This window comes from Anopheles marshallii, chromosome 3 (assembly GCF_943734725.1).
Source record: "Anopheles marshallii chromosome 3, idAnoMarsDA_429_01, whole genome shotgun sequence".
Lineage (NCBI taxonomy): Eukaryota > Metazoa > Arthropoda > Insecta > Diptera > Culicidae > Anopheles > Anopheles marshallii.
The window spans coordinates 65,881,216-65,985,134 of record NC_071327.1 but is presented as its reverse complement, the minus strand read 5'-3'; the positions used below and the strand labels follow the sequence as shown (position 1 = coordinate 65,985,134).

The window sequence follows — 103,919 nt, the reverse complement described above, 5'->3', positions numbered from 1 at the left end:
ACTTATGACCTGCCTGTTACCATTTACAGCTTTCATATTGGGGGCCGCTATCTCCACACTGATTCCGTGATTATCAAGTGGAATGATAACCTTAACAGTGTCGCCAAGTATTTCAATTGGCAAAGGGCTTGCCGCAGGAGATGATGGTGCCAACGCATTAAGATTTCGTATAAAAACCCTCATTTCTTCGATCGTTTCCTTCATGTCTTTGTACACATCTTTATCCCAGATAATGGTAGCGTTCTTCAAATTAATAAGCAATCGCTGGAAATCTGCATGAGGATTTACATGCCTGACTGTGACTTCGCCCGCCGTTAAACTTTCGTAGCTCACTGTGCTGTACTTTAGACTCATGCCACTCATTAGGAATTCCGTTTCACCGTTCGATTTGTTCATTTTAAGCTTCTTCCAATATATCTTTAAAAACGAATCGTCCTCATTCCGTAGTATACACTCTGCTTTGTCTAAATTGATCTCTACCGCCATGTCGAGCGCTGCCGGTAGTATTTGCGTAGTGGTCGAAATGGGAACCGAATTGCCATGGCTGTTTGTATCTGCACGTCGGTACTGAGCATTGTAGCGAACCAACGATTGAAGGAATTGGGCCAGCTTGGGACTATACTGCAGGGTTATAGGAGGCTCCGTTTCGATCGTAAGTTTGCCTTGTTCGGGTAGTCCACTTAGAAAATTAGATAATTTAATATCAATCAATCTTGCCTGAAATATTTTAGCGCGTTCGTACTCGTGTTCGTTCTGGTTGTAAGTGGTTAGGTGTAAATTATCCAGCTGTATCCACATGTCGTATATCCAACGCTGGCGATCGGACGGAATGTTCATCAGATTTCTGTTGTACGCGAGCACACGTATGGCAGAAAATTGAAATAACTGCACTGTCAATAACTTACAGCAAACTATCGCACCTTCACCCGAGTTTGGAAAAATCATTGTTCGTAACTCACGTACAAAAATGCATTCGCCTAAACCAAATTCTTCGAAAACTAATTTAACATTATATTCCAACGCGTGCGTTCTATCGCTAACTCGCACGGTGCCGTTTCTAACACACAGCTTTGCATGTCGTGAGCATAGATGCAACAGTACGCTATTTTTGTAATTTAAAAACTTATCCAAATGCGTACGTGCGCCTGTGTCTGAGCTATTTGTGGGTAAATTGTTTTCGCTCCCATCAGGCGTTCCATCGGTAATTCTTTTGGTGAAATCCAGACCGATGATGGAGATCATAATCCATGGTGATGCGGGATACTCTGGAACGATGTCCAGCGTGATTTTCAACGATCTAAGGTCGATGTGGTGATGAATGCAACTAATTGTATCAAACGAAAGCTCTAGTTTAGTGCTTGAAACTTGAGCAAGTGTGGCGCTTCGCACTTCGATGGCTATTGTAGGACACATTAGATTGTCGATCGCTAGCACGTTGCCGTTTATAACGGATAACTTTACATGTCGCGAGAGCAGTTCCAATAATCCACTACGTTTGTAGTTTAAACATCTTTCCAGATATTTCCGTGTGGTTACATCTGGGTCATTTGTGGGTTCTAGGTCATCGCTCTCAATGTGTGTTCCATCGGTGATTCTCTTGGTAACACTCGGATCGATGGCGGAGATCATAATCCACGGTGATTCGGGATACTGTGAAACGATGTCCAACGTGATTGCCAACGATTTAATGGTGGTAGTAATGTCTTCATGTATGCAACTTATTGTATCAAAAGAAAGCTCTAGTTTAGAGGTCGAAGAGTCTGAGATTAGTGACAGTGTGGCGCTTTCCACCTCGATGGTTATCACAGGTCCCACTATGTTGTCGATAGCTAGCACGTTGCCGCTTATAACGGAAACCTTTACATGTCGTGAGAAAAGTTGCAACAATCCACTACTTTTGCAATTTGATAAAATATCCAGATACTTTTCTGCAACGGTGGAAGGACGACATGGGGGTAAGGTGTTTCCGCTCCCATTATCCGTGCCATTGGCGATTCTTTTGGTAACATCCGGATCGATTATGGTTATCAAAATCCATGGTGATGCGAAACTTTCTGGAGCGATGTCTAGCGCAACTTCTAGCGAATCAATGTTGATAGTAAGGTCTTGATGAATACTTTTGATTGTATGAAACGAAAGCTCTAATTCATAGGTTGAAGATTCTGATTCTTGTGAAAGTGTGATGCTCTGCACCTTAATGTCTGTTATTGGACACAAAAAGTTGTCGATAACACGCACGTGCCCGTTTGTAACTGATAACTTTACATGTCGTGAGAAGAGATGGAACAATCCACTACTTTTGTAATTTAAAAACGTCTCCAGATATTTCCGTGCTGCTGTTTCTAGATCATCTATGGATAAGGTGCTTCCACCCTCGTTAAGTGTTCCATTGGGGATTCTTTTGATGACATTGGGATACATTATGGAGATTATAATCCATGGGAATACGGGACACTCTGGAATGATGTCCAACTTAATTTTCAGCGATCCAATGTCTGTAGTGATGTCTTCATGAATGCAACTAATTGTATCAAACCAAAGCTCCAGTGTAGATGTCGAAAAGTCTGAAACATGTAAAAGTGTCACGCTTTGCACCTTCACGTCGGTTATCGTACACAAAAGGCTGTCAATAACTCGCACGTTCCCGTTTGTTACTGATAACTTTATATTGTCTAAGTAATATTGAAGCAATCCCCTACTTTTGTAGCTTAAACACTTTTCCAGATATTTTCGTGCGGCTATTTCTGGGCCATTTGTGGGTAAAGTGTTTTCCCTCAAAGTATTCCTTTCATTGGTGATTCTCTTCGTAACTTTCGGTTCGATGATAGACATCATAATGAATGGTGATTCGCGAAGCTCTGTAACGATGTTCAACGTGATTTCCAGCCTTCTAATGTCGGTAGTGATGTCTTTATGAGTGGAGTTGATTTTATCAAAACAGAGCTCTAGTTTAGAGGTTGAAGAGTCTAACACTTGTGAAAGTGTGATGCTTTGCACCTTAACGTCTGTTATTGGACACAAAAAGTTGTCGATAACACGCACGTTCCCGTTTGTAACTGATAACTTTACATGTCGTGAGAAGTGATGAAACAATCCACTTCTTTTGTAATCTAAAAACGTGTCCAGATATTTCAGTGCTGCTATTTCTAGATCATCTGTGGGTAAGGTGTTTCCACTTTCATTATGTGTTCCATTGGTGATTCTCTTGGTGACGCTGGGATGCACTATAGAGATCATAATCCATGGGGATACGGGATACTCTGGAACAATGTCCAACATAATTTTCAGCGATTTAATGTCTGTAGTGATGTCTTCATGAATGCAACTAATTGTATCAAACGAAAGCTCTAGAGTAGAGGTCCAAGTGTCTGAACATTGTGAAAATGTCACGCTTCGCACTTTAACGTCGGTTATGGAACGAAAACGGTTGTCGCAAACTCGCACGTTCCCGTTTCTAACAGATAGCTTTGCATGGCGTTGAAACAGTTGCAATAATCCACTACTTTTGAAGTTTAAACACCTTTCCAGATATTTCCGTGTGGTTACACCTGGCTCATTTGTGTTGAGTTGTTCTAGGTCATCGCTCTCATTTTGTGTTCCATCGGTGATTCTCTTGGTGACATTCGGATCAACGACGGAGATCATAATCCATGGCGATACGGGACACTGTGGAACGATGTCCAACATGATTGCCAACGATTTAATGGTGATAGTTATGTCTTCATGTATGCAACCGATTGTATCAAAAGAAAGCTCTAGTTCAGAACTCGAAGAGTCTGAGACTTGTAAAAGTGTAACACTTTTCACCTCCACGGCTAATACAGGACACATTAGGTTGTCGACAACTAGCACGTCGCCGTTTATAACGGATACCTTTACATGTCGTGAGAAAAATGGCAACAATCGACTACTTTTGTAGCTTACACACCTTTCCAGATATTTTCGTGCGGTTACATCTGAATCATTTGTGGGTTCTAGGCCATCGGTGATTGTCTTGGTAACGCTCGGACGGTTGATGGTAATCATAATCCACGGTGATATGGGACACTGTGGAACGATGTCCAACGTGATTTCCAGCGATCGAATGTCGATGGAGATGTTTTCACGAATGTAACTGATTTTATCAAACCATAGCACCAGTCTAGACGCAGAAGAGCCTGGAACTTGTGAAAGTGTCATACGTTGCATCTTGACGTGTGTTATTTCATAAAAAAGTCTGTAAGTATATAAGTAAATTATAAGTTATCAGCAAATTAATTATATATATTTTTATCCTTTAAACGAAATGTATTACGTACCTGGGAAGTGCCCAGTTAAGTAGAGCTGTTTGCACTACCGTGACTAGAGTATAGAACACTAAGTTCGGAGTAAATGGAAAAGTCCAATAGATGATTTTCGTTTGGAACATCCGTTCGGCAGCCCATCGACTCGTCCAATCCAGCAAACCAAGCATTACTAATATGAGGACCAATGGAGCAAGCAGTAGCATCATCCTGACCATTGTTACTAACATCATTGATGTCTCCTGAAAACATTATACATATTATTTTAGTTTTTTTTCCTTCAACAAATATATTTACAGTCTTTTCCCGAGTAACGCGAATAATTCGTGGCAGAGAAATTCGCATATTTTCGCGTAACTCGAATCCTCTATAATATTGTTTATATTCAGCATTCAGTGGCCCATTTACTTCTTTTTTTCACGCTACGAAGCAAATTAATAATTGATATTTTTACGTTTATTTCGACAATAAGAGTGATTTTTTACCAAAATTCTTGTTTTTAATATTGAAACTTGCGCATCGCGTAACTCGGTTTCGCGTAACTCGGGAAATGACTGTACAGGATATTTAAAATGTTTTTTTAACAACGTTTGTAGTAGTGTACGCATAATTTGATTACTTGTTCTTGTTGTTTGAATTTGTGATAAAATGATGCTAGATAACAGGAAATTGTCTCATTGCGGGACATTCATATGTCGATTATAAGGTTTCAAGCCATTTCGCTTCAGATTTCGTATCCCACAGATGGAACAATTTCTTGATGGAAAAGTTCGAAGCACTTCCACGTGCAACAATTTGGAAGCATTGGTTGAATAACAATCACGCCATCAAACGCTAATTGAACATGCACATAACAGAAAAGAAATCGCAACTACTCTCATCGCACATCTGAAACAGGTGCAGAAGAACGTACTCCAATTCCATTTGCAGTTGCTTGTATTGTGTTGATAAGCAAACGAACATAACTCAGCCGATGCTCATACACCGGACGGTCCGTGCCATTGTGACTCATCGTTGCTTTCAGCGTATAGCTGAATGAGGTACCGCACTTGCAGAACTTTTTGCATTGGTAGATGATCGATAGAGGCCTTGAGCAGAATGGTGATGGTGTTTTATGTTTATCTTTAAAGACTTATCAATTTAGGAACGATTGATCGACCAGGCAGTTAGGGGAGGGGATGGGCAGGGGGTTTAACAACAAACGATGTTCTTATCGACAGACAATCTCAAACAAGCGATTAAGCGGTCAAATGATAATCGCTACAAAATTGCTTAGGCTGTATGTCCCTTCTATCTTTATCATTAAATACTCAATCAATTGACGACTGATCGACCTCCAGCAGGGTGTGGGGGGAAGCGATGAATTATCGCAACAAAATTACTTACCATTAATGCTGTTCTGATGCAGGTAATGATTTTTCACACTTTGGTTATTCACTCACGAACGAATGCAACACAAATTGCACGTAAAAATGATATTTTAACGAACCGGCGCAGCTCATTTGCAGCAGATGTGCAAAGGCGTGCGCAAATGACAACAAAACATAAAGGAGCGAAACATGGTTGGTCGTATGGACATTTGGATTGTCAGCTATTTTACCGCACAGCAGAAGACTGTTGAAACATTGTTCGTTTCAATTGATTTTCTTCCCTTTACACGATTTGTAAATATACTTTAACAAGCATCATTGTTGAAAGTGGGACTATACTCAGGAGATATGAAAATATGAGGAACCCAATGATATCGGGAATAATAGTTTTGTTGATGGAAATGACCCACTGTGCCACCAAACGCTCCCACGACAAAGGGCGGGAAAATATAAATCGTACTTGCTTCTACGGTCCATGCATGGGTATTCGTTATTTTTGTAACTAATGTATGATTAGCAAATATTACCATTATTTCTCTCTATGGGAATGATTAAAACATACATACTTTTGTAAATAATAATTCAAAATATAATCTTTTGTTTTTCATAAATCCAAATTTACAATTTGAATGAGTAACGCCATTGTCCAGAAACATTGCGGTGTTTTATACAGAACCATTCTGCATCAGTGACAAGAGTAGTTTGATATTCTCGAATTTAATCGTTAGGATACCCAGCTCATCGTGTTCGTGACCAAAATCATAGATCGGTGCTGCGACAACCAGTTTCGACTCGTTCTGTGCCGAAGCATTCCGCAACTGGTGACGAAGTTTAATGGAAGAGTATCCTATATCCTCACTGGAGTGTTCCACAGCAGCATCCGCAGTGCGATTCTCATTCACAACTACAAACCGTACCGCATCGTTACCATCCGGGCGAAGCATTTTCTTCAACTCCTCGCGCCGTTCCGCGTGCCGGCTTGTATCCAGTTCGACATTCACCCGAAAGTTGAACGAGTGATCCAGCCTCACTTCACCCTCGCTGGTAACGAACGGCACCGAATGGGGTGTTTCCAAACGATGGCCATACAGATCGAGAAACGTAAACTCGACATAGTAAAGCGCCACGTTGGCCTCTAGCAATCGGTTTACGGCTAATTCATTCCACCGTACGGATCGTATCTCAATCGACAGCATATCGTCGTTGGAACGATGGGTCTTAAAAATTTGATTTGGTATGGAGGACGAGATTGGCACGGGATTCTCCGCAATCTTGTGCCACATCGAGGGAAGCCGTTGTATGTTGAAGAACCGGGCATAATTTTCTTGCACCGAGTGCTCCCCATCTGGAGTGTAAAGAAAGGAAAGGAAAGTTAAGCTTATTCGTATTGCATAATCCGCCCAGCGATACCTTTCAGTTCGGGTTCATTCGTGCCGGCAGTATCCCGGAAGGAGATCCGTCGTTTTTCCGAAGATATTATTGAGCCTCGTTCAGTATTTCTACGCCGTGCTGCACTTTGCAATGTGTAGAATTGTTCATTCTCCCGGAACGATCTCTACAATGGAATAATATCCACAAAAAAATTGTTGCAAAAAATCAGTTGAAGCTCAGTACAACGCTGTGCTTTGGCTAGTGGATAACAGATGGCGCTTGCTGCTACTAGTACTTTGCTCAGTAGCTAAAAGCAGCCATTTGCCGAGCTGTCAAACCATTTAACAGCAGAAAACTCACCTCCAGCGTTTCGGGGTAACTGTTCGCTATCAGCAGCTCAACATTATTTGGCTTCGGTGGTTCATCGGTACGATTGTTCATGATTTGCGATAGCTTCGGTATCATCTGGCTGACGCTCACCTGCCGGAACAGCTGCTGAGCGGCGTCTGCCGCCTCGTAAGCGTGCCTTTCTCGACTCATACGTGCCGCTACCGACGACCGTCTGGACAACGGTGTCGGACCCACCGTAAACGTTTCACGCTCACGCACTCTTCGCTCCACGGGCGAAGGTTCTTCGAGAATAACCTTGTCCGGTTCAGCGGTCTCAGAAATGTGAGTATCCCTTTTCTCTTCATACACCCGTTCAGTCTGTACCGACGCATTTACCGACGGGCGTGTCTAAAGTCATCAAAAATACGTACGATAAGAACATACAATATTTTTCGGTTATTTAAATAGATACTACTATGGCGTACACGGTCATCCCACGGGGGGTGGTATCGATAGACACAATTTCTTCTATTATCACACTTTTTCACATTCGTTCTAACTAGGCTCTACAAGGGACCGTACAATATGTTGATGTTTCGAGTGAGTGGCAAACAAAGTCCTTTACGCCAAACAGTTTGGAAATTAGCAGTCACTAGTGGGAGCGAAAACATGGTACAGTCTGCAGAGTTCAAGTCATCTAGCCAGTCTGTTGTTATGTAGGAAGAAGTTAAAAGATGCTGCATTTAACCTACCGGCGATACTGGACGAACTTCTTTGATCGGTGAGGCTAAAAGTAAAGAAACGTGCAGTAAGTACACGCCAACACGAACTCTGCGCGCCATGCCAACCTTCCAAACTCTTCAGGCTGTGCTCCAGCTGCGTTCGTTCCTCTGCCAACAGTTCGTTCTCGGTGCGCAAACCTTCCAACATCACCGAGAGCGTATCGTTATCCTGCTGTAACGTCTTTAGCTTTTCCAGCAATTCCTGCTGGGATTCCTTCGTGACGTGCTCCTCCTCCTTCAGCGTATCGATCTGTTTCAGCAGCTCCTCGTTGTGTTTCCTCAGCTCGTCCAGCTGGTACTTGAGCAGCTTGTTTTCGTCCACTATTTTGGTAAAGTTTTCCTGCTGTCGCTTCAGAAAGTCACGCTCAATCTTGTGCAGGAAACGGAAAAGAAGCATGGGAGCCTGATATGCTTTAGCTTTAGTATGCACACTCACCTCCACCTCGGACATATTCTCCTTCAGCCTTTCGATGTTTTTCTTCAAACGTTCGCATTCTTCAAACAGGGATGCGTTTTTGTCCTTCTCCTTGCGTATTTGGGCTTCAAGATCACCTGCGAAAGATACAGCGGAGGGTGGAATTAATTTCCTGAGCAACTCTCATCAATCCCGCAGGAAAGCTCCATTCTACTGTGATATCACCTTAGTAAAAAAAAATATTACATAAAAAAAAAAACATGATACGGAAGAGACCAACATTTCGGTTGTACAAAGAGAGTAAAAGGCGTACGTAAGAGACCTTCAACAGATAGATTATTAGAGCACTGTATGCATACAACGAAATTCCTACCAACACTAACGCCTGCAAAGGCGATCCGGCCATAGTAGCTCACTTTCTCCTACCTTGCTTCCGCATCTCGTGCTCCATCGAGCGCCTCTGCTCGTCCACCTGGCGCTGCAGCTCCTTCGCCAGGTCCTCCACCTGCCGGTTGAGGTTGAGTATTTCGAGGTTTTCTGCCGCGTTGCGCTTCATAATTTCGTACGACAGCTTCTCCTCCAGCTGGCGCGCCAGCAGTGTGCTTTTTTCCTTCTCGTTTTGCAGCTCCTTCGCACGTGATTGAAGTGTGGCGTTTGGTTGGCGAGAAGCAAAAAAAAAAAAAACCGAAAGCACATTTGAACCATCTGGCACGTGGTGATGGGGAAGAAAAAATCGATACCAACTAACCTTGTGCAGATATTTGATGTTTAGCTTCATTTTGACGAGGTCTGTTTCACGCGTTAGCTGCTCGGTACGATGGCGCTCACAGTCCGGACATTGAACCGGGCGGGCCTTGGATTTTGCTGTGCCGTGGCGGCGAACCTTCGGAGCAGTCACCTTCGCACTGCTTCCAACGACTTCGCTAGCTTCAACTCCGCCGGACTCGCGCTCGCTCTGTATCAGATCGTCACTGTCCGCGGACAGTACGTCCCGATCCTCATCGACACCGGCACCGACGCCGGTCCCATCCTCGTCATCTTCATCCTCATCGTCCGCACCGTATGACTTCCGGTGATTGTTCCGATGCGCCACCCTGCCAGCACTATCCTCATCGTCGTCCTCCGTTCGATCGTCCGTGCTGGCGCGTCCGACACCCACGCCCACCGGCCGATGGTGGCGGTCGTCCTCCTCGTCGTACCCGTCGTGCGAGGGTGACGAGGACTTGCACTCTCGCCGATCCGGATCCTTCGCTGGACGGGCACTCTTCGAGCGCCGTTGGCTCACGGCGCTTGTCCTTGCTGGGCCAGCGCTGTTGACCTTGCCGACGTTTTCCATCCGTCGCCCGTCGGTGGACGTTGCACGGCGTAGGGCTTCCAGCTTTTCGTGCAGTTCTCGCCGTTGAAGTTCCAGATCGTGCAGTCTGCTGAGAAGGCATAGAAAAAACATCAGCGAATAGCAAGGATACGGACACGCGTAACCGCGCTTACCGGTAGTGTTCGCTGGAGCTCATGTCGAGGCGCGATTTCGATCGAGTATTGCTCTCGTTCGACAGGCGTGTCAGCTTCGTTTTCAGCCGCTTTATCTGCTCCTCCTGCTCGAGGAACCGCTTCTTGATGGTGTAGTTTTCGTCACACAGGCTGAGATACTTGTCCTCCAGCTCGCGGCGCGTCAACTTCGACACCATCAGCCGATGGTTGATCAGATGGCGCTGGCAGAGATCGATCGGTGGTCGATAGTTTTCCGAGTACGGGGATGCACTGACCGGACGGCCCGTCCTTCTGCTACCGCTCGCCATCACGGTGGTGTCCTTTTCGCGCACCGAATCCTTCCCCATCCTTCCGTGGCAGTCCAGCTCGTTTTACCAACTGGAACACTGGTGTAGCTACCCCGGGAAGGACCGTTGGATATTCGACACGTTTGGTGACGATGCTGTCTACACGCAAATTTCGATTGCCACACAAACACAAACGCGGGCGCGAGGTTTAGGTCAGCGTGGGCAGACGCGTCGTGCTACCATTTTTTGCATGCACGTAATGAAACAACCTCGAGCACACAAACACGAAACTCTCACCCAAAGGTTGAAAAGAAACATAAAACGATGAGCGCAAAAACAATGCAAGGTTGCGCTGATGATGAAAAAAAAAAAGTTTGATTTGTTGGTGTTTTTGTTAGAGTCGTTGCTACGGTAACGGCCGTAATTGCAGGTGACTGCAGTGCAGTGTTGCGTACAAGCGGGCTGACTATTGCATGCAAGCGCGTGCGGTGCAATTGAGCGGGAAAACGATGCACAGTGGTTGCTCCTAGGTCAAATGCTAGCGAGCAAACAATGATTTCTTTTTAGTATTTTTTAAATATTTTTCTGACGGAACGAAAGAATACTTAGCATTGGAAGATGTCATTCAAGGTGCGAACATCTGGGGCACGTTTTACCTCCGCCGTTCTCTTCAACTCCTTGGCTTCACGGACGATATCGGCATCGTCGGATGTGAATCTGCAGCGATGCGTACACTGGACAGAAACTCAAGATGTCTTAAGGATTAGATTGGGGATCAATACGATGAAGACAAAGTACCTGCTTAGCGAAGGATCTGGCTGTGTTAAGCAGCGCCCGAAGCGCAGAGCAGCAGTTAAGTAAGGAAGTAGCCGTCCTTCCTTGATGCCATTGTAAGGTCCAACGACGAAATTCAGAGAAAACTTCAACGAGACACGTAATGCGGCATCACAGCGCTCTCGGATACGTGCGGTAGTCCTCCACCGGTCATGAATCTTAGATATGGGCGAAGAATATCAAGACTTTCCCAATTTTCGAGAGGCTATCTTGGACCGTATTTTTGAACAGAGAGTGTGAAGAAGGATAAAGAACCTTGCTGAGCTGTTTGGCGGAGCAGACATCCTGACTAGTGGCTAGAACAGGGCTGGGGGAAGATGATGATGGCTGAGGCACGTGATGAGAATGACTTAAGCTCTACCAGGTAGGTGCTCGTTAGCGTAACGAAACGTAGATAAGCACAGAGAACTTGTTAGCTGGATCATGTAGAACTAAACCTGGCAGAGATTGGATGCAGCCGGGGATGGACCAGAGCAACCCGCGATCGGATATCCTGTAAACAGATTGGTGACTTGGCCACAACCGTGCACACTAATGAAACCAACACCCAACGCACGCGAAATGATTACAGAAAATGTAATAAGTTTTATTATACCACAAATTAGGTATTAGCTTCCCTTCCGGTTGCACCAAGCACGCCACGCTTCACATTCAATTTGCTGCTTCATTTGCCTGCCGAGGATTTTGCTTTTCCCCAGTTCGTCGCCGCAACCCAAACGCTTTGCGACCCTCGCTGTGCTGCTAGCCTGTTAGCGCTACTAATGTTAACCCACCTCATAATTATGCTGTCCACGCGACCCAATGGGTTGCGTATTGGGTGTTTCGCTCGTTTCAATTTGTGTTCTCGCTTGTTAATTTGTAAAAGGAAGCTAATGTAGAGTTCGTTCTTCGTATGCACATAGATACCGCAGGCATATCATCAACCCCGCGTCCTATTATCTTTCCATCATCCAGTGTGTTTGTGTGTGTTTTCTACCTCGTCTTCTTAGTACAGTGGGCCTGGTACAGTCCTTCACAATGCTGCGAATCTTTCATACAGAGTCCCGTGCAAAAATTTACTCGACACCGGTTCAACAGACGGCGACCAGGCGCTGCCTTCCTACTAGCGTGTAGACGTGTTCACTTTAAGCGATCTGATGCGCCTCACCACGCATGGTTGTGTGGTGTGCTGTAGGCTTATTAGGCTTTTTGCTAAATAAACTTTGTTTTACTTCTTATGTATTGCCATGTTTACGACCTTTTCTTTTTGTTTCCGCACCCCTATACATGTTTATTTAGCCGACCTTTTTCTTTCTGCTGACTACTAGTAGTGGCCATGGCGCGTATGATTTCGCGCACCCCACCCAACGATCATCCTATCCTTCATTTAGTATGCTTGCTTCCCTCCTCTTTTATATCTATAAGGTTCAATATGTATATATATATATAGTGTATAATTAGTTCTCTTTCGGGGCACTCCTTCGTTTCATCTAATTGCAGATTTTTCAACGTTTCGCTTGCACTCCTTTCACTGTTACGAGTTTAGTTCCCTCAGTTTACGCAGTTATTATTGTTTTTTTTTTCTTTTCTGTTGCAAGTGTGTCTGTGTTTATATAGGCTTTTTTCTACTTTTTCTTACGCATTGCTGTCCTATTTTTCCACCATTGTTCCGGGTTTGTTTTTTTTTTTACATTTGCCATTTTGTTTTGGTGTCTTTAGCTCTGTTTCACCTGTTTCCCAAATATGTGCGGCTGCCGGAGAGGAACGATCGAGGGTGCCAACACTTTTTGTAACCGTACCAAAAACCCTACACAGACGCCAATACGTGCCGCAAACACCGACCGTGTCTTTATACGATAGTGAAAATAATATTTGATTATCAAAATATGTATATATATATATATATATATATTATATATATATAATGTGTGTATATAACTCTCTGTCCTACCATTTTTTTCTTTTCATTACACAATTTGTTTTGTTTACATCCTAACCTCAAGTCCTTTCACGTGATCCGGATAGAGAAATTGCAAAACGTTACAATTGCGATAGAAAGAAAGTACATGTAAAAACGTCCACGCACGCACGTATCAGAAAACAGATTAACAAACGTAACACAATGCTGCTACAGGAGCAAGGAAAGAGCAAGTCGGTGTAGCAAAGAGGGATATCTTTTTTTTCCACTACTATATACGTTTAATCTACTAATTCTCTATCGTTTCTCTTTCGCGATCTTATCCCCTTCTTCTCGCGTCCTAAACGTGCGCAGTGGAGGAAAAATTGACAATTCGCAACAGTAAAGCAAACCAAACAAAAACAAAAGGAAAAAAACAATCAAACCACAAACATTCTTCCCTATTTCATACTTCAATTCATACCTGCTATGAAGAAGTTATGCGTGCGAATTCCTGACACACTGGAGCGAAACTATTGTGTCTCGGGATGAGCAAAATATGTGTTGGTTGGTTGGTTGTGTTGTGTGTCTTTATTATTAAGGAGGGAAGGGGGGAACCTTAGATAGTTATGATACAGAGTTCCTATGTGTGTTTGCAATGCGGCAACACCAGGTGTCTTACGGGATTACACAGCTTTGCGCCCTATACCGTTCTCTCGTTACCGTTTGTCGATAGACAGGGTTTCAATTTTGCTCGTTTCAACTACCTTACAACCACACTCTATCTACTCGTCCTTGTTAACCTCGATATTACAACCCTTCGCCCGCCATCGATCGATTGAGCTTCTGCTACACACGTGCCACGATGCTATATCGCTATAGTTCCATAGGATTTTCACGCGATCCCGAGAGGACGCGATTAGGTAGTAGCGGAGGGAAGGGTTTGGGAGAGAGGAGGGGGTGGTGGAACGGAACTTATGGTCCCGGAGGTTGATATACTACTTAAAAGATAATTTTTCTTCTAATAAATGATTGCTTTTGTAAGATTTCGTCGGGTTTCCTTTGCCGGGACCGGTCGGTTGACGCGTTGAAAATCCTTTTGCGAACAGGGGCAATTAAATGAACAAAAACATTCGGCACCTGTCATGATGTAGAAGAGAGAGAGAGAGAAAAAAAAAGGAAACCAAAATTGAATTAGAAATTATAGTTAACGCATTGCATGGATTTAAGTATTTTTGACGTTTTTGGCGAGGTGAGCTAATTTTTAATCGGCTATTCTTTTAAATTGCAAATAAGAAAAAAACAGCACTAAACAAGGACAGAAATTTATAAAATATCTTAAAATTATATCAATTTTTATATCAATCTTAAATTATATCAATTTTTGTAACAGTATTTCGTACTTCCGCCCTAGATGATCTTGCGTTTGGGTTTTCCTTTGCCTTCATTCTTATTTGCTTGCTACCTTTCTCGTGCTAGATACTATTCACAGTTTATGGTTTGCTCATGTACATTGCAAGATCTCGTTGTTTATTGGTTTAACTCGGTAAAATGCGAATTGAAAAAAAAAAACAAACAAAACTAAACATTAAACGAAAACAAATCATGAAATAATCAAGTCAGCCCAATAATTAGCAACAAAATAATTAATTTCCATCCACAAAATAGACGTTAGTTCAATTACAATCCCTTTCCACGACACCCTACGTTATTGCTCACATCGTTATTTGCCCTCTTTCCTCGCGCAAACATGTTGACACATACACACCTCACGTGATCCGCTTAATGCTTGGCATTCCAGGCGGAGTTGATTGGCGTCTGCGTGTTGGTGTCGGCATTGGTCGCGGCCGGACCACCCGGGCCACCGCCGAGTCCGCCAAAGTCTGGGAAGTCCTCCAGCGACTGTGTGTTGGGCGCGGCCTTGCGCTCCCATGGTGCACCGCTCACAACGAAGCCTTGCTTGTTGGTTTGCTGGTTCGCCATCGTATCTTCCATGATCTGCGAGAAGGAGGTCGGCTGGGTCGGGGCAGCAGACACGTCCTGCAGGAACTCTTCCTCCAGATTGAGCAGGTAATCGCGGCACGCCTCTACATTGTCCGGTGTGCCCGCCAGCGTGACCAGCGACTTGTCCGCATCGTCCATGCGCGGGAAGGTAATATCCACACCGTACTGCTCCTTGATTTCGCGCAGCCGCTTGCCACGGAATCCGATAAAACGACGGTGCACGCGCTCATCCAGATGGATCTCCTCCTTGTACACCGAGCTGAGCGTATCCACCATGGCTAGGATTTCGTCCCGCGCCGCCAGTGCTTTCTCTTCGTAGCCCTGGATAGTGATGATGCTGTTCTGGGGGTCATCCTGCTTCGGGAACGTTATCTGCACATCGTGATTAGCGCGGATCTTGTTGATGACAACGCCACGCCGGCCAATAATCTTCTGATGGTAAACGGGATCCACCTCCAGCTTGACCTCGAACGAGCGCAGTTCCCGATCCTTTCGGTCCGCCTCCAGGTGCTTGATGCGCTCAGCAATCGCTTCCTTTGCCTCGGCGATGGCCGTCTTCGTTCCCGTCACCTTGATGATGTCGAGCTTCTTGTCCTGCGGCGACATCTCGATGTGCACATCGTACGTGTTCATCAGCTCCTTCACGTCGCGGCCCTTCTGCCCGATCAGGGAACGATGCAAATCGCACGGCACGTTAATCTCCTCGGTCAACGGTACCAGTGCGAGCAGTGCTTCCTTCGCCAGCTCGCACTTCTCCTTGTTGCCGCTAATTCGAACCAGATCCGAGGCACGCTGGACCGGTTCGGCTGGCTGCTGTTCACCGGCTCCATTCACAACCGCACCAGCGTCTGTCGCGTTTTCTGTAGCGGGCAACGCGTCACCGTTGCCGTTCTGCTGCTGTGCCGGATCGACCGCAGGCGGAGCCGTATCCATATTGTTGGTGGTGCCACGCTCCGGGAATCTTATGTTGACTCCAAACTCGGACGTAATGGCCTGCACCTTCGAACCGCCACGACGCATGATGATGCGATGGTGGCGGGCAGGAATGTAGCACTCGATCGTCACCATCGACTCGAGCTCCTGCACGATCTCCATGATGCGCTGCTTGGCCGGCTCGATGCAGTCCTTGGGGCCCTTTAGCTTCACGCGATCGTTGCGATCGTCACGATCCATGCGCGGGAACGAAATCGACATGCCACCGCATTCCTCCTCGATACGGTGCAGCACCTTACCACGGTTCGAGATGAAGTGCTTGTGATACTTCGGAAGAACGATCATTTCGTCCTCGACGATGTTATCGATGTTCTTGATAATTGCTTCCAGGTCAGCCTTCGCCTCTTCTACCTGTTCCTTCTTGCCGATGATCGTGATTGTTTCGTTGTCCTGATCGTTAACACCTGTAACAAAAGTGGTAATACCATTGCTTCAGTATTGTTTGTCTGCCTTCACGTATCCACACACAAAAGAGTACGATACATACCTGGGAAGATGACCCGAGCACCGGTCTTGTCACGAATCTTCTTAATGGAAGCACCATTCTTTCCGATCAGATACTTGTGATGCTGCGCCTTGGCGCGGATCTGCACCGAGTACGAAGACAGCTCCTTCTCACTGGCCAACTCTAGCAACTGCTGCTTGGCACGCTCCACATCCTCCTTCGGGCCGCGGATCACCACCTTGTCGCTCTTCGCATCCGAGTTCGGGAACTTAATCGACACACCGCCACATTCCTCCATGATGGAGTTGATCAGCATACCGCCAGTTCCGATCAGAGAGAAATGGTGCTTGGCCGGGATCGTAACCTCCTCCGACACAATGTTTGACATTTCGTTCTGGATCTTCTGGATGCGATCGCGCGCTTCGTTCACATTTTCGCGCTTGCCGGTAATCACGATCACCTCGTTCGTGTCACTCTCGGACGGCAAATCGATCTTTGTCTGCGTTTCGTCGCGAATCTTCTTAATGTTTGCACCACCCTTGCCGACGATGTACTTGAAGAACTGTTTGAATACCGGTACCTCCAGCACGAACGAATTTTTCTGCAGTTCCTTCACGTACTGCGTCAGATACTTGTGACACCGGTCGACGTCCTCCTTCATGCCGCGGATCTTAACAATATCCGACTTGTCATTCGGGCCCGGAAAGACGATCTGCACCTGGTTGTGCTTCTCGCGTATCTCGCGGATCGATTCACCCTTCGCGCCAATGATCGTCTTGAACAGACGGTGATCGATAATGATCGATTCCTCCTTCTCGTTTTCCCATTTCGCAATCTTTTCCAGCAGCTCCTGTTGCGCCTTGGCCACACCTTCGACCGGGCCCTCGATACGGATCGGTTTGGCACCCTTTTCATCGATGTTGATCTGCACTTCATACTCCTCCTTCATGCGATTGATGTTAGAGCCCGCCTTACCGATGATGTGCTTGCAATGTACCGGGTCGACCACCATCTCGGCCAGCCGCAAACGACCGGTCAAATCGTTCACCATCTTTTGCAGCTCTTCGGACGCAATCAGCACCTGTTCCGGCGGTCCATCGATCTTGATCTTGTCCTCGCTAAACTCCACATGCACGTTCGGATGCTGGACGGAGAACTCCTTGATATGACCGCCTTCGCGACCGATGATGTACTTGTGGATCCACTGCGGACACTCGAGCACCTCCGTGCGGATCGAGTGCGCCTTCTGGTACACCACGTTCAGCGCATTGCCCAGCTTGTCCTGAGGACCGCGCAGCGTGATCGTATCGCTGGGCGAATCGCTCGGCGGCATCTCCACCGATACGCCCGTCGCCTGCAGTATCTCCTGGATGGTTGAACCGCGCGGCCCGTACACGTACCGGTGCTGCGCTCGTACCACCTCCACCCCGACGGACGTACACTTCTTCTCCATCTCCTTGTAGATGGCTTCGATGCGTGCTTTCGCCGCCAGTACGCCCTCCTTCTCGCCCGTGATGATGATCTCGTCCTTCTGCACCGACTGCGGCGGCACGTTAATCTTGGCGCCCGTTTCCTCCATCATCTTCTGCAGATTCTCGCCGTACGCGCCGAGTATGAACGGATGGTAAATTTTCGGCACGTTGAACCGCTCGAACGCTTTGCGCGACTGTTCGTCCGACATCGTGCGGATCTCGTGTTCCGCCTTCTCGATGCCCTCCTTCGTGCCGAGTATGGTGATCGTGTCGGATTCGTCGCTGATGCGCGGCACATTGATCTTGGTCGCAGTCGTGCGTTCCAGCTCACGCAGACGGTCGCCCTTCTTGCCGAGAATCCAGCGGTGGTGCTCGCGCGGGATGTTGATCATCTTGCTCGCCTGCGTCTGGAAGTGCACCAGTATCTTGCGGCGCGCCTCGAGCACCTCATGCACCTTACCCGTCACCAGGAACGTCAGCGACTGGTCCTTGCCACTCGAGATCTCGATGTGTGCATTGGTTTCCTTCATGATCGATTGGCACGTGCGCAGCGATTCGCCCTCGCCGAACTTGTCCGAGTCGTACTTGCGCTCGCCGGACGCGACGATAAACACCTGCGTCACGATCGAGCTGCCGACGCGCATGTTCTGCGTGGCCGGTGACAAGGTGCTGTTAAAGCGCGGCGGCTCACTCTCCGGCAGTGCCGGGAACAGATCGTCGTAGCAGGGTGTCGGTGCCGGTGCCGACACGTTGTTCTCGTAGCCCGCGTTACCGGCACCCGCCAACAACTGCTGCTGATCCATTGGGTTTGTTGAATCCTCCATCCTTACTGCCTGCCCGCTTGTTGTTACTGCTTGGAAAGAAAAGTCCTATTTCGTTGCAAGTCTTTACAGTACAACTGGAACGAAAGAGAAATGTCAACGTTGTTAGTAATGTATTCCACTTGCCTCGATCGGGCGGTAGTACCCCAAAATCCAGCACCCATTCACTGAGATATCACCCAAACGAACCTAGCCAAGGGCCTAAACGGCCAATTAACAATTTCAACCCTCTACCACATACACTCTGTCTCTCTGTCTTTCAGCTATGAACAATCACTATTCCATCTATCTAACCGCGATAAGTGAGAACACACGATTGTGCGTGTGGTAGTGTAGATTTCCGTGTTAATTGCGCTTAAGAAGATCCCTCATGTCTCCTCGTGGTCCCGCGGCACGCGCGTTATGCGCGTTTGGTGTGGTGAACATTACGCTGTATTAGCGATCCATGGATATGTGTATGGAGGCATGTGTATACCATCCCAAAGAATGAAGGCTGTGTACTTTCCCCCAATGCGGAGCTAGAGCGCATTTCCAACAGTGCGCCAGAGTCGTGGCCCCAAAAACCATTTGAATGCAACGGATACATAAGAACCGTAACGAAGTGGTCGTTTCGTTCTACGTGGTTCGGAAAAGAAAAAAAAAAGCACAACAACCGGGACTGGTTTAAAAAGGGCGTACAATGTTGTTTCTTCGCTCGTTTTTTTCTCTGTCTTTCTCTCGCTTTTGTCATGTTGTTTTGGGGTTTCCCTTTGAATACTGCTACTTTTACTGCTCTCATTTCCCTAGTTTTACGCACACACTCACACATAAACACGCGTTTAGGCGTGTTGCGGCAGATATATTTTCTAACTAAATATGATGCAAGTGCCAGTGCATACTGCATGCTGTTGCGCGTAACAGTTACAATGGGGCATGGCTAAGCAGAGGTGACCCAATGTATATTTGTTCGACAACCAAATCTGCGTATGATTTGATTAAATATTTCATTTACTATTTAAATGGGTAACACAAGAACTACCAAGCGTTTTAAATGTTTATTTTCTATTATGGTTGCTATAAGACATACAACAAAACTACTGTAGGATTCTTTAATAAGTTCATAGTGCTGAAAATGAAGCCAGAAATGACTGTTTTGGTAGTTCTAGTGTGAACAAGATGCGACTACTAAAAAGTATTATCTTCAATCGGTCTGTCGACGACAAATATGTTACACTAACTTTGCCCATGGAATTGATAAAATATGGGAAACAAATTGTACATGTGTATAACTATTGGCTAACAGTGTCAAAGATGCGCAATAGCTGGCCAAAGTAAACAGCTATTATTTACATTTGTCGTACATGTAAAAATGTATCCTATCAATCCTATCGATTTCAACAACAACATTATAAACTCTTGTAAAATTTTCGATGTTACACTATTCACAATTTAAAATTCTATTTATATTTTTTGTGCCTCTTCCATTCCACAGGTTATGGGCCAATTCAGCAACATTGTTGGGCATGTGCCCGCACGATAAGCTTATTATTATTGCCGGAGCGTATCGGAAGGATCATCACGCGGTTATCAAGAGGAGCGATATTTTCAAACCTACACCACACCACAGTTCGCACAAGCAATCGAACGTAACAATACCGAAATCCATCAGTGCAATGTGGTCAATGCAAGTGTAAGATCGAGCAAAAAAAAAAGGCATTGTAAAGGTGATCGTACACCCATCATATCGTACCGGCGGCAGTAGGCAACCGATTGTAACCTACGGCCCCAAAAAGCCGGCGTTCAACGTTAGGTAGTCCAACAGTGTTAAGTAATCGCCGGAGGCTGATAAGCTGCCCAGCGCCAATCAGAGCGGCAAGCAATAACACTCGCACCCTCTTCTTCCAAGGACGGTGCCTCCTAATGTATGTGTGTGTGTGCGGGTTGATAGAGCTTTATGCTGACGTTGATAACTGTGGTTCACAGCAAAAACCGGGCGCTCTGCGTACGCTTATCATCAGCGGCGAGGTGGCCGATTGGTTGCTGAGCGCAGCGGGCGCCTCTACCGGACGGCATGCTACTGCCAACGAAGCATCGTGGCGGCATACCGTGCTTCCACAACCCCCGGTGACCAAGGGCGTGCGGTGGTGCCACTTGGGCAGACGATCCCCGCGCGATTGACGAGAAGGCATTTGCGCACGTGGCAGCAGCAGCATCCATAGCGTGTTTATACACCGTCACTCAAAATGGCGTAAAGCGGTGCACACAGCTCCGCTCGCTGTGGCCAACTAAAAGAGAAATTTGTGTTAAACATATTGTTATAGAACAATTTCAAAGAGAAGCCGAATATCTTCCCCTGGGCAGAAGTTAGTTCTCCGCCGTACCGATGGGAGTTCGATGTTCGCATGGTGCAGAAAGATTGATTTGTCTTTCACTATGCACTTATTCCGGTGTGTATGTGTGAGTGTGTTATTGCGTGTTATTGGTTCTTGCCCCAGCGCAAACCGCGGCAAGGGAACGGAACAAAACACGATTAAAGCGAACAGCGATAAATGCGAAAAGAGCGGAACGTACCACTCTGGATGCGGCTGAAAAATTCAGTGCTCCTAACGGTGTTTCAGGTTATGTTTTGATTCGCTCTTGATTCGGGCGACGCTGGTGCGAGGAGCTGGTTTCCCTTCTCTCCTGCCGCCATCTACCTTTCCCCCCACACGAGCCATGCATGGTCGACGAACCGCACCAACCGACGGGTCCACCGAAACGAAAAGATATGTATTCATTCTAGCCCCAATGTTGCTTTCCCCGTTTCGGTTCCACAAAGTCATGCAAAGCCAGACCAGATGAACGCGTATATACACGTCGTCAGGTGTGGGGTGTTCATTACCGATGGTGCAGTTGTTTTGCTTGTTTTTTTTTTTTTTTTGATGCAAGAAAATAGTGACCAGAACGGGACAGTGTTGGCAAGAACGCGCTGGGTGCGTAAGCGAAAGCACCAGAAAAGCGAAAGAATAAGCGGAACAGCAGCACAAAACACACGCACACACCACACACGTAATCGACTGGGGGCCTTCTATCGACGTGTCATTCGCTTTCGCTCTGTCGCTATCCCGCTCTAAGTGTTTCTCTTTCCACCCGGCCAACGCATTCCGATGGCGTCTTGCGGAAGGGCAACAAAAACAAGGAAATTAAATGCAATAACAACAAAACCAACCGTTCCAGGCGACTTCAGGTGGAAAGTCTTTCGCTGACTTCCCCAATCAAACTTCGCAATTAAAAATTAGCGAAATTATCACACTCATTTTCATACAGCGCGGAAAAGCGAGACAAATGCCGGTGAAAAAAACACAATGAACCGAGAACCCCAACGGTTTGACCTGTCAATTGCGACGTAGAGAGGGTACATTCCGTATTGCTCTCGATCTTTGCTCATCATAGAGAATTGGAGGTGTTTTATGTCAACGTTTTATTTTTTAATGTAAGCCTAACTTATTTGGTGAAAATCACACCTCATCTGGTTTACTGTTCCTTCCCAACACTCAATATCAAACAAGAACAAATCACACGTCGACAAAAATCCGTGACAACCCGCGATTGTGTTCCATACACACACACACACACACACCAACATCGACGGTGGCTTGTGTATTAGTTTTGTTCCCCCGACACCTGGTCTAACTCGTTGCGTGTGTTCTTTACACAGCAGCTAATCCCTTTTTTTCATTGTTGTCTCGAACGCACACACACACACACATACGCTCAACTACGATGAATGTGAAGAATGAGGTTAAAACCCCGGCACGCTGACATATTGGAAAACATCGACACCGCTAAAAACGTCTCACCGGGCGATTTATTCGCTGGGTGAAAGTATCCTAGCAACACATCGAAAGAGGTTGATGTACGTTCAACTATGCATGTCCAGATCCTAGTATACTTACTGTACTGCGTTTATCAAAGATCCGGGATTAGATGGGGGTTGTTCTCGTTAGAGACTCCAGTTTGCTGCACTTGGCTTTGACCTTTGACGGTATGGACGTATGCAGCAGCAAAAGCAGGATCCACCGCACGCACACGCACACATTCGCAGCACGGATCGAAACACGAAATTTCACAAGCAGAAAGGCACCGAGTAGCACATGAAAGAAAAGAAACGATATTAAATTAGATACCCCCAAAAAAAACCTGTCGGCCGAAAAATCCCTTTCGTTCTGCTGCACTTGGGATGTGTTCCGTACTTCTGCACTCCCTTTATTCGACACGCCACACAGTCCAAGCCTGAATTGTCACCGATGTTAATTAAGCCAATTCGGTTACAGTTTTTTTCTTGCACTGCTGTGAACAAATGTAGTCTTTCTGCACAACTTTTGCCGTTTAGTTTTTTTGGGTTTATTTTACAACACTGTCGTACAGCCTCCTGTTACGAAAGGACTGTCTGACAGTTGCACTGACAGATCGCTTTCGACCAAAAAAAACACACACAACACAAATCGAAAGAGATTGGAGTTCGTTCGCACAACAGCCGAAAAGGATATCAAAACACAAACAAGAGGTGCTGCAATCTCTGCGCGGATATGGACGTCTGCATGTGTGTATGTGCGTTCCTACTTCTGCCATTAACCTCTGTTGGCTCTGTCTGCACACACACGCACGCACATGCACAATTGCATGAGACTGTAAACAGCTTCTATCACACTCTGGCACCATCAAGCGAGAGCGAGACAGAACCGTACAGCCGAGTGACAGCAAGTGAATGCGCGCCCTACCTGACCGTACCGTACGAGCGAGCGAAATGGCTGACCCGGGTGAGTAAAACCAAGTGCGAGCGAAAGAGAGTGAACGATAAGCGCGACCACGTTTTTTCGATCCCAATTGCGCCCGGTTATTTTCGGGATGAATTTCGTACCACTTTATTATGGTGTGGGGCGCATATGTTTTGTCCCGAATCGTAGCAAAAACGGTCCGGAGCTGCTGAAGGGAATGGAATTATCGCATGAAATCCAGCAGCAGTTTTGGGGGTTTTGGCCGACAGACCTTTTATCTCTTGGTGTGCCTCCGATAACAGCTAGCCCCTACAGCTCTGAGCGCTTTGCGTATTTACGTTTCGTCCATTATTGCAGGGGGAAAAAAAACAACAGCTGAGGAATTCTAAAAAATAGGACACAATGTGGCCCGCGATCGCGATCGGCTGGTAATTGCGACACCACCTTTTTGCTTGGGACGTTTCTACGTGCGAGCATAAAATGACACGCGCCCAGATAGAGCGAGTGAGACAAAAGAAGTCAGGTAGCTAGGGGGAGAAGGCAATAGATCAGAAGAGGAGGTCAGGACCCACACAGCGCCACAGCAGCAATATGGTTCGGCGGAATTGGTGTCCCTCCCGACCCACGATCGGATGCGACAATTTGAAGGGCATTGGCAAGCACAAGCTGACCCGGACCGCTCCGGAAAACCGGATCCTGGTCGCGAAGCACTTTTCCTTCGCAATGCCCAATATGACGATGACGCGTCCGCTTGCTCAAGACCAGAACCGGAATTTTACCACACGCACGTACCACACACACTCGCACGCACACATACACTCTCACACACACGCATTTCAATCTAAGAAGGTTGCTGCTTTGCCATGGGGCCCTCGAACTGATTTTCCGAATATTTGTTCCGACAAATCGCAGGCCGACGCAAGCAGCACCGCCCGGGAATATACGGGATACACCATTTAACACGCGGTGGCGTGTCACTTTTCTTCACCCGGTAGGACGGCACAATATCGCACATTGAAGATGTGGCAGAAGAAGGAGCAGGACCGATCTCGCGGTCGCTACCGTTTCACACCACCGGTTTCGGAAGTAAAGTTTGGACGAACGGTGAGACGGCATACACACACAAATCCACACACCGGGCCACGCTTTGGGGAGTGCAAACAGTACGGAAATCCCTGGCACGATCTAGAAAGGTACACGTTGGAAAACGCAAAATCTCACGGGTGAAAACTCGGCGCAGATAACAAGAACAGCCTTCTCGAGCCACGCACTTATACAAGTATGTGATGAGTTGTACGGTTCAAAGAATTCCCGGACGTTCGAGCGGCACGAATTATCCGGTCGGAAAAAATGCACCACATCGGACAGAACTGAACCCGCCCGTCTGTAAACGCAGCTGCCGAATGGAGCTGAAGTTTCAGTCAAGGTTGCTAAGGTTTGAAATTACCGTTTTTTTGTGCTCGGTCAAAATTCCACTCTGAATATCTTGGGTGTGTTAAAATAGGTGATTTTACACGTGTCACGAATTTCCCCCAAACTGGTGCGAATCAATTTCAGTGTTTTGGTATATCAGGTCTGTGCTTTCGCTCAAATTATCTGAAGAGTTGGGTGCAAAATGGACTGAAATTTTTTTATCTCTTCGTTATTATGAGGGTGTATGCTTTTATTTACAATTGTTGGGAGGTTTTTTTTTTTTAAATATTACTGCAGTAATTTATACATTTATGACACAATAAGCCAACGCAGTAAGCACAAGTCTAAAATTCGGGATCTCGTAAAACATCTTTCACCAGAACTGTAACACCTGTAACTAATTTCACTAGCGGTCTCAAAGTTACAACATCTTCAGTAGCTTGTTGCTTCAATGTTTCGAGAACAACCACGGGTGTGCGTGTACTAAATTAAATTACATCGTTTGAGCAAAAGAACTACGACCAGTGCGACTTTTACTCTTGGTTCTTTCATAAAAAGGGAAATAAAGCCATAATGAACCATCGAAAGGGACACGAAATTAGTGCATTACTCATTTGGTCCATCGCTCCTGGAAGATGTTTTTTTTTCTGCTCAACTTTGATATTTGCACGGAGAAACTCCCTATGGGAAAGTTAATTTACTATTCCAGTCTGTGCTACGGGGCACCAGATATATCTTGATGCAGTTGGTCGGAGAAAGTCAAGGTTCACTTCGCCAGACAGGATTTTCCACGGCGGGATTGAGATTCGTGTGCAGCAAAGCCATTGCGTGTAGAATTTATTGCTTTAATCTGGGTGGGAAATTGATACTTAGCTTAAAGTGTTTCCTGAACACTACCCATGCAATCATCCAAATGGATGTGATCCTCTACACAATTCTGCGAGTATTTGTCACGATTCTAACGTGTTTATATTTTGCGTTTATGTGATTGCACTCCCTAACGAAAAAATTATAAACAAAATAGAATAAAATTACAGAAAATAAATACACAAATCGTATGTCTATTTACGCATTCGCATACGATGTGTAGATGCAACAAGGTGATTAATTTGGGCCGCTGTTGTCTATTTTAGGTACACTTCTTCCCTTCGCTACATATTCACAATAACTCTCCAACCCACATGGATGGAAAATATTGAATATAAAGAGGACGGCCCTGTTTGCCAACGACCCAATTTACATGCCCATCCCTTGCCGACGTTATTCTGCGAAAAATATGTACTCTTGTTCCAACTGCCTCCAAAACAAAACAAAAAAGCATACGCACAACCGTAGGCTTGGGGGTTCGGTAACAACGCGGGAAAATAGGCACCAACATTTACCATGAAACCTTTTACTAACCATAAGCGCTTCTAAAAAAATAAATAAAAGCGTTTTGAACCTTATGATCAACCAATTGCCGAAGCATCAGTGCGTAACAAAAGCGTCTTAAAGCGCAACCAGGCGTCTCCATCGCAAAAAAGTGGAGTGGTGGCAGATAATAATTGTAGCACTTATTCCTCTAATGCCTTTCGCACAAGGAAACCATTTCCGAAAAGTGGTTATTAAAATTAAATGCACAAACTTTTAGCCAGGGGGAAGAACTTGTACAGCTTTTCAAATATTTGGAGCACAATGAAGGATCGTAGTGAAAACATGATGGTTAGAGTTCGTTACTTTATTTTACTTGTTACACACTTGTTTCGCAGATCATCTGTGATGGAAAATACTGAAAAGTTATAGAATATAGAAACACCGAAGTAACCTAATATAGGGGATCTGTTTATCATTATTTGTATTATTTTCTTTTGCAATTTTTATGTCCGTTTTAGAATCACTGTGTGCTTTTGTAATAGCCTACTTGGTTTCGCTTTCATCGTTCATTGAAGTGGCTTCCGCTGTAGTCACTTTCTGCTTTGCCCGATGCAGTTTCGAGGGCAGCTTTACATGGCCTACTTTAACACGCTTTCGTTTATCAGTTGCTTCCTGCTCTTCGACGGGAGTGGCGAGACTAACTTTTTTGATTTTTTTGTATGTCACCGATCTTGATGGATGCGTGGTTGGGGTCTGCTTTGCCTCTTCACGAATATTTTCACTTGCTTCAATTTCTTCATATAACTTTCGCTTGCGGTTGTTGTGCAATCGACCATGATTATCTTCGTTTTTGTTCAGATTACGATTTCTTAGTGTTTGTTTTTGTGTGTCCGATGGCATTGTTGTTCGTTGGCGCCATTTTACGCGTTCTATATCATTATTTGTTAATTGTTTACCTTTCCGAATGTTGGATTGTTTTGTTTTCACCAATGTTTGCCTTATCGGTAGTGATTTCTTCACTTTCAAATTGAGTCTATCGGATACAGTGTGAGTCAATGGTGTAGATCGCAGTGATTTAAGGAATATCGGGAATGATGTAGTGGTGGTAGAATGCTTTTTGTTTCTTTTTGGCCTAGAATTGGGACGGCTACGAATAGGTTTTTGTGTGGTTAATTCATTCAAAGGACGGTACCTTTCCGTTTTATCGGAAACAAGCCGCGAAGATGCAACAATTTCTGCAGGTGCAGCCTCTTCTCCAGCCGCTTCTTCGACGGTCGTTCCATCTCCCCCTTCTTCAGCACCACTTTCTGCTTCAACACCTTCTTCGGCACCACCTTCTCCTTCACCACCTTCTCCTTCACCACCCTCTCCTTCGCCTCCTTCTTCAGCACCACCTTCACCCTCTCCTTCGCCTCCTTCTTCAGCACCACCTTCACCTTCTCCTTCACCACCTTCACCTTCTCCTTCACCACCTTCGCTTTCACCTTCGCCTTCGCCTTCGCCTTCGCCTTCCCCTTCCCCTTCCCCTTCGCCTTCGCCTTCACCTTCACCTTCGCCTTCGCCTTCGCCTTCGCCTTCGCCTTCGCCTTCGCCTTCGCCTTCGCCTTCGCCTTCGCCTTCGCCTTCGCCTTCGCCTTCGCCTTCGCCTTCGCCTTCGCCTTCGCCTTCGCCTTCACCTTCGACTTCGCCCTCGCCTTCGCCTTCGCCTTCGCCTTCGCCTTCGCCTTCGCCCTCGCCTTCGCCCTCGCCTTCGCCATCGCCTTCGCCTTCGTCTTCGCCTTCGCCTTCGCCTTCTTCCTCGCCTTCGCCTTCTTCCTCGCCTTCGCCTTCTTCCTCGCCTTCGCCTTCGCTTTCTCCCTCTCCCTCACCTTCACCTTCACCTTCACCTTCGCCTTCGCCTTCGCCTTCGCCTTCGCCTTCGCCTTCGCCTTCGCCTTCGCCTTCGCCTTCGCCTTCGCCTTCGCCTTCGCCTTCGCCTTCGCCTTCGCCTTCGCCTTCGCCTTCGCCTTCGCCTTCGCCTTCGCCTTCGCCTTCGCCTTCGCCTTCACCTTCACCCTCGCCTTCGCCTTCACCTTCTCCTTCTCCCTCTCCCTCGCCTTCTCCTTCTCCCTCTCCCTCGCCTTCTCCTTCGCTTTCTCCCTCTCCCTCACCTTCGCCTTCGCCTTCGCCTTCGCCTTCTTCCTCGCCTTCGCCTTCGCCTTCTTCCTCGCCTTCGCCTTCGCCTTCACCCTCTCCCTCGCCTTCGCCTTCTCCATCATCATCCTCTTCTTCACCATCGTCTTCCCCATTATCGTCTTCGTCTTCCTTTTCACCATCTTCTCCTTCACCATCCGTTTCAGCCCCTTCGTCAGCCTCGTCTGGCACGTTGGTAATACCTGTTACAACATCCGTATCGATCGAAGATTCGGTAGTAGTTTTCCTGCCCGGCATTATGTAAACCGGATAAACTGCGTGAATGATATACCACACAGCACACGCACACACCGCAAATATGCAGAAGGAGAACAAAAAAGAGCCATCAGTAGTGTAGTTAAAGCAGTCATCGATTTATAATGAAAAAAAGGAAAATCGGTTTCTGCATGTGTACACATTTATTTGATGGATAAAATAAGAATTTCCATTGCATTGAAGTTCCGTGCTGCTGCCGTGTATTAGTACCTCATTTCCTCGCGTTCACGCGGGAGACTCACCTGGGTAAGCACAGCATGGTCTCCGGACGAAGCCGATCCGAACGTAATTGACACAGTACTGTCGAACACCGGGGTCATCGAGGGCAAATACGTGCCGGCCAAGGTCAACGATGGCTGCCTGCAGGTACGGTGGATACGGCGGCCAACGACCGGTCGCTGCATAGTTGCAAAGGATCTCTGTAACGAAATGTGAATGTACCGGGGGCAGAGTGGTTTTACTGTTCATGGTAGACTACGTCGTTTAGCTCAGAAGAACGAGAAGGCTTGGCCCGCGTGACCACAGTACAACACAGTCCAGTATAGGGTGGTTGGGTTCACTTACGAGGCAAGCGTAACAAATCCTGCGAGCTCCCTTGTGGCTTCTTAGGCCCATCAGTGACACCGGGTGGAAGGATGGCACCCGGTACCAATGACGGTGGTCTCCAACCGTTCGGAGGATCGCCCGATATTGGCGAGTCGGTCGGCATGGGACGCAGCCAGAAGAAGGTGGCAGCACACGACCGGATGCTGATGGCGAAGAGCAGCACAATTAGCAAAGTGCTGCTCACGGGATACCGGCCACCTTTACAAGGCATTTCCATTTCGCAGCAAGCAGCGTTCTTCTATCTGTCCGGTAGGGGTTTGCTGAGTTCGCTTTGCTGGAGAAATTACGCCTTCACCTTAATGTGACAGTGGCCCGACGTACGTGCACTGATTTAACTGTCCCGTTCCTCTTCGGGTTGTCCCTTTCTATACGGCACTGTTTGCTCTTTGAATGAATTCAATTCACGACTGTTTTATGAGATATGATAATTTAAACATAGCCACACTTTTCACCCCGAACCAAAACCTGGCTGGAACAATAAATAACTATCTGGCGATGTTGCGTTGGACTGTTCTGTTCGCGATTCACCTTTACCCTAGTGGACAGTTACGTGCCAAGTGCGGTGTGTCGATGTTACACGTGCCCGTCCGAGCACCGAAGATCGGTAGCGAAACGGTTGAGAAACGGACACACTAATGATGTGGGACCGATGGGACTTCTCAGACCAATGGCTAACGTCTCATTAGATTGCGTTAGATGTATCGAAGCGCAAGGTGTCAGTAGACTAATGATAAAAGTTTCCAGCCCCATAATGACCACCTCTTCATGGTGGATAAAAAAAAGGGAATGTTTGTACGACCCGTGAGAGGCACGGTCCATTGCATAATACACACACACTTTTACTTGTTGTAAAAGTTTTACGGAAAATAGTGTGATTAATTACTGACCAATAAAACCGCAATCCATTAATTAACACAAATATTGTTGATGTCGAAACAAGATATATTTTGTGATTATGTTTAGTTCTCTCATAATCGACCGAGATTTTATGTCATTTATACCTTTATCGCTTTCATATACCGTTCCGTTCGGGTTGGTCACGTTAGGAAAATGACACCGGAACACCGAAGCCGTAAAGTTCGTACTGTTCATCCGTAAGCACAAAAGCTCCAGAGTTCCGGACGAAAACAGGCCTAAACAATCCATAATTTAATGACTTTATCATATAAACGGACACCGATTGCATATAGAATCCATTTTGTTTATCGCAGTTGTTGATGTTGTTGTTTAGCGGCATTGCAAAGCTTTTACAAAAGCTCAAAAAAATCTTTATCTTACTTTACAACTTGCTTATCGAAGATCGTTTGCAGACGTTGTTTACACATTTTCCGTACAACCACCATTTCCAGGGAACTTGCAGAGCAAATCCTCTTTGCGCCTGGCACTTGAGAAACATTCATGCAATCCTTTCGAATCCGGATCAATGCCGTTGGCTTGCACTACAAGGTGGCAAGTGCGTTCAACTGCATCAATAGCGCAAAGCCTTCCGTTCGACATTTAACCGAGCCATAAACGATTTCCATGATTCCAGCTTCACAGCCGCCCGAAGAAGTTTTGCTTGCAGCAGTTTTGTGCTGAGCATTGTGGGAGCAAAAAATTACGGACGTACCTTGGAGAGGTTTCCCGGCCTGGTTTAAGCTTTTTGGACGCCGGACGCTGAGGTGTGTAGTTGAAGCTGATCAGGATTAACTTTGCCCTGTTGAATGTTACACGTGGGAAAACCGTTCGTTTGGAAACGTCCCTTCATCCGGCTGCACGAAGGTTCGAGGCCAGCCAGCTAGTTAGCTCGATCGAGCAACAAGTTGCTGTGTAAACGCTTTCCGTAAAGCACTGCGAGCACGTGAACGGGCGAAATTCTCGGTCACACAGGGGCCGAGAGTTCATCCCCTTTCTACCACCAGCTGGGGCAAATGTTGATGAAACGTGTGCCACCATTTCCAGGAAGGTGACCGGCACCGTCTGCTAATGGTGATGAATATGCGCTTACCCGACCGAAGTGTGGTAACTGTAAAGTTTTCCACAACCCATAGTTCGGTGATGTTATGTTTGCCCCCTTTTCTTTTATGATTGTCTCGGGAGTTGGAATAGGTGACGAGTGCCCATGGTTGTGCCATTTCCACACAGTTGCGCTGTGAAAGATATCATACACACGAGTTCGTGTTGTTGTAACTGAATTGAATATTAAAATACCCGGCCCGGTGCAATTTTCCCATGGTGCATGCGTGCGGATGATAATTGGAAATGGGGCTATTATGGTCGGTTTGAGGATTTCATTTAATTTGTTTGCACATACTCATCCGCTCGAATGGGGCGAGAGGACGCTTAATTGTGAAAGTAAAAGCGATGTAATAATGATTTCATTAACGATAATATTGTTGGGCTTTGATGGCTTGAAATGGAAGATTATTAAGATGGACAAGGGCCTATTAATTTCGTGAATTTTAACAGAATTAAATTTTTGTCTACTTACGAATAGATGCATAGAATCCGATCTGGATACTCTTTCGCTTTTTGTTGTTTTGGCAAAATGTCCGCAACGCCCATGGTCGATCGGCTCCTAATATTGTGCAGGCCGTTCCGTTACACAACGTTTGTAACAGTAGCTTTAAAACTGCAAACGTACCCCAAGTATGTACTGAAAAATTATTAATGTTTAGAAAATTAAATTCCACTTTTGACTTTCTCCTCGTAGAACTGGGTCATGGGGACGGAAAGCAGAAAGATAAGCTGCCAGAGCAGCTACCTTCACTTGCAATCAGGCGAATATAAGGTATTTACTTACTTAATTAGATTGGTTTGTGTGTAGTGGCGCGGCAAAGGATTGCCGTTTCCATCAAACCGTGCGCGTTCGGGCCCAATCCGTACATCATCCGTCAGGTGCGTTTTCTTCCCACGATTGCAAACACCGTATTGTATGCAAATCGTAAGAACGGAAAAAAAAGGAACGGAACAGACGGATGTTTGCCGAGCGATGGTGGGGGCAGCTGGATAATTCAATAACCGTATGCATACGGTACCGCCAAGTCGTGCTACCTTTCCCGACGGGAGCTCAAGTGCCCCAGCGCCTCGTCGTTCCACGGCAGGGAAACTGTTACGGAGCCCGCTTGCCGATCGACTCCGACCGTCGTCATAACGGAAGTTAATTGTGTTTGCTCGGTGTGATTGAATCTTGCCCGGCTATAAATATCGGCCTGCCGCGGCACGCTGTCCACCGTTTGATCTCGGCGGAGCATCAGATCGGGTGACGGGTCGTGCATACCGGTTAACACAAAAGACCAAAAAGCCATCACCTGCAGCAAGTCAGCCATGGCTGGAGGAGATAAACAAGATTTAATTCTGCTCCTGCTGATAGCGGGCCTGTTGCTTCCCGGTGCCTGTGAGTACGTTGATTCATCTGTGGCAGAGGCCGTCGGGGGTTTGCTTACCCTCATCGGAACACCGCTGAAGGTGACGGCTTTTGTTGGCTGTTGGAATGAGGGTATGCACACGAAACGTACGTTCGAAATGGATTTCTTCTAACGCTCCACGACTGCCCTGTGTAGGCCAAAAGATTGTGTTTGCAAGAATGGGCCTTTGCAGCGGTCGTCATTTTTTGCGGTACGTTCAGCCGAAAGGTGAATCACCAGACGTGCAGGCTATGGACAATCGCCGGATCGCCGTGCTTGATGACGACGTTGATAATCACCAGACGATGGTAGTGGTAGACTTACGCTGCAATGGATCGGACCGGCTGCTGGCCAACGCTGGGCAGCGTTTGTACCTCAACTACCGCTGGCTACTGATGGATTCTACTCTCAATACTGTTCCAGTTGCGATCGACCACTATCTTGCAGCTTTGAAAGAATTACCAGTCCTGGTCAGCAGTGAGCTGTTTGTGATGCTTAAGGAGCACGACAATTCCATCCGGTTTGTGCAGGGTTGGTAGTATCTTGCCAAAGAAAGTGTCCATTATTAGCATAATAACCAATCATATTCCAACAGTTTATAGGATAAGTCGTCATGCGGAGTTACTCACAGAAAACTACGCCTTGTGGAACCGATCAGCAACGGGTGCGGACGGTGGACAGATGATTGATTTACGCACTCAAAAGGTTACCTCGGTAAGACGGAAACATCTCGACGGTCACTCTCTTCGTGCCTCGATGGTGATTACCAACCCGGACACGATGAACCATCTGACGGACTATAAGTACGTGACATTGGCCCTCCGTTGAACACTCACGATCGTGGCCCACAGTCCTCATCCAATGGCTCTTGCAGGGATAAACACATCGACACCATCACGAAGGTAAACTACATCCTGACGAACTATCTGGCGTCGTACCTTGGTGCTGGGGTTAACTACACGCGGGTAGCAACCTGGGGCTACTACAATACCACCACCGGCATGTGGGACGGGATGATCGGTGAGCTGGTGCACGATGTGGCTGATCTTGGGGCATCACCACTGTTTTTCACCACCGATCGCATTGCGGTGATCGAGTACCTTGCGATGACGTCCGAAACACGTTCGAAGTTTATCTTCCGTTCACCGAAACTGTCCTACACGGAGAATGTGTTTGTGTTGCCGTTTGATAATGTGCGATCGGTCTGTTTTGATCCCCTGATCCGCGGATTGATGTTGTGTTTTCGTTTGCAGAATGTGTGGATGTGTGTGATCGCTGTCATCGTGATCTCCTCGGTGCTGCTGCTCGTCACGCTTTGGGTGGAATGGCGCATTGCAAACGACGAACCAGAGGCACAGTCGGCTAACGACGCCGCCACGATGGACGCTAATTTGCGTGATACACTTCTGATGATGTACGGCGCTTCCTGTCAGCAGGGATCTGCCGTGCTACCACGCAGCTGCTCAGCACGCACGATCACGATGCTCACGTTCACGGTGCTGATGTTTCTGTACGCAAGCTACTCGGCAAACATCGTCGCCCTGCTGCAGAGTCCCTCGACCAAGATCCAAACGTTGGAGGATTTGTTGGCCTCGCGACTGAAGTTCGGTGTGCACGATACCGTCTTTAATCGGCATTACTTTACGCACGCAACCGAACCCACCCGGAAGGCGCTGTACGAGCAGAAGATTAGGCGACCGTACGGACCGGATGCGTTCATCGCGCTGGAACAGGGCGTCGATCGGATACGGCACGGACTGTACGCGTTCCATGTGGAGCAGGGCGTGGGCTATAAGGTGATCAGCGAAACGTACCAAGAGGATGAAAAGTGTGGGCTGCAGGAGATACAGTATCTGCAGGTGATCGATCCGTACTATGCGATCCAGAAGAACTCCTCCTACAAGGAGATGGTTAAGATTGGGTGAGTTTCGGATGACACGGTCACGGATGTCCGTTCTGACCGCTGGCTAAACATACCACATTCCCGTTTCGCCAGATTGTTTCGCCTGAACGAGCACGGTATACAGTACCGGGAGAATGCTAAACTGTACACGAAGAAGCCCACCTGCTCCGGCGGTGGAGGTAAATTCGTACCGGTCAGTCTGGTTGACGTGGAACCCGCCGTGTGGATCATACTATGGGGTAGTGGATTAGCGACGGGATTTTTCCTTACGGAATGCTTTTACTGCAGATGTGTTCGAGGCAAGATCCGCCAAATGGTACGCGCCAGACTCCAGAAACAGTGAGCAGCGGACACTACGAGGGCGTCGACCAATGTCATCTGGTAAGCACGGTGTGAACAAGCCAATATTTGGAACATTTTTTAAATAAATTTATTTACTCAAAAGAGAGAGAGAGACAAAAACAAAAAAAAAACAAGAGCCACAAGATTTCAACTACAGTATATGATAATATATAATATGTATAGTGAATTTTACTACAGCGAGTATACAAATAGTAACCGATTCTACGCGCTCGATTTTATCGTTTGTTTAGGTTTCATTAGCACATCTATAAAGGGCTTCTTGTTTTGTCTTGTTTTTTTCTTCACATTTTACCGTAATTATCTGCCTTTACAATATTTTCTTTTCGTTTTCTTCATTTTACTTACAAACGAAACAAAATATAACAATATTCTATTTGGGGTTTCTTCTGCCTTTCTGCTGCTAGTCGACTTATGTGTGGATTCTTCTCAGATTCTTTCTACCGATGCGTTTCATGATCTTAATATAAGTCTCATTGGCAAGTGTTTAGTAACGTCTTGCGTCTTGATAAAATGTGTCTTTTACGGTAAGTTTCGTTTCTGCGATCGATTTTACTACTACGTTTTGCAGGATTCACTCATACTGTTCTCTCGATTTGCTTCCTCTCAGATGTAGAGGCAAAACGCAAGACTCGTTCGTGTTTTCGAAGACTCTGGCTAGCAGTTCGACTGTTCTGTTTTTCTTCCCCGTTTCAACTGTACCACCATCGTGAAAAGGCCAATCGGAAAGGAAATGCAGCTAACGTTTGGCGGGTTACGGTAACATCGTTGCACAGCTTTGTAAGACCATTAGATCATCAGCATCGGACCCTGGTACGGTGTTTGCCCGGTGGTGTATACATCCGTTCGATGACTGTAAGTCTTCTCTTCTAGACGGAGTTTTCATCTAGACCCTGTGGAAAACGGAAACCCGACAAAATGGGGGAAAAAAATAGATGAATGTAATATTTGTATGTATTATGGGACGGTCAGTAGCAAACAAGCAGAACCGAACAAAGAACAAAAGTGTCGCGCTGAAATGATCCCTGTGATCCAGATGTTTCGACAAAGGCGAACAGGAAAACATTCGGAATGAGTCAGTACCAGTCCAGTGAAATTCCCCTACGATCGTCCAGACCCAGACAACCGTCCCGAATCCTTGCGAGTTCGGGATGCAATTCGTCTGCGTGGAAATTCAATTTCATACCAAACATAATTTGTGACCAACCGAAGGCAGGCTGCCCGGCGAGGGTCTCACTTACCTGCATCAGCGGGCTGATAGCACGTGGCACTATCGATTGCATGTGCAGGGCACCGTTGGAACCGCGCATCGCACTCGGGTAGGTGTGCGGTCCGAGCAGGGTTGTGGTCGTGGCCGACGATGCGCACGATTCCCGCTTGTTGTAGGTGAGTGGTCTGCAAAGAAGAGAAACAAAACGTGGCAACGAACTGTTGTGATAGGAAAGTCAGCAAACGGTGTCGCCAGTGCGAGACGCCCGGATCCGTCCAAAATCATCGAAATCAATTACATCTTTCGAAATGTGGAAAAGCGAAAAATGAAATGGAAGGCAAAAACAAAATCGGAAAAATCAAACCGGAACCCAGTTTGTGATGGATTGTTTCGTTTCCATTTTTGCTGATAAAACGCTACTCGCTGATGGAGTTTTTTTTCTATGTTAAAGGAGGAACTGGTGTGAAAAATTATTGTCACTAATCAATTACACAGTCATTCTCTTTCTCTTTCCCTAACACGCGTTTGATTTATGTTACGATATTGTTGGGGAGAAGTTGAAATTGATCATTGTAAAATCATAAATTTCTTGCCTAGGTCCCACACGGTTGACCTGGATAAGTCAACCGACTCTATACTGAGTGTTTAAAACGAATAAAGGTATTTGATATAAAACGAGCAATACCGAAAACTGCATTAAAGTGTACTGATTCTATTTTTTGCTCCTCTTTCATTGAACATTCGAATTTCTGCTATTGCGTTACGTTTGCTTCTATTAATGTCTTTGGACACGTGATATTATCCTAAGCCTGCACTTGTCGTGGTATTCGTTTTAATTAACTTGCACATCGAACTAACAAAATGATAAGAAAAACTCCAATTTGAGCGAAAGCTTGTATTTTAATCCTGAACTGCACGAGGATGGTGTGCCATTATCCGGCTGGATCAACGTCGCCTCGTATTTCTGATTCCTCTATCTGTACGATCATCAATTAAGGGAACTGGATTAACTGCTAATATCAGCGCAAATCTGCCAGAAAGGTTGCCTTCACCGTGTCTTTCATCACGGGCTTATTTGATTTTCTTCCGGGTTTAAAGGCCACAAGGAAGGTAGGCCAGAGGTTAAGACTTGGGTAAAAGCCGTCGCTGACCTAGTTTTTATGCCCCACTCGAAAGGTTCGAAGAATTGGAGCTAAAAGAAATAAAATGGTACACAACTCCTGGTCAGTCTGGAAGGGATGTTGGAACATTGTTGGTTGGTTGCCCAACCAAATTTTCGGAGAAGATTGCAAGCACCGTACCTAGGACTGGTGGATCGCTAGTTCGAAAGTTGTAAATCCACCGTAATTGATGGGTGGTTTTCAATACTACCTTTCTTACCGTTAATGTACTGGCCTAACAATTCTTTGCATACCATACTATACGGCGTAATAACACGGAACGATTTTTATACATAAAGTTTTGTAAATTTTGCAACCCTTCGACAGTTTCCTGTTGTTTACTTTTATGAACATACAGGTAGCTCTCGAGCTACGCTATTGCAGTACAGGTACAGTTTCGTTTACACTTAGAACTTGTAGAGTCGAATGGTATTGTAACTTTTTGAACGAAAATATTAACCGGAAAAGAAAACAATTTGTTTTGTATCCAATCAGAGAGATTCTCTTTTTCAAAGAGTTTAAAGAGAGAATCTTTTTTTAATTGAATCATGTACTTTGAACCCCTTCTGAACTGGACTCGGAAGAAGAGCCACCAAATATACTCATTACGCCTGTTGCCCTTGCACAAGATCTGCTCAACGCCGCGCAACCGACGAACAACGCCGCAGATTCATCGTTCGACTTGGCAGCAGATGCGCCAACCGACGCAGATGAAATTTGTCCGATTTGCGAGGATCCTTTGGGAGCTGAGGGGAAGGAATTTTAGTGCGGCCATTCCAGTTCCACATAACATGCATCGATAGTTGGATGGAGGGACTAGCAATTGTCCAAGTTGCATGGGCTGCGTATAAAGTGACCTTTCGGTTTTGGACGTTGCATCCATTGACTCGGCAGTAGATCCGCCTAACGTCAAAGAACCGAACGCATCGATTTCTATTTTGGCGCCAAATTCGCCAAACGTCGAAGAATCTTACGATTCGCTCGTTGACGTCGCAGAACTAGAATTCCAATAAAATTGTCTGAAGGACTTGGAGTTGAGTTCACCGTTTGTTCGTGTGCGATCTGGTACACACTTTTGACCTATACAGATCGATGTTCTACACATTAAGCATAAGTTGAACAATATGTATTCACGTGTCAAACCAGCTGCCTACCTAAACTGTGTGCTTTTATTAGGACTCGGGGACGTATATGAGCATAGGGACTGTCTGATATTTCTATGTAGTCGAAGCCTTACGTCGTCACAACTGGTGTGATAGGGCTTGATAGATTGGTGAAAGTTTATCAGGTCCCATTTGCAGCTAGCAGCCTAGCACATTTACTTGCCACATACATTTCATTGCACGTTGGTGTAGTTTTGGACGACTTCGGTGATACGTTCCCTTGTCTGTTCCGGATCAGTATCTATCAACAGGTCAGCTAACTATGTCGTTATTATTTTGGAACTTGTCTCGTGCAGTGCTGAGCTCTGTGCACTCATATTGCCTTATAGAAAGTGATTCCCCGAAGCTTGCACCCTTGAGTACCTCATGCTAGCACCTCATTCTACCTCATTCGTATCCTTGACAGTAGCAAAAGTCTGACGAGTTTCGAGAGAGACCTTCATCGGCTATGACCAGTGATACCAGTTTAGACCTATTATTAGCACTAAGGGTGAATTTAAAAGGGTGAATGTATCCAATGGGTTACGGGCAATTCGCGCTTGTACCAGCATGTATGTTTAGGGGTACCTTTGGCGAATGTAAATATTCTGTCCTTTATCGAGATGTTTACACGTTCGCTACCCAAACTGGTAGCGTTACAACAATTTTCTCCGCTTTGTGATGTACAGTCAGAACACATTCCAACCGTCTTCTACGCAGATGGATTTTTGGTTTGAATAAAATTTTCGTATCTGGTGTTTCGTTTGGGAACATTTCCGCTTCACTAAAAACGTCAGACAAAAACCATCCAGCTTGATCATTTTTATGATCTCTTTCCTTGCGTTAGAAATTCGGGTTGCCAGGCGTGCGAAAACTGTTGGAGAAAATATATGCACACGAATCGGGGAAGTTCTGGCAGATATTCATCCGTGAGATTTCTGAGTTGGCTGCGGAGGCATCAGGTGGATTCGTTTTTCTACGCACGATACCACCCGGCTACGGCGCAAGAGTTATGAAGCATCGTTTTTAGCGCATAAAACACTCGTAAATAATTTCGCTCAAGACGCATTTTTTTTCATTTTGTGGTTGAGAAAAGGTTGAAGGATTTTTGCTTACTTTAGGTCGTGTTTTTGTTTCGCCGGACCAGACCAGTACGGTGGGTGAGGAAGAGGAGCGGCAAAACGGTGCACTGACTAATATTTAAGTACCGTTGAAATGGCTCGTAGAAATGGTCGCATAGGGACCACTTTTTTTGTGCCGTTGCCTGTCTTGAAGTCTTTCGAAGTTCATGATGAGAGATTTTATGGTTTTATGGCGCTATTGGGGTTCGTGTTAAATTATTGAGGGAAAAATAGAGCGGATTCGTACGGATTACGTTCTAGCAATGGGTCGTTAATTCTGGTTGGGTTATTACTGCTTGACAACACTATCTCCCGTTGTCAGTCGCTTTTAATTCCTTTGCTTTAGCTTTATGCCGGAACAGCTCGTGACAAAACGTGCCGTGCGCTTGGCAACGCCATGCGCGGGAACGATTTTGACGATTTCCTTTTTTTTCCATCATTGAAAACTCTTTAAAATGCTGGCACAACTTTGGCCCCCGTTTGCAAACGATTACAACACATATGTTTAGCTTTTATGACACTCCGTGACGGTGTCATTCCGGTGTGCTTGGGGCAAATGCGGCTTCGGCGCCGACGCTCACGACAGTGAGGGTATTAAATTTCATAATTATCGTAAATTTTCGCTTTTCCCCTTTGTTGGCTGTTATGTCCTGGAGTCTTGGCTGGCTAAGGAGTACACGTTCACGTGTATGAGTCGCTGTCGGTGAGGTTGTGGTAGAGTAGCATCGAAATGGGGTATGCGTGGTGCTGGGAATGTATAATCGATGGCACTTTCGTGGTGGTCTTTAAAGTGTCTAGCCTTGAACCTTGCTTTCTGTGTCGGCAAAGTGTTTGAAGGATTTTATTTTGCTCGCATAAGTATTGCTCATAATGGCATCAGAAATATAAAATCCAGAAATATTTGAAGTAGTACAATAACGTTTATTGTATTGAAGGCATCACGACTGTATCTTTTCGAAGAAGGGATTATTCTACACAAATTTCCAAATGTCTTAAGCAATAAGAGTAACTCAGTGAATCATTTCAGCTCAATAAGAAGACAAACAAATAAAGCAAACGATTCAAATGGCGCAACGCTCGCCTAGAAACCGAATAATGGAGTTAAACTTACCGGAAGCTTTCTGTGCGGGACCGCGGTGAACATTCTTTCGACTGATTGTAGCCGGAGTTGGTGAAGCTGTTGTTGTTGTAGGATGTGGCGGGAGGTTGTGGCCAACATGCAGCGCAATGATGCAATAGCGAATATCAGGAGTGAAGTGGAACCACACACACACACACATCAGGTACAGGGAAGATGTACACCGAATATTGGACATTGTTGGACAATAAAACCATTCACATAGCAGAGATAGTGAGAAAGTGAGAGAGAAAGAAAAGCACAAATGTAGGAAAAGAAATAGAAAACATGTAGAAAAGAAAACATGTAGAAGATTAGTAAAACAGCACTAGAAGAGGAACGGTACTTATAATGGGGAAATATTTTCAAAACTCATTTTGCAAGCCTCATTACCATATCGAGACGATGTGGCAAGGACCGGCCGCGTAGGGAAACAACGCTTGCAACGTTAACAACAACCCGGTTAGATATAATGGACGGGAAAATAGAAGAACGAGTCGACGAACGAGCAAAGACTTGCCGCCGGGAAATGGTAGAAACATTGAAAGAAGGAAAGGAAAACATCGACCATTATCACTTTGGCATTGGTAAGACTGATCGGGCGGTGAACACTGTGCTGGCTACTAAGGAATTGTACGGACGGGACTAATGCACCAAGGACTGCGTTGACGGCTTTTACTTTTTTTTACTCTTGACACAGCCGACTGCGATATATTCGATTTGGAAAGATGTTTTTCTCGCAGAAGTTGTTCAGTGTTCATCGGTAGAAATATTGTGCCATTTTAAGCTATTTAAACATGAGCGCATTGGTTAATACGATGGAGTCTTGAGATGGATCTTTGGTAAGTAAGTCTGTGTAAGTCTCTTTTGAATTTGAATTCTCTACACTACAATTATTTTGGAAACAGAAATTAGCCTCAATTAAATATTGGAATATGTCGCAGTTTCCATCTTTGGGGAGTAGTAAGGGAAGTAGTAGTAGCAAGTAAAAGAAGTTTGAACATCTTTTTGATAGTTGAATAGTTACTATTTCATATAAAAGTTGTATACTACTTGGTGAACTGTTAGGAAAGTCAAAAGTAACACATACATTACCAGTAGTGCAACAGTGGTAGTGAAATACTAGTGTAACAACGATTGAAAACAATTTTCCCCATGATGAAGTTAGGAAGGAAATCACGAGTTTCATTCTATGAAAGACGTTTTTGTTTACGTACGCTCGAGAATAGCAGGATAAGCAGCTAAATCGACAATTGATGGCCGGTATGGAATTGATATATGATTTAAAAGGACAGTGAACGAAGGGTTGCAACAAACCGGCACCATCGAGCCCAGGAAACGGCTATTTTTGGCTCGGTCCAACCATATTCGGCTAATATTTTACACAATATCGTTGCACTCGATTGAGCTTCATGCGGGGGGGTTGGGTTGGGTGCGGAACACAGCATGATTGGTGGCTATAAAATAAATCGGTAAAATAAAACTGTACACCAGAAGGGAGGTGCGAGAAAATTGGCCGCCATAGCGGAAATGCATGCCCGGACCAGTACGGGAAGCGATGGTGGATGGTGTTTTACTTTTGGTAAATTTGAAACAAAAAAGCAAAATGAGAATATACGCGAAAACTGAGCACGTTTTGGAACAGAGGAAGACATTTTCCCAGATTTTCCCCGTTTGGACGTGCAGAAAATGGAAGGAATGGAATGAACAGCCTTGGCTGGTTCGATACAAAACTGGTTGCCCGCGTGCAGTGGAGCATTCCCGTGTTTCAATTTTCCCGAGATAAACTGTGAACCATTTTTCAACTCGCCGATATGGTAGTATCGTGTCAAAAGGGTGTGGGTGCGAGGGTGGTCTCCTGCTCTTGGACCATATTTCGTTCGGTTTCCCGTTTCCAAGCGCTCGGTTTAGTATATTTCTGCTGAAGATTAAGGCAATGGTCTGATTGGATGGATTTTTATGCGTTTTTTTTACGGATGAATTGTTTTCACTTTAATGTTTAAAATGCTTTAAGAAGATGAATAGCTTTACTGAGCTAATATTAATATAGTTAGCTAATATTGTACATAATTTGGTTTATGAAAGAATATTTCCATAAAATATACTATTAAATAAGTCGAAGGAAAAGGAATATAGAACTTTTAGCTATATTCTTAACAAATAATTCAAATGTACATGAAGCGAAGACAAGACACTAGTACATCGCGAAACCCCCAGAACAATGCTCAATTATGCACGAACATATTTAATCGTGCCCATTTCACTGACGAGGTTGCCCTCCCAAAGGATTTAACGGAACGAACAACCCAACCATGAAAGCAAAGAAACAAAAATACTTCAAACTACCCTCTGGTAGGATGCCCATTGACGCCTTTGTTTCGTAAAAGTCATAATCGTAAATGAGGCTGAACGGTGAAAATGCTCGGCCAGTGACGAACCGGAGAGACGCGGGCCGGGCGGCTGTAACTTTCAAAGGGAAGGGACAAAACCAGACGCTAAAGGCACAAACACACGCGACCCCGCATCGGTTTGGAGGGCAGGGTCGGCCTTTTTTATGACTTAGTATTAAATTGACTAGCGAAAGTGGTATGAACCCTTGGGTGCCGAAGAAGCTTTTGAAGGCGAACCTTTTCACAACGGAACCCAAGTACCGTACCAGAGCTGCGATGCATCAGGTTGCCGTTATTGTACGTGAATTGTGTAGTTTATTTATATTTACCCAGAAAAACTTTATCTTATTAGCATTATTAAATTAAAACATTATTAAATTTTGATTATAGTTTGTTGTATAAACTTAAAATTATCGTGAAGATTATCATGAGAATAATTAAGTAACCGTTCAAGGAAATATTGCAACCAACACAACGGATATATTTTAGCTCATTGTGTGATTTTTCACAACGTTTTCTATTAATTTTAGAATAATCCATTTGTATAATATTTACTACAAATTAAAACAAAAGTCAGTTTGAATAACCTATCATTAATAATCAGATACTCATGGGTTTGGAGCTAAATAACAAAAAGCCAAGCATAGTTGGTTTGTTTACTTGTCGTTGGAAGAACACGTAGGAATATTTAACATCATTTGCATAAGGTAAGGCAACATACGGTGCGAACCAACTAACTGCTTGTGACATGCATCCTTCACTCAGGGAATATTCATCTCTGGAAATAATTTCTCGTGTCATGTAAATAAATAAAATTAAAAAAAGGACCAAATTCCCCATAAAAGGTTCAAGGTTGAGCAGTGCTGTTATTGAACTTATTACACACACAAATAAAAGTACACTACCCAGTACAGAAGCTGCACTGAAACTTTAACCAAGATAATTAACCCTGAAGGCCATCCTGTGGTGGAACGGTGCACCGTCGGCCATCTGCAGCTAATGCGAATAGTGGTCGCACACTTACCGTCGACTTCGCTGCCGGACCTGACCTAGACGAATGTTGCGCTCGTCCCGCCAACGTTCCAGCCGGTGCCTCAGCGCCAACCGTACCTCCGAGTTGAGGAAGCAGTAGAACAGTGACACGGAAAGTCCCTGCCGAGCACAATAGGAAAAGAAAAACAACCGGATCGGATGAGTGTTGGCAAGTTGGCAAGTAACAAAGAAAACAAAACAAAAACGCAACGGGTCGCTGCCAAGGTGAAAGCGGAGGTATTAGGTAGCAAAAGCAACGCCAGGGAAAAACACTTTCACAAATGAGACCGTCGGCGAAGCCGAAAGCCGACGATGGGAAAGTGTTTTCTGATGCGTCCCGGTTTCTTGTGATGTGTGGATTAATGCGATGGAAACATTGCGTTCCCGTCCATTTTGTGGTTAGTGTGTTGTTTTGCAGAGTGCACCAGGGGGACGATGGGCCCTTTTTTGTTTGTGCGAGTGGAATAATTGTGTCGGTGTTCTGAGAGGGGAATTGGGAGCAATTTTTATCTCTTAACGAGCCGCGCATCAAGGGAAGTGTATTGCTCTTACATCGTAGCTTTTATATCATATTGTTATTGGTAGGGCTTTTTCTGATGTTAATTAGTTCAATTTCAATAAAAATCATTTTCATCAGAGAGAGTTGATTAATTCTTTTTTATCGCCACAACGACCTCAAGAGGTCTAAGGCTGGCCATTTCTGGCTTTCTGTATCTTTATTTACCCGTAGCTTCTGCGTACGGGGGATTGGTCCGGAAGGGATTTTGGTCCGGTCCGTTCGTGTGAAGACCGGCGCTGTTACCATCATGCCACCGTTACCATTCCACCCCATTGATAGTAGTAGATCAATATCTTGTAAATATTAGGCGATGTAAATTTAATTTCTACTTAGTAAATTGTTGAATAAAAATGTTGAATAACACCTTTAACAAGGAATGTAGTGAAATTTTTAAAAATATTCATTATGGAGCTCATTTCGTTTCTATCAAATTACATGCACGACATGCAATCACAGAAACGGCATTTAATGATAAAACCATGAGCATAAAATTTTATAGCTATAATACATAATCGTACTGCTATGAATTTTGTATGAGATTAAAGGGCAAAGTTGCAATAAATAGGCAGATTAAAAAGCTTAATAATTGCTGTTGAACACCAGATCAATGAGGGTGAGAAAATTATTTTGCTTATTTGCTATTCCAGAGCAATGAAATATGTTCTCAGTCTAGAGAAATCTTAACCTTATAAAATGCTTTTTTTTAAATATGAGGTAAATTATTACACAACACAAAGGTCAAACAAGCATAAACTTGCTGCAAAAATGGTGCTACTACCGACCGGTTACGAGCACTTGCACTGTAACCTATTACTAAAGGCATTTCTAAATTTGGCGTTTATTTAAATGCCTGTCGTCACGACCGTTTTGGGTGGCGTGTGTTAAGAGGGCCAAACATAACTCACATTAGCGTGCGGTTTTATCAATGATTGCAATCATCACACTCGCACGCCGTCGCCGATATCATGTCAATGAATTATGTTTCAGCACCATCATCAGCGGTCACTGTTTTATCTTTGATGTTGAACTATGAAACCCCTGTCCGTCCACGGACTCGCGGTGTCCGGAAGCTTCCGCCGTGTTACGTCCGTAATCACGTATAACCTAATTTTGCAATGGCAAGCAAAAGCTTAATTTGGGCTAGCGTTCAGCGTATCACACCAAACCCAGTCGGCCAGCCCAGCGGGGTGACAAATTATTTCCGTTTGCCGCGATGACTTCCGCCATTTTCACATACATACAACTGGTTACGCTAACGCCTCGCTGGTTAGCGTTGGCGTGCCGCATAGTGTTACATTTCAATTTTAGATTAGCCGTTATGAGGAAAACGTCGGGGATATTCGGACATTGTGGAGAGTTTGTACTTGCATCGTGGGAAAATTCTGTTAGGATAAGGTTTGGTAGCTGTCGTTCAACCTTTCATGGGTACATTGTAGCATGACGGTTTGGCATTCGAAGCGCACTTTTTTCTCGATTGGGGCGGCGAAAAGAGATATGGAAGCCACTCCTTGCTGAAACCGACCAGCTAATTGGCTGCCGGTTTGAAACGGGCCGCAGTCATGCTAGCGGGGTTGTAACTTTGGCTGTAACATTGTTGCACTGTGAGCCATTTTGTGGGCACCATTGTTGGCTGGAAATTTACAATGTGTTAGCCAGTCATAGCCATAACGTTGAATGAGTGTGTGTGTGTGTGGGAGTTGAAATTTAACCCGATCGCTCCAGTTGGTCTAGCAGCGGGGTATGGCATGGCATAAATTGTACTATTGATGTTAAATTATGTGTAATTGGGGGTTTGGTTGGGAGCATAATGCGTGGATCTTGTTGATGATGATATAAAGAAGCTGTATAATTATCGTAAACTGTACCTTTAATTTAGTTTCATAAGTTTACCTCAGTTTTACTAATTATAACGAAAACATGTGGATCTATCTGAAATTCAACGAGTCGTTATCTTTTCATAAATGAATATTCAATATTCTTTTGATTTCATTAGTTTTCCAGGGCCTTCCTCTGTGTTTTATGAATGGAAAGGTTAAAATGATGAATAAAAAAAGTTGAGACTTAGACTTTCCAATACTTAAATTCTGAAGTTTCTGAAGTTGTTAGTTCACATGTTCTGTTTAAAAATGTTCAGAATAAATGAAGCCACTGTAGATCTTGAAAGTATGATCAAAATATTCAAATTAACTAACAAAACAGTCAGCTGAATGCAAAAAAAAAAAGAAAAAAGGTTGCATTTTTGTTTAATCTTGTATGATGAAAAATTAGCTATCAAAACTTATGTAAAACAGCCTGTGAGCTTGTCCCTTTTTTTAAATTTACAGGGAAATATAACACATAACACGGGCGTGTCGACCGCATGTAAAACTATAATTTAATAGCACGCCGCACACCAAACCCGTGCAGGATCGATTATTTTCCACACCACAATTAACATGTAATGGGAGGCCATTGCCCCGGTCAGCCTCCTCCTACTTACCTGAGTGCTTAGTAGTAACGCTCGGGCAATCGCGAATATGTCACTGACGACCCCTTCGGCGGGTGCAGCCAACACAACCAGGTACGTTATGCCCAGCAGCGGAATCAGCACCAGCAGGGCCTTCGATGCCTTCCGGTACTGGCGCGTTTCGACCGTGTTCGCCGATCGTAGCTTTGTGATAAGCACCTAAACGGGAAGTACAAGTGCAAGTTAGCAGGTGGAATTGCATACGCCACACCATGCCCGGATGTAGCGCGCGGTGCTACTTACCCACATGATTCGTATAAGAAATACGAGATTGATGATCAGTACGGCACAGACCGGGCCCTGGAAGATCCAATCGACCACCGACTCACGCATCCAGGAGCATTCGATTTCCAGCTAGCAAAGGGCGTTTAACGAACCCACAACGGATGATAAAAAAAGCAAAACACAATAACGACATGAGAGTGCCTTCCGCTATCGATCGCAATGGGACACGTGCTGATGAACAAGGGGAAGGCTTTCCGGAAAATCTAAACTAGGTCATTATGTGTACCACAGCCATCTGAGCTGTTTCTCGTAGTGCGAGCGTGTTTCAAGGAATGGAAAAAGAAAAACCCTCTTGGAAACTCTTGGAAAACCGTTCCTTAAGCTGGTGCAGTATCTTTGGGTTTTCCTTCTTTATTTTGTCATGAAACACCAGTCCGTGCAGTAGGGAAGGAATATCAACAGCCGTTAAAATGGCAATTTTGGCAGGCGCCCATTTAACGAGTGTGTTCTGCTTCTTAGAGCTTTGTTTGTGTTGGGACTTTCTTCGCCTTTTACTTCACTTAGTGTCGCACGGCAACCGGTCGAACGGATGGTAAAAAGCATTTTCGAGAGCATCGCTCTGCTGGAACAATTATTTTCCGGGTTTCTAGTGTCGGACGGACACCGATGTTGCGGGAAGATTGTTCCGAAAATGCTCCAACTCGGTGCCAGTGGTTATGATTGGACAGGAAAATACGACAAGAAAACAACAATCACCTCTAATTGAGCGAGATTCGCCTTTATTCCTGGAAGTTGGTTACATCTTCTAGCGGGAAAGTGGCAGAGCACTGTGTGACAGGGTTACTGAAGCTAATTTAAGAAAATCAAGTTGCATATTAATAAAATGAATTGCTCTGTATCCAAGCACCCAATGATAGAATGACTAGCGAAATTACGATTATAAAAAAGTAGTAAAAAAAGTTAGTATTCAATAACGAAATTGAAGCAATCGCAACTAACTGACGTTTAACGCCTGAAGGTATGTAATGACGATTTTTTAGCTATACAATCATCCTAGTATTGGATTGGAGGCGTTATTGGTCTTAAAACTACGTTTTTTTAAACAAAGCATTTTAAATTGTTTAACCCTGCTTTTTGGAAGAAAGGCAATTTTCACTAACTACTTTATGCAAACAATGGGCAGTTTTTGGTCCTTAGAAGTTCAACTGCTTATTGGTCTCACTACTTTCGACTAGGAAGGTGGTATTACAGGCAGTATCTTGCAACAGCAACGGTTTGTCGAGTGCTCTTCTTCTGGATCCAAAAAGTGCAATTTTTGAGTTCATTCATATTGTACAAAGCACAATCGTTCAACGAGTTTCATCTATAAACGATTGTAATTCATACTGTTACTTATTAAAAACATGAAAGGAGGCATGATTTTCAGATTTATTTAAAAAATCACATTCTTCCATTGTTATTGTAACAATTGTATTTTTATTTATTTTCATGATACCAACAATTTCATTAAAAATTAAACAAGTGTTAAAAAAGGTAAATGTCAATCCAAAATATACGAAATAAAAAATGCACTACAATGAACATTTTTTGAAGCTGCTTGGGAAAACTTTTCCTTACCACCAAGCATAGCGTAGCACCGGTGGTTGTGGTTCATTCGAAATAGTAGAAAAACGAAGTGCCACCACACCAGTAAGGACGTTCCAAAAGGGAACACCTCACACAGAAAAACAAATGTCCGCCTTTCGGGGGTATCTACGCCTAGGCAAAAGTTACTAACAATTTAAACTTTCACTTTTCCTCTCAATCAACTTCATGGGAACGATGATGGTCCATTTTGCTTCGAGATAATTGTTTCGTCGATTGGTAGAGGGCGGAAATCGTGGTGGGAATGGAATAGGGGGGTTTCCGGAAAAACTTACTTACCGTGGCCGTTTTGCCCTGCCCGGATAGGGTGATACCTTTGGCGATGGCCCACAGTATGACGAAAATGGCTGGTCCGCCTGGTGGGAAACACAGGATGGAACAACTTATGTAATGAAGAAGAGTCTGTATTATGAGAGCAATTTTTTTTTTATAAAAAGATTAATAAAATGAGGTTTCGAAACATGGCAGCAATAAAAACAGAAATGGGAGTTTAAAAACGATGCGAGGGCGCTCCAGTATCTTCAATATGTTGCGCTAAAGAGATTGGCGAAGATAATTACTGCATCATAATGATAACGATGTGCCTTTTTGATTTTTCTTTTCCCACCGTTGCACAATGGGTTGTTAATATTTAATGCTTACACTACGCAGCAATTTGGTGCGTTTGTGCTGTTGTGTGCTTTCTTCTTACGTAGCACACTTCCTGCCGATATAACTACTCTCACGGGAGTACGGCCACAGTACGGCACCGAAGGCAAATGACAGGCAGAGGACGATCAGATGGAAAGCTTAAAAAGCAAAAAAAACGGGTTTTTCCAACCGTTAGGACGTTTAATGTAAAAGTAAAAAGTGCCCAAGGACTATCGTTTTTTTTCTATGCTTGCTTTGTTATTTTGTTTCTTTTTACCCGATGGAAAAGGAATGATTGCAAGCGAGCCACAAAAAGAGGGCTGCCACAAGTCGTGTGTTCCCCTGGTGGGAAATGGCATCGGCAGACGGTGCGCTTGTGATTTTTTGTTTGTTTGTATTCGCTTCCCTACAGTACCCATCTAGAGCGGACATACGGATGAACCGGCTGGGCGCCGGTTCGAAATAATGGTCGCCACACTGAAATGGACAATTTATTTAGTGTTTATTGTGGCGATAATGGTTGCTCCAGCACTGCTGGGTGTTGGCGCTGTAGTGTTTTTACTTTTCCGCTGCTCTTTTGCTTTTTTTTTTCGGCTTCACGGAGCTGGTTAGCTCCATTCGGGGTTCTTTATTGCATTTACGGAGGCCTTTGGGTTTTAAGTATTCGATTGGCCACTTGCCAGAAGATTGGTGGTCGGACAGATAATCTGCCTTTAAGTGTTATAGAGACGGCGGTACAGTGAGCATGCACTTTTCATTACGTTGTAGTGTAAAGCTGGTTTTATATTTAAACATATTTTCAAGGGCTTTTATAAACAGCGAGAATTAAACTTAATTTTTGTTAAAAGAGAACTCATAGAGTTAAAAAACACAATTACAACAATTTTGAAGTGCATAAAGCATACATTCAGGCGTTATGCAGTAATAAGTTGTTTTTAACTATAAAACGTGGTCAAGTGACGTTAAGTTTTAACAAAAACGTATTTTAAGGTGGGAAAAGTATTTCTTATTAATTTTTCGTTAATAAGGAGTATAATAAATAATAACAATTTTGAAGAACTCACATGCGGTAAGAGAAAGAGAGTTTAAAGTGATTGCTTACAAGATTTTATTCTGTTTGTTAGTGATAAATGCACAAAAAAACGTGTGAAACGATTTTCTGTACTGTTCAACTTACCCCAACCGATGGCGGCATACATGTTGAAGCGCAAATTATCACCCGAAAACGTTTCCACCACGAGCATGTACAGATAGAGCCCTGTAAGTAGATAATGGAACCGAGAATGGATGAGTGAGACATATGGAAAGATAATGATTTACAGTCCACACTGGGATCACATTACAACGCTGGAAAGATTCGCAACATTGGCAAACGTTTCATTCTTGCATGAAATCCAGGATTCCAACACCCGGACGTGATGGGGCATACGCAACCATCGTGTAAGTCGTTTATCGATTAAGCGGTAGTGATTATAATGCTCCGCCAGCTAAGACGCAGGAAGCATAGTGAACCCGATGAATTCGAAGAGAACTTCCAGTGAGCAGCGTAAGTAACATAAGTTTCCGGAATCGTAGGCCCACAGCACGAACACGATACTGGAGCTTAATTGGAAGGAACTAAGCATAGTGTTCTGGAAGCGAGCCTGTCGACTTTCACCTCGGATATCTCGATTTCGATGCCGGAAGCCGGTCGAAGCTTTTAAATACTTGAATCATGTCCCGGGAGTTAGGGCGGATGTATTCGATTCGATAGGATTAGCGTCCCGGCAATAGGTTCCGCGTAAACGTTCAACCTGTGTGCCACATTATGAGGCAAACCGAGCTGTACGAATGAACTTTTACTTAGGTTTAATAGCAGAAAGTATAAAAGAAAAGCCCAAAATGTGGTAAAACTGTGGTAATTATTTTCTTTATTTATTCCGAGTTCACTCTGCACTGTGCTGATGCTTTTGCTTGTAGTTTTTAATACAATCGGGGCCAGTAGAATATTCCTGGTGCTTTAAGCAAGACCAGAAATAACGTGCCGGGTGGATTAGCAGCTTTTCTGCTTCTTTATTAAGTTCCACCCACATCGAAAGTCTTGCCTCGAAGAATGAAACGGAAAGCGCTGCGTGAAAACGCTCATAATTTTCACCTTTGATAAAACTTTTCTAGACAAAATCGCCCCACCAAAAGCTTCCCAATCGAAAGTTCTACTTTGATTTTCATCGCAGGGTAGTGTGTGAAAGTAGCCTCCCACAAAGGAAAATGGAGATATAGTTATGGAAGCAAAAAAAGCGGAATGGAAAATGCTTCCTAACGTGTTGGTAGCACGCGTGTTAGAATGTTTAATGTTGCACTCATTAATAACCTGGGCACCTGCAGGGGCTCTTTACGCTTCGGCCAGTACGTTCGGTTGGCAACTGGCGACCTTAATGAGTGTGCAGGTAAATTGAAAAAAGTTGTACCATCGAGCAGTGGGGGCCAGCAAAGAAACATTGCTCGTCAACAGTGCCTGTGCACACACACAGGGTGTGTGTTTTATTTGCGGCTGTGAAAGTTGGACGTGTTGGATTTTGGTTTAGCACCATGTGGTGTGCAATAGAAAAGAACGATTTGTTGATATGCAGTCTGGCTTAGAAAATAATATTTGAACAATAGAAATTCTAACAGGCTTGATATGGTATACTGAAAAAAATTATAATGTCTATATTAATTCGAGCTTATTTTAAATACAATAAAATACAACAAATTCAATAACATTTGTGTAAATAAAAGTGCAGAGGTTTCAATAAGCGAACCACCCAGTCAGACAGCGCGCTGTTAATTTACACATTTGAGCAGTTTTCGTCGTCAGGCTGTATCATTTGCTCGTGTGTTGTGGAAGTAGTGGGAAGGCGTCCCACAATGCATCCAATAAATCAGTGTTTTTTATGGCTATTTATGGCTTGAAAATGGCTATAAAACGTTTCACATATGAATGTGAAAGATTTTTCCTAAATTTATGGTTTAATTCAGCGGTAAATAAAGGGAAAATCCTCATGCCTCAAGGAACCAAATTAAACATGTAAAAAAACGGCTCGAAAGGAACTACTAACTTTCCTTTAAGTTACCCTTAAATTACCCGGTAAATTAAAGGTTATTTGAGGGTATTTCAACGAAATTTCGCTGGGCAGGGCAGCACGTATTGATGCTTAGAATTTATCAAGAATTCGCAACCAAAAGTGAGAAAAACAAAAACATATTTTCGTCTACCACGTTTTAATATGAGTTTATGAGATGATTTAATATCAAACGAATTTACTTACCAACCTTTGGTTTAACTCTATAAAATTTAAATCATGATTTAAAATAAAAGCCATCAAGACATTGTTTATTGTAAAGCGCAATAATAAACAAACCCACGCAATGCAACAGTAATGTTCTGTTCTCGCTGCAAAGTTCTTGCACAGATCAAACTACTCTAGCCGCAATAAGGCAGGAGCCGAGCTTCACCACAGTTCACAGATTCGAGGCAAGGCTAGCAAAACCGATTTAATATTGTTTAGCTTTTCCCGCCCTAATTGATCGGACGTGATGGGAACGAATGGCGAAAGCTTATTTCAATTACTGTCGAGCAGAGGGAAGAAAAGCGATGGAAATTGAATCGAACCAACCCGTTCACCGCTGACCGCAAGCACGTTCATTAGAATTTGCTTTTAGTGGTGATAAAAGAATGTATGGGTGCGGGTTAACCTAGTACGCTCCAAGTGTGTTCGCTTTTCCAACCGGACCGGTACATCCCGACATGAACGTGGGCTAGAAAGCAATCAGTGCCGTTGCGTTAATTGGTGAGAAGATGTTCGATCGGCACTGGGGTTTGGTGGCGCGAATCGATCTTTCGCTTAAACCTAATCGTAAATACTATCAGATTACAAATCGATCCTTCCCAAGGTCGAGAACGGAGACGGGGGAAACAAAAAAAGAATCGAAAGCTTTCACCAAGGACAAATGGATCCCGTTACTAATCCAAAGCCAAACGGAAGCTAAATCTCTCTTCGATCGGTTTAAATCCAATCGCAAAACGAGTGATCCGTGCATTCGCGCTGGAGAAGGGAATGTAACTTTGCTCCAAGGCACCACCAACTATGGGATGCTTCCCTTCAGGGCATGTGGCGTTTGCGATGCTCTGTTTTATTTTTCCTAGAACAAACTTTCCATCTCCGATCGAGATGGTCGGTAGCATGGGAAGGGTAATTGTAACGTTGGGGTGTGCCGGAGGGGTGAAAGATTCTGGTTTTGTCCGGATCGATTTAACCCAGTTAATCCCACCATTAACGTTCGTGCTTCTGCCAAGGACATAAGACCATAATCTTCGTTCGTTCGTTTCGTCTCAGTACCCGCTGCACGGGGGGATTTTTTTTCCTGCTAACAATTTCACCACAGTTTTTCCCTTCAAGCACTCGAATGCCGGTGAACGATGAATCCATAATCAATATTTATCTTCAGTCGTCTTTTCTTTTTACCGCCGGCGGTTTTATTCGCGTCATACCACGGGGTTTGCCTTCGTTACTAGCTACAAGCTCTTTCCTTTATGCGCTTGTACATCGTTTGTACGTACGTTCTGTTCTATCAAATAAAAAGTGCAAAAAGTAATGAAAAAAAGAAACGAAAAAGAGCGTCTTTCAGATTGATGTCACCCTCTGACGAAGGAGGGGGGTTCATTGTCATTTTGGGGAGGGATGGGGAAATGCGGGAATTCAGAGGGTAGGATCATGCCCCCGGCAGGAATATCTAATACGCCGCACCGGATTAGAAGGGTCTGAGCCTGATTTGATAACAATTATTTTCGGTCAGGGGATAATGTCAACATTCGTTCGTGCTGTCCTTCCTGCCGGATGGAAAGTCGCACAATGGAAGACAGCGATTGGATTGGGAATGAAATTTGGAATGAAATTAAACAATTCCTTTCATTTTTGTTCATGTGTCACAGCGGAGTCCTTTCTGGCGAAAATGTGCAAATAATTCCCTTTACGAAACCGTCATCTAGGAATGTTTTGGCGGGAAAATGATACACGAACGAAGGGTTTTTGTTAAATCAAATAAATAAATTTATATTGTTTTGTTTTGAAAGTTTATCAATTTATATTAATTAATAAAGGTTTAAGTAGTTGCTTTCGTGCGTAAAGGCATTTTTGAAAAGCTGAGAGCTCCTAAAACTATGCAATCCGCATAACAAAATGGTCCAAATCGCATAAAAAAACAGCATAAATTGAATATTGTATCGCATATTGAGAATCGTTACGAATATGACGACTTATGGAACTTTTATCGATAGTTCTAATTCATTACTTGTACGTTTCTCATTAAAATATTAATCAGCAAGCTGCCATCAGTAAAATGAATACCCTTCGCTGAATAGAAAATGATTGCATTCCATCAATTATGCATCCATTGCAACCCGATCTCTATTCCGATCGCTATAATGATCATATTTCGCAGAACATCATTATTGCACCACGAACAGTGCTCTTGTTATCAACCAGCAAAAAAAAAGCCAATCTCAATCAAACATAAAGAAACCGACCACTTTCGGGTAGATGCATTTTTTCTGTCCCATTTTTTGTCCATAACTGGACCAGCGAAAGTTTTCTACTTTGCTCACTCGAACCGTAGCTGACGAAGCGATGTAAACCGGTGGCAGCGAAAATCCTTGCTGCTGATTATGAATTTGCTCACGTTCGCGTGTTGCAGTGTCTTAAATTCGACCGGGAACGGATGGACAGATGCAAAAAAAAAAAATGAAACTAAAAGCTGCTTGTTGCAACTTTGTTGTAACGTCCGGTGCAATCCGTTCGCTCATTCTTTTCGCCTAAGCATGACGACTGGTTTTGTGACAGCGCGTTCACGAACGATCAACTCGCATTAGCCCGTACGGTGAATGGGCGATGAGCTGCATCTGTGCTAGGCGAAGCAGAATAAACTGGGCGAACGTGTTTTAATGCTGATTGGTACGTGGCTGATTTGGACGTGGCTGAAAGGACGGTAATGGAGTACTTGCGTAGTTTTTTTTTTGTTGTATTAAGGATGGGGTTTAAGGGGTAAGATTTTAATATATAAAGTGCACAACGAAAGGAACAGTAGAACAATCTCATTTTTGCTTGCTTATTGGACATTTTGAATCACGTTTATCGTTTTGTTTGATTAAAATTCTGACTATTTGCGTACATTTCAGAAGTTCCAGCAACCGTCCTAGTCAGTAGAGATCATTTTAAACCACATTTACTTAAATTCAAAGCCAAATTCTTCCCAAAATATGATGTACCGCGGTTGGTTCACAGTCGGTCACAACGTACGACATAATGAATGTTTCACGTAGTTAACTAATGATGTTGTTCTTTTAAATGAATTGTCAACGCTAAACTTCAATTACGCGTGTGTTTGCAACCCTTAAGGAAAAAGAGGCAACCCTCCCCCAACTAGCTCGCAAAAAGCAAGCTTCAGCAAATGGGGATAAATGTTAAACACGGCCGGCTGAATGTTTGCTTCTCGCCATGCGCCACGTCCTAAGCTATCCGGTTGGCTCCGACCGACGCAGTGTTTGTTTTGTTCTTCCGGCACGAGTAAAGGCGGTACGTCGATGTACCGTATGGTCCTTTGTTGTGAGTGTCCTTGTTGTGAGTGGCGAAGATTGCACTGAAGAGTACGGCTTCCAACTAAGAACGAAGCGACATATACGACACAGACGGTATTGCGCTACCTCACAGTAAACAAGCGAAAGCTTCCGGTTTCCTTACGCCGGAAGGATGTGGAGTTAGAAAAAACAGAACGATCCTTTATTTCTTCTCTAAAGCATCGGTAATGCTAAACATTACTTGCTTGTTGTGCTGGGTTTCCTGTAGCCGTGAAAAGAAGCCCGTGTACTTCTGTCGGTTTCGTATGACGTGGGCTCATTTTGGTAAGATTTTGGTTTCCATGACTGGGATGCACAGTTGTTGAATGTGTTCAAGGTGACGAAAGATATAGAAAAAACGCACTACAAGACGCTCGCACAGAACGAACCAATGCGAGCCTGGGTGATGGCATTATATTAGCAAACGGCTGTGGTACCAAGCGACAGCATCAGCCGCCAGGTTTCCGTTTTTCGTCGACTCAAGGATGGAGTGGAAATTTTCCGAAACCAGTCGATGCCTTCAGCTGCACGAAATGGGACGCCCGTTTCCAAACGGGAGCGAAATTTAATGATATCAACACGACGACAAAACACCACTCGAGAGGCGGCTCACGTTTCGCGAGCAAATAAAGATCGCGTCTGTAAACGATGGTGTTTATTTAAATAGGCGAAAAAGTGGGGAGGGAAGAGCTGTTGAAGCAAACTGCGATGCGGTGTACGGTGCTGGGCAAACAATTTGTAGAATCGTTGGCAAAAAAGCTTGGCAACGTGTGATTTGATACGTTGGCGTATTGCGGGCGTTACTAAAGGGGCAGGAAATTATGAAGAATGCAGGAATTACATTTTTCAATTGCACGTTTAGATTTATACACCAACAGTGATTGTATGTGTAAGAACAGCTAGTTAAGCATACCTTCCACAAGCATCCAGAAGAAGTTGGTTAGTGTGAAGTAGTGCAGCAGTGTGACGAAGATGACGCAGCTCGTCATGCCGGTACTGTTGCCACTGGAAAGCTGAGAGAGATTGGAACGCAAAAGGAGCATTAGCATTAGATAGAATACAATTTTGGGTTGAATATGCTGCGAATTGCTTCGATGGACATGTTAGTATAAAAACTCTTGAGGAGGATAATTCTCAAAGGTACACTCGATCAAGTGTTGATCAAATACTGAAGGAATAAAATTTCGCCTTCCTTTCTATCGGCGAGGGATTACGAACGTTAATAAGCTAGAGATAAATTATAGGTCTGGAGACTTTTCTCGTAGTACTGCACTTGGTTAGAATCTCAGATGTTCTCGCTATCGTTCATTAATTTTGAAACTCCAACTTTTCTAATTTATTTTGCCAACCGTCAAAATAAAGAGGAAGATATAGTTCCTTTACAGAAAATGGAAATAATATTCAGCAACAGCTCCCTAGACGCCTACATGTTTTCTATTATTGCAAAATATTTTGTATTCTTGTCATTGAAGTAATCAGTAGCTGATCACGCTGAACATGGACTATTAAGGGTTTCACAAACTGTACTACTTTAACTGTAACTGTACTGTAGATTACGAAACTTCCTTGAAACTTATGTGTAAAGCTTAATATTTGCATTTTAGGAAAAATAATCAATACAAATTAATGTCAACCCCTTTATCACCTGAAGTCCTCTCAAGCAAACCCTGTTCTGAAAAACTCTACGCCTACTTCTGAAGTAGCTCATAGTAGCAGTAATAAATAAACAATTTACTCATGTTTCCCGCTTACCTGCAGCGTAAGGATAATGATCCACAGCAAGGCCGACAGGATGTAGGTGATGAAGAGATTCGCATGGATCGTGTTCCGCAGGCAGCGCAGATCCCTGTCGATGAAATGGGAACGTTGGTTGGCACGCTGATGGGATTACCCTTCATTTAGTTTTGGGCCACTGTAGCACCAACTTACTTGAAGTAAACGAAAACTATCACAGCGAGACTAAGCGCCACCAGGCTGATGATGTAGCCGGTGTAGTAGATAATGGACGAAATTTCCACAATGTCCGGCGGGGGTTCGTCCACGTGATGGCAGGCGGCATAGTGGCTGTAGTTGTCCCACCTACCATTCGGATGGCAGTACCGGGTAGCGTTCTCTGGCGAAGATGGAGGGGCAGGTCACAATTAGAAACAATTATCCACAGTGTCCGGAACAGAATGGTTTCGATCGATGGCCACAACCGGTTCAGCAACGATGGTTGTTGAAGATTATTTAATTGCTCATTAAATTTCAGAACCCACGTTTACCAGCGTGTCGATCGGTCAGACGGTGTTGGAACTCAAAAAACAGGCAAACCATAAAAAAGGGAGAACCACACAGCCAAGGACTCAGACGAGGTCGAACGGACATTCCGGCGGTGCTGCGGTGTTACCACAGTGCACTTCAAGTTCAAGTTTGTCACCGTTGTAGAGGAAGTTTCGCTCCCCCGAGCATTGGAACGGGCTTGATTGTGGTTCGATGATTTGCGGGAAAGGGTTTTGCGGGTCGAACGTTCGCTTTCGTCCATGCGGGCGTTAAGCCACACTGCAGTAGGGAGAGGAGAGAATGAGTGTCTGTACGCCGGTTTGCATTGCATGGGGTTTTGAAAGTGCAAGTGCACCAAGTTTCAATTACGCCGTTGGGAAAACTTTAATTGAATGTCATACCGGCGGTGTACGTGTGGTTGTGAGACGCTGGCGTAAAACAACCGTCGAAGGGATGTAGTAAGGTTTGATATTTCTGTTCGTATGCACTTGTGTGAAACTTTGCCAAACCGTATGCTCATAAATGAATGTTATTTAAAGTTTGGTTTTGGATGGATTGGAGGCGGAAAGATGTTAACTTGAACGAGGGAGTAGATATTTTACCCTGTTGGGGAAGTTTGTTTTAACGAACAAAACGAGACTTTTGACATCTATTTGTGTGTGTTTAAGATGCAAAAACATGAATAAAGTGAAGAAAGAGTAAAGATATGTTTCGTTATGATCTGTTAAAAGGACGAACTGGTAGGGTTTCCTTAAAGTAATTTCGGGATGTGTCTTCGATTTACCCACGTGTTTACAGTCATTGAACGTTGAGCAAAAGCTGTCAAATTGTATGGAAATTGTTTGTTCGTCGAATACATTTTCCATAACATTTGACAGTTTTTGCACAATGTTCAATGTCTATAAACCCCCGGGTTAGCAATATTCGTCTTGTTAGGACTATTTAAGCCTCTTAACAGCTCATTTCTCGTCAAATCTTAACAAGTTGTAAGACAGATTGCATAGATTTAGGCGTATACACTGTAACGAAACTGTTTGCTGTGAAGGTGAAGGTTTAGATAAACATTTTCAGCTATTTCAAAGTATATTCCTTTTGTGTACACAAATTCATGCATTTACATGTACTCATTCAGCTGTTATAGGACTTATAATGTCTACCAGGTCGAATATCAAAGCATATCAGTTGATTGTATATAATTTCCACATACGAGAGAACAGTTCTTCATTAACAAGCAAGTATCAGTTTCTACCTGATGAACTATTGGGGAATTAGATTACAAGACGCAATTTACCCCTATTAAGAAAATGTTTGCACTGCTTTCATTCCAAAAAAACAGCATAAAGAAAGCAATGATCTTTGATATGTGCGAACCATACACACCGACATTCTATCGAAACCAAGAGAGAGGTGGCAATTTACTGCCTGATCAAATTGCTGCCGTATGAAGCTCAACTAAAGCATCCATTAACAAGGTATTGCGTAGGTTCATTGAAGAAGGACCACACTATTCAGGGTATTTTTCTTCATAGAGTACACACATGTGTTGATACATGTTTGCCTAGCCTGTTACTTGTGCCGATCATATTTCGTCAGACATGCTGGGCTCGAAAACGCCGCGTGTAAGTTTGCTACTCGTGTTTGTAAGGGCTGTACCGTACCCAACATCTGCAGGGCAGAAAGCAAATCAAACGAACCGGGTTGGGTGGATGAATGGGTTGGGGGATGCGTTTACTTACGTGTCACATCGTAATGGACGCCTTTGAACTCTTCGAAGCAGGGAAGCACTGCCCAGGTACCGGGGTCCGTTTTCGGCCAGCACAGAATCCGGTCAAAGTCCACCGGACATCCATCGAACAGCGTCTGTCGGGGGACAGAAGATTCGGAAAAATAAACAACTGTCGAGGTTGATTTTGTATTTTTTTGCTGTACGTAGCCGTTTGGTACGTCGATTGGTTCATTGGGTGAGATGCAATAACATTGTTAGCTCGGTGAAAATAGTGACTAGATGACATCGTCCCTGACGCCGAAAACCCCATGCCAGCAGCCAGCTCGTTTTACCTCGGACTCTGCATCCTGGTGTGCCCGCAGCAGACATTCGAGCTCGGTGCTGTTCTCGAATGCACCGAGTAGTTCTGGTGGAAACGAGCTGAGTTCGTCGTAGTCCGCCACGCTGACCAGCCGCTTGTAGCTTCCGGTGCCGTTGGCAACCCTGCACTAGGGACACGTACCGTTCGCAATATATGCCGGTGCAGTATGTTTTTCCCTCGTGTTTGTGTTTGGCGAGACAACGGCAGCAGTGCTGGTTGTTTTCCTGCTGGGTGTCAGAAATTCGTACAACTGCACTTAGTGCCTGACACAATTATGCTTGGGAGATGACATGCTGTTGGTATTGATGTAGCTTCAGTTCGGTTTGTTTACTCGGGAGACATTTATTAGATTCCATCAACTGTAAGTAAAAACAGAGACAAAGTTGTAGGTAATTTTTTTAGTTTGATGAGTGCACTATATAATTAGTATATCATACTATAAATTACTCTCTGTTGTAGTCCTGTTATTTTTAAAACTTTGGTACCATCGGTACCTCTATTTCGTGGTTCTGAAGTCTATGGATTACGAAGATAGGATTTTGAACTAAAATTAACAAAAGCTCAACACTGATTCATTACCGTCTGAAATCACCACAGGCTGTCAGTTAACTTGATAAATAGGCAGGATTTTTAAGGCGTATTTATTCTCATCAACCCACAACGAAACAGATAAACGACGGCGGCATCGTTTGCTGAATCAAAACGCGAAAAGAACGAGCGCCACATTTTATACCCCGCCAGATAACCGTCCAACTCAAGGTTAGGACCATCAGACCACAAACCACCGGATAACGGCCTCGGAAATAAGATTAGGACTAGCGACCACTAAGCACCGGGCACCAGTGGGCGTTGGAGCCGCGTTTGAAGCTGCGAAACTTTTGCAATTATCCTTGCGCTGGCTGGTGCTGATGCGGGCCGTCTGCGGATCGCCGGGACCTACGTCTGCATCCGCTCATCTTCTGTGCCACTTTTCCGTTTGAAATAGTGGTAAATACTCTGATAATTGGTTTGCCACAAAACTTAACGCCCCATGCCGTCCCTGCGTAGCGCTGGAACGTGTATGTGTGGCGGAAGGTTGGCGGAAGCCGGGTCTAAAGTTTGGACACTTTTCGCGGTTCACAAAGCAGTCGGGTCGGAGCAAAACTTTGATTGCAAAACACACCTTCCCGGAACCGTGATCCATTCCCGATGGGTTGTTTGGGACGGCAGTCCCGTTGGTCTGCATGCTGTAAAATCATGTCGCCTGTCAGCTGCACAATCCGCGGGTGGAACTTTTGAGCCATAATTCGTTTGGTTGCGGTTGGTTTGTTGTACCAGTGTTGGAGTTTATTCGACGGTTTGAGATTATTATTTCTTGCGAAAGTATGCGTTCGTACCGTCACAAATGATGTTTGTTTTTAATTAAACAATTATATTTCGGTTTAGACATTCGTAGGTAAATTATGGTTGGTGACACTTAGAATCATTCAATAACAAACATTATTATGTCCTCAAAGTATGTAGAAATTCCTAAATTTCAATCCAATTAAGAGTCATTACTGATACTGTGTTTAGCTGTCAGCGTTCAAATTTTAATCAATAACAACCACACTGCCTGGGTTTGGAACATGTCACCAGAGATAAATAAACTTATGCCAATGTTTTATTATTCGTACTGCAATTCTTGAGGAATAAAGTTTTATTGCTGTTATAGCCATTGTAATGCCAGTGTTGGTATTTGAACAGCTAGTACAAGCAGCGTTATGAGGAGAAGAATTCAACCCCTGTACATAAACGGGTATGAGAAAGCAAGGAAAAGAATACAACTGAATTTAAACTAAGCAACATCAGTAATCGATTTATGGTGGCGATAAACTATAATAAGAAGTACATTGAATTAAAAATCGGAAGATAAACGGACTATTCTAGAAAATTCAACAAACGTAATGCAGGGTAAGTCATCAACAGCCCGTTTAAATATTCGTCCCTTTCAAAGTTGCAATAGTTTCAAAATGGTTTCCCAAAAACACCCGGAAGAGAGTAAACAAATATTCAAAACTCAATATAAAGCTTCAGAAATAAATCGATAATGCTCGTTTGTACAAAAATATTTGCGCATTCTAAATAAATATAAAAATCTCCAATCAAACACAGAAAAAAAAACATTCATTTTCAGCGAATAAAACGGCGCCATCATGGCTCGGATTTAGATCAACCTTAATTATAGCCCTCTGAAGTACATTTGTTACCTGCAGTGTTCGTTTCTTTTTTTCCCCCCATCCCCTCTCGCGTACAAAAATCATCCGGCACACAAAAATGAAAAGCTCGCACAATCAATATCGAAATCCGCCGGTATCGTTTGTTACTCTTTTCGGCTAACCACTGAACTACATAAATCTAGTTTAAAATCCACTCCATTCCATGGAAGCTTTCCATTGTGGAATCGTTCGTACTCGGTTGGAGATCGAGCGTAGCTGGTGAGCGTATGCTGATGATCTCATACTCAAATGAACAATGCACGTGGAACAGCTTACTTGATGTTCCGTTCTTCACTCCCGCGTTTTGCAGCTTTCCAATCGCTAGTTGGTCTGTTTGCACCGTGCGCTTCTAGGTTAATTTGTGATGGCTTGTGGGAGTTTTGTCTCTTGTGTGTGTTTATTTTTTTGTTTCCTTCCCTTTCCTTTCGATGGATGAATTTCCAAGGGGAAAAAATGCAACATGCAACGGTTTTGTAAATGCTGTTTTTGGTCAATTTAATACACGATACCGAACGACAAAGAGTGAAGATACATTTGCATCCGATCAATAGCGCTAAAATTAGATTGGACAAGTGGAAACAAAAGTTCACCGCTTCGTACCGTACGTTTGCGCGCCGTTCGAAACGTGAATAACTTTTGTGCAATAGTTACCATCGGTCGTTTGAGTTTACCACTCAACCGAGTCAATCGTGTGAGGAGTGTCCACTGCAATTTACAATTTGCAAATTTGTCTAGAAAAATCGATAGAAATGTGTAGAAACCGAACATGTAAATGTAAAGTAAGCCGCAGGACATTTTTTTAACTACAAATTGGATTAGGATTTGTGTGTTTTTATTTAAAAATGTCCAAACGTTGTGGAAATTGCATAACTTTAGGCGCACGAATAATGGTCTACTCTTTTCAAAATTATTTCTATTCATCGCTAGTGGAGGATAATTTATGATCTTAGTAATTTGTACAATTGTACATAAATTATACTTACAACCAACTGCAATCATTACAAAACTATCCCAATAACTGTGAACTTCAATATCCAATACCACCAAAAACCACCAAATGAAATGATGCGCTGTGCTGTGAATCTGGTTTTCGTACCATCGATCGTTAAACAATTGTCTCATTAAAACTCACGCTTGATACACCGAACCATCCGGGTGACTCCGGTTGATTGCAGCACCGGTATTGTCGCTCGCAACAGCGTATCTTCCGCGCAGAGATCGTAAACCCGATGCGGTGGTTACGAGTTGTACGTCCGTTTATCTGTCCCTTTAATGACTGCAACGGCGTGGACGAAGTTGTACGCTTTATCGTTCATCGGTATTGGAAGTGCTGCAGCAACGGCTGACGGAAAAGCAAATGAGTGCTCACAGCTGCAAGCTGTTAAAAATCTACCAGAAACCGTACCGTACCGACCGGTGGCTGCATCTACCTCCGTTGCTGAATCGGTTACTGCTGCCGATGCATTGCAACTGCTTTGGGAATTGCGTGCCCGACCCCGCATTAGCAGATGCACAATCTTTTGTGCGGTAACAGCAATTGAAATGAGCAGCTGGGTGTGACTTTAATCAGTTCCCGATACCGATTTCCCTGTTTTCCATACTGCGCGCGTTGGAAATCAGCCACTGTTCTTGACTCACGCTTGTTCCGATCAGCTCACTGCAACGAATGGTGAGAAGATGAGACTCATCCGTTCTTTTTCGTGGTGCGCTCGTGTGTCTTTCCCTGCTCACTGATTAAGTCCAAGTGTCGACTTAATTTTCATTCCCGGCGTAACCGGCGTAACCAGCCGCACAAAAAAAAACCATTAGAAAGTGGAAAGGTAAAAACTTAATTAAACCCTCTGCCGCAAGGACAAAAGTTTTCCATCATGGTTGCGGGTTCGCGGTAAAATTGGATATTCTTTTGGGGGTTTTATTTTCACATCGCGTTCGCGTGCCGCCCTGTGGTCATCAGCTACGCGCAAGACGAATGATTGTGGGAATGAAAATTAACGATTGTGAAGCAATGTGCTTTTTTTCGTTGTTGCCTTTGCGCACGTTAACAACCGCGGAAGCGGTTTGCTTCATTGCCTTTGAAGTTGGCAACTTTTTGACAGCATTTGCCAAGTTCTGGAAAACGAAGAGTTTGTCATAAAACAAAAAAAAACGTTTCTCTGTCACAGGTGGGGTTTTTTGTTGCCTATCTTTTTCTACCTTTTAATGTTTTGTAAGTCAAATATTGATATAGTACGAAATTTGTTACGGGGTGCTTGAATGGTTTTCTATGTTGAAAGTTTTTTGTTTCATCTTCCTTCTGTTATTTTCATCAAATTACACATCGTTTTTTTATCTCTTCAAACCGCTCAAAATAAGGTAGCGAGGTAATGTAATTTTACCATCCGAATGGAAAGCTGTCAGTTTTTTCTTAAACTTTCGTTTGCATGAAGTTCACATTTCTACCCAGAGGCTTTTTTCGCCAAACGAAGCAAATAATGAATTGCGTAAAAATGGAGTACACTGTCGAGTTGTGTCAAATCAAGTGAACCGTCTCGTCTATTGCTTGGTCCACATTTCATTTTGAGCCTTCTTGCCCTTAAATCGGGCCACAAAAAGCCACTGACCATCCCGTATCGAAGCATTTGTTTTGCGCCCGGTTTTGCCAAACCATCCCGCTGGGACGATTAATTTAATTAGATTTTATGTGCCTTTGCCGCCGGACCGTAGCAAAATGACAGCCAGGACTAATTTATGTAGAGCAGCAGCAGCAGTTTTGCGCCGGGAAATGTCTTTGTTTTCCCTTGTGCACACGGACCACACGGGCGGTTGTTTTTCTTCCGTTCGGTCGAAGTTATTTATTTGTGAGTTTTGTCCTGTTCCCCGGTCCGGTTGAGCGTTCAGTATGAATGCAAAAGTTTTATGTGGAACGCGCACGGTTAGAATGCTTTTTCGGGTGTTCTTTTTTTTGTTGCTTGTTTTAATTTCGATAGCTCTTCAGTCCGGGCATGCATCGCCGATGAAGATAATGTTTGGGTCAGCGCGATGGTGCTAATGGGTTCCTTTCGCTGGTATGGTATGTTATCGGGCAGCGGAAAGCTTTGTGCTGTGTGTTCGATGTTGACCTACAGGAGACAATAAAAGCAGGCAAATTTATAGCACATATTTCATACGCGACAGTAACGGTGCTAAGGGTTTGGCAATAGTTTAGCCTCTTGGTGTAGATGGTTGGTGTCACTATTTTTGTCTTTATTCCTATTGCATTGTCCTGGATTGGTAGCATAAGGTTTCGGAATGGTTAAAATTATTGGCTGACTGGAAAATGATGTTTTATTAATAATTTCACAGCATTATGGCTTAATCGACCATCATAATTGTAATAAGAAATTGATATTTTTTTTGTAATTTATATATATATTTTTTGGTAATAAGAAATTTATAATCGGATATTTTCCCTGGTGAACAAAATTATGCTTCCTCCCTTTATATTCTGAAAATACACCTTAACTTTCAGACGATGCAAGATATTTCTAATCTTTCCTTCAATTTGAATAACACAATCAGGGAGCAGTTCAATCGCTCTTTTCTTCACGGTGTTGAGTCCAATTTTCTCTACCCAAAAGTTGGGGTTGTAGCGCTTCCAGCCCGACAGCATGAACGAAAGAATGAAAAGATCACAGATTTCATTCCCCGGTCATTATTCCAAATCGTTGCCGAAGGTTAAGCTATGTCCGTGGCCGTCATTACATTTGTGCCCTAGGGCACAAAAACTTGCGTCCAATTTGGTACAGCGTGAAATTACCTAGTGCTGCTCGGAGGTTGGAAGAATTAGTGTCGATTGGCTAGCGTAAAGGTGACCACGCCCGGCAGAAGTAAGAAGAGCTTGCAAGGAAAACTCACTAAAGCGTCCACCTAGCTGGTCAGGTCTGGTAGTTTCATGAGCTGAGATGAGCCCTTGTCTAATTTTATTTCGGTGTTGGTCTGTTTTTACTCCAGCACACTTTATGGATGGAATCCTCGCGAGTAACATCCGGGTACGTGCGAATGTGGATGTGAATAATAGTGCCATGTCTGTGGCCCGGGTACAGGAAGAACAGCCAAACCGTTTATAACGCTGGATAAAGCTCGCAGTGTGCTACAGAAGCATTGACCAATGGTTTTACTTGCAGCACGAACCGTTGGTGGTAAATTGATCCCTTTTTCCGCGTATGGTTCGGGAGGTGATGCAACGACCACTTATCATCATTGCACCAGTCCAGTGCGTGTTGCTGTTGCAAAGGAAACCCTGTTTCCCCATGCAACCTCTATGCAATGAAACGAATTGGAAAATTCAAAACTGCTGCGGGGAAAACGAAAAAAGGAACCTCGCTTCGCACGTGTTACGAATACTGCGTGGTGTGTAGAACCGGAGGAAGCATGCATTTGAAGGATGACAGTTTCCGTAACACTGGACGGGCATTGCGTTGCGGACCGGTAATCTTGAACGTGATAAATCGGTTTAATTGTGAAGGGGTCGTAAACCTTTCGTTTGACCATACTTGACTGAGCCGGATTTCATCCAATATCCAATGTAGCAGTGGCTTTTCGGGCTATTGGTGTGCGATGGAGTTGAACGAACGTTCGAGGGTTCGGCATTGAAAAGCGGATTAATTTATGAAAACCCATGGACAGCATTTAATGAATTTTCATGCATTCGCTGTTCTAGCGGTTAGTGGTCATGTTGGTGGTGGTTCGGATTGGTTTTAATTTTCCCAACGTCGTTTAATTAGAAACTGTTGAGATCTAAAAAGTACCAGGCGTCTCCATATAAACGGTCGAAATAAATTGTGAAAAACCAGGCGTCTCCATTGAAAAGCAAAACGATAATAAATGTTATTTTTGAGCCATATATATGTCAGGTACAAATTTAAATAATTTTATGGATCATGTGCGTTGGTCTTCAGAGTTGGAAAACATCTTCATCGAGACATTCATTTATCTTCTGTTCGAGCAAAACAAAAATAATAAAACAAAACCCGGCAATCTTTCTCAATACCGGTGACCGGTCGGCTGTCGATAAACTCATCAATAATGAATAACGGTAGCGAGAGAAATATTGCAAGTAGCACTGCCCCGGAGCGTCGTTTCTTGTACAAATAAACTCATGCTACTGGCTCGCAGTGGCGAAATGTGAAACGCAAACACAGAAGTGAATTCTGACAAATGTTCCTCGAACGCAACTCGGCCGGACTGTTTTCCATTGGTTCGGTGTCGTTTTTGTTAGCAGTAGCTTGGGAGTTTCTGTGAACGCAAGCTGTTTGTATGCATATTTTAAATTGAACTGCATAAATCATCCCCGCTATCACTTGGAGCGTATTTTGAAAGATTGAACCAAATGGCAAATGGTTGTTCTTTGTTGCAAACTTGTGTGGGAAGATCTATCGGTTGGTGTCAAAACTGACTACATATTGTTCTTGCCCGGGCTTTGGTTTTACGACATTTGCTCACAAGCTTAACTTTATCATTCAGACAATTGAAAACATCCAGCAAACGCAATATTTTTTTTTGAACATTCATAATTCTTGCGTATGGAAATAATATAGCCAACTTTCAATACAGAAGAGTTTAAAGTAACTTTATTAAGTAGCTGAAGGTAGTGTGTAGTGAAATTTGCTTTAAAGTTTCTCTATTCTCCTTGATGTAATATAATATTCCATAAAGCATTAAAATAAACGTGCCTGCGATGCATCGCAGTGGCTTTAGTACGATCCCATTTAGCATGATTAACTTCTGGATTACGAACCAGCTGACCTATTCCCCACATTTGGGTACGTATGCACAGAATGTTGGGAATAATCATAATGCATAATGAAAATTGCTTACATCGTCATTTCACAGGAAAAGCTCACATCCCCAAACATGTCACCTCGGTTCGGTTGGGTCAGTTCGAGCATACTTTGCATACTGGGTCACCTTACAAGGGATGGCACAGAAGCATACTTCCAGAACGGTGGTATGCTGACCAAAGGAAATATGTTTGAAACCGTTTTGCACGAGCTCAGCTCGGTAGCCGGACGCGGTGAGCATGTACTACTGCTTGTCCACAATCGTCATCCGTGGCTAAACCATAGAAATGTTGCAAAATTAGATTGTATCAAAATTTTATTGCCTTCCACATGCGGTAGCACAATAGAGAAAGAGGATTGGCTAGGTGTCATCGTGCTTGAAGGAATTTTCACTCCACTTTAAGACCGGATTGGTAGTGATTTCTTGTTTTTTTCTTTCATCCTGCACGGAATATATTGATCATATTATATTCCAGCACGAGCATCAATCCTCAAAAAGGCACAAAAAAACTCGCGTTATACATTGAAAAGGGTAAAAATATGTCTAAAAAAAGATGAATAAGCGATGAATAAGGGTTACTTGCTGCTGTCACGGTTAGCGTATGGCAACCACACACTGCCATGATGGTGTGATAAATGTATCGAGCTTATGAAGCTCTTATGTTTTCAAAGTGAGGATAAAATACGGACGCTTCTGGTCACCGGTCAAGCCATCAGGCACCAGGCGATGGACGTGTGAGGAGAAAGTACCAAATCCTGCTTCCTTTGTGGAAGAAGCGGCGTTGGTGTCCTCCAGGTTAAAGGATAACTTGTGAAATGAGCCCAATGATACCCCAAAATAGACACTCAAGCAACGAGCTGGCGGATTTTAAGGGCAAGGCGTTGATATGTAGATGACATTGAAAGGATCTGCTGCTGACACTGGGTAGATTAATATGGGAAACGTTTTGAAGGATTGTTCGGTGCACAGGAAATGGTTAGGTGTGGGGCTTTGTGAATGAATTTTTCATTTGGAGAAATGCAAAAGAATTGTATCCTGCGTTATAACGGATAATTGTAAGTGGCAGGTGAACGTACATCTGTTTGAAGCCAATGTTAAATGCGTAAGTAAAGCTTTAACATAAAAAAACGCCCAAAGTTATGCAACATGAATGTAAATTAATCCTATCCAACTCTAAAGCCATTCGCTGTCTGCCTGGGTGCATTTTCTTATGGATTAATACCAGTGACTTCAAATAATCACAGCAGTATAAGTCAGTGTTGGGCATGGATGGTAAGGTCCATTTTAGATTCACACTCAGATTTCGTGCGTTCCGTCAGACCACATTGCTATTTGTATAGCCCCAAACGACAAACCAGCTCGCAGGCGACAAGAACAGCTTTAAGCACAATTTATCGATCTTATGCAAATGTGCACTCAAGCTTCCTCCCACCAGCTGCTAGCGTTGATCTACCACTTAGTATTGCAATTCTAACTTTGCAGTCATTTATTTCCGGCATGCATAAGCCATCGGCAAAGTTGGACCGTTTCCCGCCCGGCTTGCCGTTTAGTGACACTAGCGGCAATCATTCGCTTCATTTGTTTGAGTTGGCACGGTGCCCAAAAAACTATCGCCATTGGGCCGTATTGTCTTATATTATTGTGAGGCTGCGGCGGGCCAGCCGAGTCAAACGGGCGGAATGATTAATGCAAAGACTGGCAGATGGGAGTTTTTGTTTCGTTTGCAAGCTGGAAGGTAAGCAATATGAGCAGGATCAAACAGGACAGTTGGCAGTTAGGAGGAAGACGTTTGTTCTAAGGAATGTTTTAAACGTGACTTTGTAGCTGGGCGTTAACGTTATCGTTCTTATAAATATAATAGTTCTTTATTTAACACACTGCGCCTAACTTTATGCAATACAGCAAACAAAATCAACTTATTTTTCTATTCGTTTTAAACGTTATGTTCAGTTCCCGTTCCATTACGGCTTCACATTACTTAAGATAGTTAACGCGAAACATTGTATATGGCACTAAAAGTGCAGCTCCGGTCTCCGTTCTCTGCTCGTGCACAAAACGGACATTCATTGCACGCTTTAAATCCATACGGCCAATATTCATCATCACGGAAACATTCGCCCGCACATGTCGAAGATTCGCATTCATGCCACATTTGAGTTCACCGGCTGCGGCTGCGGCACGATTTATACCCCCAAAAAGGGTCAAAGCTCAGTGGTCAGGAAATGTACATATTCTGCATCGCCGTCAGCCGGTTGTGAGTACGACCTATTTCCCAAAACGGAACTGACCGCTGGACGCGGACGAGGAAGGCACACTTCGAGCCTACCCGGTCGGTGCCGGGATATGCGAGTATTTGCTGCTAGTTGTGTGTAGTTTGTTGTATCGAAATCGGCATCCGTGCACGGGCGTATCCGGACGGCGATAGAGATGGCAGTTCCATTCGTTGCCCCAATTCGGCGCGTTGCGTCCCGGGGTCGTACGGCCATTCGGTACGACTGCAGTTAACAAGGTTAGGGTGGAGTGTTTCGCTTCTCGGTTCCGGTCAAACCAGATTGCTCGAGACAGTTATAGCACTGTGCCAGTGTTGCAGTATATTCATGTTGCTTTATGTGGGACGTTTCGAGGTCAAACGCCGGTTGCATCGGGCAACTGTGACCAGAAACAGTAAATCCAAAAATTGCTTATTCCGTGCATCGAGCAAAGCGCGTTGCTTCAAGTGCCATCTCATCGCGGTCCGGAAACGGTCACCACAGCACGATCGTGGAGACGCGCGTACACCCAGACAGTACTGGTGACAGAAGTGCACACATTTATCACCCATTGCGCCACGAGCTGGAGAGGAATGAAATGGAATGTGTTGGCAGCTGCGGTTTGCTGACTATTTCCCGTAAGTAGAAACGACAGATTGAAGGCGTTTAGCACATGGTTCACATGGAGAGTTGTCTGGTGGGTTTTTTTGTGTGTGTGTGTATATTGTGGTCAACAGTGGTTAGAAGTACCGAAGGGGGCCGAGTAGTTATAGCCAATCTTCAAAAGGTTACAACGGGGAGCTCGGATTTATGGTGCAACGATGATTTTGTGGTTCACGTGATGTCAAAAGAACTCCAACGTGTGTGTGTGTGTTGTGTGTTGAAAAAGTGTGTTGGTGCATAACGTGATTATGGTAAGTGCACGGAACTGTTGACAAGAAATTACCTTTGAGGCTCCATTTAGAGCATTGCTTGCAGTACGCCCGTTGTAATTCTCACGTCTCCGTGAATGTCCCAAATTTGTCAGGACAGTGACATTTCGGTAGAATGAGTAGACGATTTGCAATATACTGCGCTGAATGTAAGCGTGAAAGCGTAAAGCATTCGTATGTGGACACAGTGGACACAACTTTCAACCAACGCCATGCAATATTGTGCGGTGCCTTCACTCACAGCTGTTGAAATTCGGAAAGCAATGGTTTGGATAGCAAAACATTGCCCATCCGCTGCACAAGCTGTCATTGTCATGTTGCTGTCTGACCCAACAGCGACGGTGCGGCCATTGCCATGTTACGACGTACACGGACCAAGTCATAAAATAATAGATTAATTAGTTGTTCCCGGAGTGCTGACACGCGAAACAGGTGCTGAGTGGGTATTATGCTGTGTGATGTGCTACCAATTATGCGCATGTTTAAATCGAGTTTGTGTTGTTACATGCAAGTTTGGCTATTCAGAATGTTGATTTAATCAGCGGGAACGAACGTTAACAGATGATGTAGTAAAATATTTTCTGCATTGGTTTGTAGTTGTAATTTTCAGCAATAACAAATTGAATGCATTTGTTTGGTAAATATTTTTTTAAGACTGAATATCACAGAATTGCCCTTTAAACTTAAATAATAGCATTTTAACAATGAATTGCATACATTTAGGCGTAGCAAATTGGCCTAGTTGTACTTTAATTGATTTTTAGCATTTGTTTTCAATTATTTAACTGATATTTTGCAGCTTGTATAGCTAATTTTCACACGTATACACCGTTTTAAAGATTTTTATTTTAAAAATTAGCAAACATAGCAGCGTCTGGGGAAGCAACCACAAACGCCCAAGACCACAGCTTGGATCGATGTTTTTCATTAATTTTACCTCATACTTTCACCTCCCCAGTACGCCCATTTGCATCCCCCCGGGAAGCACCGTGATCAAAACATCGTTACAAGCACATTAAAACATAATCATTGATTAATTCCACTCGCCCGATACCGAAGAGAAGGCTCCCCGATGATCGGCTCACAGCTCTACTTAGCTGCTCGAGCTCGAGCACTCGTACCGAGGGGATGGAAAAGCAATCATCTCTTGCTTGTTCTGTTCTGCGGTCTTCGGTTGGCTTCCACATTCGCATAAAATGATGCGCAGCAGCGTGTATTTTTGCGTGTTTTGAAGAATTGACAACATTAATATTGAACACGTTCTGTGGGTGTTCTCTCGAGGACGCTTGTTTTTATCGTCTTAAAAACGTGTGGTACGTGGTGTGTGGTAGAAAATAGCACACGGTACATGGGAGCGTATGAGAAAGTTGAGATTTTGTTGTTTTTTGTTTTGCATTTCGATCTTCTTTAAGTGTGTTTGCTCTAGCGAATGGTGGAGTTGAAGTCACTTGCATAGAGTTGATGCGCGTACGATTCACATACGAATGGATGGTATTAGATGGTGTGGTTGTATTGCTAATAATATTGCCACTTACATGATGGACACATCGTGCTATGTTTTGTAACCAAATGTCGACTGCTTATATTTAATACCTTCCTTCGAAACTTATTAGTTTTAAGAATTGCCATCGATTCGACAGATGTGATCAATCGAAAAAAGAACAACAAAAAAACCAATGAATATTCATTGACGTACTACCGGTTGGTTTAGAAAAAAAAAAATACCAATCACAACAAGAAAATATCAAATTTATTAGATTTACATTTTCATGGCAGTCAGGGATTTGAGGAACATAATGATGAGCCGAAGCAGCATGATATGTGATGGTTTGTTAAGGTCAAGCAACATGCTGTGGTAAAACAAACACTCATCCACTCAAATGCCACCGGTCGTCAACGGAGGTTGTTTTTGTTTCCTCCTCCCCACTTGAAGGACACCTCCAATCTCCTTCGGATACCGTAGTTCAGGGATATTGAGAGTAATGTGATGTTTTTTTCTTTTCCCGAACGTATCGAAAGTTGTTTGTTGTTCGATAGTTTCTCAGCAAAGGCTCACCAAACAGAACGATCTACAGCTAAGCTTAAGGTCAATTTTTCTGCCCACCCCAAAGCTTAGCTCAAATCAAGATGGCCTACTGCGAAGATATTTAGATGGGTCGTTACGAACGTGAAGATAAACATCGCCCAACAGCGCAACGAAAATGTTTCTACACAAACAAGTTATTCGGGCGGTTATGTTATGAAGACTCGCATTCTAGTGATGAAATGTAGCTTTTTCCATTATCTGATTCGTTCAGCAGGAGAGTGGATTTTTTTTTGCTGCAATCATTCAATTGAAATTGATGGCTTTGGAGTGTGCGGGAGGTTTGATCCGTTTTAGTTGCGTACGATTTAATGAGACTTTAATAGCTCTACTCCTATTGCGAGAGTACATATACGTTGCAGGAGGTAAAAAAACATCCTCCGAATCAGGTCACGGTATGAGTTGATGGAAGATTGATGGAATGTAGAGGATTGAGCTAGCTAATGAGGCTTTAACTGGATGCCTCCCATCGTTCTGGAATATTGCGCTATATTTAGATATTAAGCACGAAAGAAAGCAACAAAAGGTTATTAGGTTTGTATCTAAACAATCAGGTTTTTTGGTTCACATCCCAATAAATAGTTCCACAAATAATTAAAATAACGCTTTGGAATGATCCTTTGTGTCAAAGTCCTTTTACCATTAAGATATAAGTAAGGAGTTTTTTTTTCAATAGAAAAGGCTCAAAGCAAAGCTAATGACGCCTTATTCACACATTTTAATCCTTCGAAATCGCTAAATCTTGTAACATAAAGCAGGTTTCACACGTTATAAATGTACCGAAAAAAAAACAACCTACTTCCCAGCGAACATCAACAAGATCATTGCCTAACAAAAACGCTCCGTTGAATGGGCGGATAATAATTAAGCTCGAACGAAGGCACTTTAAAGGAAAGCAGTGCGAAACGGATGAAAGCTATAAGGTTCACGCAAATACCTGTACGTGCGCAAAAGGGAGACCGGCCGGGCCTGTTGTAGCTCACACATTTTGATGGTAATGATAAAACGTGTCGAAAACTTTACCCATTGAAAGTAACTCCTTCGCAGGGAGTGAAAATATTTCCCATCCCCCCAAAAAAACAAGTTACAGAACCAAGAAAGTGTGACATAAAAAATTCTTTCCGGACTTTCCTTCCTTGCTTTCCCGGCCCTGGCCGTTTGTTACTTTTGTTGGTGCCATAATTTTCACCCATTACACTTTAAGCCCGGGAAGTTAAAGCTTACAAGTGACTTGGTAAAAACATTCGACCTAAATTTATTTTTCCGTTGGTGGAAAAAAAAACGTTGGGATGGAACACACATTCGCATGCATTAACACAGCATCGACGGAAACCCATTACGGTGGGACAAAGGAAGCTGGATGGGAATGAAAAGGGCTTAATTTGACAAGGATTTGTCGTTTGACATACAGCCTCGGAAGCGGTGCAAAAAGTTTTTCCACAATTTTAAGCGCTTAGAAAATGCGTTTAAGGACAACCTCCGCTGGGACACTAATTGAGGAAGGGCGTGAATGATAATTTGCTGGGTGAATGTTTTTCTTCCGCCCAGTTACAATAGCAAAATTGGTGTTTTCTCTACAAGCATGAGCGCTTTGAGGGATAGAGACTTTGGCAGGAAAAGCTTTAAACTTGAAGTGGAATTAAGTAGCGAAAATCTTATGTAATTGGCTTAGTTAAAGAATCAACCATACACTTTAAAGAAGCTTGAATAAAATGAAGAACAACGACGAAGATTCCATGTTTTAAAGCATATTTGCTCGAAATAAACGAGTAGCTGAGAAATTGAGGTTTCAACAAGATGTGACAGAGCAAACAGCATGCAAAAGTTACCAAAAACGCGAAGATGCACAAAATATTCTTCCTTGCGAGGATGTTGTCGGCGTTGCGAAGACTCCCGCTCTGTCACAAAACAAGAAAACAAAAGCTCGGGCAAAACTTGTTCAACCACAGCTAGCGTGCAAACGGGGCTTATCGCGTGCCAAGTTTATTGAAAGTTTAGTTTGAAACCGTCCAATTCCTAGCGTTTCTTCCTCGGCATTTAACCGGTTGTCAACCGACTAGCTGCCTGCTATCTAGCCTTTCCATTCGGCGCGAACTGAAGCAGTAGTTGAAAATGATTTTCATCTCGAAAAGACGGCAATTTTCGGACAGAAAGTGACTCGGAAGACGCCGTGGAACATCACGCTCCACAGAATGAACGGCAGAAAACTTCAATCCTCTGCGTTTTGGGACGTTTTGGGGCTCTCCGTTTTACGGTGACACTTGCGCAACGTGAGGTGCGTGGAAACGATTTTCAGTGTGGTGACTTTTTGGCCGGTAAAAGTTCGACGGCGTCGAAGAAGCCCCGGGAAGTTTCGAGACCCGTCAACAATAGTTGTGGCCTCATAAATAACTCAAAAGCCTCGATTCGGTCGCACCGTTGGAGGATGAGTCGAGTGGTTTGCGAGAGTGCATTTCGGTGCTACTGTTAGATGGCGTTGTCTTCCCCGTAGGCCATTCGTGGGGAGAGCCTCGGGGAGGACATGGTTGCAAGTACAGGAGGAGAGATATATGCATGAGCATTTTTTAACGCTCTGATGTTCATGTTTTTAACAACTATGGGAATATCGGGAAGAAAACTGGTTGGTGAATTCTTTATACTTTAAGTATAAAATTTTGGATCGTAAACAAGTTGTTTTCGGGTTTGGTTGCACTGTTGCGGAGAAGAAGTTAACAAGAAATATTCATTTTGTGAAATTCAATCTTCATGGGAACCCCGTTCTTTAATAAGATAAGATAACAAGATATAAAAAGAGTATAAGATTTATGATTTTGCTATCTTTTAATACCAAAGTACAACAGAGTGGTTGTTAAAAAAATGAAAATACAGTAGAACGTCGATTATCCGGGCAACTGTGGATCGGCCGCATCGGCCGGTTAATCGAATACCACGGATAACAGGCCCTTCAGTTTTATACGTGCAATGCCTGATGATGAAGATGACAGATCAACGCTTAAAACATTCATATGCTTAGTAGAATTTATAGAGAATATTTATTTAGAGAGCTTAACTTGATATAAATTTTAAAGAAAAGTTTCATGTTTTTCTCGGGCCAAACGGCTAAACGGTTGAAAAAAGTCAAAACTATTCTACTAGCTGTCATTTCTTAGATCACGGATAATTCGACTGCCGGTTAATCAGGCCCGGATAATCGACGTTTTACTGTAATACAGGATTTTCGGGATAAAGTGAGAAATTTAATGCAAATTCTAATCTTGGATTTTTGAACGAGTTGAAGTGAAGATTGTCTAGATAGATGTGGATTTCACGTGACGTCAGTCAGGGGTCATGCCCCAGTCAGTTGACATAGCTTGTCAATATGAGCGTTGAGAATCATGTTTGTCTTTCCAATGCTCGCCTTACTTTATATATTCTACTTGAAAACCCTGTAACAACCATTTATTCATAGTTTTCGACACGGCACCATTTTTGGCCACTTTCTGGTGAATGTAGCTAAACAGTGCAAACATCGCCAAAGTGGATCACATTTCAGCAGCTTTAGAAAAAAATGAATTAAGCTTTAAAACTTGTGTACGGGACCCTTACAAACAAACAAGCATAAAAACAAATGGCAAAACGAAACGAAAGCGTGACGGACACTGATGGACTGTGGACAAATTGATAGATTGTGACATTTTGTCCCGGCGCAAAGAAGCTTTCCGACCACTCAAACCTTTGATTCAACCATCAAGCAAAACCACAAAAGACGGTTTGATTGTTGTCTTTTGCTTATACCGACCGAAGAAACTTCCCGACCGAATGATTTGTGACATTTTGAAGTTTTACGCTCCTGTTCGTTGGACGCTGGCGAATTCAACCGAAAAGTTGTTCAACCTCAGTGGCTGATGTTGGCTATGTTTTGACCAGTTCCGTGAAATTGCCCGCGGCGTGTTCTCTTCCGCCGATACGAAAAAATGGCGCTTCTAGCCACCAGCAAGAGAGAGAAACAAAAATGGCTAAGCTTGGGGTTTGGGATTATGCTTCGGTTTTTGTTCAAGCAACACAATTCCTCCCCCGAGGGCACGATTGAGCGCGCTGCCGTTTTGCGTGGGCTGAGCTACATTTCACGGGGGCATGCAGCCATCGTCACGGTGTGTAAATATGGGGCAGAAAAGTTTGTACCGTGATTTAAAAGTTTATCCGGCGCGTTTACCCAAACGATGGCGAAAGGCCCATTGTGGGTAGCTGTTGGGGCGCAGGGTGGAAAATTCCACCACGCCCAAAACCATTGCAGTGGTATGTGGGTGGGGTTGTACTTTTCCAAACTTCAAACACTTCCAAAACTGGAACACAAACATAAGCGACACCAAACAAATAAACGGTAAGGCTGGAAGATAAAATTCAATTATTGGCCGTGTTGGTACTTCGTGAAACGTCAACCAAAGATTTAGTGGATGGATTGGGCAGACATTGGGTACGATGGTGTATTCTTCGTACTCACATCGTGAGGAAGAATATAGTAAATCAAATTACAACATAGATGGTGTGCTGATGGGAGCCGGTAGAGTGTCGATGGTCTGACTGCGTTATTGTGGACAGTTCTTCATATTATCCTATCCCAGTGGGTGTTTGTAAGGTTCACGTGTCGTTTTCGGTAGGGAAAGAGATAATCTAATCCCTTTTGAAGAAGTTGATTGGAAACTTAGCAAAAAAGGTCAATAAAAAACGCAATAATGGAATATCCTAGAAGAACATGAATTGATTATTCAAAAATATTCTTCATAACATCGTTTTTATTTTTAGCTTCACTAAACTAATGTGATTTGTTAATGTAATATTTGATTTTATTATTCTTCTATAAAATTGTTTAAATTATCCTACAATTATCTCGAACATTCAAATTAATCAAGAAGCTTTTTTGACCTAGCCAAACAGAGCTGCAAATTAAATTAAACAACCTGCACAAGGTTGGTGAAATTTACCATTTGACCGTGGTTGAGTTTCGTATTGATTTAAGCGCACAATGAAGAACACCACCGGAGCTGCCGTAACTATGCGATGAAGTTAGCGTCAGTGTTTTGTTGCTGGAACCTTACCAGTGAGGTGAAACTGTGCGATTGGTGACTGGTTTAAGTGTACCTTAAGTAATTAATCGAATTTGCCAACCGAAAGACTTTGCACCTAGTGCTGTTTGTACGATGCGTTGGCGTGGAATGGATTCACGCTTGGTCGGTACGGGTGGCAGTGTGGAAACAATGGCCAGAGTGCTTTGGGTAAGGGTTACAGTCAGTGTACTGATTTGGGTCTCATAAAACGCTACGTGGATCAACATTTGTTCATGTAATTAAAATGATATTAGCGATTTAATGGCGGCGTGCTTTCCCAATCTGGCCCTGCGCGTAGAATTGCGATTATTTTAATTGGAAAGCATAAAACCATGTACAAAAAGGCGCTTTTGATTATAGTACAATCATACATAAAATCAGAACTATAATTTGTCTTTATAATTCGCAGAAATTAGCTCCTAATGTCGGTGCTCCTGATGCCTGAAGGTAGTCCCCAAAACCATCCCTCGGTTTTCCGGCGTAAGGTTAGATTTACTCCATTTTCCTGTACTTCCCAAAAGCTGATGGATTGTGCTTGGGAGCAGATTTCGGGCACCGATAGGATCCTAATTGAATAATTACTAACCGAAAGGTCGCCCGAAAGAGAAAGCGCCCCGGTACGAACGGAACTCAAAAACCGCCCCGAACGAATGTCAGAGGGAGCGCAAACTTATCGCTTCCTTCCGGCGGTGCTTCCGACAGCTGTAGAACGGTGAGGCAAAATTTTTCCAGCAAAATGAGGTGAGAAAAATATAATAAATTCACTCCACTCAGGAAAACTCACCGTGCTGGGAAGTGGCCCGACTGGAGAGTTCATTTTGTGTGATGTTATACTCCCATTAGACAGTGTTTCCGGCCACCGGAAGTGAGCGAAATAAACCTCCTTTTGGGTGGCAAGTCCCGCCAGAAAGGAATGTTTTGGAAGCGAGTGTACGCTTCTAATCGAGTGGATTGAGGCTGGGTCTGGCTGTCTGGCAGGATAGGAGTGGCCAGGAAGCACACAAGGGAAATTAGGGATGACCAACTTCCGGAATACATTCCACCATTGGCTACGGGGAAATCATGAATGATAATAGAAATTCATTTAAAAAAAACTGTTTCGCACATAACAGCCTTTCTTTGCAGCAAAGATTTGAACATGACGGTGGCATGATTTTGTTTCGTTCCCGGTTTAGATTATGCCCTAGAGCAACAGCAATAGCGACGGGTTCACCTTCATGACCATAAATTATAACCGCAAGGAAGGAGATTAAATTTATGTCTGTCGCTAATGGACAGTGGCATAGATAATGAAAGGATTCTTGTGGAAAACGTGGCGAACAATGGTACGAGCAGTGCTTGAGCAAAAGCAATTTCAGTGGTCGTTAGTTGTCTGCTCGAGTAGTTTTAAATCTTTATCCTGAGTAGAAATGCTTTTCTGTAAAACCATTAGATTCTAATTTCTCATTTTATGGAGCTTAATTTAAATCAATGTGCTTAATGTAAATTGAACATTTGCATCACGGATGGTTAAATCAAATCATATTAACACAGTTTTAAAACTTGTGTTCGATTGTTCAGTTTGACCTTGGAAAGGAATACTTAATCATATTTTGAAAAATTGTGATTGGGATATCGGGAGTATTATTTATAAAATAATACACATTTTATTAATAGTTGAGTAATTTTCATAGAATATATAGAAAACGGAGTTAAATTTTTTCTCAGGAGCTATTATATTCGTCTGAGTACAATTATTGATTCCTCATCAAGATTTCCAAGCTAACTTCCCTTTGTAAACAGTGTTGCCAGAACTGTCACAACCACAGGGAGATTCATTCTCTGTTCGTACCTTGCCTAACTGATTGCGAAAACATGTCAGTTAATTAACAAATTTAATAGGAACAGCAGCAACTTCATTTGCGACATCTGCTTGTACTTTCGTTGAGTTCAGTTTAAATCGAATATGGCAAAAGGTACCAATATTACCACTATTCTGCGTCCTACCAATTTTTTCATGAGCAAGCATTTGTTTTCCGCTTCGATTAAACTATTTTTCTATCACGTTTGTTTTTTTCTCCCATGCTTGGCGTTAAATTGTCAACGAGCATTAGTGCCACTTCTGGACCGTATGCCTTCCTAGCCAATCAGAACAGTTTTGCCAACAAGCCGTAACCATCATGAGAGTTTTACCACTCTGTTTTGTACACCCGGACCTCATCCGCCGTGAGTCGAACCGGATTCCAACCCTTTCGTTTCCTTTTTTCCCTCTTTTTTTGAGATAAGATTTCAAAGATTTCACCGTTCAATGAACAAACTTCAGCAAACGAGAGTTGTTGAAAGTCGTTGTGCGCCCTCTCATCGCGTGCACAAAAGTACTCGATCGTTTGCTCTACGTACGGCAAACGTAATCTGATCCGTTTGCTGAGCTGTGGTGTCATGGTGGCAGTGGCAAATAGTGTTTGCAATTTTACCACCCAGCTACTTGAGGATAATATCGTGCTGGTGTGAAAAAGGAGTGCCCGAACGCAACAGGATAACCACTTACACCGCACGTGGTGTGAAAATTTCCACGATGAAGATTCTTTTTCACGCTTGCAGAAGTTGAACGGGATTGTTGAAAAAAAAAATAGAAGATGTACAGGACGAGTAGCAACAGAAGTTAGTTTCAAACGGGTATTTGGTCCAATTCCATCTGACCTACGTATCCTTTTCTTTGCTGTAATGTGGGACGTGCTGAATGTGGACAAGCTGAGCACCGCAAAAACCTTACCGATGAAAGGAAAAGTAAATTGATCCTGGTAAGTATCGGTTTTCGATTCGTTGCCAAGATGGTGTGAAATTGTTTGTTTCTGCAACGCTAACTTTTCAGCGCTGTCAACCTGTGGATGACCAGCCTCGGGTTACCTTTGCACCTTCATCCATTACGCTGTCAGTGGTACTTCATTCAATGAGTTTCCCATTCGTGATTGTGCACTACGAGTGTAATGAGGTTGTGTAATTTATACGCACACATAAACTATTGACAAGTTGGGAGGCGTTGGATACTTTATTTTATACGACGTGTTATGATGTTATTATCTCATAAAAGAGCTTTTCATCGTACATACATTAGCGAGGCTACTTGACAGAAAAGTAAGCTAAATAATAATTTTTGTTATATTTATTTTCTTACTTTTTATTATTAAAGACATCTTCATTAGCCGTCATTAAATACAAAGATAAATATATTATTTTTATGTGGCCACAAAAGCATATTCCGCAATGACCAGAATCCATCTCTGATTAGCCAGATGATGATCAATCACAATTTTATTATTATCTTCCTTTACTTTTTGCCCGAAAAATCAGGAAACGCACTGTAATTGGTTGTGAATGAAACATTTCCCCAAAAAAACGACTCTAAACATAACTCGGACGAAGTTCGACATAAGAAATATATAGCTTCAATTTATACTTCAACTTCGGCTTTTTGAAATGCGAGCAACGGGAGTGTACCATTTTATTCAATACTCAAATTTCTAGCCACCCTTAGAAAGCTCGGAAGACGAGATTGAACTGAGTTATTGCAACCATAAAACAGCGTACAGCACGCTAGAGTCCATTAAATGAAACGGCAAGAAACCTTACAGTGGACCAAATCTCACTCATTCGTGCTGGAAAAATCTGGATAAAAGTGTTTCCGGTGAAGTCGATTGAACCAAATTCGCAGTTTGGCCAACAAAGTAAATGAATGAAGCAATAGAAAATGGCTATCAGAGTAGTCGTATTTTGTGATGATTCGTGCGCGACCAGGCGTCTCCATCGGCAGGATCGTGTGAAATGGAGACGCCTAGTGGCTCACATTACTTAAACCTTTCGTTGTTTTTTTTTCGTGGAGAGTTTTCGTTTAAAGCCTCAGCACCTGCCACTTGCAGTTAGTAATCTTAAGCAGATGGCTCAATTTTCGTGTTTTGTGGTTTTATACACACCAAGCTTTACGATCCTAACGATTTATCCTTGGGCCACCCTCGGGAACCCTCGGGGAAGTGTTAATATAATGTTTGGCACGTGTTTTTTCCACTGTTCTCTCGTTACTGCGTGGAGTAAAATGATACAAATGTCGGCGGTTCGCATTTCTCGTATCTGCCGTAACGATATCACCCGGTTGCCTTTAGGTGGTAAACTTTTGCTCGGGATTAGGTCCCAGTTTTGCAATTTTTTCCCTCCCCTTTAGCTGTAACAGTTTACGAGCATGCTTCGGGGAAGACATCTTGACGGCTCAGTCGATGGGAAAAATGGGCTACAAGAGTCGGGCGTGGTTTTTACGTGCTTGTTGGCCTGTTTTATTGTGCGCTTCTCCTGATAGCTGTCCGAAATCCAACAACTTTCACTAACTTTGCCCTAGCCCATGTTTGTTTTGTTGTTGCTAGCGCTTATAAAGACATATCGCTCGTGCGTAAGTAAAGCTATTCCACAGTGAAACGTTTGACGGATTATTACTGTGCGGTGTATCATTCCAGCACAAAACAAGCAATCCATAACAACACGAAAGGTATGAGAGCACACCTCATCACGATCGCCCGCATTGTCACGCATTGTTAGGTCTGTTGTCTTGGCCCTCCCCAAAACATATCCCTTTTTCCTCACCTCGTTCCACGACTGGATGGCACTCGAGCAGAAGAAATTCCACCGGAGCGTGTAAGGATTTGTGGTGAACGCGTGTTTGTGCTGGTCCCGTGGGAGCGCTGCAAACGGGACGATATTTTATTCAGCAAAACCCGAAAAATAGAGCTGGCTGAAGGAGTGCGGCAAGGCTTTGGGAAGCGGAAACCAAGCATCGATATTTCCGGCACGTTCCATTCTGTCGCCTCAATCGTAGCGTCGCCTCACGCAGTTACGTTTGCCTCAACAAATCCACCCCCCTTCACCACCAAAGAACACTTTTCTTTTGTGTTTATTTCTTACACGAGCGGTAAAGATTTCGTGCTGATATGACAACGGATGCGTTCGTAAATAGCAATAAGGCTTCCACCGTTGTAATAATGCGCCATGGATGGTGGTGTGAAAGCGATTGAAGTGCGTTTGTGTTGTCGGAAGGAGGAAAGTTTATTTTCGTCCCAAAGCGTTCGTGTGGTGTGAATAATTCATCCCCCAACACCATCACGTACCGGAGTGGTCGCGTATGATGTATGACGTGTGCCGTTCCCCCGTCATGATGGACTACCGGTGTGGTAGTGGCGCATTGTGCGTTGTGTTGTAAATGGACCGCGTACAGACAGCAACCATCAAATCAACGGGTGGGTTTGCGTAGGCGGTGGCACTTTATCTTGATGGCGCAAAAGATTGAGCCGCTTTCGATGGTTGATAGAACAAATTGAGCTTTTTGAGCTCGGTAGTGGCAGTAAATGTGATTAGGCTAGGTTAAACAGGATCAACACGAATGGTTAAATTATGAATAGTTCCTGGTATTGCGGTATGTTTGATGGTGCGTGGGTTAATTCAATCCGGAAACACACAATATATTAGCAGTGGCGTATTATCTGGAGGCATTTTGGGATTGTTATGCCGATGGAAGAAAGGATCAGGTGATGTTTCGGCCAAGAATGGCCCTGAATGTTGTTAAATTGTGACAGCTATAGCCTCCAGTGTTGGAATTTTATTTTTGTAACTATCGAACAACTTCAAAGGCTGACTGCAAGCACACCATAAAGCTTTCACATTGAAGTTTAATTAAATTAAGCGAGACCAATTATTTCATTTCCAATTGTTACGAAATAATTCAATCCAATTATTCAACTACTTTTATCTTTTTCTTTACCTGCATTTAAGTTGCATATCTCGAGCGAACGTCATTACTTCACTTTCATTCCGACGAATTCTCTCCCGGGGGGAAAATGGCTATAATTGGACGCACAGATTATCGAATGATATATTAACGAACAGTGCTTACACAAGCGAGACGGCTTATGAGCGTTTAATTAAATTCATTCAGCTCTCCGATGATACCGAACCATCCGAACCGCAGCAGTAGATCTAAATCCACACAAACACAACGCTTCACTTCCACGGGCAAGAAAGTTCCGTTTGCGCGTTGCCGAATTAATTATGCTTGCAAGTGGAACAACGCTCTCGCCCGAGAAATTCGCACACTATTTACCGTGTCGTTATGTGGGTCATCTGTTAACTCGTGTGTGTGTGTGTGTCTAATCCGACCATCCCGTGTGTGGATGTGTGCGCGTGCTTTGGAGCGGGTGTAGAATCCAAACGATGGCAACACATCCCGGGGCGCTATGTTTAATGCATGCGAAACTCATTAGATGGGTGACAGCTACACAAGCGGCAGCTCAACACATAGCACGACGCTGTTTGCTGCTCGAAAGACGCTGTTTGGGCAGCTGCAGGTGGGGTTTGTGAGAACACTGCAGCTATTGGGAGGCATATGTTTTGTTCGTAACCCCGTACCCGTGATCACAATTCGTACATTTATCCCCTTTATTCGCTCGTTGCATTTCTACTTTCGGATGTTTTTTTATTTTCGGCTTTAATCTTCCACCCTACTCCCAGGCTGTCAACGGTCGAATGCTGAAACACGAACTGACAGCCACTGTCAATCGTATGTGTGGCGTAGTGGCTCTTGATTGAATTATCCCACCCCTCCAGCTCGGTTGTCGCATGTGGTTTTCCGCACCATTCTTCACCATTTCCAATTGTTGATTGAGATGCTCCGTTTTCGTTTGTTGCGTTTTATTTGTGTTCACCACGCCAAAACTTTTTGGCAATGGCGCTAGAACTTTCGAGCAAGAGCGCGTGAAAGTCTTGTCAAACAACTTGGCCTACACAATACGGGGTCCTTCTTTTTTCCCTTCGTGTTCTTCTAAAGCTATGCGGTAGATGAAATCTGAACACGCTCCAGAAAAAAAAACGAAATGTCGTAGGCAGTTGGTTTGTAGAAGAAAACAAGAAATGGATCGTGCTCACCGGTTGATGGACATGCACAAGCCGGTCATCAATCTCCTTGGAGCTTCGATTGATTGGGTACGGGGGCTGTGCGAGATGAATTGAACAGAAATGATACACGACACACAGGATACACGGTTTATCGAGGGTTGCAGTCTGGGTAGGGTCGCTGGCGTGTGTGTCATGTAGGGGAACTGTGAATAGCAATACAGCCTATCTCGTGTTACCTTCGGCAGGCAGAGTGGAAACTCATGTTATCACAAATAATATTGTGAATACGCTTGCTAAGAAGGGCATTGGCTTTGGAGAGATGTTATAAATAGAAGAATAAAATAGTTTGGTCAGCATTTCGATTGAGAATTGCAAAAAAAACCTCTATTTTTTTACTTATATTTGTATACGAAAGGATAGTTAAAGGTATCGGATATGATGGAAAAATTTCATATCTTAAATAATTAAGAAGTTGTCAAGAACTGAGCGGTTATGTTTATGATTAAATTAAAGTGTGGACTTTGTTGTGAAAGCTTGAAAAATATATTATCTTTACACGTAACATGTGTGTCAGGGTCATGAATTATGGGTCAGTTTCAGCTCATAATTCATTAATATTTTGAGAACCTGCTGTATCCGGTGTTCACACGAACGGCCCGGACCAAAATCCCATCCGGACCAATCCCCCATTCGCAGGCTACGAGTAAATAGAGTCAAAGAAAGTCAAAAATGGCAGGCTTATGCCTCTTAAGGTTGTTGTGTCGATAAAGAAGAAAATGTATTCCACAAATCCAACATATTCATGGGAAAGAAATGTTACTTTAGCACACTACTTTATATTAAAAGACAGCTCAATTGAGAACCATTCAGATTGCGTGATTCATTCAGCTTTGTTTCCTCTGCTATCTTAATTGCTTTCAAAAGAACCAAATGCAAACATGTTAATCCAATTCCATCCATAACATTTAGCAATTTTTTGCTAACGTAAGCGCAACAGCGCCATCCCACGATGTCGTCCATGTGCAAGCTCGTCAACGCTAATCGGTTCCGATGGGCAAGGGGTTGAATGGTGCGACCATTTACGTTTGGACATAAGTTATCGCTGTAATCAGATTACATCATTAGGAGAAAGTAGTTCTGTTTACTTTCTCGCTCGCAATGTCCCCACACACACACACATGTTCCGCTCGGTTGGACAACTTGTATCGTAAATACCTGTGCAGGACCGGAAAAGGATGGAACAACGATAGACGAATATGAATGTAGACATGCGATTGTCGTGCAAACAGAGCAAACGGACGAAACGGGCAAAAAATAATAACACACAACCCTGCCTTAGAAGAATGTTGCGTGACGCAGCACGTTTTTGATTTCCTTTCCTGTCCCCTTGACCCTCTTCACCTCAATCAACCCCGCGTAAGCGGGATGGAAAGCGCTTTAAGGGCTTCCGAAAATGGGCAGAACTTTCTTTTTGTCATTTTCCTCCACAAAACGGACTGCTTCAATCGGAAATGGAACGAGTCCATTTTTATGTAACAGATTGTAAGATTATTTCGGTAACGTTTCGTTTCGGATTCCGTTTTCTACTGCGTGACCGGTAACCGGAGAACGGGAAGGCCAATCTTCAAACGCACGTATTTTACAAACGTGAAAGAAAGACCGAATGGAGCAGCAGCTGATTGGGTGGTCCGTCCCGTTGTGCCGTGTGTCGTCCTCTTCCGGCGCTTTGTTTGCATTACGTGAGTGTCCGGCGAATAAATTGTATTAGCATGATAATGGAATAATATGGATCAACACACGTTTCCCTTCGAGGCACCATTTCTCCCCGCTCACGCCCCACTAACATATGCGTACGAAACCTGCCGCACTGCTCCGGAAGGCCATTTAAGGGAGACATGCATCAAAGTGTACGCTTCTTAAGCGGTTGTACAAGCACTCGGCACGATGATGATGCTGATGCAAATCGAGGGCGGCAGAAGCGACAAGTCACGGCAAAATGCTCCACAAACTGCTGGCCGTACCCGTTCCATCTATGAGCATCGGCGTATGGAAGATGATGTGCCATCCGATGGGTAAACATTCCCAGTTTAAACTTCTGCCCGGTACGGTAGGGCAAAGATTTCTAGTTGGCAAGGTAAACTTTTGCGAACCCTACCCAGCCGAATTCGGTTCGCCGAGTGAAGAGGTTCACCGGCTGACACTTTTGATGTGTGTTCACCCTGTCCGCAGGCGCATAATATAGTTTAGCAAACCCGAACCGAAGCATCATAACGGTTGAAGTATGCATGAGTATGTTATTCTTTCATTTCAATCACAGACACTACGTGACACGTTCCACCCTGGTGCCCTTGTTTCCTGCGCTGCGATCGGGAGTGATGAAGAGCCCCCGAGTGTGACAGGGTAGCAACGAGTTTGATTGACAGCGGTTTCATTAGATGTACGCTTATTTATGCATTAGCGCTCAAGGGAGACCTCCCCCTCAAGGGAGTAGCCTGCGGATGGTCCTGGTTGTTAAGCTTATCCCAATAGGGTGGATAGAAACAGATCTTGCTCGTGATGAAATAGCTTTGCGTAAGATTCACGATCAAAGCTAACACCGGAAGCCTGGCAAGAAATTTAATCGCAGATTATTTTAACCGATTTTTCCATCCTCCTGTCTAAAATCTCACAACGTTCGACGGCTCAAAAGTGGCAAAGTTGTGTGATAAATGTGTGCCCACAACCACGCCGGCACGGCCGCAGAGTAACACTGCCAAAACCGTCAGCCCACCGTTAGTTTATCATAATTTCACCACAAATCATTCGTAACGATCCACCCAGGAAAGGGGCTGCACTTTGGCAAAGCGGTTTCGGCACTGTGTGATTGATGCCTGCGAGGCGTCTCTGTCTGCGGACAGCAGTGAAAGATGACACCGAGTATTGCAAACAATCAAAACACCCGTGCCTGACGTTGATGGGTCATTGTCACGGAGCATGAAAGGAGCATGATGGAGCTACGTGGACGTGTGGATCGTTCTCTTCTGCCCGGAGCAGACAATGTATGAGTCAATGTGAAATTGTAACTGTCAGTAAGCCGCTCACGTACCGAACGATCTCAGCTCGTTCGGTGACATGTTTTCGATTGCTACCCGCTGCAATTTGGACGTGTTGGTGTGTGACACTGGTGTCAATAGAATTGTTTGTTTCAGAGTGAGATTTCTTTTTTGGTACGCTGTGAAACATTCATTATTGTACAAGCTATCGTTCCTACATTGTTTAGTCACATTTGTATCAAATTCAACATTTTCCAAAGCTCTTGCTTATCGTCAATCTATCCACATTATTCCAACTCATTCAACGTGCAGCTCAAGGGAACAGCTTTAGGCTCGTGTTGGTCGTACGCGAATGAGGCATAGCATTAATTAATAATTTGCGTTGAAAATAATTAGCTCCGTGAATCAGTGTCACCGAAAGTGATATGCGCGCTCGGTACACACGCCCAAAAAATCCTTTGTCATCCCCAGCAGCTAGAGGGCAGCAAGGGAGGAGCTAGGTGAGTTAGGGAATCAACTCCATTAGAGTGTTCATTTTCCACCTGGCTAGCACTTGGGGTTAGGGTTTGAGGGAAATTGTTTCACGGATGTTAGTGATATTTCAACGGTTCTCTTGCACAGCAGAGTTCGAACAGGCCCGAGTCTTTTTTTTATAATCAGAGAGCACTAAATCAATAGTCACTGTATGATGTTTAATTTATTGATTTAAAGGCCTGGTGAGATTGATTATACAACTTTCACATTGCTGGATGTTCACTTATTACGAAATTCCCAATGGAAGCTCCAACCCCTGAATTTTATTGTAGTATCAAATTTAATGTAGTATGTAGTAAAGGTAGTATCAAAGGGATTTCTTTGAGATTGATGCTACATTTTATTCGACAGAAACATTAACGTCAATCCACCCTGTTTTAGAGTCTTCTTCAAATGTATTTAAAACCTCTTTAAATAATTCCCACAACATCTTCCCTCACAAAGCTAGTAATTTGTTCCTGCTCGCGCATTTTCTGCCAGAGATAATAATCGCAATTTTCCCCCCATCTCTATCTTTACTCGTTTACGAGTGAAAAAAAAAATGCTCCATCATCCCCGACAAAACCGCATCAATTCATAACCACCGTAAATGGGTTCGCTTGATGAGGACATATTCATGTGCAAGCTGTAGAAAAATGTGAACCACAGGAGGCACACACGAGACAAGATGTGTGATAGATAAGGAATAGCTGTACACTTAATCATTCAATTATCTCTGCTTCCCATTCGATGCATGCAAAAGGCATTTGTAAGCTAGTGCTAAACGCCACCGTACCTCATGAGAGATAAATTATTCCTCTGCAAAGTGCACCTACGCTACGCTGGTCGTTTTACATTGTAAATATTTAATTCACCACCGTTGCAAGTCTTTCACCTTTTTCGCCTGAACATGTTTCGTTAGTTCTTGGCCACATTTAGCAATATTAAATTTAGCACAGAATGAACTTATTAAAAATGAACTTGGGTACTAAAAAGGCATATTCCAGTAAAAATATGAACAGCAGACTAATAGAATAACTACATAATTTCTGCATCTAAATGTTAAGAGACATTTAAACTACTCATTTAAAAAAACACATATTATAAACAAACTAACATTACAGCATAATTTGTGAAAGTTAAACATTTTCTCAACTTGCTCTGTTAACCTTAACAGACTGGCACTAGACAACAAAGTCGAAAAGTCATTTTAGCATGTTCATAGGGCGTAGTAGGCCCGAATTCGCCAAAATTGGAGAAAGATGCTTGAACGGTTGAGTCTGGGAGAAAGGTCGTAACAAAACGATTGTCATATTTGCAGGCAGCAGACCATAACGGCAGTTTGTTTTTAAATTCTCTTTCTGAGCAAGAATAAAAAAAAACCTTTTTAAGAGGATTAATGGGAAAACTTTCCGGGATGGGTAAGAAGTAGACTGGCGTTTTTGTAGAATTTAAAATTCCTTTTGAACTAGTACAGCAGCAAGCAGGCTGAGGAGAGTTCGGAATGATGAAGTAAACATTTTGAATTCTTGTTGAATTGTTTTATTAAACAATTTCGTGCTTATGTTGAAATTACTGGGTTACTAAAAGGCTGGCTCTTAAATTATAAATACTTCCAAGCTATAGTCAAGCGGATGTAAAACGAGACTTAAGAAAGCTTACCTACGAAACTAATGTAAAATTTAATTACTGCACTATGACGCTGCAGACAAAATGCACGAAAGTAGGAACAGTGGAATGAACATGCACACATTAGCTTTTCTTCACTTGCAATTTGCTGAAAATCCCCGAAAAGGCAGTATGAATTTTGTACTCGTTCTCGTTATCTCTTTGGGCGTTGCTGTTGTTGCTTTTCAGCATAAAACCGTCCGCCATCGTCTTTCATCACTCGCTGCACTTTGCATTCCTCGAAATGAGTGCCTTTGGGGATTCCTTTTTTTTTTAGTTAAACATCCTTCATTCATCCTGCGTTTGCTCAAAAGATGATCTTTTGCCGGTGCTGGTGCAGTACGTTCATGCACCCGGTTGGAAGAAGAATGGCGCCGGTAGCATATTATTACAATCACGGTTCTGCATTTGCACAGAAGAATTCTTTTAACTTATTTCATCCGAAGGTTGCATGGAAGGTTTCGGTGTTTTGTGCGATTGGAAAGAGCCAACGCATAACCGTTGCACCCGTGGGAGAAAAGGAGCGAGCAAACAGCCTTATCTGTTTGCAAGGAAAGCGCAGCAAAAAGAAGCTCATTGACTGTTGATGTGAAGATGAAAGCTGTGCGGAGAAATGATCATGAATTGCAGAAACCTAGTTTCAGCGGCGGTTCCGTAGCACAAGACGCACAACGACCGTGATTCTTTCCTGACAGTGCAAAAAGCTTGTGAGAATTATTGTGTTTTCGCTTGCTGCAATTGTGTGTGCACCCCCCCCCCCGGTTATTCAAAAAGCATACAAACGTTAGGGTGCCGAAACAAAAAGCATCAGATTGACCTAGCTGAAGCAATGTCGATTTATTTGAAGCATTTCTTCCACCTGTTTTTGTTATGTTGGCACAGTAGCTGGTGATGGTAGCGAAAGTTATAATGGGCAACAAATTGCAAACTTCTTGCAACGATAATAGCAACGATGATGGGTATTGCGCTCGCAGGCGTTCGTTTAACATAACGATCAGACAAACTGGCATTCCCGCGACCGAGCGCACCATGACGAAAAAAAAGAGACACAAATCCCTATCGGGAAGCCCGTGCGTTGTGAAGTGCCAAACGACAGTCAAACTAGGCCACCATACTCCATACTCCGGTGGGGGGGAAAAAACAGGCTCGAGCATATTCTTCACCATGGCAGAAGCACTCAAACGAGTGGGCGATTTATTTTTTGGACATTAATGAGATTTTCCCGTCCGTTTCCTTGCTCGGTCGGTGTGAGTGGCAGCTATTGGGAGAAATGGTTTCTTCCGACCGGTGTGTTGAAATTTAATCACACGAAAGCCTCCCCGATAAGGCGGTTTAGTTCACGGTCAAGGATCACGGAAATGGTAACGCGGTGCGGTAGCACGTTGTATTTGATGTACTTTTGTTTTTTTCGTCACCACCGCACACGTAATCCGCCCCCGAACGGTGTGACCTTTGGCTCGGTGCGAACGCCATGCTAAAAGTCAGCTATTCCTGTTTTGTTTATTCACATTTCCTGCTCACATCGGGCCCATCTTAAGTTGACCTAATTTTAATGTACAGCAGCACACAAAACACTCACGCTCACGCTCCGCTGCGAAGGATATTAAAAATAAAGCTTTGTTTTCCGGCTGGTTACCCGGAAGCACTTCACCGTTATTGTCCTTGGGAAGCGACCGGAACGCTCTTCAAACGGAATGTTCAAGCAGTCGCTGTTGTTCTCGCTAATGTTTGCGGGCAATATTTTGACGAATTGGAGCCATGCAAAACGAAACCAGCTGGCTTAAATCTAACGTGTGGCAAAAAAAAAAACAATAGGAATGTGTGGCCGTTTTCAAAAAGGTATCAAACTGTGCGTACAAAGGGCAATGCCAAAAAATACTGATGATGAATGAAAATGAAAAATGGATGAAAATGATGATGCCTTGAAAGGAAAATAAAACCAATTAAATTTATAGCAAACAATGGTATGTGATCGAATAGGTTATGACCAATATATTAATAGAATATTATGCACATTATTAAATATATTTTTTAACATATAATACATCATTTCAATGTTTGACAATTCATTAGTTTTAATAAAATCTAACTAGAAAATTTTTTATTGTACCATGAATTGATAGGAAAAATATTTTAAGTTCACTTCTATTAATAACCATTAAACATAAATCATAAAATAGAGTAGCACTTTTCTTTAATATCTCAATTCAATCAATTTAAGTTTAGGATACATAAAACATTGATACTGCGATTCAAACATTTTTTTATAATAAAACTAATAATGGTTTATGACCTGGATTACAAATATTATCAATCTGGGCCATGGCTTTGTTATTAAGAAATGACAGTACGAAAGAGAAGTTGTGTTTTTTTAAATAGTAAGACAGAAACTTTTCATATAAAGCGGGGATAATATATGGGATAAGAAAAAATATTTTACCCTAACATCGATGAGCTTATCGAGAACAACCCACCATATACATTTGTCCATGTGAAGATATTTGCTGTATTTTTGCTGAAATAACCTTCGAAACCGCCACGACTCTCACGATGTCTACGATATGTTGATGCGATCTTCGTATTATATTCTTGTATTGATATCCCTGAAGGAAGTATGTAAGTGAGAGTAACTATAGATGCGTCTTTGCTACTCTACTTCAAGTTGAATGCATCGAAGCCTTTGACAAGCTCAGCAGATCAAAGAGTAGCACCAAACTACGATGGTTCTTGAGAATGAAGCGGTTCCAATTGCGATTCGTTTCCAATAGCAACCTACGCGAATCCAAGTCAGTTGGATACAATCGTTTCAACGATGAAGTTGTCGCCAAGGAGAGATCATGCAGTAGTGTGTGTAGATATGCAACTTATCGAAAGAAGTTTAGGAGTTTAATATAGCTCTGGTGGAATTTTTGCAAAACCTCGCCAATTCTGTAAATGCTTTACGAATGACCTAATTTATCTAATTGATTCATCAAAAACTCAACGAAATGAGTCCAATTTGCAAGTCGAGAACTTCAATTATGCTTTCTTTCCCCACAAACCGATGAAACAACTGTAGCTATAGCAATTTTTTTCTCCTTATAAGATGCAGCATGAAACAAAATAATGAAACCAGTACCTTAACAATGCATTATGAAAAAGAGTTTCTTAGACCACAAAAAGAGTTGTATGCTGCTCAGTGAAAAGACCAACCGTCAATTGCCGCAGGACATCGAGCGCTAATGAAAACGTTTCTACGTTGGATAGAACAAACAATTGTTGCCTAGGTAAATGTTGACTTTTGCGAAGGCGAAGACGGACGGAGATGACTTTCAGACCTGAATGGGCATTGAACGTACAGAAGAATGCTGATAGAATTTTAAATGTAGCTTATTGTTGTATTCGTTGCGGTATAAAATACTGTTTTAAATATTATAGTTTATTCTACTCACCAATTTTATTTAATCAAGGAATATTTTACGTTTGGTTTTAAAGGCAGGACATCTGATCTTTTCGTTGAAAACAAGCGAATGGCATGAGAGCAACCCGTTCACTCAACGTATTCCAGGAACATCATCTGGTTAAGCATCGTTTAATTGCTCTTACCACGTATTACTCAACTTCGATGGTCAATGGTACACCGCAGGATACACACCAAAGTTTGTTACAGTAAAAAATGCACTTAACCCGGTACCGTTGTATCAAAAAGGTCCCCAAACCTACCTATGTGTGGGTGTCTGTTTTTCCTGCAAATCACAAAATTGCGTCCCACAGTCCTTCCTTCACATTCGACACCAGTTGACAAGGGGATGATTGCAGCAAACGATACGCTGAACACAAATTAAATTACCTTCGTAAATCCAATTTTAATTCACTTTCGCACAACAAAATCCACCAGCTGGGAATGGTACACCCTGGCATTATCGCGCACCAACCAACAACTAGAAACGCACACGTCACAAACGCAGCAAAGCAAGCAAAGCGAAAGAGAATTTGGTCGTGTGCTTATTTAGCAAATGGTTAAATATGCTTCGCGTTTTTGTTTCTGTCGATGGCTGTGTATGTAGCACCCGGCCTACTAAAACCTTTTTTCACTTACCGAACACATGGGTTGCATGCTTTGTTATACACGCGTTTACATTGCAATCTGTAAGCACTTCGCGAACCGAGTCTTCAGTTAATCCAACCGTTTAACGAATTTTCCACGTAAATTTCCATACACCGCCAGCCGTGGGTTTTCCGTTTCTAGGGGTTTACCGTTGCTTGATTTATGGAGCCTTAAAACCCCAAGCATACACAGAACTCTCTCAGCTCTACACGTTTCTCGGCAGAAAGGACACAATTTTTTGTTGTGGTTTTTTCTTCGCCATGCAACCGAAACGAAACATCGTCCGGTTTTGTGGTTGAATCACACACCCAGCCCAGTTGGGGATAATAACAACAGCGAAACACATTTTTCGTTCCCGTTTTGTGACAGTCGTAGCAGATACAGGCAATACACATAGGCACCGAAACACGACACGGATACACGAAATCCGAACGGCAAACACCGCATCGGAAAATAGGATTAAGGCCGGTAGTGGCTTTGCTTTGCAATAAACCTCATATAGGAAAGAAGCTCTTAATCAGTTGAACAAAACACTCTTAACATTAAAATCATTTTATACACTTTTTATATGATTCAAACAACATTTCGTTACAAGTAAAAAAATACTCAATTACCTTTTAAATTGCACTTGTTTGTTGATTCATTTAGCTAGACCGCACTTACTTCAATCAAAAACAGAAAACAATTCACTCACCAACGACTGACTTGTGTTTTTGTATAAAGAAATCCGTACCATCAGCTATGCAGTTGACAACCACGAAACGATTATGCGATAGCACACGGTTGTATCCGAATTTAGCCACGAGTAACGTTGTACTAACGGACAAGGCAAATTTGGTTTGCAGCCTTACAGCCCCGTACACGATCATCTGCAACTTGACGAAAGTGACGAACCAACATAACGAAACACGAAGCAATCGAAGCAGGTTCGCAGGTTAGGCAAGTGAGAGAAAAAGAGTGTATTGAGCGCTGTTTTCGATGCGCGTGGACTCGACGAGCAGTCGTGTCTCTCTGCGCTACATAATTTCGCTCTTCCAAACATTCGTTACTGCTCCGCGCTTGTTGCTGTTGCTTTCGAAGAGTGGCGTTGGCGGGAACGCGATTTGTTTACGTTTCGTTGGAAGCAATGTTCGAATTTCGAAACTGGCCGCTCTAAACACGGCATCACGTTAAGGTGGAGACGCACGGTTGTTTACGTTACAGTGAGCACGTGGTTTTTTGTTAGGGGTCAGCCAGGGATGAGCTGAAGAAAAATGTTGTGGAAATTAACGAAAAGAAAATGTTATCAAGGCAGGAGCAATTTAACTAAACTAAGTGATGTGGGATAAATAAATTATAACAGATTATTAACAGAATTATAAATGTAAAATATGTATGCTTTTACGTCTTTTTTTAATTAATGTTTTAATTCTATTTCAATTTGACTAAATAATTCTGGTTGAAAATATTTTATCAGACATTTAGTTCTGCCAAATAGTTTAGTTTAAAATGTATAACATTGTACAACTATCAAAAACGAAACCATACCAATAATGTGTATTGATTTAGTTAATTTAGGTTGAGAGTTTACCATTTTATGTTTTAATTTTATCTTTCAAAAAGAGGCACAGATAGAGAAGCTTAGAGTTGTTGTTGATCTCTCGGTATAAACAAGTTTTTTGAAGAATAATTTGAACACAACAAAGTTGTGCTATATTACGCATAAAAGTCATTCTAAAGTAAGTGATACATAGTTTACAAAACTTTAAATTTCAATACGTATCAAAACATCCCCTGAAACCACCAAAGCAACAGCGTTTCGGCACCAGCATCGCGTCACAAAATTTTAATTAAACCATTTCACATGCCAGCTGCTCCACGCTGCAAAGCCAGCAAAGCAGCTTAACAAACGTCCCAGTAGCAACAACCGCCCACAACCAAACCCCCGGTAAGGTTCACAAGCACCAGCCCGATGGTGCATCGTTGCAATCAACATAAACCACCCATTGACGATCAACCGAAACCAAACGGAAGTTGGAAGCGCATCGCCATAAAACAAACCGCAAGAAAAGCACACCGAGCAGTACCGGTGCGGCGCTGGCAAAGAATTCCCCAACTGCTTCCGGTGTCGATGCACGACTGACCGGGGTGACTTCCAGGGTGCTGAGTGTGAGAAATACCAGCACCCAGTGCCCCCCGTACCACGTCCTACCCGCAAACCGCTATAATCTTCTCATAAATATTTACATCCGCTTCCGCCCGAGCTGATTGGGACTTACGGCTGCAGCGAAACCGGACCAGGGCAGAATGCCCGTGTGCAACAATGTTTGACGAAGACTTTCCGGGAGGATACAGATACCCGGTAGCATCGGAATCTTGCTTCGCACGGGGGAGGGTTGTATGTGGAAATTGGATATTGCAATGTTGCCGGCAGTTGGCTTTCCCGGTAGCAAAATAGCAGTACACCGAAAGGTGAACCAACGGAACACATCGTAACGCTGCTGGGTTGGGAATCCCGTTTGACTTTTGGAGTAGTTCCAATGTTTGGTGTGCAGCTAAAGCATACCCGTGCAACCTGAGGGAAGAATCAAGTTAGAAGCAAAGGAATGATCACACATGGCAACCATCTGCTCGGTGACCTTATGGTGGAATTTTGTGACATTGTTGATGTGAGACAAATAGTCAGGAAGCGACTTCGACGAAAGGACGACCAGCATTTTTTTTACTTTAGTCAATAAAGTTACAGGAATAATATACTGTTTATGTTGCTTAAAAATGTCACAAAATCTTTATAAAATAAGCGGCAGCAAGCGTAGGTTCTAAGGTCAGAACGATGAAGACAGGTTAGATATTTTAGTGTGTGATATACGGTTAACAAACAACAATAGAATTTTAGCGTACATCGAGATTTCATTTGTATTTGTATTCTTATTTACAGCAAAAATACATTCAAAAACTGTTGTTGACATGATTCTCGTGAATAACCGGGGCCATACAGACATCTCTTATAAATAACATTTTATAAGCCATTGCGCTCGACCTACACTGGCCCATTCCATTTGTTTCTATTGTTTTGTGTATCGTGCACAGTGACACATTAAGATTTCTTGTTTGCCCTATACTTCCCGAACCGCTTGGCACGTTTTAGCTTATAACAGTTTGATATTCATCGTAGAATTTTCCTCACACACATCATCCTTTTGCCTTACACACTTACAATTATTTTGCTGGTGATTGATTTGATCGATTGTGTACCTCTCGTTCAACATCGATAAACATTGCATTGAGTGAAAAAATATAACTTTATCACCTTGCTGGCAACGGTCTGAACCGGTTGGTATGCCTTCCAGGCACACCGACACCAGCACACGAAACACTTTGTTTACATCGAGAGAAATGGTTAAATTATTTACTGCTGATGCTGAAGTTTCTGTTTCTCACGGCTAGTGTTTGTTTATTTGTTTTTCATTTCCTTTAATTTAATTAGTCTAACCATGCTTCCCTTTTTTTTGCAATCTTGCTTTCGCTCTCACTCTCTATCTGTCGCACCCTGTAGCGCGTTGCTTCATATGCATGCAACAGTGTTTCGTCCGCTCACAGCATGATCTTTGCGTTTTCCAGTTGTGTAACTGACCGTTAATACATCGATACACAGTTTACGATAATGGAACGGGTGGAAAGTTCATCGATTCTGGTCGGGAAAACTGGGAAAACCTGGGGGAAAGAGAGGAATCGGAAAAAGAGAAGGAACGGTTGATTATTAGAGCTGCATGAAGTGGTGATAGTTATTGGATGCAGCTGTATTGCGTTGTGATTTCATGGATGTGTGCTTAGTTGTGTATGGTGGGTCGCATTTGTGAAGGAATGGGTGGAACATTGTAAATGATAGACAATTAGGCAAAACAAATATTTATAGGGAAACGCAATTTGTGTTATAGACTATCTAATTCTGTTGTAAAGCTTGATCATTTTGGTAAATAACTACATAATGGCCGTCCTTATAAATTAAAAAAAATATATAAACTCAATTGTATCATTCACTCTATACATGCAACCTAGCTAACTGCTTATTTTTCCGAAAGAAATATTAAGATTTTTTTTCCCACGACTCTTCACGCCTTTAGTGATTTATATAGACAATATATAATTGTTTGCATTCGATAATTTCATATCACTTTATAGCTGAACAAAAATATGTTTCGCGCAACGGGCTTTGCGTGCGATTGAACATCTGTGCTTTGATTGTAATGTAAAACATACTGATTATTCGTAAACATTTCTGACGCAGACAGCCAAACAAAAACACTGGACAGTTTATCTTCGTTGATAGGTACACTGCTTTCGCTTTGCCAATTCAACCGTTCCTCCGCAATGTTTTCCTTCGCGCGAGGGGACAAAAACGTACGCCGAGACGACGCGACTTGCAATTAACGTTTAATCTCTCAGCACGCACGAATGCTTCAGGGTGGCGATGCTGTACTCGACCGTTCTACCACCGAAAGGATTTTATTTTGTTGTGTTGCGTTCGCGTGGCGCTCGTTCGATGCGTCCCCAAACGGATCGGCGTTCCGGGGCAATCCGATGCAAAGAAGGTGTGGGCGTAGCAGCACGGACAGCAAGCAATAACGACAACAATGGAAAGGAAATTAAATTCAGCACGCGTACCAACGTTGCCAGCAACGTTACGACGGATGAAATCATTACAGGGCAAGTGTTAATGATTGGCGTGTGTGGGTTATTGATGGGGCAAGTGATATTCTTGCTCGTGGTGGTGATGTGTTTTTAAAGAGTAGTTTCCCACCGCTTTGTTAAAGTATTATTATTTAATAATCGAACCAAACCGTGTTTTTTTAAGTAAAAAAGTAATATAATCACAACCAATCATTTAACCGATGGTCGAATAAAATAAAAAGGCTTGATGAAAATATAACTTACAAACAAAAATAAAAATCATACCTTCTTTATAATTTTTGCATTGAAAATGAAGCACATCGCTACGCACAGGAACTCAGGATTAAATTAATGGTGCAGAGGTGGTCGTAGTTAAGCTGTAGTTTATAAGAAAAAAAAACAAACAAATAAAAATAAAACAAATAAACAAAACAGGAATTAAAACAAACGTTTGATTGAGAGCGAACAAAAAACACGTGTAGCGCAAGCATGTTTGTAGCAAATGTATTTGGCCGAGAAATGAAAACACGATCGAACATTCAAACAGGTGTCCGCTAACAGGTGCCCCCGTGTAAACAACAATTTTCTATCCATGGTGGGATTAGGATGGACGTGGGTTTGGGTTGGTGTGTCCCCCGGAGGGGTTAAAATCGATGGAAACATATTTTAAATGAAAACACGGATCGAAGATGCTCAACTGCACAACGATGAGTACGGGTAGGATGAAAATTGAATCAAATCAATATAGCAACACGAGTGAATGCGTCACCCGGACAATAATTATACAAAACAAAACAGTTCGGTATGAATGGTAGAACATGGAGGAGATTATTTAATATATGCAATTAAAAAGCAGCATTTCAGCAGAGCGATTAGTAAGAATTTTAACAATTATTGAGATCATACTTTTCAATCTATTATTTATCAAATTAACATTTTTATGAAGTTATTACATTATTTATAGAAAACTGTCACGTTTATTGTAAACGATTTATTTAATTAAAAATTAATCTTCAGCCTGATAGTATGCAAAATTGACATCCGAAGAAAGTAATGTTACGATGATTGCATACTTTCAGGCTTGTTGCTCTGCTCTATCTACTACCTCGTGGAAATGCGGCGCAATACATTAATGATTCTGTTTTACCATCATCTTGTCAAGAAATAATCCAACGCCCTAATGGAGTTTTGAAGCAAGGATAAAGAAAGATCGTAACATTGCTGTCGTCGTTGACATTTTCAATGGGTCAGTGAGGGAATGGTACAAAAAAGCAACAGAACAAATATATAAAAAACAGCAATAAAAAGCAAAACAGAGTGCGAACAACATTACAAAACTGCAATATAAAAGCTGTGCTTTCGCTTTATCGCTTGCTAATACCAACCGTGTACTTTCCGTACGCGAACGGGGCGAGTTGTCCTTGCTGAATGTCGGCCTGTTTGTTGTCCGATTGTTTTCGATGTGCCCCCAATGTTGACCGATGTGGAGCAAGGAAATTCGTTGAATGGTATCATGGGTGTTATTTTTTGTTCGAATTTAATTGTTTGTTTCAAGCAAACCATGTAAAAGATTGTGTACGAGTGAAAGGGACGGGGAGAGAAAGAGAGAAATGAAAAGAGATACATAGACCGACGGACACACATATACACACAGTTTGCCAACATTGAACCGGAGTGGTAGGAATAAATCAATGAAAATATAAACACATAAATAAAACCCGTAAATATTGAAATTAAATACAAAATCAATCCCGGATGCATCATTGTGCGAGAGGAATCAGGTTGTTTTTTTTTCAAACACATGAACACATTGGATAAAAACGCAAAAGAGTATTAACTTCGTTCCTTACCTACGGTGGTGATTGTTCACCTTCCCAGAAAGGATATTCCGTTCATCCCGCCAGCGATAGAAATGGTGCCGCAGGGTTTGGCGGACTTCAGAGTTCAGGAAACAGTACAGCAGCGATACGACGAAACCCTGCGAATAAAACATAGATTAAAGATTTTTTTTCACCATAAATAGACTGTTCAGAAATGATAATAAAACTTGTCAACACAACATTATGTGTACAATTTATGTTTTAAAAATGAATTCCAATTCCTCGCTCAAAAATATTCTTAGCAAAAACTTCCAATCAAATCGAAACGTGTTTGGAATGCAGTTGCACTAATTTGATTCGATAATAGCGACATTACTGGAATTGTGAGACTCATTGGTGTGAGTTTATCTTTGGTTTGATTTCTCTACAGCACATTCGCGAAGCACAGATGAATTGCAGCATGATCCATAGATAACTAACCTTCGCTTTTTATTGAGTATCATTCTTAATTATTAATGCTATAAGACGTATTTGATAGAAATAAGCTTGAAATAAAAGATTTAAGATGTAAGATAATTGTTTAAACTTCCATGAAATCTTAGTCTGTCCTTGGCCTAAACGATTAGACGTTGTATAAGAATCTTGTTATTTTCTTCAAACTAAGCTCAGTAGAATGAAATATTGATATATTGTTAGCATTAGATTGTGATTTGCAAATTCCAGACAATTCAAACCGTTCCATAATCGATCCTGATGCAAACAGCTAAACCAAGCGATTGAACGCTACGGCGCAAACGATGAAGCGTTACGTTCTTTTACAACCTTTTAAATTGAATCAAATTCATCCGAATCGAACGATATCCTTCTTCATCCCCATGAATAGCAAGCATAATGTGGCATTTCCAGCGTCCCAAACCTGCGCTGTCCCAGCCGACGAGGCAAGACGTCTGCCCCAATCACTCGCGAGCATTAAACATTCGCAATATTCCCTCCCCGACTGTTCACGGGTGGTTTCGGTGTGTTTACCTGGGTGCTAAGAAGAATGGCCCGCGTGATGGCAAATATGTGGCTCTCGACACCTTCGACTGGGCCGTAGATAAAGATGAGGTAGGTGATGCCTAGCAGCGGTATCAGCACGAGCAGTGCTTTCGAGGCTTTCCGGTATTGGCGCGTTTCCACCGTATTTGCCGAGCGGAGCTTCGTGATCAGCACCTGGTCCGGTGGGAAGCAATTGATTGAAGGCAAAGCATTGATAGATTCGTCACAACAGCAAAAAAAAAAAATGTTCATTTTTTCCCCTCGCACCGTATTGCATTTCTTTTTATTTGTGCCTCTTTTGACAGCTTGAAACCGAATCAATCATCATCGGGGAAAACCGGAAATTCCTTTTCGCATCACTTACCCACATGATGCGCAGCAGGAAGATGAGATTGATAACCAACACTGCACAGGACGGGCCCTGGATGATCCAATCGATGTGAGATTCACGCATCCAGGAGCATTCTATTTCGAGCTGGATGAAAGTAAAAGGATAATGGGGGTGTGGGTGTTTTTTTTGTAAATAACTACAACATGCGCCAGAAGAGCATCATGAATGCAGGAAATGTACTTAAAGGGAAGTAATATATTTGACGCAATTTTTGCTTGATGATTGAGGATATCCGTGAGCTGCTTACTTTATTAGGATGTTCCAAATTCGAGGTGGAACCGAAGAACGGTTTGGCGATAGCCCACGCCCCAACGAAGATTAACGGACCTCCTGTCGAGTGGAAAGATCGTAATATGGAATCGTTATTAAAAAATCGTTCCTTCTTTAAGGGTACAAATCGAAAGGAGACATCTTTTGAAAGGTAATTATATTGCGAAAAAAGTCTGCAATTGCTGAAACGTAATACAACCATGTCGCGTTACACGTTTTACAGAACCTTAAATATCCATTGATTTCGTTTCTGTGATTTGAATTACCAATTGCTAAACAGACGGAAGACTGTCTGTCTCTTAGTGGAGATATTTAGATGCTTGTTTATGCCCAACATTGAACTAAAGTACGTAACTGGAGCACCAAATGAAGAAACTGTGTGCTGTATTCACAGTCAGAACACTGCCTGATTGGAAAACGATAGTAAAAGGTTGCTAACCATGCTTATTGCCGCAATTAACATTC

The 103,919-nt window shown here is 43.3% G+C and overlaps 5 protein-coding genes across 5 annotated transcripts in view; 1 reads left to right on the top strand and 4 right to left on the bottom strand.

Moving 5' to 3' along the window:
• Positions 1 to 6,318: 6,318 nt before the first annotated feature.
• On the bottom strand, positions 6,319 to 10,386 carry LOC128715037 (trichohyalin-like). Its single transcript, XM_053809917.1, has 9 exons — positions 10,040 to 10,386; positions 9,300 to 9,975; positions 8,978 to 9,179; positions 8,573 to 8,688; positions 8,203 to 8,506; positions 8,107 to 8,141; positions 7,385 to 7,762; positions 7,064 to 7,208; positions 6,319 to 6,998 (listed from the first exon to the last, which is right to left on the bottom strand). Exons 1-9 carry the CDS (start codon positions 10,384 to 10,386, stop codon positions 6,319 to 6,321), a joined length of 2,883 nt encoding a protein of 960 aa, XP_053665892.1.
• Positions 10,387 to 14,818: 4,432 nt separating this feature from the next.
• LOC128711301 (vigilin) lies at positions 14,819 to 18,774 on the bottom strand. The gene is made up of 2 exons (XM_053806168.1): positions 16,521 to 18,774; positions 14,819 to 16,437 (listed from the first exon to the last, which is right to left on the bottom strand). Exons 1-2 carry the CDS (start codon positions 18,772 to 18,774, stop codon positions 14,819 to 14,821), a joined length of 3,873 nt encoding a protein of 1,290 aa, XP_053662143.1.
• A 13,859-nt stretch (positions 18,775 to 32,633) lies between these two features.
• LOC128713037 (ionotropic receptor 75a-like) lies at positions 32,634 to 34,959 on the top strand. Its single transcript, XM_053807900.1, has 5 exons — positions 32,634 to 32,805; positions 32,870 to 33,244; positions 33,309 to 33,516; positions 33,588 to 34,634; positions 34,710 to 34,959. The coding sequence occupies exons 1-5, from the start codon at positions 32,634 to 32,636 to the stop codon at positions 34,957 to 34,959; spliced, it is 2,052 nt and encodes a 683-aa protein (XP_053663875.1).
• Positions 34,960 to 35,845: 886 nt separating this feature from the next.
• LOC128713036 (diuretic hormone receptor-like) lies at positions 35,846 to 61,917 on the bottom strand. Its single transcript, XM_053807899.1, has 14 exons — positions 61,855 to 61,917; positions 60,664 to 60,819; positions 60,342 to 60,465; positions 58,273 to 58,456; positions 58,096 to 58,189; positions 57,257 to 57,356; positions 50,890 to 50,970; positions 49,362 to 49,438; positions 47,457 to 47,567; positions 47,187 to 47,372; positions 44,141 to 44,268; positions 40,721 to 40,786; positions 36,218 to 36,371; positions 35,846 to 35,869 (listed from the first exon to the last, which is right to left on the bottom strand). The coding sequence occupies exons 1-14, from the start codon at positions 61,915 to 61,917 to the stop codon at positions 35,846 to 35,848; spliced, it is 1,548 nt and encodes a 515-aa protein (XP_053663874.1).
• A 37,003-nt stretch (positions 61,918 to 98,920) lies between these two features.
• LOC128714494 (diuretic hormone receptor-like) overlaps positions 98,921 to 103,919 on the bottom strand; it is a 13,665-nt gene continuing 8,666 nt past the window's right edge. The window contains exons 6-11 of the mRNA XM_053809368.1: positions 103,432 to 103,514; positions 103,158 to 103,268; positions 102,782 to 102,967; positions 101,786 to 101,913; positions 101,321 to 101,371; positions 98,921 to 98,978 (exon numbers count right to left, since the gene is read on the bottom strand). Coding sequence (XP_053665343.1) covers positions 98,921 to 98,978; positions 101,321 to 101,371; positions 101,786 to 101,913; positions 102,782 to 102,967; positions 103,158 to 103,268; positions 103,432 to 103,514 — 617 coding nt within the window. The remainder of the gene's footprint in view (positions 98,979 to 101,320; positions 101,372 to 101,785; positions 101,914 to 102,781; positions 102,968 to 103,157; positions 103,269 to 103,431; positions 103,515 to 103,919) is intronic.

Coding starts and splice junctions, on each gene's coding strand:
- LOC128711301 (XM_053806168.1), bottom strand. CDS start 18,774: ATGGAGGATTCAACAAACCCAATGGATCAGCAGCAGTTGTTGGCGGGT. Junction 16,438..16,520: donor TGCTCGGGTCATCTTCCCAG/GTATGTATCGTA, acceptor CTTTTGTTACAG/GTGTTAACGATCAGGACAAC.
- LOC128715037 (XM_053809917.1), bottom strand. CDS start 10,386: ATGGGGAAGGATTCGGTGCGCGAAAAGGACACCACCGTGATGGCGAGC. Junction 7,209..7,384: donor GTTACCCCGAAACGCTGGAG/GTGAGTTTTCTG, acceptor ATTCCATTGTAG/AGATCGTTCCGGGAGAATGA. Junction 6,999..7,063: donor GAATGAACCCGAACTGAAAG/GTATCGCTGGGC, acceptor TTTACACTCCAG/ATGGGGAGCACTCGGTGCAA.
- LOC128713037 (XM_053807900.1), top strand. CDS start 32,634: ATGGCTGGAGGAGATAAACAAGATTTAATTCTGCTCCTGCTGATAGCG. Junction 33,517..33,587: donor AACCATCTGACGGACTATAA/GTACGTGACATT, acceptor TGGCTCTTGCAG/GGATAAACACATCGACACCA. Junction 34,635..34,709: donor AAGGAGATGGTTAAGATTGG/GTGAGTTTCGGA, acceptor CCGTTTCGCCAG/ATTGTTTCGCCTGAACGAGC.
- LOC128713036 (XM_053807899.1), bottom strand. CDS start 61,917: ATGCAGACCAACGGGACTGCCGTCCCAAACAACCCATCGGGAATGGAT. Junction 49,439..50,889: donor GTATGCCGCCATCGGTTGGG/GTAAGTTGAACA, acceptor GTTTCCCACCAG/GCGGACCAGCCATTTTCGTC. Junction 44,269..47,186: donor CGTTACTACTAAGCACTCAG/GTAAGTAGGAGG, acceptor TGTGCTCGGCAG/GGACTTTCCGTGTCACTGTT.